Source organism: Megalops cyprinoides, chromosome 24 (assembly GCF_013368585.1).
Source record: "Megalops cyprinoides isolate fMegCyp1 chromosome 24, fMegCyp1.pri, whole genome shotgun sequence".
Taxonomy (NCBI): Eukaryota; Metazoa; Chordata; class Actinopteri; order Elopiformes; family Megalopidae; genus Megalops; species Megalops cyprinoides.
In genome coordinates this window covers 6,939,987-7,066,648 of record NC_050606.1, presented here as the reverse complement: position 1 = coordinate 7,066,648, position 126,662 = coordinate 6,939,987, and the positions used below count along the sequence as shown (strand labels likewise).

Sequence of the window (126,662 nt, the reverse complement as noted above, 5' to 3'; positions counted from 1 at the left end):
GGAGGGGGGTTCAATTCAGCAGGAACTGGTTTTCCTGTGTAAAGGAAGCATTTTATCCATAGAGGGAAACAGAGATAATCTGAGATAATAAATGAGTGTTGAAATTCCACCCAAATGTTGGTGTTTTGTGGTCATTTCTAATAGAAGGTAAAATATAAATTGTAGTCACCACTGCTAACCAACATTTGTGTGTGTGTATGAGAGGGAGAGGAAGAGAGGGCGAGAGAGAGAGGGAGAGGGAGAGAGGGAGGAAGAGGGAGGGAGAGAGGGAGGGAGAGAGGGAGGAAGAGAGAGGGAGAGAGGGAGGAAGAGAGAGGGAGGGAGAGGGAGGGAGAGGGAGGGAGGGAAAGAGGGAGAGGGAGGGAGGGAAAGAGGGAGAGAGAGAAAGAGGGAGAGAGAGCAAGAGGGAGAGAGGGGGAGAGAGGGGGGGGAGGGGGAGAGGGGGGGAGAGAGAGAAAGAGAGAGAGAGGGAGAGAGAGAGAGAGAGAAAGAGGGAGAGAGGGGGGGGAGAGAGAGGGGGGAGAGAAAGAGGGAGAGAGAGGGGAGAGAGAGAGAGAGAGGGGGGAGAGAAAGAGGGAGGGAGAGAGAGAGGGGAGAGAGGGAGAGAGGGGAAGGGGGAGAGAGGGAGAGAGGGGAAGGGAGAGAGAGAGAGAGAGGGGAAGGGAGAGAGAGAGAGGGGAAGGGAGAGAGAGAGAGAGGAGAAGGGAGAGAGAGAGAGGGGAGAGAGAGAGAGGGGAGAGGGGAGAGAGAGAGAGAGGAGAAGGGAGAGAGAGAGAGGGGAGAGAGAGAGAGGGGGGGAGGGGAGAGAGAGAGAGGGGAGAGGGGAGAGAGAGAGAGGGGGGAGGAAGGGAGAGGGGAGGAAGGGAGAGGGGGGGGAAGGGAGAGAGAGAGGGGGGAAGGGAGAGAGAGAGAGGGGGGAAGGGAGAGAGAGAGAGGGGAGGAAGGGAGAGAGAGAGAGAGAGAGGGGGGAAGTGAGAGAGAGACAGAGGGGAAGGGAGAGTGAGAGTGGTGAGGAAGGGAGAGAGAGAGAGAGAGAGGGGGGAAGGGAGAGAGAGTGGGGGGGGGGAGGGAGAGAGGGGGGGAGAGGGGAGGAAGGGAGAGGGGAGGAAGGGAGAGAGGGGGGGAGAGAGAGAGAGAGAGAGAGGGGGGAAGGGAGAGAGAGAGAGGGGGGAAGGGAGAGAGAGAGAGAGAGGGGGGAAGGGAGAGAGAGAGAGAGGGGAAGGGAGAGAGAGAGAGGGGAAGGGAGAGAGAGAGAGAGGGGAAGGGAGAGAGAGAGAGGGGAGAGAGAGAGAGGGGAGAGGGGAGAGAGAGAGAGGGGGGAGGAAGGGAGAGGGGGGGGAAGGGAGAGAGAGAGGGGGGAAGGGAGAGAGAGAGAGGGGGGAAGGGAGAGAGAGAGAGGGGAGGAAGGGAGAGAGAGAGAGAGAGAGGGGGGAAGGGAGAGAGAGAGAGGGGGGAAGGGAGAGAGAGGGGAGAGAGAGAGAGAGAGAGAGAGAGGGGGGGGGGGGAAGGGAGAGAGGGGGGGAGAGGGGAGGAAGGGAGAGGGGAGGAAGGGGGGGGGGAGGAAGGGAGAGAGGGGGGGGGAGAGAGAGAGAGAGAGAGAGAGAGGGGGGAAGGGAGAGAGAGAGAGAGGGGGGAAGGGAGAGAGAGAGAGGGGGGAAGGGAGAGAGAGAGAGAGAGAGGGGGGAAGGGAGAGAGAGAGAGGGGGGGGAAGGGAGAGGGGGGGGGAAGGGAGAGAGAGAGGGGGGACGGGCGAGAGAGAGAGGGGGAAAGGGAGAGAGAGGGGGGAGGAAGGGGGAGAGGGGGGGGAGGAAGGGGGAGAGCGAGGGGGGAGGAGGGGGGCGAGGGGGGGGAGGAAGGGGGAGAGGGGTGGGAGGAAGGGGGAGAGAGGGGGGAGGAAGGGGGAGAGGGGGAGAGGGGGAGGGAGGGGGGAGAGGGGGAGAGGGAGAGAGAGGGAGAGGGAGAGAGGGGATTAGGGAGGGGGAGAGAGAGGGAGAGAGAGAGTGAGAGACAGAGAATATATGAAAGGAAGTTGTAAAACACTGCTTGTAACCATGATCTTGCAGATTTCAAAGACATCAGGTAAGCAGATACATTCATTTGCCATTTTCATTTCTGGGAAAAAAAGACAAAAAAGAAGAGCAAACAGGGAAAACCTGAAATAAAAACAGCGAGAAATGCTCTCCAATACAGTGTTAAGCTTTTATTCAGCAGCAATAGAAATTCTCTATTTAGGCAATTAATATACACAGGTCAAGACTGGGTAAAACCGTGCATTTCTAGATCACACTAGTCCATCTACCTCCGTACAGTACATTTGAAACAGTCTACATAAGTTACTGTGCCTATACACAACAGAGTTAGGGGAATGTTTACAGAACATGGTTGTAACAGTCCAGACATGGTCGTAATTTGTGTTCACACCGCCGTTGCTTGCATAGTTGAAGTGATGCATGCGCAAGTTTCGCTGTGAAGAAGGGACTGTCGGTGTTAGTGTCTGTGCTGTCAGTTTCCTGCACGGTGGCTTTTTCCAACGGCTGCGTACTAGCGATAGGTAAACGGGATGCACTGAACACGACTGACCGTAGCGAATCACGTTATGGCATGCAGATCCGAACCAGCAGGAGTGCTGGGCTGTGGAAACCAAACTGATTGGTTCACAGGTTTGCTGGATTATCAGTCAAGGGAGCAATCTGATAAAATGGCTGCACTTCGGGTATGTCTGACGGCTAGATGTTGAGCAGCGTTTTGCAGCGGTGAGGAATCCGCAGTTCATGGTGGCGGAACTCTTTTACGTTTGAGTCTGGACTATATTTCCCATCAGCACCTTTGTGAACCAGAGCGCAACGCGTATGGCCTACTGAACGAACCCTGAGCTTTGTGTTTTGTGAAGCCCCGCTTGCCCGTCGCTAGTGAATACTCCCTCAAGTAGACTGCCACTTCACTGAAGCCATTTGCCCCTTTGCAGAGGACAGACCCCCCCCCCCCCCAAAACCACCATGCTCCGCCTAGCATTTTTACGACGATCCTCGTCTTTGGTGTGCAACGTTTTCTGAAGTGCCTGACCCTGGTATTACATATTCACTGCACTGTTACAACGGACAAGCTCTGTTTAAGCGTGTGATAGTTTAGAACAGCTACGGACGTAGAAGCTATGATCGGCAAAGGTTCCCCTGCAGCCGGCCAGCAGCACGGGCCTCGCGCCGCGCTAAGCATGACTCTAAGGCATGGATAACAGTCAGAGTGTGCAGGCTCACCACTCACTGATGGTCTCTACAGCGGTGCGTCTGCTATACGTCCACCCGGTGTGCAACATGAGCTCCCTTGTCGTAATGCAGCCGTTGAGATCCATAAGTAGAGGCAGCTTTCTGATCTGGAGAGATTCTGCACGAGAGGGAAGAGCTTAAAACAGCTTTTTTTATGGAATGAGAGAGGTATCGAGTCGTTTCCTAAACTGCAACAGGCTGCATTATGACAGGGAGCACTTTATTAAAGACTGAGTTGGTACTACTTCCTAACTACTGACAAACCTAATGTGGTCTATTCACAAAATAGCTATACAATTTCTTAAATAGTCTGTCAGACATCGTATAAGTGGCTTCTTTAGAGGGAGAAACACGATAAGAGATATCACATTCAACTCAAAACACTGCATCTTAAAAATAGAAGGGACCAAATCCTAGCCTTCCATGAACCAGACAGAAAATTTTCAACTGGTCAACAATGATAGTAGTAAAGAATCACATTTGTCTAATTCCTAAAGTACTTATTGAACAATGTGCAATGAGGTGACCTCACACATGGTGTAGTCTTCTGCATGGTTATTTTAGTACCTGTCCATTCATGGGCTTTATCACAAATGTTGAAACTGAATTTAAACTGAGGTTGCAAGGCTGCAAGTTCAAGTCCAAACATATAATAGCTATGCTATTTGTCCTGGAAATAGGTGCCTGCTAACTAAAAATAAATATTGATAAATGTCCTGTAACATAATACCGAAGGGAACCATGTCTGCCCTGTTCTTTGTTTTCACAATCAGTCCTCAAAAAACTGAAATATCCTGCAGAACAGAGCTACACCATGGTTTAAACAGGAGAGCTTAAATGGGGGCTCAGGTGGACACACATGGAAATGTGTGGGTGAATTGCATTAATAGATGTCAGGCAGGTTGGTGTAGTTCCTGTCCCAGTACCCTCCAGAGTATAGCCAGTCCTGGCCACCGTTGTGAGGGTTAGGTCCCTGGTGAAACCACCTACGAGACAAGACGGAAGGGAGCTGTTAATTCAAGTTTAATTCCTGCTACACACACACACACTCACACACTCACACACTCACACAGACACACACACACTCTCACACACACTCACACTCTCTCACACACACACACACACTCACTCTCACACACACAGACACACACTCACTCACTCACACACAGGAGATGGCATTAAAGAACTGATTTTATCAGTATTTTGCTTCCCATCTAGATGGCTTGAATTAGTACCCTATTTATTCACTCACAAAGTCACACATTCACACACTTAGAATAAACACACTGTAACAGTCCAATGAATGACAACCACCACCATCACATAGTATGCAAAAATATACAAGGACTGGGTAAACCACTTATATTGCGTGGTGTTATATCCTATACTTAGGCTTGGCAGGTGTAAGGGCCACATACTCCGAAGTGTGAACAAAAAAAGAAGCTTGGGATCTTTTGAACGAGACTTTGAAGAATTCATGTCTCAGCTCCCTCCTCACTGAGAATTTTCACATTTTCAGTTTAAAACTGCTACTGCAGGGAGGTATTGATTTGATTTGATTTTAAATTTCAGCATTTATCAATGGATGCTTTTTTTTTCTTTTTAATCAGGCCAGTTGGATGGAAGGATGTTTACCGATATTCACTGATGTAAATGGAACCCTGCCAAGCCTACCTACACTTAAACCACTTGACTAGTTGAAAAGTTGCGATGCAAGTGTAGACATAAAGTGTAAGACAAGGAATACATTGTGTTTTTAGAATGATCAGCTCAATGTCTTTCTTAAAAGGAAAGCTTTTCTGAAACGTCATCCACTTTTTACAGTCCAATTCATAAAGTCTCTAAACTAGTGCAGACAATTTATTTTTCTGATTCTGGCTGCAGCGGAGAGCATTTCTCAAGTGGCAAAGCATCAGCTGCAGTGCTGTAGTGTTCCTGCAGGTGGAGCAACAGCACAGTGCTCTGACATGAAAATCACACAAAACCACACCAGGGGGCGCCAAACTCAAACCTGGGGCCGAGAGCAGGGGTTCTTCTCACGAGAACAAAATGAAACAAGGATAAAAATAGGGAACTAGAGTTAGTAACAAAAAAACACAGCACGGGGTGTTGCTGAAGTAAAAATAACTGACAGTAAAATGAAGTTTCTTATCCGGTAAAATTGTGGCACAGCGTTCATGAAAGTCAGCAACTGCTGAACTGAAAATGTGAACAGAACGTGCTTGTCGATTGAGTGCTTTGCTAGCTCACCTTGTCTTCCATTCTTCGTCTGACTTGGAGCGGGTTTTCCGTGCTGCCCTCTGCTTCTCCTCCACTCTCTTTTTCTCCTCACTCGCCAAATCTGTGAAACCAAGGTCACATTTGACACTTGCTTTGATGGGCCTGTTATTACAGGACAGGTATACTCTGTGTTACAGGTTCATATACACTACATAACATTACATTTTTGTCATTTAGTAGATGCTCTTATCCAGAGTTTCCATTTATACAGCTGGATGATAACTGAGGCAACTGACAGCAGTGCTCTAGTGGGGAATCAAAACAGTAACCTTTCGGTCATGAGCCCTGCACCTTTTCACTGCTGCCCCATACATCAGATTCAAAGCTGAGAAAATCTTTATAGTTGGACTTATGCTGACATGCACATTTTTTTTACATTACTGATGTAAACTTTATTTTTTGTCCTGTGTTCTGAAAAAGCTAAAAAAAAATATGAGGCTCTCAAATGTATGTCAGTTCACAGTACCTATATCGCCGTTCTCCAATGCACGAATATCTGGCCTTAGCCGGGAGTCTGTTTTGGGTATGACGCCCTCCATGTCCTTCTCCAGCTCATTCAGTTGCATGGCAAAGGTGGAGAAGGCATACATCTGTGAATGAATGAAAGAATGAATGAAAGAATGAATGGTGGAGAAGGCGCAAACAGCTGCAGAACACTTATCTGGTGTTTATCCGTTGTTTGCATGACTGTTTTGATGGTCGCATCTCTCGGACTGACCTCGGCGGAGTTTTCCGGACGGGGCGCTATCCTCCACAGCAGCTCGCTGCCGGGGATCACCTGCACCGTCTCCGCCTCTGGAGGGGGCATCTCCTCGGCCTCCTCATCGGGGGCAGCCTGGAGCGGACAGAGGGATCCGTGGTGAACCCCGCAAGGGGCGGTGGAATCAACAGCACAGGCCACAACGCACACAAGCCAAGACTGTGGAGTTCACGAAGATCAGACTACAGGAAAAGGGCAAAGGCTAAAGTGATACACAACAGTACACAGTGCACTGTAGCCTGAGTATGGCAATGTGTTGTGATAATGGTCCCCATTAGGTTCTTGTTATGTTGATGCCATTATATGATTACCTTATTTCTCAGTGCCCATAGCTTGCCTGGCTCTCATATTGTGCATATATGCACTCGATGGGTTCAGTATCACACTCAACAGAGGTGCCCAATGCAGGATTTGAAACTGCAACATCCTAGTTGCTGGTCAAACTGATTTAAGACTTTAAGTGCTTATTTCCCAACTCATCTGCATGTCACAAGTGAAAGGTACAATGATGAGGACATGTTTTATGAATGTTAGCTGGGCTCAGAGCGAGCTTTGGGTTCAGCAGGGTGTATAGATGTGACCACATACTGGTTTGCTACTCTTCTTCTCCTCAGGGTTCTTCTTGTCCGTCTTCTTTTGGGCATCGTAGGTGGCTGGGTCCACCGTGTACAGACACTCTGTCCACTTCCCATAAATGGCTAACAGCTTCTTTTTACTGCATGGAAACGAGAGGGTTAAATAGTGCTGTGAGCTGTCTGGGCCTCAACTGTTTCTCAACCTGGTCTCAACCTGGTCTAGCTGGGTCTCAACCTGGTCTCAGCTGGGTCTCAACCTGGTCTCAGCTGGGTCTCAGCTGTTTTCGGTGGAACCCTCATTGCAAAAGTGAAACATTCTAAAAGCAAAATCACCACGGCATGGAAAAAAAAAATGGGAGGTTTATACTGGGCTACTCTCTGTGCAACAGAAGCAGTTTATCATTTACCACACACCTCAGCCTGGAGCTGGAAATTCAGCACCGGGGGAAGAAGTTATTTACAAAGTACTAAAAAAGGAACCATGGGGAAGGTGTTTGGATAGATGTACAAAACAGTTATAGATCAGCCTTGTAAGGTCTAATATGTGTCATGTCAGCCATGATGGCCCTCTGACCTCATTACCTTTTATCCAGTATGTAGCCTTCCACTTTGTGCAGCTCTTTGCCAAAAAGGCCACAGGGTTTGAAGGTAATGCTACATCTCTCTCCTGTTCTGTTGAAAGATGAAATACCTCTTCAGCGATTTCCTCTTTTCTACAGTGATTCATCATTTTAAGGGTGAGGACAGATTCGTCATTCTCCTGTTACCTTCGACTAAATGTCTTGTTTCATCAACAATTCAGTTGTTAGGCATGCATAAATGCTGGATGATCACAGGTTTCCAATACTTTTTTTTATAATGACTTGTGACAACTATACATATACTATATACTATACTATATATATATATATATATATATATATATATATATATATATATATATATATATACACACACACACACACTATACTATATATACTATATATATATATATACACACTATACTATATATATATATATATATACATATATATATATATATATATATATATATATATATATATATATATATATATATATATATACTATACTATATACTATATACTATACTATCCATTGATCTATCACTTTGTCTTCGAACAAGTGAACTTCTGCAGACAGACACTAGGTGGTGGTCTTACTTGTGGTTGATCACCTCTACATTCCCATACTGCTCGATCCACAGCTGGCCCACTATGATGTTGTGAACGCAGCAGGTGGGATTTGTCCAGGTGTAAGCTTCATTGTACCTGCACATACAGAACATTGACAATTGACCACTGACATCCATACATTTCTGTAGATCTCTGCTAAATGAGTGCAATGTAATGTAATGCCTCAGGCTACTGAAAGCACATCACATCTCTACTCATTTTGGCAGACTCTCTTATCCAGAGCGACTTCTGGCACAAAGGAACAGAAGTGTATCCAATTCAAGCTGGACTCACTTTGGCAGCTCCAGGGTGATGATCCCTCTAGGCTCCGCCTCCACGCTCTTCCCCCAGAACTTGAGCTTGGGGTAGATGGACCCGTGGAACACGAAGTCGTTGTTCATACCCTCCACGTGGAACGCGCTGACCGGCGGGTGGTGGCTGACCTGCTCCGACATCAGCCTGAAGCCCAGGTCCTCCCTGCGAGGGGACAGCCAAGGCGTCACCGTAGAAACCATGAGCAAAGCACCTTCTGGAAGGCCAAACCCTCCTGTGGTATAACGCATTATGCCTAGTCATCATGACCAGACTGGTAAAACTGCATCGACAGAAGGGTGTGGATGTGTTGCCATTTTGGATCGCTTATTAGGCCTGTTCTCTGGCCCATCCAGTGCTAATCAGCTGATCCTACAGCCCGGCTTTGCTGTCCACCATGAAGCCATTACACATGACGGAGCGACCACGCCTAACTGAATCACACATCCGTGCCTGTCCAGTTTGTATGTCTGTCTCTGACCAGCTCATACATTCCCTACTTGACCAGCTTTCATTTCATACCATTTCATACTTGACCAACTCGTACATTCACACCTGATCAGCTTACACAATCATACTCGACAAGTTTGTGTGTTCATACCTGATGGGCTCATACATTTTATCTGATCAATTCATATGTTCATACAGACCAGCTTATACATTCATATCTGACGAAATCATACATTGGTACCTGACCAGCTCATTCGGTCACATTTGACCAGTTTGCATGTTCGTACCTGACTAGCTCGTACGTCTCTCCCAGCAGCGGGTTGAAAGGCTTCCCGGTCCTCTCCCACTGCGAGGCCACGGCAGAGACGGCGAAGGCCGCGACACACTGCAAACGAGACACAGCCCATTAGCGGAGCGGCTCAGCCTGTCCGCAGAAGCGCGGTGTGGCAGGAATAGCAACGACCCGCTGCGGTCGCCGAGGGAGGTGCCGGTACCTTCATCCTCTCCATGGAGTCCGGCGTGCTGTTAGCCTGGTGGATGAGGTACGTGTGCTCCATGTACTCCGTTAGGCGCTGAAGGAAGCTAAGGGGCTCGTTAAAGGCGACCGGCATGGCGATCTTAGAGAGCTCCTGTGGGAGAAAGAGGGACAGTGTGAGAGAGAGAGAGAGACAAAGACAGAGGGAGAAGGAGACCTCACTACATTTTACAGAGAGGTAGATCAATAGATAGATCCATACACACAAAGCATATCTCATTGTGTATTAATGGAATAATATATATATATATATATATATATATATATATATATATATATATATACACACACAGTACCCATCTATCTATCTGTATCTATCTAAAGAAAGAGAGATATATATAGATATATAGGTACACACAAACATAAATACAAAGCGTATCTCATTGTGTCTACCACTTGTGTTTCAGTCAGGGTGATCTGGTGTGGTGATCCTTTAATGGGCCTGTCCTTTTTTTCCCCTCCCTTTCCACGCTATATCTGCTGCTAATCCATGATAATACTGTACCCTAGCTAAGGGCTTCCAGTTAAGTGAAATTTCATTAATTTGGGCGGCTGATAAGGTGTGTAAATCGTGACATCTTGACAGTAATCACCTAATCATGTCAGGCCACAGACGAAATATGCGTCTGCCGTTCCCCGCGCCCTGTCCACACGCACCTCAGGTAGGTGATAACTGCGTGACAGGCAATCGCTCTGCAAAGAGACAGCCTGCAGAAGGCTGCGGAAGAGACTGATCCATTTGTTCAAAGTCGCCAGACATCTGGCCAGTTTACTTAATGAGGCTGTCCCTGGCTGTCAGTTCCTTTATAAATCCGGGTTTAAGTGCGCTGATTAAACAGCTCATATACAGCTATATATAGACAGGGATTTAGCAAGCAGCCCGTGTTGGAATCACAGCGCACAAGGCCTTCTGCTTAGAAAGATCCCCTCATAAAAGAATAAGTTGCTTATGATGACACAAACCAACAGGCACAACCCAGTACAAAGGCATATGTCAAAATTCTTGCTGAACGAATTCTTACTGGGGTGCTCTGCATGACAGACAGTAATCAGTGGTAGAGCAGTGTCAACTGCAGGTTTTTTAATGACTTTTCTCCCCGGTTTGCATCCCCCTATTTGGAAACGCCTATTGCATATTATGCATGAGTCACCACAATCTCTACTTGCAGAGCCAAAGCCAGATTGTTCTATCACTCTTGGCTCCCAGTTAGCGTTGGCTGATGACATGGCTGGGCTTGAACCCCGGCCACTTCACTGGAGCTTTTTAATGTCTTAATTTTAGCCCTTTGTTCTGTAGCTATTTCTATTGTTACTAAATAACATGGTACTCAATTTGTCACACTTGTTTTAGATAAGATAAATGCTTGTAAGAACAAACATTTGCACTTTACCTTACCAACAAGATTTATCTTAAGACAATATGCCATATCAGTATTTTCTCTAGAGCTCTTCAGGAATGGAGGACCCCCGTGGCAGAAACAGCTTGTGTTAGGCCTACAGAGGTGAGTGAATTCGCGAGGGAAGCAGTGGCCGTGTCCTATTTAAAGATGCGTGTGCTGTTTTTTTTTTTTTTGCGGTTGACGCAGACTCAGGCCCCAATGGAAGCGGGTGAGGCGGCATCTCACCATTCCAATGCATTTCTTCAGGATGCTCCAGATGCTGATGTCATTTCTGGAGAACATGGGGGCCGGCAAGGCCATTCTGACGGGCAGAAAGAAATGCATAAAGGAATCAGGTTAACCACCGAGCCTCTGTTAAATTCAACCTCAGCGAGCACAGGAACTACGCAGGTTTGAAAAAGGTCTAAAATTGTCCGTGGTTGTCCTATGGAGTGAGATGTCTTGTTCCTCATGCCGCTGACGCCACCCCGTGAAAGCAGGCCCTGGCTGTGGGAGAGTTCCATCCCTTCGTAATCCCCCCTCTGAATTCAGTGCGCTCACTGGCCGTGCCGCTATTCAGCCGATTATTCAATCACTATGGATGACAGCGGATGTACACGGCAGGTAAGGACATCCACATCTCTGGATGCCTTTATGGTTGATGTACCTAGTCTTGGCACAGAGAAACACCACACTAGAAACATCACATCAAATTATGCATCCTACCAGGGCAATTCAATTTGGACTTACAGAAATATATTTATGATGCATGGACATTACTTAATAAAAATATGCACACACATGCATTCAAAACAATGCAAACCAATGCATTTACCACACATAACGGGTGTAGCTGTGTTTTTGTGTGGGAGGGTGTGATTGGTACCATGAGAGCTCAGGAGCTAAATGTTTAATGACAAATCCTATCGTGATCCTATCCCTTTTACTGGAGTAAAAGAGAATTCATTTTGTTTGTACACCTCAGACGATAAGAAAGGCTTTCACAGAGTTGCCTGCAATCTCTGAGTGAAGGGTACTGTCTGAATAACTGAATAATCCTTTCCCTGGCTGAATATGCATTCCTTACTTCTTCTTGTTCATATAAAGTTGCCTGACCCATTTTTAGTTCCCTTACCATCTTAGAACTAATGTGGACTCTCTTAAGATGTTTTTTTGTTTTTGATCTCAGAGCATGGTATCACCAGATAAATGGACAGGATAGAATGCTGTAAGCTAATGTTTTGTAAAGTATTGTTAAAATGTTCCCATCCACTCCAAATGAGCATCGTTTCCACAGGCAATACAGACACTGCCGACCTGTCATCCTGAGATATTAGATTTATTTATAATGGTACCCTGCTAATTACAGCCGGTAACAGTTCTACCCTCTTCACCGTGTGGAGTGCTCATCTTCAGCTTTATGACTCTGAGTCAATTATGATCATTTTTTACATTTTACAAATTCATCTTACATGAAATCTTACAAATTCATTCTTCCCGACTTTATTTTGAATTGGGTACGGTACAGGTACCTAGTGAGTTTCAGGAAAAAAGGTGTCGAAATATATCACTCCACTGATCAGTGGAGAATTTTACGGTGCTTTTTCTCCTCTACAGAAGTGCATACCTTTCAAAGGGACTGGATTGAACTACACGTCTTCTTAACACAGTACAGACTGCATGTACTTCCTGCTGATGAGACACACACACACACACACACCTGACACCTGGCATCATGTGAGGCTTACAGCATTGCCCCGCCCCCTCGCATCAGCCATGAATGAGAAGGACAGAGCTGATCTGGCTGGCCCCGCCCAGTCTAAATGTGTCCACGAATCAGAGCAAACAGTGCGCATTGCCGGCTCCATCTGTGACCATCGCTACTGCAGTCACTGCAGAGCTAACAAAGACTGGCAGGAGAACAGCCCGGGCCCAGATCTGTCTCATCCAGGGACCTGCAAACATCTGCGCCGAAGGTCACCAGCCCCACTACAGACCGCAACTTTTCTTCATCTTCATCAGAAGTGAAGAGCTATCCAAGTATAGAGCTCTTCCACTTTTTAAATGTAAACGGGGGTTGTCAAAACTATACATGCCGGTGGCAGCATATGGGCGGCAGTGTAACATAGTGGTAAGGAGCAGGAGTCGTAACCAAAAGGTTGCTGGTTCAATTCCCCACTGGGGCACTGCTGTTGTACCCTTGGGCAAGATACTTCATCCACAACTGCCTCAGTAAATATCCAGCTGTATAAATCCATAACATGTAAAACCAACGTGTCTGCTAAAGACTGATGCTAAGAGTGTCTGCTAAATGACAATGATGTAATGTAATGTCATTTTGGACATTCCTGGGCATGAAGGTTGGGACCGGGGGAACCTGCCTGGGGTGATAAAGCACACCATCTAACACTCAGAGCCTGCCCTCACATACCAGACAAGACCAGATGATTCCTGGCCACTGTGTTAGACCATACACTCAAAATCGGCATCAGTGTGGTGCAGGTAGGTGTAGAAATTACAGCTATAATGCTGTACTTTTGTAGTAGTTACATCAGTGCTATTATACAATTACTGTTGTTATAGTATTGTTGTGGTACCCTTGTGTGAGTTACGACAGTGCTGATTGTAGCCTTGAAGTATGTTTCAGCACTGCTGTTGTATCCTTGAGAAAGGTAAGACTGGAATGCTTTAGTAAACGCCCAGCTCTATAAATGACATCCAGCATAAAAGAGCCTTCTCAGCAAAGAATACAATAATGAAGAAAAAAATCATTAAGACCGACCAGTAAACATCCATTCCTTACAAGTAAGCATTACTTACAAGAGGGCAAAAATTGCATAAGAACAAAATCCTGAAGAACTAATGCACTTCCATTTAAAAAAGTGCACTCTACACCAAATTGACCGGTATCTAAGCGCTGTTTTCTGAGACAGCCAACACACACACACAAAAAAATCAAACTCCTACTCACCAATGAATTTCTCATTATCCTCTGTAACTCTAATGTTAAAGTTGGTCTAACTCCAAACTGCTTCTGTCTGTACATTAACAAGGGATGCTGTAAGTAAATAAATATTCCCTGTGGTCCCTGGAGTATCGTTAAGCTTTAAACACTGGTAACCAATGCCTTGCAAAACAGAGTAATGGTTCACTGGGTTCAGTGTGGTTTGCGTTGGGAAAACACAGGCAGGGGGCAGGTTCTGCCAGCCTGCTGGAGAGCTGTGGGACTGAGGTTTGGGGATAAGCACTAGCATCTCAAAACCCACATCCGACTTGGGCACAAGCATCAACTCGATCCTACTAGCTACGTCACTCACTGCAGTGTCTCAGACTTTTCAAACACAAGCCTAAATGCACTTATGGCTTGCACTTGTGGTGTATATGCTACCATGGCTGTCATGAATGTTGCTCAAAAAATGTCCTCAAAATAAACAAATACAAAGACATAATGTCCGTGATCTTTAAGACAAAAACGTCTCAATTATATGCCGTCTCAAAACACCCACATCCACTTTTTTTCTCTTAAGAAATTTTAGCAAGAATACATCTTCATACAACACAGACTAAAAACGACCAATCAGCTCCTTGTATTTCCACCGCTGCCATTGGTTGTTGCAGACAGTTGTCAAGTTGACGTGCGGTGGAATGTGATTCTTCTGACTCAGTACACAGGCTTAACATCCATCAGCACAGGATCCTGGACTCGAGGCCGACAGGTAAGCCTGCATTACACTGTACCCTCATCAATCTTTCACGCAACCTAGACGGCCCTGCTTCTATTTGCGATCCTCTCTCGTCCCAGCCCGGTCCTATTAATTATTCACCGACAACCTGTTAGCTAAAAAACACACTATCCTCCGAAATAAACCAAAACGATTTCCCCAACTCTCTGGAGGGGGCCGTAAACAAAGACCCGTATAAATACAGAGGGACTTGGGGACATTGGGGACATGACATCCAATACACTGAACCACAGCTTCACTGATAGAATACTGCTCCCCTGCATCCGAGCAAGCAACAGCCGAATTCATACTTGTACCCAGTGTTACAGTTTAGAAAGGTGAAACTTCAGTTTGCAGCTCTGTGTCGGCAGGGTTTATTTGACAGATCGTATTTGCATCTTGGTTATCTCGCCAGCTTTCGGCATGCTCCCGCTCCCCTCGCAAAAGAGAAAACATCCAGCTGGTGGGACGGCGGCTCACCTGTGCTTTTTCGTCCCGTTGCACTGGGGCTTCTCGTTGCCGTGGTTACCCTCCTGGGACATGGCGGCGGGTCCGCTGGGGCTGCTGCCACTGGACCGAACAGACTCTTCCTCCCAGGAGTGGCCGGCCACCGACAGGAATCCGCTTAACGAGTGCTCCGAGTCTGTACACAGGTCGGAGGAACCAGAGGAGAGCCAGCTTCCAGCGCAATGAGACAGCAACTGACACCCCCACCCCCAACTCCGCCCCACCCCTCCCTCCCCTGCACAGAAACCCCATCTGGGGATATTGTTCTGTTCGCGGGCTGCAGCGCTGGCTGACTTCCTCCGACAAAGCTCGCCCTGGCCTCCCTGCTGTCTATGGAATTTCCTCTCCAGCCAGGACATTCAGTATTCATCACCTGTACGGTGATAGTGATCAGCTGGACTTAGCCTTCTCATGATGAAAAGTGTGAGTGCAATGCTAAGGGCATGCTAAATGTTAGCACTCTGCCTGCCAGTGAAGAATGGATTATAGAGTATTGCACTCTTTCCAAAGTCTTTCCATACAAACAGCAGGCGAGGAATGAAATTAGATGGGCAAACAAGATGGCTAGTAGAGTGGAGATGGTAAAGTAGAGTTAGGTGGTGGTGGTACCTAAGACTCAGAGTATCAGAGCAGATTATGTCCCCTACAATTCTGGAGAGGTTTTGCTGAGGCGGTATCAGATGGCACTGTTCACAGTGTTCAGAGGGGTGCTGGAAGGAGGCATTGTGTTCATGTCACGTCTGAAGGAGTCTTTAGTCCATCGCCTGGCTTACTATGTGTTTGAACAGGACGTACTCTTGGAAAGCAGGGCAGGCTTAAGTCACCTCTACAGACCCAGACGACAATATTTACAATTCTAACAGCAGAGAAACACCAGCTACAGTTTGTGCGTAGTTATGAAATGTACACACTTGACAATCTCTGTCATTATTAATAACAAATATGCACGTTTCAGTACACATGGGCAATGTTACGCAGTGCATCACCTGATATTATTGCCATTTAGTTACCAAACATCAACGTCGCAACACTCTCGTATGAAACGTCCATTACTGTGAACTGTGCCACCCACACGTCCACACAGTTGTATTACCACGTCGATAACTACACTCTTTATCAAGGCCAATAGCATGTCTATTAAACTACTGTTCCAGGTCTAATGAAGGGCAGATCATTTAAGGCCTGTGCTGAACACAATGTCTGAGTGAGAGGGGAGGCTTATTCTCTGAACAAACGTGATTCTGCAAAGAGTAACGGCAAACCGAACGTGTCGATGTATGCAGACGGTGTCAGGGGTGGCATAACTGTTATTCCTCCATTGCTGTTTCATAGCAGATTAAACAGGGTGATATCAAAAGCCTACTTCACAATATCGGTGGATCAGTTCCCTAATGAGTAATGACAGCTTTTATGGGCAAACAGATTATTCTCAAACATCACTGCAATTGTGATCGAGGGTTGTGTTACAGCCCAGCTGAAAAACCAGGAGGTGTAATCTTTCAATGCATTTCATTTAAATAATGGGAAAAAAAATCTGCTCTGGTTCTGGTTCTGCTTTGATCATCTGTTGTGCCGTATCTGTACTCTAAATGCATGAATAACATCCTCTCATTTGTCAGCAGTCATCATGACAAAAACTTTAGATGTTGATAAGAACCTCAATTTATTTAACAGCCACCTGAAATGACCATTAATATTTAATAAATATTATGAAATGTTGTCAATGTTGTGGTACTAGTCAGAGAAATAATGGTGACATTTGGCAATGCTTACATGCTGATGTGTGTAATGATTATACATGGTGCTGTACAACAAATCACAAGGAAGGAACGTTTCCCAAAATGTAGCAGTTTATAATGCAGAGTAATACCTGTGAGAACACTGTGCCTAATATTAGCACATCAGACACCGCGAGTGTGGGTGTCAAACTCAACACACAGCGGGATCCGTGAAGTAGGCATCATCACCACAGACAAGTGACAGATCCGTGGCAGCGGCGGCGGCGGCGACGACAGCACTCACCAGAGACAGCGTCGAAGAACTCATCCTCAGGGAGCGTGCTCCGTGGAGGGGTCCGCTTTTGGGCAAGGGTCTGCTCGAGGAGGCTGTGCTCGTGGGAGAGAGTCTGCAGGGCGTCCGACAGGATCCGGTTCTTCTCGACTTCCTGTTCCAATTTCAGCCTCCACACCTGCGAGGCGCACAGGCGGGGAAAAAAGCACATTGGCCCGTGATTAAAGCCTTTTTCAATGCCAACACAAGGTCAAATCGATGTAGAATTAATGACCAATGAAAGGACTGCTGTACTGTGCCACAGAGTTCTCTGTACATTTGCATTAAAGCTGTGGTTCTGCCTTTTATAATACTATTATTTCAAACATTACAAAACACAAGCTGGGTTGACTATAAATAACTTTGCAGGATCACACACTGTTCGTCATTTACCTACAGCGGTGCCAAGATCTGTTTTCTTGTCTCTTAAGGATTTAGGGGGGATAAAATATTTTGGCACAACTTTGGTAAAAACTACAAAAGGTGCAAAGGAGAACATTTGCTCAATCAATCTGCTAATGGCAACTGAACGTGCGTGTACACTTTCTTTAAAGCGATGCACAGCGTGACAGGCCACACTTACTGACCATGCAGCTTTGGCTATCTGTGTAAGCCTCTTAAAATTGATCCATTTTAATTGTACATGGTGCACTAACTTCTGTCGAGTAATAAGCCAAAAACAGCTCTGCGGGCCTATATGACTAATTCATGATCTGCCAAGGCAATGACAAACCTCAAGCTCCAGCCCCACAATGCTCTCATTATAAATTTAAACAAAATCAAGACAATGAGAGCCCTTTCATGCACAGCACAGCAACTGATTCTTCTGAGGACAGCAATTCATGCCCGCTGGTCCGAGATTCCCAGTTATTCCCAGAACACTCAGCAACACAAAAAAAAAAAAAATAGAAAAAAGCACAGGCTGGTAGCACAACGAATGTTTCCCAAGGAAAAATCCGATTAGCTGCCAGCTTCTCTCTCTCTCTCTCAAATGTGTCCTGGTCAAATCTTTACTGTACTGGAGCCTTACAACATTTCACAATATACAAGCTTTGTGCACACCTTTATGTAAGATTTTAGGACTTAGAGGGGATTTTACATAATTACCAACAGATACACAACCGCTGGAGGCAATGTGGGGAAAAAATGCCTTCTTTGTGCATACAACAGCAGTACTACAAATTTCAACCTACTGTTCATGTGCCCAGACCTAATCATAGTGCTGGTCACTAACCACTCTCATGGCCAGGTGCTCCCTCCCACCTGTATCCCATTCGCTGAGAGGGTCCTGGCTAGCAGCGGCTAGTTGCTGGTCGCTGTGGCGATTAGGGCCGTAGCTGCAACACCCTACGGCTCCGGTTTCCTCCGCTGGCAACGTGATACGCGGTCCTGTATCAGGTGACCTCGAGGAGCGACTGTGTGGACGTGGGACGGATCTCTTTTTCCAAGAAAAGTTCCGCTACCCCCCCCCGGGCCACACTTCCACACCCCACGGGTAAAACACATAGAGATACAGCTAAAGCCTGCACCATGGGGCTGGGAAAGAGCACGTGGTCGCCCCGGTAGGCAGGTTACCCTCACAGCCACCGACCTGACAGGGAGTCGAACTCTGAGAGCGTCCAAATGCTACCCTTTGATTGTGGCTTTTGCTCATGTGTACAGTGGCTGCTCATAAGCCACGAGTAGAGCAACACAATAAGGTGACACGTGAGGAAAGACAAAGAGAGGAAAGAAAGGCCGGTGGTTGTACACAGGAGAAAAGGAAGAGTCACCTTGAAACAGCGCTGTGGGCGATCCAAACACAGAAGGCTGCAAATCTGTAAAATTTAATTGGATCTTAATCTTTAAAGGATCCAGCCTCTGCTGTAAAAGGATGAGCACTAATTGTTGCTGCCTGAAGCCATCGCTCTGAGCAGAGGGTAATTACAGCCCGCTGCGGCCGCGCACCCTCCTCCGCGGGCCCCGCTGTGGCTCTGTAGCAATGGCAGGGAATACAGCGGAACGCGGAGGAAGCAGCGCCGCGCCGTGATTGGCCGAGCCGCCCGGGGATGCGCCGTCCCCCGGGGCCGAGGGGGGGCAGGCCTCCCTCAGCGGGTCGCAGTCTACAACACCTCCCCCACCCCCCATCCTCCCCTTCCCCTAGGTGCACGGTGAAAACAAGCCAAAAACACCTGACCCTATCCTGCAGGGGCTATGTCCCAGGCTGGCAGGCATCCTCGCGATGCCCAGGGACATTCTTCAACAGGGCTTGCAAAACGTGCCAAAATATTGACTACTGACTGACTAACCTATCACTCTCCCCTTGAAGATACTGCTCACTACCTTGCCTTAAATGAAAATGGAATTTAAATCTTTGCATGCTAATTAAAATAGTGTTTCTTTCAACATGTAGTATGTTATGAGCTTCATTATTTTATTAATCATCTAATTTACTGCACTGTACACGTGTTTACGCACTGTACTTTGCCATTGATAAGGGCATTTCTGAAATAATAACAGAAACCATAATAATAACAGTAACATCAACATCAATAAATGTTAAGTATTACAATTATATTATGGAGTATTAGCATCAAAAATCAAAATGCAACTGACTTTTGGGGCTGAACTAGATTCCAGTATGGAATTACTCGCAGTCCACTGACAAAACCAACAGGCTAATGTATAACACTAAAAATAATAGCACCATTAATTCACATTCACAGCTAGTACTAGGTTCTCTCGACACTTGAATAAAATCTATTATTTTATGATTGAGGACCCTGACTGTAGCTATTCGCTGCTTTAATGAGCACAATTGTAAGGTCACCAAGGTGAACACAAGCCAGAAGAACTCATTTGCCAGCATCAAAAACCGATACAATTTCTGCTGAAGCCATTTAAAATAACTTGGATCAATACAATATCAGGTTTGGAGGTAGCAATATGAAAGACAAAACTCCATAGGGGTGGGGGTGGGGGGTTGGGGGGGTGAAGGGAGCCTTTATTCCACTTGCCGAAAAAGAAAATTATCAAGCTCCTTCTCTTAAAAGCAAAGCACCATCACTAATGTAGTAATACAAACTAACACATGTTGAAAATGGTCAATTACTATATTGAACACATAGAGAAGACCTATCCAACAACAAGTACAACAATGACAATAATAATTATATAACTATATTAATTATAGTAAAATTTTAATAATTTAATTCATACTATGCATTTCCATCATATTCCGAAAGAACCTGAATGGAAAGGCTGCTAGTGTGCAATCCAAGACAACTTGCTAATGTTTTTTTTGCCCATTTTTAAATAGTTTACATATGACATCTGTTCTCCCACACATGAGTAAGCGTTTTTTTTTCTCCGGATAGCAGTGACAGCGTCTGAAAGCGAGCCGCGACAGCTCCTGTCAGGACCATTCACGTCCGCTGAGCTCACCCGCCCTGACGGAGCTTCACAGCGACTGCTCCATCCTATCACAGGTCCTCTCGTCCTGCTAAAACATCTCCCCGGCACTTCAGCTCGGAAGAGAGCTGAACCGGCTAGGGTCTGATGCTGGTGAGAGAAAGAGCCGTCTCCTCTGAGGACCAGATGATGTTTTGTTTTCTTAATAAACGTTTTAGATTTGGGCTTAAAACCATGGTTCTGGTTACACCAGCATCCTCCGGATCTGTCACTCTGAAGCCTGGCCCAGCTCATTTGCCACACAGAGTATGAGAAAGAGATTTTTAATTAATAAAAGATTACGTATTCAGCCTCGGTGGATAATAGTGCTAATAAGGAACATGAAAATGAGTAGCATGGAAAGGTGCACCCTGGAAACCAATTATCACAGTTCTCACACGGCATGGGTTTGCCTTTAGTTAAGTGCTACTTAAATCAGTTTGGTGATCAAACATGCTCTGTGACATGGTAGCCTACTGCATCACAATATCCAAACAGAGCTAAAAGCGATACTTCAGCCCCAATGTACGAAAGGACAAACGAGTACAAAGCAGGCAAACAACCCAATGCAGTCACACCCAAGTGCAGCTCTCACTTACTGTCTGGGACCTGATCTGTACGCCTGCTCTGCTGGTGACAGCCCCCGTCTGGTTTAGCTGCTCTGTCAGACGAGGGTCTCCAAAACTCACAACACTGCAGTCGCTGTGCAACTGTTTCCCTCTGTCACGCACACACGCACACACGCGCGCACACACAGACACACACAGACAAACACAAAGCCTACTGACAAGCTACCGAGCTGCTTACTCTGAGACACTGTCACAAAGGGATGTCTCATGAGGCACCATTATAAGGGGAGGAAAGAGAGAGAGATAGGGATAGAGGGAGGGAGGGGGAGAGAGAGAGAGAGAGAGAGAGAGAGAGAGAGAGAGAGAGAGAGAGAGAGAGAGAGAGAGAGAGAGAGAGAGAGAGAAAGCTCAGTTCTAATATCACTTTCCAAGGTTTGCATTGGTTGTAAGTACTTATGGAAAAAAAGAGCCCAAGAGAGTTAGCAGCCAACCAGCTTATGGTTCTTTTCTGTGCTCCTGTAGGGTTGTACCGCCAATCAGAGGCCAAGATCAGGCAACACGGCAACAAACAGGTCACACTAATCAAGAAAGGTGTTTCACAGATACCCTATGGAGAGAATCTTTCACCCAAAGAAGGAAGCCTGATCCTGGGGACAAATCTGTGCTACTAAATTACACTGAAGTGAGGGAAGCAACAGTGAGTGAAAAGGTGTCCACTGAAATGAGTCTCCTCTTTCCTGCAGAGACTGCCCTGCTTCCTCTCCTTATCATCACCCTCCTGAAGCTCTCCTCCTGCTAACACCAGCAGACACAAATGAAGGGACTGTATGCATCACCAAGCATTGTGGGAAAAGCCGGCTGCCTGCTTTTGGACGAGGCTTCAATTTTCCCGTAGTCAGTGAACAGGCCCGCTACATTCACAATGCAACCTAAGCATTTCTCCCAGGCTCCCTGTGCAATTAGATGCTTCACAAATAATCTGATCCAGGCGATCACCGGCATCACATAAAACAGATCATGCAGTAGGATGTTGGTCCAGTCCATGGAACGGCTAGCAATAGCTTACACCAGACATTTACCTGAATGCCTTAAATCAGTTGTGGAAGAACCTAAATGAAATGGATCTTTTAATGGGCATGTCTGTTGTGGATGTGTAACAAGGTAACATCACCACTACACTGGACCACATCACTTATACATACATATTCTCATACCAAACATCGCATGGAGTGTGGTCTCTTTCTTGATTTGACTTTGTTAAAGTCTTATAAGCAGTGTCAAATTCCTTTGAAGTAGTTTGTGCCAATACTTTTCATCAGCATGATCAGCATTTATTAGCGCAGGAATTTATATGAGCAGTAATTTTACCCAAGAAACGAGTTCTAATGATCCGATCATCTTACCTGCTCATCTTTAATCTTACAATCTCTATTTTTTTCCAGGAAAGAGGGCCCCGAATCCTTCTGGCTCTGACTGCTCCCACTGTGTGATGCAATACCTTGGATACGAGCGAACTCGTTTCACTCTCGAACGCCCATGCGGGTGCCCTTGGTTGTGTAACGCACTGAGGCTGTTTGTGAATCCCAGCATCGCCATGCATCAGTGCACTCTGGCGCTATTTTAAGACACAGGGTCCTCTACACTCTAAAAGCCCTGCTGGCTGCCACTAAACTTTGTGTGTGTGGTGTGGGGAATAGAGAGACTCCTTCAGAAGAGACGGGTCCCATTTAAGGACTCAATGAAATCACTCGTCATGTTTTCTGAGCACGCACGCGGCATTCACGTTTCTGCTTCGTCAGCACTGACACACGGAGTAAGGACAACCTGACCATGAATGTCCCTCCTCGTTGCCAATATTCTGCGGCAAAGTCATAAATCTGCTGAGGGAAAAACATAAATACACAGCCTTCTCTTGGGGGAACTGTCAGTGCTTAAGGTAGTTTTATGGTTATGATCTTATAACTGCAAAGGAAAAATGGAGAGTGCATGCTTCTTGCCCGTGGCAACTGAACCAGGATGAGAATCTAAAATTTACTCTAAATTACTGGATTAAGGAACGGGGCCGGGCAAGCTGATCCTACACCTGTTTTAAAGGGAAGGAAGAGACTGCAGCAAAACAGCGAGGCTGTATCAGGAATGATGCGAGCTGGAGAAAGACAACATGTGGCCTCTCAGGGGAAACAGGTGACCCGTTTCCAGCTCAAATCCCTGACTCATTAGCCACTGCACAAAGCAATCTGTGTGCGAGGCAGGTGTGTCCACTCTTGGTCCTGGAGATCCACAAGCCTGCTTTTTAAAGATCTGTTTCCACCAGCAATGTGCGGCACCTGGCACACCAGGAGAATCAATTTCCTATCCAATCACCGTCTCTGACTGCATCATCGACTGAGATCGCAACCAGGGACTCGGGTCAAGTGTAGCCCACACTGACCAATATTTCTAGAATTGCAAAATCTTAAATATGAAAAGCTCTTAAAAATAGGATTCTTCTTCTCGTGGAAAAACACTTCGCTTCTGATGCTCACACTAAGTCAGCCTTCACTGTCCCTGGAGGAATTATGTCTCTCTGTACTGTAGATCCTGTTCAGCTAACTGCCAATGTTTACTGCATCTGGGAATTTCGTACACAAACTGAGGATGAATTTAAAGCTACAGGAGAACTACTTAGAGCTGTCAAATGGGCTGCACTTTATCTTTCAGCTCACATTAAAGGAGTATTAATATGGGGGGAAAAAATGTTTTAAATTGCAGTAACCCGAGTTGCCCCCCAGGGTACATGGCTCATTACCCAGAAGCAAAGAGCAAAGTTACATTTAGACTGGAATGAAGTGGAAGCAGAGTGATCCATTCAAAGACGAACCCCTGCGCTCAAGAAATGGTGATGGAACGACACTAATACTAAAATGAAATGCCATGCTTGTCCTTGGACTACGTGTGGTACATCAGCTCAAACTTATCAAAAGCTGAATTCTTATTTCCTTATCAAAATTTTCTGCATGATGAATGGTTACAAGTTTGATATGCTTAGACATAGAGAGGCACTCGGAACCTGTCTGTATCACATTACATTACATCACATTATCGGCATTTAGCAAAGGCTCTTATCCAGAGCAACTTACATCAATTGCAGGTTGCTCTTTGAGGTCTTTAATTGCATATTCACCTCAAAGTTACTGCCACAGCTCCACTATGCAAAAGCTACAAATTTTGAAATTTCTGAGGGGAAAAAAAAAAAAAAGATATTTCAAATCCCTCCTACTGGCTTTTTAATTGGCCGTAGGAGTCACCCACCTTTAATGAACCGCTTCATGCCTAATTATCAGGTCTGGGCAACCGCCGACCTTGATCGAGGCCAAACACAAAGATATGAATCACAACGTTAACCATGAATCAGTCGTCGGGGCAATGTGCCGGCCGAGACGGAGGGGCCACGTCCGGTGCTGGGTTATGTAACGGGGGAGGGAGGAAAACGGCTCCTCAGACACTCAGCCACAGAGACCCCCGCACGGACGTATTAGCATAACTCCATCAGTCATACATAGCGCGTACGTGGCTAGCCGCTCCGCCTCATGCAGTCCGGCGGAGCCGATTATTCGGGGCAGACCGGTCTCGCCAGTGCGTCATCGGCACTTCGCTCATTTCCTTCTTATCACAGGTCCCAGCGCCACCCACACCCCCACGTTACTGCATTTTTACACCGCTCAGACACCCGCACACAAGTGACCCGAGTATAATTAGTGTCTGCTGGCTATCAGACAGACAATTAACTCATGTATGCTCAGCAGGATTCTTGTTAGGGACAGACGCAGTTGCAGGAGATGTTTTCTGTGCACTGGTGTATGCTTAATTGAAGCCGGTGTACACTTCCTGATAAACCGTTGGGGGTTGTAATCTCATTATGCTCTGCCCACAGTCAGGGTTTTACTGGACTGTAATCTCCCTAACCTCTTTCATTGGACTCAGACGTACAATGAGACTGAAGCCTTCAGGAAGCTATGCTACCAATTAAGAATATCCTAAGTGTGAAAATGTGAATAAACCCAACATTTAGATGAGGAATATAGAAAAATTACAGCGAAAACAGATGCGATTAATGGCCAAGAAATTTAAAAAATGCAGGGTATAAAAACACAATCAACTGCCCAATGGGCCAAACGGCTAAGCAGCTGAGAGGGATGATGAGCGCCCTGCGAAACACAATTTTTCCATTTGCTGACAGGCAGTTTCTGCAAATTTGCTTTCAGGAGACTGCCACTGTGGCGCTAGCGGCATCACATACACACACACACTTACACACTGCACAGACGGGCTGGGGAACTGACATGCCGAACAGAGCACCGATCTGCACTCACACACAGCTCTAGAACATGCTTTGCAGCTTAACCCCTGTGACGGCCTCCGGACGTTGCTGAAGGACAATTCGAGATATCTGTAGGTGACACCAGTTTCTATCATTTGCTCCACATGTCTTTTTTTTTTTTTATCAATGAACTGTTCTGGAGCAGAAAGCGGTCACATCCTTACCAATAGCAGAAAGACCTGCTCCTTCAGTGTTAATGGTACACCTGCCCCTGTAATTACTAAGCACACCGGTGTCTGGATTTTGAGCAAATAAGGGCATGCACTTCCACATGCTCAGGAAGGCAGCAGCGCACCCATGCCTGTAAAAAAAACACCCTCCATTTTTTTCCTGTTGAAATAATCCCTCAGAAACCTCCCCCCAAAACCCTTACACCATTATCAGAGACCATGAACTGAGCAAACTCAGGTATAATATGCAAATTGCCAGAAAAAGTTGAAAATGACTCATCTCTCAGCACTGCCCTGTCAGCTATGCAAAACACTGTTCATACACTTTCCTGTTTCTTTCACTCCCTTTCAGTGCTACTATTTTAACAGAAGACAAAGTACAGAATTACATTAAGAATTATATGAAAATAACATTAATAAAACATGCACCAGGTAACACTGTACTAAGCAAATGCTGCAGAAGTGATTAAGCTGATCTAGACAAGCTCAAACTAAACAAGCCAACACAGAAACAGAATGATAATACGTAAAATGGCAGTCATGAGTTCAGCAGGAAGAATTAAGCAAAAATGTTTTGCGATCCGCTCCCAGCCCATGTAAGCCAAACAGGAGCGCAACTCATTTCTCAGTGGAGTCAGCATAAAAAGGCATGATATGCATCGGCCAGTACCTTCTTGGCTGCACCGATCCCAGTCAGTCCCTTGCTTTGCCTCTGCTTGGTCGGTGTGAGGTGTGTGTGTGTGTGCGTGCGTGTGCTTGTGCGTGTGCGCGTTCACGCGTGCTACCGTATTCGCCGTGCGCAGAGCATCCCCTGGGTGAGTGCAGGCGAGCGCGCGTGTGTGTGTGCGTGTGTGTGTGTGAGAGAGAGAGAGAGATCTCCAGGCTGATTGCACACCTCAGCATAAAACCAGATTCTCGCAGCGCCTTCCGCTGCCACGCCAGTGATTACCGCTCTCTCTCTCTCTCTCTCTCCTGCTTGCTCGCTCTCTCTCCCTCCCTCTCTCTCTCCCAAGGGCACGGGACACAGTGTAGGACAGGTGTATGTGCAGGGGACATGCAGTTTCTACACTGACAGAAGCCAGAACTGCAGGACTTACAGGTCTCTTTTAACTTTTCCTTTTTACCAACATCAGGCATATAATACAAATTATAATATGTACATTAGTAAATTATTTAATACAAATACACACTGATATTACACAAATAGCTCTACGATAACATGTATCTGAATACCAGAATTACAAAAACACCTCTGATAATACATGCCTTTGAGTATGACTATTACTCAAACACCTCTATAATAACATGTATCTGAATACTAGACGAGCAGCTCTATGACAGCACAGATCTAAAGAGCAGCATTACCCAAGCACCTCTGTTATAACATGCATCTGAATAACAGTATTACACAAGCACCTCTACAACAGAATGCACCTGAACTCCAGCATTACACAACCATCCCTATGACATGCATTGGATTACCCACCTTACAGAAGCACCACCTTGCATAAGGGGGATGCATGGAAATACTGCCTGAAGCTTTTAAAAGCGAATATGCTGACATTCACCTGCTTGAGTGACCAGTTTTCTTACCTGGCAGATGCTTTTCATCATGGTCTGATGACTGTGCTGAGACCCAAACAGTAGCCGAAACATAAATGTGATCAAAACTAAAATTTATAAGTCTGGTCAGCTTCACTTCATAGCACACACATAAGCACAAACATAAGTACACACATAAGTACACACCTCTCATCACAACCTGGCTTAATAAAAACAAATTATCTATTAAATAAAAAATGCCCTACTCAGCAGAAAACAAAAGAAATCAATATCCAAAACTAAAACAGCTACTATAAAAATCAATATTCACACGAAAACACAATGAACCGTATTTTTCTTTTTCTATGAACGTTCACCCAGGGTAACCAGCACAGCTTCTTTTTTTTATGTTTCCCTCAGGGGCTCGAACCTGCACAGCTGCAGATGCAGTCCACTTCCTTATCAGTCAGTCAGAATGAAGGTGTTACACTGCGCTTTTAAAGTGAGCGGCCACAAAGCACTGGACAGGGAGTGTTCTCCTAAAGATATCGAAAAATCTGAACGGCAGGACAACTACAGAAAAAAAAAAAAAAAAAAAAAAAACTGGAAAACGACTTCCTGGCCGCAGCACAAGGCAGCTGAGAAACTATGATGGAAAAGACGACAAACAGTGGAACAGAGTTATCACAGCTATGAGGGCTAGTAAAAGGAAAAATACACCAGTTCACTAAGGGAGAATTAAGTGGCTGGAGGGATGGCTGCTGTGGGCTGAGGGCGAGGGCCTCCCGTGCAACAACGGAATGTCACTAAGACATCCCCATCACTGCAACACGGACAGCGATAAAGGAAAGGGACTGACTCACCTCCTCCTGTCTGCAGAGGAGTCTCAGGCAGGTGCGGAGGGAGGCACAGGTGTCGCTGGAAAGGTCCTTCACCTCCCTCACTTTCAGGAGAATGGCGGCAGGCAGGCCTGTAGACAGAGTGGATGTCAGCTCTCTCGCCCCCCCCCCAGTCAAACTAGCAATCACGCATCCTGTAGGCCTTTGCAAGGAAAAATGGCCGTCAACCACCTTATTGTACAGCTGTATTAGCAACTGAGAACCCAAATGCATTGAAAATGAATTTTCAGTATCAGCCTAGGGCAGACGGTACCCGGAACTTATTGAATGAATACACACACACACACACACACACACACACACACACACAAAGACACAGAAACAGACACAGACAATATTTCCTACATTCGCATCCCTTTTGGTAAGACACCCACACTGGTTTAAGACGTTATGGAACTCTATGAGGGAACTCTGAAAACGGAGAAACGTACATTCGGCCTCACTGTTCTTCACCATGGAGAAGAGGGTGGACACTTGCGTCTCCACTCTCTGCTGGTTGGCTTCAGCTATCTAACAGAAGGACAGACATGCAAACATCAGCACAGCTTTCAGTTCATAAACTATAAAGAATACATCACTAACCACTACCACTGGAAAAGCACCAGCAGTGTTCAACACCGTGGGTAGGACACTGCTATAAAGTAATTCACATCAATTTCTCACAAGATAAGTCACTTATCTAGATAAGATGTAACGACTGACGAATTTTAATGAAACAGTAAGAATGTAATTTATGATATTAATAATAACAACACCGATAACGATGCTGATGATAAGGGAGAAATAAATGACAGACAGCTTAGTTATACTGACGTTCCATTCTCTCCAGAGACACAGCATTGGTGACAGCTCTGGAAGAGCATGATTCATTGATTAGAGCAGGGCCCCATTCGTTAAATTGCTGACACCTCGGCATCATTTCACTGCGTGTGTCTGTTCTAGTCTGACATCTGAGAGATGGAGAGATGGAGAGATGGATACATGGATCCCCCCCCCCCACACCCCCAGCCAGTCACAGAGGGCAGGTGTCAAAAACAGAGGACTACAGGGCTATTCAATCAGTCCCCCCCCCCCCCCCCCCGTGCACAGCCATCAGTCAATCTGATACACCCAGACTTTTAATATGGACAAGCCAACAGCAGACATACGGGGTGTGTGTGTGTGTGTGTGTGTGTGTGTGTGTGTGCGTGCATGCTGAGGGGCAGGTCTGAAGAATGCGGCTCACTTCCAGGGAGTCCGTCAGGTGACTCACTGACATCATGTCCTCCTCTTCCTCCTCCTCTTCCTCCTGATCTTCCTCGCTGTGTCGGTCCTGGGAGGAGCAGTGTGTACTGTAGGTGGAGTGCTCCTCCAGGGCAGCCAGCCATTTCTGTTAACACAGAGAGGTTCCCTCAGGCTCTACGATCACAGACACACACACACACACACACACACACACACACACACACACACACACACACACACAGGCCTACTCATTATCCCCCCCACACACACATGCGCGCGCGCGCACACGCGCACACACACACACACACACACACACACACACACACACACACACACACACACAGAAGCCTACTCATTATCCCCCCACACACACATACACACTAAAAGGTGTGCACTTTATAGTCATGTCCAGTGCTCAGTATCTGAAACTTACACAAGAAGATAACGCAAAGCTGTTAGTCAATGACAAAAAAAAAGTTGGAATGGAGTGTGTGTGTGTGTGTGTGTGTGTGTGTGTGTGTGTGTGTGTGTGTGTGTGTGCGTGCGTGCGCGTTTGGTCCAAAGTGCATAGACAAAGGTGCTACAACAATCAAACAGACACCACCTCACTTTTCTTGTTGCTTCTGGGTCGGTTTTTGGGCACACTTTAAAATGATGGACACTCCCATCAAAGCACTTGAGAGTAAAATGGCAGTTGTCCCAGGCTTTGATCTTCAAAGATAAAAAAAAAAAAAAAACATTTAAAACAAGACATAGGCTACTTGAAGAAAATAACAAGTTGCATCCATTGACTACCCTATTATACTATCTAAAATTGCAGATAGGAAAGGTAGGCCATACAAATACAGTCAATCATTCTGTAAATGCATAAATATGATATAGTATGGGTGATCCACTGCAAATCTGTAAAAACTCGACACAACAGGAAATCCTCTGTAAATATGCACTACTGTATAGGTAATCCACTGTGAATCTATAAATAAACTACAGTACAGTTAATCTACTGTACATCTGTAAAAACACAACCAAACAGGCAGCCCTCTGTAAATGCATTACAGAAGCAGTAATTCTCACACACCACAGTACAAGTGGCCTTCTGTATATTTGTGCACACACAACATGTCAGTCATCCCTGTAAATCAGTGAATGGGTGACTGTAAGCCTACCACGCAGTGAGCCTGAGCAAGACTCTTGCAGCCTTGTCTGCGGATGTTAGCGTCCGCATCTGACCTGAGAAAGGAGAGAGAGAGAGACAGAGAGAGAGGCAGAGCGACAGAGTGACAGAGAGATAAGGACAGAGGAGGATGCATATCTGAGGACTTCTTGAGGACTCAATATGCAATGCTACTGCATAAATTGTGGGAAACCGAGACTGACAGGGCCTACCTTTTGGGATACCAGGACAGAGTCCCCTCCCGCAAGATCACCCAATGGGAACGCCAGCCCACAAATCGTGAACTCTGATTGGATGAGGACAAGAGGGGTGATGGTGAGGTGGATGCTTACAAAGCATCCTCATGCAAGTGAGGTGAATGAGACACCAACAAACTAGGACGACATATTGCAGAGAGAAAATTATTTATATAAATAAGACAATTAAATCTACTATTAATCCGACCGAAGCCCTACGCAAGGCATCCCACTTAGCTCACTCTTTACAGTATCATCCTTCTTTTTTTGCTGTTGGATCGACACCTTCCTCAGGTGGCCTGCAACATTCTGCCCAACGCCTTGAGCACTGTGTTGCTGTGCCATGCAATTGACTCGCTAAAAACAAATCAGCACCACTACAAAAACAGAGGCTAATGTGTGAGTGCAGTGCACATTTATTTCCCTTTACAGCTAAGAAAACAGCAGCTGCCACACACACTCACTGTACACATCCTGAGTTTTTTTTTTTTTTTTTTTTTTAACCAGGATGTGTCCCTACGGCATACAATGGATCAACACCCTTCTGATATAACACTACCTTCCAGAGAGGTCCTTCAAACATCTGGACATTCTGAGCCATGTGCTTTGAGAGAGAGAGAGAGAGAGAGAGAGAGAGAGAGAGAGAGAGGGAAAAAAAAAAAAAAAACTATCAAACCAACTTTGTAAAATGCATTTTAAAATATGTAAGACCTATGTGTGTATTACAAGACACACCGAACACTAAACCAATTTAGCATTTAAATCTAACAGCTAAGAGGGTTTTTTAGTCGTTTCTGAATTTTAATTAGTTAAATAATCTATGACCACACTGTACAAATGCACAGAGTTCAGCAAGGACGACTAACATTGCTTTGCAGGTGCTGACTGAACTTTGGAAAGTGCTGAGTGTACATTACAAGACCATTTTCGATGGTTCACTCATAACACTAAATCAGAAAGTGATTTTCCACTATGCGGCAGTGTACATAGTGGTACAACAGCAGGGCTCATAACCAAAAGGATGTCGTTGTGACTCTCTGCTGGGGCACTGCCACTGTACTCATGGGCAAGGTACTTAGCCCAGAATTGCTCCAGTAAATATCCAGCTGTACAAATGAATGACATGTAAAAATTGTAACCTATGTGAGTCTCTCTGGATAAAAGCATCTGTTAAATGCCAATAATGTAATGTAACAGTGAGGACTGTGTGCTTATGTATGGAAATATTATGCTCCTGTCATCTGTTTGTGTGTGTGCAAGAAACTGTCTCATTGTGTTGATTCCATGACATGGCAAACAGATGTGAATGGGCATTAATGGGCTCCATTTTCAGTCCATTAGATTTCATAGATCTGCTACTGCTATTCCTTTGATTGGACAGATTCTTAGGGATGCCAAAAACGCCAGACAGGTACCTGCAGTGTAGCATAGTGATATGGAAAGGTTGTCAGTTCAATTCCCTGTTGGGACACTGTTAATGTACCCTTGGGCAAATGAATAAAACTGTAATCTATGTAAGTTGCTCTCGATAAGAGCATCTGCTAAAGGACAATAATGTAACGTAACATATGAGAGCAGGGTCCCCGGAACTGATGAAAATGGACCGAATCCAGAAGGACAGTTTTAACACCCCCTACCCCACCTTCTCTGCATTGTCTTCCAATATTGTCTTCATCTCAGCGCTGTTGGCAAGGTCAAATGCAGACTGACCTGAAAAAAAGCAATTCAGACTGAAATCATAATCAGTCCAACCCACGCTGCTGCTTATCTACAGCACAGCTGTAATTGGGAAACAGTATTACTGTTATCGGTATCAGTCACTGTATCACTCTTATCCAAGGCGCCTCAGAATGCCAGAGAGATAATCACCAACAGTAAAAGAGGATTATTACATAAATCTAGAATGGAAATAAAATAAATTTAGAACATACTGAACATGAATAAATAAATAAAAGTTGAAAAAGTTGGCTGAAGAAGTCACTTTTTGTGGTAGAGAGCCCTTGTCCTGTTTTTTTTACCATTGCGGTTCCTAATGCTGGGAGAAGCTCCACTCCTGAGCAAGCGAAGAGCACAGTGTTTCTGGTCTCTGTAGACCGCACAGTGTAGGGGAGTGTTTCCCAGAATGTCTTTACAGTGGATATCTGGAGGTGGCTTTCTGTTGAGCTAAAGCAAGAAAAAAGCAGGCACTATTCAGCAGTTGTCAGTGCTTGTGAGAATACCCTTACTGGTGCCTTTTCACCACCTAGTGGTAAAATTGAGGTACTGCAGTTACTACTGGGGAGCTTCGAAGTCAGTCATTAAGTGAAGTTCACAGCTGTTTCTACTGCTTATAATATACATACAGTTTCCTAAATGAGAAGAGCTGTGGACCATACCGAGCAGACTACAGCTCTGAGCCAATGTGAGCCAACCACACAGGATACAGAATGGGCACCATACAGAACAGAAGTACCTGTCAGGGGACTTCATTTAGCACAAACCCTGAGGTTAATTTAGCGGTGCTCACCAGCTGGGCCAGTGTGATGACATCGCCGTCTCTCGCAGCACCCAGGAGCTGCTCCTCCAGTCTCCGCTGTTCTCTCCTCTCCGCCGCTGCGGACACCAGAGCCAACACATTAGGGGAAACTCTACAAAGCCCCCCGCAATAGATATGCACCAAACACGTATCAATCTGCCTTCTAAATCCATTTGCATGGAATCCTTTCAGTACTGTAAATCCAGCTAAACACTTCCTCTTAGGGATTGAAATATAGATATATAATATATGAAATAATGATTTTCAAAAAAAAAAATTAGATGACTACTCATTATTTCAGAGACTGTGGAATTTGGCCACTCCTACTGCAATAAAAATAACACCTAAAAAGCATACATGCACGCAACATTATTACAACATTACATGCCATTCTGGATCTGGAACATTCTATTTAAGGATCGCTGCTGTATTGAAAGACGAAGACCCCATCATCTAGAATATTCCACCACTGTGATACAGCGCATGTTATATGAATATGGAAGCACTCCAATTTGAGATAATCTTTCCGCATCCTCAACACAGCACTCACCATCTAACATGGTTATAATTTCATCATCTTGAGTGACATCTTTGGGAATTTGTCCTGTTCCGTTGATGACAGCGGCAGGGGCGTCATACCGTAGCAGCAGTAGGGTAACTTCCTTAGAGCAAAGTCATCAAATTAAACAACATTATCTCAAGGCATACAACACAGAGACGAGATAAGGTTACAATAAAATAAAAAGAGATGAGGGAAAAAAAATTCAAGGGTTGGTGATAACAAGCTCCAGTCAACAAAAGCCATGTCTGGTTCATGGTAATACATAGTTATAAATACACACCCAGTCAACGTCAGTGCTGGATTGGGTGGAAAGTGTAGCAATACATAAATGGGGATGTGTTTACAATATCATAAATAGTACCGAGCATGGTAAGTGAGAAACATATGTGCATTAGGCTGCAGTGAAAACAGCAAACTGATTCCTGTGAGAAAATCAAAAATAGCATGAACCAAATGAGCTGCTGATCCGTGTCCAGTGCGCAAAGAGATGAGACATTAAGCATTCCCGGGGTGCACTGCAAACTCTTTTTCAAAGTGATGGGCAAGCAAGCCATTACCCAATCAGTGACACATGCGCAACTTTGGCGCAAAAAATACAAAAAAAGAGGAAGAACGCTGTCGGTTTCAATTTGTGAACTTCGCCTGTCTCCAGTGTACAGATGCAGAGAGCACCACCAGCAACAACAGGACGGTTATGGCTCTCCCGGGGGAGAGCTGACCACCCTAATCCTCCGAGCACATCACGTCCTTGAGAAGGCAGAGTCGTGCAAAAAAAAACACATCTCATGAGAACCCGGCCGCCCTGCATGAGTACCAGGTGTGATGTGAATAATGCTGGCTTTTTTTATGATTGACGTCACCTACCTTCCTCCCCGTGAGGGCGGCCATGTGGAGAGCGGTGTCCCCCGTGTCATTGGTCGAATTCACGCTGGCGCCTGCCTGCAACGCACACATTAGTGTCAGTGAGTCCACGTGCAGTCCAAGCGCATGCAGGCCCATTCGTTCTGGCCATGATGAGAGTTCAGGACAGACTCTGTACCTTGAGCAGTTCCTCCACCACCTCTCTGTGTCCAAAGTAACAGGCCAGGTGTAGCGCTGTCCACCCCGAGTTGGCTTTGCTCTTACCTGGGGCAGACAGAGATGATTCTCATCTTATATTTCTTACACTGGAAAGGAAAGTGGCTGCCATGTTTACATTACATTACTGTCATTTAGTGGACATGCTTATCAAGGGTGACATAAATAGATAACATTTCATATATATAAAATTGTATACATATAATTATACATACGTCATTATTTATATAATTTTTATATATTATATTTATATAATTCCCACAGTATCTTGCCCAGTTGTGCCCAAAAAGGGTGTAAGGGTGTGTGTGTGTGTGTGTCTGGGAGAGAGACATATGTGTGGACATTTCAATTTTTAAACTGTTGAATAAATCAACCAAACAATTGATTGGTTTGATGCAGAAAGCTTACTGTTCCATTCTACTACTGCATAGTACTATTGAAAATTGCAACTGACTGGTTGGAACAGGTCGGAACTGGTTGCAATTTACTTGCTAAGTAGACATGCTGGATGTAAGGATTGCAAACCCTTCACATATACTTTTCCCAAACAATTCAGGGGTGCACAACCTGAGCCCCGCCTGCGATGTCGTGGTTGCAGACGCAGTCCCCAAACTGCTGCTCCACTTGGGATGTGGGGCAGTGATGATTTATGATACTGGTGTGGTGTAACAGCTGTAGCCTCATCGGCAGTCAAACCTGCAACCTTCACGACCGCACTTGACCAGCAAAAGAAGTAATTAGCTCACAGGGCAAAAGAGCCAACCCTCTTCCACGGGGGGCTAATCTAAGTCGCTGTTCATCTCATTGTGGTGATGTCAATGTCCATACCAAGACTCACACACACCCTGAGTTCTGCACCTTAATCAGGCAATATCACTGTACTGTCTGCTTCTTCTTGATACTCACACAAATGCTGTTCTACTCAGCTCAGTTCATGGAGGACTTTGTGTGTGTGTGTGTGTGTGTGTGTGTGTATGGTGGATTTTGATCTATTCTGAATTTGCTCTACCGTTTCATCAATTGGGCTTATTGGAATAAAATTATAAATGAATTATATGGAATAAATGATATAATATAATATTATAATTATAAATTATACACAGCAGCTGAAGGAAGCACATGTGTCCTACCCTTAAACATTGAAACTGAAGTTGTGCCAAAGGGGCGCAGTAACCCCGTTGTACCACTAGAGGTCTGACTGCGCTCTTTAAGCAACTATACTAGACATACTAAGCCAGGGTACTGGACTGAAGCAATACCCCAGCCGAGGAAGAGCTGCTACGGGAATGAATCCGACACGCTCTCTGCGCGGTGCGGTTACCTCTGCAGTTGATGTTGATGCGGATTTCTTCCTTTATCATGGCCCGCAGGAGCCTCTGAATCCCTGGAACGTTTCCATTTCTCGCGCACTGAAGGAACTGCTCCTCTGGGTCAAACAGATCCATCACGCTCTACTGCGCAAACAGTACAGAGGGCTCTCTGTGCAGAGGTACAGACACCAGCGTTCACACAGATGAAACGGCCAAATTCTTAAATGCAGACAGGTATCAGGAGCCTATAGGCTCTTACTACATTTAGGAATTTCACTATTACAGCAAATGCTTTAATTCATCAAGGAACTGGTTAGAACATAAGGCAGCGTACATGGGAGGGACTCTGACTTTTATAATCCCCGATTTAAATGAAGCGATGGACATCAAATAGAATTTGCATTACTTATAAAAATGCAGCTTTTGTCACAGAGCAAAAAGAGAGATAGATCAGAATACAGGCCTAGATAAGAGTGACCTTAAAGAACTGACAATATGCCACCATCGGTGAACGGTGTAAAGCTTGAATAGCAAAAGCACATAACATCCAGGACATCAGCGTTTATCCAGACGTGAGCTCTCAGTCCTGTGTGAGGCACCACTCTGTACTAAGAAAAGAGCAGCGGTGAACACTCATAGGTTAGCTAAATTAAGAGGTGCCTGGCAGAAAGACACTGAAGGGCAGCACTTCTGTGAATTGCAGACCTCAAACGTGCAATACAACACAATTACTCAACTATTAGCTATATTAAATGTATGTTTTCACAGGGAATATTTTATCACACAGCCCACCTGATGCCTTGTAATTCATTCTAACCTGTGCTAATCAGTAAATGATGTATAGATACTCCACGTACAAAGTGCTTCCCTGTTTTGACTGTCTGTCAAACCATTAAGCTACCAGGGGAAAAAAAACAAAGCATTTTGTTGGAGCCGCTGTTATTTATTCGGGTGGTCTGCTCCCAAACAGAAAGAGGCTTTTCCCAGCTCAACATGTGCTAACGCTAATCAATGGTGTTTGACTTGATTATCCCTGATCTGCGACATGTACATTCATCCAGAGGGTGTCTGAAATCTCATTTTTGGAAAGGGGTTTATAATAGGATATGGAATTACCCAAATATATAATTTACATATACCCAAACCACTCAAATACGAAACCCATCTACCTTTTAACCTAAATCAAAATAACTAAAAAGTTTCATGTTCAACATCTAAGAGGTGTCTGCAAGAAATAAAAATATATGTCAAATGATGACAGAAGAATATTCATTTGGCAGGCAAGGTGAAGGTAGCCACAAGATGATGTCCTTTTCAATAAGCAAGCCTTGCCTGTGGCTGTGTATTTACTAAAACTCATCTGGCTGACAAGGCAATACACACGACAGTGAGGCTGCAAATGCATGAGCCTCAAGTCCAGTGTGAAACTTAATCAGTGAGACAGTTGGTCTTGGTTCACACTGTAATTTCTTAATTCATTAAACACTTGAGGAAGCACTGACAGCAAGGTTAACCTTTGCAGATAAAGAAACAAGCCATATACAAGAACAGAGCATCTCATCCTTTAAACCTCACCCTTTAGATACAAGCTGTTCTCTTTCTCTTCTCTGATCCTTACATGCTAACGCACTGTTCCAAATGAGAATGGAGATTGTACCATTCTGTCCACACTGAAGTTAGGGCACGCATCTATCCAGATGGTTTCAGTAATGAACCATTTGCATATCACTTTCAATCACAGAAACTGAAAAGACACAAATGTTTTGACACATTGAAGGAACAAGGTAACAAATGCCTTCTAAAAGTACAAAAAAATAAATTAATTAATTAAACAAAAGTTACTGAGCACATGACAGAATTGCCATGACGTGACATTAAGAAGGAATTCTATGAACAGAGTAACATATTAGTGTCACAATTACAAAAGAACCATTATGACAACCCGTGTTGTAAATCTATCCCCGCTAGTGGTAAATGTATCATGACATAAACTGATACCAGTGTAAACTCTGGATGCCTGTTACCTTATGAAAATACAAAATATTCGCACAACTACAAACTACGTTAACGCGGACGACTACTTCCAGACCGTGACCTCGCATGTCGGCACGTAGGGAAACAGTCCACTTAACCAAACGCAGTGTAATTAAACATATCTGTGCAATATGATTTTGGCAAATTATTTTGTTTGGTTCTTCTCGTAACTCGACCACATGAAGAAACTACCTACTCTTTTAAAATAATAAGCTTAAAATGGTCATGCGAAGCTGAGTTAGGCCTACTCGTGGGAGCACTGGTTGTTGAAAAAAACATGACTTCCTGTTTACCTGCTTGGCCTAAAATATAAAACGTTTTGCCGTTTCATTAATGATAGTACCGTTTTTATTGGCATTTAGATTCCAAACCGTAAACTTACGCGAGTTCTCTCGAAGAAAACCGTTGCCATTCCCTGAAATAAAACAAACCTGGCCCTGAAAAGCAACAAACCAGCTGACGTTGTGCACAATAGATGCAGATGCGGCCTACTCTACCTGCCTTGAAGGTTTGAACAAAATCCAGTCATGATTTCAGCGCTGCCAACCAGGGCCATATCCACAGGAAAACGCTGCCCTCTGGAACATTTTCTACACTAAATCGATTTAGATCGTTATTAAACACCAAACGCTTCCTTTACATTTAACATGTGCGGTTAATCAGTATTTCATAGATGGGCGTTTTCAGGTACTGCCCAGGTAGACCTGTTTTAATTCGCATAGACACAATCTTTTACGGAACAAACTTTGCCGCATGTAATACCCGTATTTAACACTAGGTGGTAGTATTTATTAACATTGAAGATAAGACATTGTTCATCCAATATAATTACACATAATTAGGGTCACAGATATACAGCGGCCCCGAAGGGCAAAGTGGGAACATTAAAAAAGAGGTGTGCATCAGTGACGTGCCGCTTTTAAGAAGACAAAGCGCAATAATAACAAAACGAATGGCAAATTTTAAAAATGCGAATAAAGTCGATCAGGGTCAGCAACCGGAGAAAATACAGAGGGGTGCACTTGCAATCCACAGGGAGGCACAAAATGTCATATCTAAAAAAACGTAATAAAAATATGTGTCAGATGGTGACAGAAAAATATGTCTTTTATTTATTTATTTATTTATTTTTTCAAGCTTTGTAATGATTAAAAGTAAACCTGGCCTGTGGCCATGATACTCAGCTGATGGACAATACACATGTGAGCAAGAGACTGCAAGTGGATGAGCCTCAAGTTATTTGCAGACAAATTAAAAAAATATATATAGCAATATAGAGCAGAAAACGTCACCCTTTAGACATAGGCTTTTGTTTTTCTTTTCTCTCTCTCAATCTCAAGACACATTGTGTGAAAGGAGAATGAGGATTGTGGGTCTCATTCTGTCCACATTCAGGTGAGTGTACCTCCATAAAAAAAAGTCAAAGAAATACCTTAAAAAGTTCAAACACAAACCCCAAGGCTAGGCTCTGCTGGAATGAATGGCCATGATGTCTGACGAGGTGCCCAGCGGTGGACATTTCTCACAGTACACTACTCTAATGTTCCTTGTGCCTACAGTGTGTATCTTGGAGGTTCCTCTCTGAACTTAATCAGTCCTCTTGTCAGGTTAATGGAATAACCGAATCAAGAGTACCTACCTATGTGTTTTGCGGTAAAGAGTGTGGTGGGAAACTGTTGGTGGTGATTAGGGGTTTGGCACGCTGCCATTATATATGTGCTAGTGAAAGTAAAAGGGCTGTAATCACAGGTTGATTATGGTATAATAAAAACTGTATATATGGTTCCTGGATGTGAGGCAATTTCTCTCTGCACTCTGCCACTGATCAACAACATTGCCTGCTAAAGCACGTGCACAGATGATCACTCAGTGAGGAATCTAACCAGCCCCCTCCAGGCCACAGCTAATGAGGGCAATTTCACTGCTACGCAGCTGTGTTTCAGCTTTGAAGGTGCATTTCTGCGCAAGAACATAAGTCCTGGGGTTGAAGTTGAAGCCTGTAGGTGCCAGAAAATAGAGGGCGAAGAGAGAGAGAGAGAGAGAAAGAGGGGGAGATTTGCAAATGCCAAAGGACTGTTACCTGGTAAGGTAAGGTAGAGGGACAGGTGATTACCAGCAGGAACAGCACTGTGCACATTTGTAGTAATGGTGGCAAGGTCTTGTTATTTTACAATGCAGACATTGACTGCTTTGTCGCTAGCAATTCTGAATGTGTGCCTGTGTTTTTACAGGGATAAATGTCATTAGCATTTATAAATAGAATTGTAATAGAATGCAAACATGACTTTTCCGCATGGATAATACAATGCTTTCAAATACATATTTCTAATTTGGAAAGTACTTATTGAATTAGGGAGGTAATATATTTTCCTCATAATCATAATGATCTTCGACCCTGGGCTACACTATGCACACACATCAGGCTGGATGCAATTGGCATGTCATTATAATTCTCAGTATCCAATGTACTAATGCATTTGGGGGTTGTGCCTGTTCATCAAAACAAGATTCCCTTCTCTTCTTTAGGCAAAAATAATGCACTTTAAATTGCATCGACATATACATAGCACATATCCTGTGCAAAGTATAACAAATTATCTGGTGGTGAAGTGAGGCATTTTTTGTACATTTCATTTTTTCATTTACATTTTTGCTTTTCAAGCATTTAAATCATTTAACAGAAATAGCTGCTTTTATTTCTGCTGCTGCCGAACTTGCTTCACATGACAGAGAGATGCTTATCCTCTCCTGTGATTATTCATAAAACATGGTTTGATGTTTTTGACATTAGACCCCAGGTGCCATATTTGATCCGTGGGAGACAGGCAATGTGATTTTTCTCTGTGGGGACTTTCATTCCAATAACGTAATTGAACTCATAAAAGTACAAAGAGTAAAGAAATTGCGCACAGTAAAAAAAAAAGGACAAAACAAATGCACTGACAGCACTTACTTTGAAAGAAATCTGTACAACAAAAACAGGTTACCGACTACGAGGTTAAAGCCAAGGCTAAAGTTGCGATTTCGTGGGTGCCTATGCTACTTAACACAAGGCACGGTCACAACATTGCAGAAATGTATGTTTGGATGTGCTGATATTACTTTGTGAAAAGGTCATGCCAGCATTTGGGATACAGGCCCCGACTTGCATGACGGCATGAAAGTAAGGTAGTGGTTCGAATGGGGCCAGTGTAATATTTTGACAGGTTTGTGATATTACTGAAATATGGCTGGAAATGCATTACGTTGTCCAAAACAATGAGAACATTCTGTATGATTTAACTGCACATTTCATGGTTGTGAAATTATGTTTTTAATTAATTAAAAAAATAGTATAGGATATATCATTTGTAATAATTTTATGTTTTGTAATCTTATGGATTTGCGGAGTTAGCTAGCGCTTAACCTTTCAGTACAGCCTGTTGTAGTCTGCAGTGCAGTGTGTCTCTCTTGTGGGGACTATGATGCCCAGATGCACCATTGGTAAGGAAATCCTTTAGGCAATTGATTGTGGTCTAATTGTTGCCAAGTATTGTCAAAAATAAATCCTGATTTTAAAAGATTCTACATGCATCCCTGTATGATCTGTACTTTAGAGTAGTAGCATGCAGTTCTTTCAAACACTGTGCATGTTTCAACATCTAAGTTATGCGCTCTCTTTCAACATGCAAAGCTCCTGTTTTGTCTGGCTTGCTTAGTGGATTCCAGCCCGACAGCATTGATCAGCTTGTCATCTGGGGATTGAACCCGGCACCAGTAGCTGGGTGGCCGGTCAAACCACAAGGTCTCTTTGCTAGTTTAGATTCAAGCTGTGCGCATCGCACACATGCACGCTCAACCCTTGCCATGTGCTGCCTGCAAGTGGATTTCTTGCCTGGAGTATCAGGAGAACGCTTCAAAAACACATCTGCATAAAGGGAAAGCTATGGATTCATTGGATAAGCACTATCCATCATTCAGACACTCCTTGCTATTAGTCCCCCAGGATCTCCCCACTGCGAATTAGGCTTGCAGCGATGATAAGCTGTCGCACTTCTTAAGGATGGAGTGGAGTGTGTGCCCTCTAATGTGTGATCCTCTGAAAATGTCATTGTGATGTTGTAAAAGGGAAGAGCAGTCAGAAGCCTGCAGAGTACCTACGGACTTTTTAGAGAGAGAGAGAGAGAGAGAGACAAAAGAGCAGAACAGAAATTATAAGGAAGGTACAACCCAAGCCTGTGGATGTTACCCAAATGCCACTCACTGTCAGGAGTGGTTACTACCCATTTTGCTGCTTTCAGAATTTGCTCTGAGCAGCTGGTCTTTTTCCTTTCCATCTCATATAAGTGATGCGCAGGTGAAGGCCATTTTTACCAGTCTGTGCGAAAGTCTAATAGCGACATACTAAAATGGTTTTGCGATGATCCTGGTCTGGCAACGGAGTACAGTGCAGCTTCAGATGGCGTTACTGAATTCATTGCATGAGTTCTGGACTTTTTTAGAGCCGTAGTAACAGCTGGGTAATTTAGCCATGTGGCCAAAATCCACTGGCATTGAGCCAGGGGCTTATTCTGTGATAAATACAAGTTTACAAAATGATGCACAAATGCTTTGTTTGGTCAGCACATGCTGTTTGTCTCTTGTCGAGGTAAGGAGGTGACAGACATGAAACTGCAGGGTTTTTTTTTCTTGTACGTGCATGTGATTTGAACATATCCCTCCAGATTCATCTGTGAGTCATACCTTAAACCCTCAGCCTCCTAATGGCCTAGCCACTGGCTGGACCCACTCCTGTGTCCTGTGGGATTTTAACATAACTGGTCTCACCGCACCAACTGGGGCTGTGTCCATGGCAACAGCGCCGGCATCACAGAAAAGGACCTGCTGTAAAAAAAATGACCGTTATTTCCCTCTTTGAGGCAAGGACCCTGTCTGTCTTTTCAAAGGGACCAGTTGGGAGCATAGCTCCAAGGTGAAAGAACCATGGAGCTCTTTCATGTGCCCAGAGCCAGCCTTCCCCAATACAGACAAGATCAGTAGAATTTTCTGTAGCAGGAATGCTGTTTTTTGAAGCCACCTTATGTGTTGGTATGCAGCCACATACACAAAAAATTACTTTGGAGGACTATCAGCTGAAAGATGTGAAAAATGTGAAATGGCAAACAAAGACTCTTTTGAATTCTAAAAAAAATCCTCACTCAAAAGCAATTCCATAAGCATATCCAGCAGCACATGATTTTAAGTGCCGTCTCATTCTGCTGCCTACAGGTAGCTTCAGCTCTGATTGGCTCAAAACACAGCCAATCGGGCTTTTAAGCACACCCTTCACTTTCACCTTATTCACCTCGCCTTTGGTGGGAGTGCGTGCTGGGATGAGAATGAGTTTGTGGAGGGACAGGAAGCTCTCCAACATGCTAGCCATTTGATGCTGTTGGTAGAATGCATTAGAATCAACTTTTAAACAGTAGGTGTGCTGGATTTTTTAAAAGACTTTGCAGTTTGTTTTTATTCAGCAGAAATGTTCCCATTTGTGAGTCGTCCATGTCAGTGAGTCTAAATCTCCCTGCAGTTTGTAAATGCATGCAGGGTGAATTCGATTGCATTGACTTTTAAAAAATGATTGCTTTTAGCAAATGCACTGTTGAACACTCATGCTGTCAATGGAAAGGACAACCAGAACATCCCAATGCTCTTTCTGACAGTGATTAAACATAAAAATGTCATGGGTGCCTCTGATTTGTCATCATTGTCTTCCATCTTCTGGGAAAATACCAAGTGAACTATTAGAACTCACATGCTCATTTGTGGGGTCAGCTCGGTATTTAAACCTCTCATGCGATGTAGGTTGCAATTTGGGAAACAAAGTTTGTTTGCCATATGGGTCATACACACCCAATAAATCCCTTTCACTCAGCTGCATTTTTGATTAGATATAACAGGTGAGGTGACTTTTTTTCTGATTGCTTTCAATGGGAGTGAATAGGTAATTAGTAAACATTTAAAACAATGTTTTTAGAAGAAGTTTCTAATTCACAGGTTGCATGTGATCATAAGCTATCCAAATGTGGGCTCCCTGAAGTCATTTATAGCTACAAAAATATCCAGACCACAGTACAGTACAAGTTGTCTCTCAGCAATGTTAGCCAGTATGCTGGCTCATTTAAATGCAGAAGAAGGTTGCTTACAACAGTGAGAAAACAATGCAGCTAGCACATCCAGCAATTTCTGACTGCTACAGGAAGCAATCAGAAAAACATCAGGTATAGTTTGTCAGTGTTCCTTCGAATCACAGGCAATGCTCCATACTCCAGCAGGAAGGCAAGGCAATCATATTCAATAAAATGATATTAAAGTTAATAGAAAAAGGAATACGCATTTATGTAAAACTAAAATCAAATCAAATCAAAAGGCTTACACACCACTCTCCCAACACAAGAAAATAAGAATCTACTTCAAGAATTACAAAATCAAGATAAAGTCACTGTCAACTGAGTGAAAATTCAGGACAAATATGCACCATCAGTTGATAATATTATTGAAAAAAAAAAATCAATACCACAGTGATTGACAATAAAGGTAAAAACAAAATATATTTGATTCTTGAATACCTTTAAGAAATGTTACCTATGCACAAAAAAACCTTGATCAACCAAATGATATTGAACATTTCTTAAACAGCATCAATGCCCCTACCTTCTCCAATTAGGACATCTCTTGATGTCAATCTTCATTTCTCCTGCAAAGAACTATATCAAGCGTTAACTGTAATGCTGAATAGTAGGTCCCTCAGTCTTTCCCACACAATTGTATAAAATGTCAAGGTCTCTCGTCCCCATTCTTCCTTATTGCCATTGAAATTGTTTCATCCCCTATGCTCCTGTATCGAAGGAACATTGCTCTGCTCACTCCATTATTGAAAAAGGACAAAGATAAAACACCATTCTACAGCTAATGGCCTCTACCCTTCTAAATTGTGACATAACCATAATCCATAAAACCCTTGCAGTAAGACCGAGAAGAGTTGTATCAAAGTCAATCTGTGAAGACTGTACTGGTTTTATCAAAGGGAGGCCCTCACAAAAATACCAGATTTCAATTCGTGAACCTCTCCAAAAACAATGAAATTCCGTGTATAGGTGTGTAGTGTTGGATGCACAGGAAGCTTTCAGCAAAGTCAGCTGGCCTGGTGCTGAAACATGGGTTGAGAAGTAATTAAACTGATCAAACCTCAAGCTAAATAACAGTCAGCTTCATTCCAGATCTACAATCAATCACCGGACTCACTACAGACCTGAACTGATGGAAAAACTCCGCTCTAATGAAAAAAAAACTTCACTTCTCAACTTCACTTCAGCTGTTAGAATGCCAGTCTTCCACAATCAACTGCCTATTGTTTGTAATCATTCCACTTCATAAATTCCATTGTTTAAAAGCTCTAGACAAAGCAATTAAGTTTCACCAAAAAAACACTGCACCAGGTATTCAACTGCAGAAAATTCAGGAACAAAGATCATGGTGTTTCCACCTCTCTGAATATCCTATTTTTATTCATTTGCTTTCAGCAACAATTTCCTATGGACACAGAGCAAACAATACTGGTTGAATATTTAGTTACAGATCAGTATGCTACCCACACTCTCTCTGTGGTTTATTTTTCATTGGTACTCGGGGTTAAACATTACCCTGCTTCAAAAACTTGGGAAAATAACTAATTTAAGAAATTGATTGACTTAGTCTAACTATGGAACCTGTACTTCATACAATAAGACTAATCAGCATATTCTCCTGTCATTACATTACATTACATGTATTTAGCAGACACTCTTATCCAGAGCAACTTCCAGCACAATAGAACATAAGTGTATCCATTCAAGTTAAATGAGCAACAGTGTCAGACCAGGTAAACAACACTCCCAGACCAGAGAGTGTGAGCATAACAACATTCAAGCCCTACCATAGCAACAGAAGCCAAGTACAGTATACAATCACAATTTAATACATAAAATAAGCATCATAATCCTAGAGTTAGCAAATGTTAGGGGGCGGGGATTGAGGTGGAACCAAGATGCTGTTTGGAGAGGTGGGTCTTCAGTCTGTGATGGAAGATGGTCAGTGATTCTGCTGTCCTAACCTCCATGGGGGGTTCATTTCACCACTGAGGGACCAGAGCAGACAGGGATTATGTCTGAGAGGAATGACTTGAAGGGGGTTTGGGTTTACAGATTGCACATGGATGCCATAGAAGGGGGTTATCATTAGGAAACCATAACCATAACAGCTTGGACAGAACTCAAGGTTGTACAATTTAGTTAAGATGTGTTATATACCTGTGCTACCTTTTCAGACTAAGTAATCCAGTACTCCCTGGGCACAAGGAGGTGAGTGCAGGAAAAAGAACTACTGATTGGTGTTGATTGAACAAAATACCAGGAATAAATTGGGCAGCTTATGAAGAATTCCAGGAACTCACTGTATGGCTTGTGAGGAGAAAGCATAACTGAAGAGCTTGCAGGTAGAACTGTCACGACTCAGGCAAGGACTCAGTTCCAGATCACGGGAGCTTCGGGTTCCAGACGGATTTATTGTAAACGCTAGACAAGATCAGTAACAGGCAGGGTTGAAACCAGAAAGGCAGTCCATGGGCAGATCCAGGATCAGGAAACAGGAACGGGCAGGGTCAAGCACCAGGCAGGCAGAATTTCAGGCGATCAGGGCAAAGCGGCAGGCAGGAATCAGGTCGATGAACAGGCGAGGTTGAAAAACAGGAAAACAAACAGGCAGGGACGACACAGGTAGGAACACAGGACAGGGACATGCAGGGAAGATATAGGGCAGGGCTGACGAGGGGTTGGGAAGCAGGTGTGCAGGCAATCAGGCGGGCGGAGACCGGGCGGGGAGCGGGGCAGGGCTAGAACACAAGGAAAACAAAAGCACATGGACATGGAAAAACGAAAACAGCCAAGCAGGCGGAGCACTGACAGGAACACACACCGGGGCTGTGTCGGGGTAGGCCTCTCTTGAAGGCATGACAGACTGTGTGTTCGTAGCAATTCTAAAGAAAGTAACAAGCAACACCTGGGCTGATTCGCACTCAGTATCAGCTGTGCAGGTGCCTCTCTATGCGTGTGGCCAAAAACCGTCTCAGGCTGTGGGAGACAACACACGTTGAAGATGTTCAGTTTCAATGGCGAAGCAGACTCACAAAATATAGAGGTTATAATGGATTTATTATCTCCTGTTATCTGTGAGAGATTTTATTATAGCTCTCCCATTCAGTGTAATCGTATGGTCACAAATTAAGGTATATTCATGCATGATGCTGGCTATTATAGTCCCTCACCAGTTTAATAGGCCGTAGCAGGTATTATGTGGTAATGTATTCATTGGTAGTGGTGCGCCACCTGCAAACAATATGATGAATAATCATGAAGCAAAATGATGATTTTTTTAGAATCTTTATAGGTGTCATATGGGCAATGGACATAACACACATGCTGATTTGTTTGGTTAATGATTAATACTCACTGAAACTTCAGTAAATGAGGCACCTCCCTTGAGATTTTATAAAAAATAACTCCAGGTTTGGAGAAAATCAGAGGAACAGGCTGTGACGTCCTTGTGTGGATATGACATGTGTTTCATACCACCAGGGACTGTTGCTGTGCTTCCCTGTGGTTAGGTTACTTGGAGACTGGCTGCTCTCATTATGGGCGCAGGCATGGAGTGAACAGAGTCGCGCTGTTTCGGGGGCCTAGGGAATAATGAGAGGCACTGAGTGGGGTGCATCACTGCCGCTGTGTCCCTGCTCCTGGACCCCATGCTGGGAGGGGGGGTGGTCTCAGCAGCTCTGACCTTACCACCATCTCCCGAGGGACAAATCACCAGCGTGTTTCAGCGTTTTCAGCGACACATGTCCTAACTGCTGACTGACATTCCCCTCATCAAAATGTGTCCACGGGTTGGATCCTGCAAGAGAATGACTTCTCTCAAAGCCCCTCGGCCCAGCTCTGTGCCTGTGGTATTAGCATTGGAATTAATTGAAATAATGTGGCCACACAGCCCTGAAAAGCATGTCCCTGAAAAGCAACAGGCTCGAAGATTACCTTTTAGGCAGCAACTGGTCAATAGGACTAACAGCTTACCATGGAAGTTATCCAGTCAGTGACACTTATCAAAGAAGAATAAAAGAATTCTGTGCAAATGTCATGAAAGCAAGAATAACATTGAAAATGTTCCTGATAAGATTTTTTTTCTGTAACAACATACAGGCTTGATTTGTTACAAAAAATATCATTATTTCAAAATCCGAGAAGCCCTGCTGTTTTATAGTTGAGCAGAGTACTTAACCTGCTTCAGTAAATATGCACCTATACAAGCAAAAAAGGGTATAATCAGTGAATAGATAACACATAGCCAGTATCTCTTAAGTGGGCAAACAGACCACACATACAGTACATTCATTACATTCATCAACTCAGGGATACACTGAAGGCAGTCAACTGCTGCATGATTTATTTCACATGCATGTATAGGTTCACGTGCACCATGTTTGCAATTTTGTGCAGCAGCCTGGCTAACAGGGTGACTGAAAGCATTTGCGCAGCACGCTGCCATTAAAAGCATTCAGAGGGAGGCTGTGATAGCATTCATCAGGTTTAACCAATCACAGCCCAATCAGAGGCCCACTCCAACAGGGACCCTGAGTAAGATTACATGGCTTTATGGACATTGTTGCCATGGGAAGAGACTGTACAAAGGCTTGGCCATATGAAATTGTACGCCAACAGCAGCAGGATAATTTGCTTCAGGTTTAAATAGCCACCTCTTGCCCTTGCAACAGAGAAGCAGTTTGCTTCTACATTGAGTTTGCCCAGTTTGATGTTGTTGTAATATTAGGCCATTAGTGGATACAATTACACAACAACAATAAGAAAGCCATGTTTAAAAGGATGAGTTTGAAGTCTAACCTGATAAGTTGTTTCCTGAGGGCTGTTAAAAAAAAAGTCTGTCAGTCTGTCTGTCAATAATGGTCACTATGACAACAGCGTGCTGCAATGAATGCTGTCAGCTATGGTCGCCCATATACAAGGTTATCAGCTCATGAATCACACGATTTCAACAAAAAAGCTTTCCAATTCATACTTTTGTAATGCTCAAAACTTGAAGTATATAGTATAGTAGTATATTCTATAGGTTCTTATTTAAATGACAGACAGACACTTACACCAAAATACACACTCACAAATGAAACAATTTTCAGTTGGTCACCAATGGTTCCCCAGAAGTATACATTCACAAATTATTGATCTCTTCACTTAATATCCTAAAAAATAGAATTAAAAGAAAAATCAGCCAGTTTGGTAGTTGTACCACCATATACAAGCAACTACTTTACAGATGGACTCATGTGGATGTGGTGATATTTGGAGTGATGCCATAGTTCTCTTCATCTCTGGTAATGTCTACAAAAAACCCAAGAACTAGAAAACTGGCACAATTACTGATTATACAATTACTGACTAATGAGTTTTAATAGCTACACTACAAGGAAAGTATGTGTGAGAGGTTCAGATGATGATGTTCACTCCGAGTGTACATTACATTACTGTCATTTGGCACAATGACTTACATCAGTTACAATTTTTACAAGTTATCCATTTACAGAGCTGCATATTTCCTGGGGCAATTATGGGTTAAGTACCTTTCCCAAGGGTACAATAGCGGTGCCCCAGCAAGGAATAGAACCAGCAACCTTTCAGTTACAAGTCCTACTCATTACTGCTATGCCACACTGCCACCCCTACGCCAGACTGCCACATCTAAACCCACACAACTAGTGTGTGAAAATGTTGAAGTTCAGACAACGGCATTAAGGACGAGTCCGTTCAGAGTGGCACATGAGGCGAGACCTATAGACCCAAAGGCTGAGGTACGGCGGGCATTAACGAGGGATGCTGGGAGCATTACGTCGGGCTGCAATGGAATGAAGCCAGACTGGATAACAGAACAAAGCCAGACTGGATGATTACTTGTGTGTGTGTTTATTTTTCACCCACTCTCAGACTCTTGCTCACAGACTCTTTCAAGTGCATCGTGCTAAGACACTTATCTGCATTTCTCGGTAGCCAGAACATTTACAGAGGGATGGGAAAAACGATGATCAAATTAGCCTCCTTCACTCAATGCTTGCCTAGCCAATTGAGCCACCTCAGTTAATATCCATCTTTTCAGTTCCCTGTAGGGGTAGCGTCATCATCTAAGTGTGACGATCTCTCACATCCTTGCGAGGGAACAGAGGATGGCATTAATTCCATTGAATTTTGCACATAAAAGCTAAGAGAACATCTTTTCATCGGTGGATGAAGGGCCTGATTAGCTTGTGTTTGTTCTGAGAGATGGCCCAGTTTCTTAGAAATGTTCCAGACAGCAGATCTATGTTTGTTTCATCTTGGGGCTCCTGGTTGCGCACAAGTACGCACCTATTAGGTGTCATTTTTCACACAGGGGCTTGACACGAGGAGGGATCACAGGTGTGTGAGTTTTCTTACCCTGTATATAGGCTCAAATGTACAGCACATAAAATGTGTAATGTTCCAGTACACTAGGTCACTACACCAGGTCATAGTTCTAACACCTGGGGCTCTGAATAATATGTATATAGATCATGTCATTTACATTGCATATTAAAAAAAATAGACAACCACTGTTAAAATGTTATTCAGATATTATTAGATATAGTTTTGTGTTAATATAGGTCATATTTTTATATTTTGTGTTATATTAAATATACAATCATATAACCACTACTACCACGACCACTACTATTACTACTACTACTACTACTACTACTACTACTAATAATAATAATAAAAATAGGGAGCTAAGTAACTTGATAGAGATTGTGGTTATGAAGTTTTCTGAGCATCTTCAGCACCTGCCATCAATGGGATTGCCTCTCACTCATATGCAGCGTATGCATTATGCATGAATGACCAGCTTCCATTCAAATTAAAAACAAGGTTTTATTTGAAGGGCCTATGTTTGCATTTTAATACCTAGAGTACATACCTCTTAATTATTCATTATATTTTAAAATAGTTAGGAAGCAGACAGTGAGCAGGTAGTAAATGGTTAATTAAGACCCAGTTTTATACTATTGGATTTTTCTGACATCACTGGAAAAAAATGTATCGCTCATATATTTGCTGGTTTGAATGAATATCAGTTTCTAACATTCAGATGTACAGTTAAATACAGCATGGCCACTGCCTAAATAAACATGCTAAACCAGCAATTGTGGAAATTGTCAGGCTTTCAGGCAGAAGGACCCAGGCGCAGACCGGGATGACAAACCAGGCGTTTACTGAAGGATATCCAAAATCGTAGTAACAGAACAGTCCGAGTCAAAACCAGAGAATCCACGAGCAGAAAATCCAAAACACAAGGCAAGGGACAATCCAACGAAACAGGCAGAGACTAAAAAAAAAAAAACCAGAGCAAGCAAACAACAAACAGGCGGGAATGAAACAGACAAACACTGTGACAAACTGGCAAAGAAACAGAGCAGATAGAGGGGTATAAATACACAGCCTGGCAGAGAAACAGAGCAGATAGAGGGGTATAAATACACAGCCTGGCAGAGAAACAGAGCAGATAGAGGGGTATAAATACACAGCCTGGCAGAGAAACAGAGCAGATAGAGGGGTATAAATACACAGACTGATGATGAGACAACAGGGACCAGGTGTGCAGGATGGGCTTCAGGTGGTGGGTGTGGCAGCAGGGCAGATAGGCGGGACAGGGGGTGGGGCGATGGGCTGAAAACAAAAACAAAAGCACACGCACGCAAGAAAAACAAAACAAATGACACACCCGCACGGACAGACCGGAAGACAAAAAATGACACAAGCAGGACATGACGTGGAAGGACTGACAGGAAATCTCAGTACCCACTTACTATCAAATTGGGAATGTTTGAGATATTTTTTGAGATATTTCTGAGATGTTTCAGTATTATATTAGGCCTTTAAAAAAAGCAGAACCTGACATCACTTTCACTAAGCTGCGGTTGACTGTTATTATCAGACTCAGGCACTGGAGACAGGTTCTGTCTCCAGAAAGAAGTGAGCTCCAGATCTGACTCTGTTCCATCTGACTTCCATTCCATCTGGCCTCTCAAATGTGTACGACGTGTACGAAGGGAAAGTTCACACCCCTGAGCTGTGACCCATCAATCAAATCTATTTTAAATTGTGTCCCAATAGATTTTTATTATGCTTTATTCACAAAACGGTGGAGAGTGATTACAGGAACCTAAACAAAATTTAAGTTTTTAGGTTGTGCCAACACCTACAATGATAGCTATGTGGATGTATCTGTTTCATGTGGTTTTGTACACAGAAGTCCCAGGCACGTGTGATGCCTATAAATAAAAGAACAAAAGAATAAGGAAAAAATAGATGTCTGTAATAAAGGCAAATAACAAATCTGAGGCAAAATTTCTATTGTTTGGGCAGCTATTCTTCTCTAAGCAGCATGCAAAAGAAATAAGTAAATGTAGGATTTGTTGTTTAATGCTGCAGGGTTTCTCCCTTAGCAGTCGGGAGGGTTGCATTGGGTGCTTTGTCAAAGGCAATTACCACCCAAACATCTGGGCCTTCTCGGCCAAGCGGAAAATGCTCTTTGAGTGGATTTGATCGTGGAATAGAGTTCCTTTGTTCAGAAAACAAAACCTACCTGTTGCTCGTGTCACATTGATTTCCATGGAGACGGAACAGTGAGTAAACGTGGTCTCCATCCCACCACCCCACCCCACCCCACCCCACCCCCAGTTTTGGGTAGCGAAACCAGATAAAATGGCTTTCAGACTTGGCTTAAGAGAACATCCGCTAATGACAAGAATTAACGAGAATTGTCATTGACGGATCCCACTGTCACAAAGGAAATTATGCGGCTATTATGATGGAAATCTCCCAGGTGGCTGCAGTCCTCAGCAGGCTCTAAGCTGAATCTCAACTAATACAAAGCGGAGAGCATTGCTGTCTGTCGCCCCAGAGCTCGATGATGCTAGACTTTTTTTTTTCCTTGTCCCTTGCTCGAAAACGGCCAAATGGGGGTGGTTCTTCCATATCTCCTCTGTATTAATCAGCCAATTGGGTGCAGTCCTTCCATATCTCCTCTGTGTTATTTGGCCAGTTGGGCGCGGTTCTTCCATATCTCCTCTGGAATAACCTAATAATACTACATTATTTATTTGTTTAGCAGATGGCCACATCCTGGGTAACTTGTACTACATTCCTGACATTTTCCATATTATCCCCATTACATGTTTCCTGGAGTGCTTCATGTTAAGCCCCCCCAACCCCCCCAACCGGAAACTGAATCTGCCACTTTTAGATCATGAGACCTGTTCTCTACTGTTGCTTCAGCTGGCATGATTAAATACCTCAATGCATTCTGGGACTGATGACATCATCAGTCCCAGAAAAATCAAACTGTTCCATTGTCGTCTCCTTCAGACTTTTGTCTGAAGATTTGTCTGAAGTTGTCTAAACCCCTAAATCCCTAAAGTATCTAGCGACTAATTTAGCTCCTTTCAAATTAGTTCTTCAACTTTGCAAAATAAATTGATCGTTATTAGGCTATACATGTTTCCATAGGATGGTTGCACCCCTTTTTAAACTGAGAGACTCGTATGCTCCTGACAAGCTGCAGGGTGAGTAACTTCAGTGAAACCAGGGGACCCTCTCGACATACCTGGCAGTCTGTTCTGCCACTCTGGGCTCCCTGATGGCTCACAGCTGGGCTCGAACCGCACCTCGGTGTGTGAGAGGATGTCTTACAGACAGACTCAAAAAAATAACCCCATGCAATGGCCATGCTGCAGATGATCTGACACCATGTGGTGGCAAAATAAGACATATCAAACTCCCATATTCAGGAAAGGAAAGGGAACAAAAAATTTTAAAGCAAACCATTTAAGCTGCATTTAATCTCTTTTGAATTGAGAGCTTCAGTTATAGCTGAGTAGAAACCTGAACAAAAAGAACAGCTGATAGGGGAATAAAGAAGCCTTCTCTTTTGTGGTAAAAAAAAACCCTCAACCCATCAACCTTGGACTAGCAAGGACTTTACAGTACAAGAATACCCAGTGCATGGAAGATCCATGGCACGTTTGTGCATCTGCTAACAACCCATATAGAAGGAACAAAAGGAGCACTCAGGAGAACACAGTGAAGATGGTTTCACTTGCTCTCAACCCCAAAGCCCAGCAGAAATTACATTACATTCATTTAGCAGATGCTCTTATCCACAGTGAATTCCAACACAAAAGAACAGAAGCGTATCCATTCCGGCTGAATGAGCAACAGCGTCCACTGAAGGGGTTTTGGTCATATTCTGTCCAACCATTAACAATTAATAACCAGCTTAGGATGGGACCACAAATGTTAATTTATTATTATTATTATTTTTAAAATAACTACTTACGGAAGAAATAGTATTGTAATGCAGATGAAAAGAGAAAGTCAGAATCATATGTGGTGATATGCAATAAAAAATGAATTACTACAAAGGAACTACTAATTAATTATATCAGAAGATGGGTGATCTTAATGGTTACTAGCATAAAGACACAAATACACCTCTCTCTGTATAAGTCTTGCTGTATTGGCTTAAATGTGAGGCAGTCCTACATATACAGTGAGGCAAACCTCAATTTCAAAGACAAAAACTGCACACCATTACACATTAACTACACTGCAATTGATTTTTATAGGTATTAGCAAGTTTGCTTCATGCTTTAAATAATTATTGAACCAAACTATGTTATTACACAGTAACTACATTGTTAGTTACAGTGTAACTACACAGTTGTATGAATTGTCAATGTAAATTGCAACATATAAAACCATCAATGCCATGAAATGCAGCTACAATCTCTCAACAATAGTTAATTGCCATCTTGTTAGTCTGTAGATGTAGCAATCTGGGCTTTTGACAGAAGAATTTTTGTTAAAATCTCAAAAGGATTATTTTAACCATGAAGTGGCCCAGGGGAGAAATGTCATAGCGTTAGCATTACCATAATTTAATGAGATTTTAATATGGCGTGATGTGCCTTACCTGTATTGATGTTTTGTTGAATGATCAGTATGTCCTCTACTGGGACGTAAACTCCATTGTAGGCAGTGATGCATGGATTCATTATGAGACGTTTGTAAAGCATAGAGTGCAGCTACCCTCCAGGCCTGGAGAACGCATTGAGGAACGAACATGCACCCTAATGCCTGAGAATCTTATGTCAGTGCATGTATACAATGGAGAACTGCTTTCACATTTTGCACTAATAAAGTAGCTTTGTGCATACTAGGATTCTTTATGGTATCGCTGTGAATGCATTCATAACTCCTATAATGTGCTGCTTCCATATTCCTGGATTAATGTTGATGACTACACCCCTTATGATATGCACTGAATGCTCGCTAATTTGCAGGCGGCTCTGGATAAGAGCATCTGCTAAAATGCATGAATGTAGATGCAAAGACTGACTGTGAACATGGTGTTTTGATCATGAGTGGAAGCAGACGTGAGTCTATTTCCGTCCTTTCCACAAGCCTCTCCATTAGCCGTTATATTACCTACAGTACGGTGTGCCGAGCTTGCATGAATCTCATTATATTAAGGCCATGGCTACAGCTAATTACCTTGTTCATTATGTATGACTCAACCTCTTTGCAATTGGTCTGGTATGTCCCGATTTCATATTGTATTTAGAGCTGGACATGGAGAAGTAGACGATATTTTTAAGAAAATATCATGCACGCTCAAGAATGGAACAGGAAACAAGGTGCATTATTCTGCTTTGAAGCTTATTTCGTTGTTCTTTGTAGTCCTACTTAAAGAACATACGCTTGTGTATCATACGGACAAGGGTGTCCCGAGTAGCTCCATCAGTTAGCATGCTTATTCCAAGCACAGTCTGAGCCTGATGCCCTTGGATCAAGTTGAGCCATGCAATTGGCAGACAATGACATGGAGTCCAAAACAAACCGCCTGAGTTCTGCTGGGGCAGAGGTGGGTATATCAGCAAGGTGCCTTCATCTCGCTGCTCAGCTTTTTCAACACCCCTCTAAGACCTTACGGACATCGCTGAATCACACAGGCGATGTCAGGGAGATGCTCCTGCATGTCTGCTCTCCTGGTGCATTGTGGGACTTTGTGTCACAGGGTTGCTCTCATGTTTCAGTACTTCTGGGAGAGGGCAGTGGATGCTCTAGCATAGGTCACCCTGGTGTGCATGTATCTGTGGGAGTACAGATTCCAGTTAGGCATTCACTATTTCATGAATTCATGCACATAAAGGGGCATGAGGTAAAAAGTGTTACATTTTATCATATGATGAAATATTACATCCAAAAGGAGTCCAATATGACAAAATAAATAAAATAAATGTACATTGACACACATGCACTCACACACATACATATTAGGGCTGTCTGGACTGATCTTACCTGATTTTTTTTTCCCTTAGTTCATTAATTGTTAGATTAATCAGATGTTTTATTTTTTATTATTATTACTATTAATTTTTAAGAATAAGTATCATCATAAGGTGATGGGCAGCAGTGTAAATGCCACCACCTGACTTCTGAAGCCAGACACAATGAGTTCATAAAACAGTCCTTTCACACTCAGAGTGTGTGCCTCAGAATAACCCATGCACGTAAGTTTCTAGACCTCATGTCTCCCGTGTGATTGCAGAGCAGGATTATTTGCTTAAATCTACATACTGTTTAATTATGCACAATAAGAGCCAGTGCCAGAGAGAGTTATAAATGACATCACAGTTAGCAGTGATACATTTAAGCTGTCTTTGGGAGAATATAAATGTCAACACGATTAGAAAAATCAGTGACAGGGTTGACTGCTAATTAGTTAATGTATTCAATGTAAATGTGTTTTACCAGAGTTCTGTAGGTAAAAATCAGCCTTCAAACAGCCTTTTCTCCAGTTGTGTGAGGGTCGGATGTATGCTGCACAATGACATCACCAGAACGGTACACACATTTTAATTTAATCAGTTTTTCACAGTTTTTCAGCATACTCACCTGCCGAGAGTCAAAAGATCAATATTGTTGAGATAAAAAATAATCTTTGTTCATCAAGACCTCACTGAAAAATAACATGAAGGATGTGCTTTAATCAGTAATTTTGTTTTCATGAGGAGAAGCACAAAATGGTCTTCTACAGTGTGAGTTAAAAAGCCAGATTTGACACCTGTAACTGTTACCCAGTCCCCCTGCTAAGCTCAGCCATACTTCTTACTCCAGTGTTAATATCACAAGAAAGGCTTCACTAAAGTATGAACTCATCTTTTTGGGGGAATGAATTTACTTCTTGTTCTTGTTTTCTCTGCCCTAAGTAATCATTGTGAGGTATGACCTCAATTCTGTCCAATTAGCTTGAGAAGGGATCAAGCAGGAAGCAGGGGTTAACACTTTAATACTGTCCAAGGTTTCAGATCTCAAACACATCTCCATCAAAGAGCTCCTGGTTTCATAAGCTGCACTCACCACGAGAAGTTTAATGCAGCCTTTAAAAGTCTGTCCATAATTCATAACTTTTTTCTTTTTGCAGGCAGATGTGTATGTCCATTAGTCTATTTTATGCTTATATAATATGATGAAGTATATAGTATGATACAACTAATATAAAAAAAAATACAAAACACTGACTGTCACCACCCCCTTCCAAACACCCCCCATGGCTTTTCAAGGTGACTAGAGTGTTTTTGCTTGTTTCCAGACTTCTTCTAGCAGAGGCACCTGAAGATACTTATGGCTGAGCTAGGTGGGAGAATTCCTCTGGTACATCTGCCCAGACACTACAGTTCACACAGCGTATTGCTGGAGCCACTGCTCACTGGAGGAGCATTGCATCTCTCATTAGGCGGGTTTCCATTAACCTGCTTAATACGCAGAGTGAAATTGCGAACTAAAAAACCAGTAATGGTGAAAATGGTGAAATTTTGAAAAAACTCTCAAATATTGCAAAAGGGTTTATACGCTCGCATGAGGTGGTTTTTCAGATGATTCGACAAAGCAATATTTTGCAAAATTGAAATGGAAACACATTTTTTCCACATATAAGTCACAGCTACTACCCTGTACTCTGCACAGGTAGCCAGTTTATAAAGAGCGATGGCTATGTGTTTCTCGGTTGGAACTGGCTCCCTCGGGCATGATACGGCAGGCGCCGCGAGGCGTCCTATTGCGACCTCTGTAAAATCATTGCGGACAATGACCTCCCAGAAAGCCCTGATACGTGGCCGCTGCCAGGTATAAGGGGTTTACCATTCCATCCTGTAGGTGTCTAGCAAGCCACTGGGAGGTGCTGTTGCAGCAGGACTATGGGGCATAGCATTAAGTACCTGTAAGGACCTAATACCTAGTAAGGAGCCCCACCACTGTGAAACTTGAATGTGACTGTAAGGTGAGGGATATGCTGGTAATGCTAGACAAACAGAATAAGACAATGGAGTATCTAGACTTGATCTGATGAACAGGTGAGTGTACTGGTGTATCTTATACTCTAAAGTAATTCTGTGCACATTGTTAGATATTATGACCACTATACTTTTAATGTTACAATGGAATTTTAATGCTCAGAAAAGCCATATGCAGACAGTTTTTTGACAAACATTAACATTCTGCTTGCATTAACCATACCACCCATCACATACATTGGGCAAATCACTTCTTCACCACTCTTTATTTTGCATATATATCTTATTTGAAAATAGATTTTTATACTCTCTACATTGCTAATCGAGGAAGGCTCGAGGAAGTCCTGCAAAAATGAATAGCTGCAATTCCCAATGTATCGCCATAGAAACCGGAGGTCTTCACGGCTTACATGGGTTGATTTGACACACCATTGACTGGAAAATAACTGCACCTATTGTCAATGCACTTGCAGTGTCACCATCCGCCTGGTTTCAAGATAGCAGAACTTCAAAGGTTTATCCCTGCAGAAAGAAAACCTGACATGATGAAATTGCATTACATCAAGTCCTCTTTGAATGAAACTATGGTTTAAATATCATATTGAATAATTTGTACTTATTGTTCATTTTAGTTGATGTTATATGTGGGTTTATTTTCTAGAATTACATTGATGCTGATCACATGTAGGTCTTGGTCTTGACTTTCAGACAGCAGTATGAAAGCTGTGTCCTAGAAATGTACATCGAGACAAAGGAAAATAACCCATGAGGCCGGATTTTTATGTTGATGCTGAATTTCCTTACACAAAGGGTAATCCAAGTCCATCACTCTGAAAAGCAAATAAGTTCTTTCATCTCTGAACTCTTACATCAAAGCACTGAATATAAAGATGCAAACCAATAAAATATCATTGAGCGTTTGAAATTTTATCTGAAAACAAAGTAGTCAGATCTAAGGCCTAGGCAGCCGAATAAAACATGCAGCACAACTCTTAGAAGTGGATGGATTCTGTGTTTTTAGTTCAGCTGTGGGAGCTGGAACATGGCATCGTGAGAACCTTTGAGGGGCTGATAATACATAGGCATATTGATGGGTGTGTCAGGGGGACTGGAGGTGAAAGTGTTAAAAATAATGGAGACAGAGACTCACTCAGGGCACACACAGTCCTTATTGCTTCTAAACCCTTAAATGCCTGCTGCTTTGTTTGCCAGCTTTCATATGGTACTTGAAAAATGACAGTTGCACTTGACGCATAATGAAACGTCATTAATTTGCTTTTATATATACAGCCAATAACTGTTGTTTCTCTTACAGTGAATGTTCAAAGCACGTCTTCAACCTTAAAAAAATATGCTATTTAAATATAAATGGATGGCAGATAGTAACATGCTAACAATAAACATTTAGAGCGTTTTAAAGAGATGCAGATATAGAAAAATATGTATATATTCCAACAAAAATAATGAAGTCATTTGTGTGATTTACAGACGCAATGTCAAATTATCAATTAATTGCACACAGGAATGCAGTTAATGAATTTTTCATGTATGTACCTGTCTTTTTGTCCTATAGGCTGATATTAACGTTCTATTAAAATGCGTATTGGATTGGATTGCTGCACAATTTAGGAGCATTAATAGCTACACTTAATATAGAAGCGCTGATTGACATTTCCTCTTTAATTGACTATAAATGACAGTGGGAAGGATAATAAACCATCAGTCACCTACAGTTCTGTGATGACAATTTTAGGGTGAGGTTTAAAAAAACCTGCCATCAGTGTAACCTGCTTGAGGTATGCCAAAACAATGGAATCTTCTAACCTCAGCTTTATTCAAAAATGTTAAGCGAGGACCTTTTATTAATGCAGCTATGGAAATTTTTTTGATCGACATACCTGTTTAACATATAGGCTGAAATAAGATTGCAATCATTTTTTAGCAATGTTTTATTCATATCATCCTGATCAGCATTCAGAGATGGTTCATTGCTAACAGACACTGTATTCACTAGGCTACAGCCTCTGGACTGTGCTCACAATTTCCAATGCAGTGAAGCAGTAGCAAGCAAGGTAACTCACTGGCAAAGTCCCTCATTTGCAGCTAAAATGTACTTTCACAAATCTGGTGCACATTAAAATGAAGACAGGTAAGGGGTATGACTTTCTAGATGGAGCATGGACTCAAACTCATGGGATCATGGGGGCAGTCTATGTACAATCAAACAGTGGCTGAACATGATATGATCCAAAGACCTGAAAGTGCTCTTTGCCTCACATACTTGGGTCAGACATGCCCTTTGAACAAGGTGGGTGGGTCTGGACACCGCGCCATTCCTTGAGCACCTCCTCTTTTTGCAATGTTCATATGGAATGGAAATAAAGCTTGTCCAATACCTCAATCAAAGATCCATAGGTGTAAAACAGGAGGCCCTCCATAGTGAGGATGTAAACACCCTCATCCTTGTGGTCAGACCCCAAGACTAAACTGATTTTAGCCATGCTCAGAAAAATTACCTTGAAATGGAAGGTTATTTAGAGAACGCCAGCTTGTAGAGAAACTATTCTATTAAGGATAAGACAGTTGGGTATTCTGTTCATCTGATTAGCGATGAATGGTATGGTGATTACTTGCATATGTCAAACCTAATGCATAATTCACAGTTTTATAAAGGAGTGAAATATAAATGGGGACATACATTTAAAAAAAAATGTACATTACGTTATGTTCATTCATTTCAAATGAATGTAATGTCATGTCATGAAATTAATGTAAAATACCAAACAAGGTTGGTCACATACATTTATTTATTTACCCAGTACTCTTCTTCAGAGAGGCTCATAATGCTGTCATGGTTGAACACATTAGATTGGTGTCACAGAACTACAAAGGACTACAACTACAAGATGCAACTATAATGCGGGTCACATGTTACAAGACATAAAAATGAAGACAATAGTTTGTGGGGGTTAGAGGATGACTTCTTTTCTTTTTTTTTGGTAATAAGGTACCTTTGCAGAAGAAAAGGCAAAGAAAAAAGTCTGGCAGTAGATAAATTTCTTCCACTTCCTTTACGCTGCAGATAGTTACAAATCACAAAGGCAGTGTCAGACAGCTACGGACAGAGGGAAATGGTCATGCTGGTCTAGGGTTGACAGAGAGAATAGCAAGCATCAGAGGAAGCATCAGAGGAAGGGAAGTAGTAAATACACTCTACAGTCAGCAGTCACAGATTGAGGACAACTGGACTGACGGAAGGGAAGAAACATCCATAGAATTTAAGGAGGGGGGTAAATGACAGTAATGTTAGCAGGCAACTGAGGGGGTGTGGGGGAGGGGGTGGACAGGGTTCAAAGGGTTTAGCAGAGATGGAAGGAGCAAAGGAATTGAAATAGGGGTCGCATGGATTGAGGATAGTAACCTATAGACTGGAGAGGGTGCATTTCCTGAGAAATATAAGCTGCAGCTGGTTGTCTGCTTTGTGTGGAGGATGGCTGCTGAAGGCTCAGGTCGAAGCAGTGGGAGTCCTTAATCTGTATGTTGAAGTTTTCCAGAGGAATCAGCAGGGCTCCCTCCTTTGGGTGGAGGCTGAGATGGACATTCAATTCATCCAGAGAGGTGGTTATCTTATGAATTATGGTGCTTGCACTCAAAGCTTTCTGAAAAAAAGCAAGTCTCATCTAGGTCATTATATGTAGAAAAATGAAGGCATGGTATGGCAAGAACTATGTTTTAATACCATTACCACTAAATTTTCAGGGTTCTGAACATTGGCATCATAGCTATGCATGTGATCACCCCAGATATGTTGAGTTATGTCTGTGGTGATCCATGTCTCAGTGAAAGTTAGACATGCAGGAAGAGAAGGGAGGCACAGAAATGTTGTCATTCTATCAAATGCAAAATTTGCATTATAACCACTTTGCTGGATGGGCTTGAAGCTAGGCAAGAGTAATTTTACACAATAAGGTAGATTGTGTCTTATTTCAGCTATACTGCCACGTACAAGAGTGATTTAAGATACTTATCTGTTTGGAAGAAATAGACAAACATGGACATTAATCTGGTGTGGGAAACAACAAAGAATATGACTATAACACAACAAGGTTCTGTATCATTCGTGAAGCTCCTAGCACTGTGGAAATTTAGCAGAGATATGGAAGAAATAGACCAATATGGACAAACTCACCTCACTACATATAGGAGGCAAGAGAGGATTCTGTTGGTATATACAGGGTTCTAGATCAGTGGTGGGCAAGTTGAGTTCTCTGTATACTGCCTGATGAAAAAAGGGCTTTTTTGCCTTGGTGCAACACAGCTTCTTCTTTCCAACACTATGCAAGCACCACATGTGGCGCCCAGGATACAGGTTGCCCACTGATGTTCAATACTATTGCTAATGCCATACTAGAAACCTAGGGGTGATTAATATAACATATTATCCAAGGTAATCAGCCTGAGATATGAAGATGGTTTTACTGATGAGGCATGTTGACTAAACATAAATACAGCATATGTTTTTTTTTTTTTTTTTTTACTCTTTTATTCTTCTGAACCTTCTGAATATGTAAGGCAGTTTTGTATGAGTGGTAAGACACTTGAGACTGTGAATACTGGCAGGGCTAGGGGGGTTGCAGGTGTTCAGCTTCTCCTTGAACCTGAGAACAGCCACTAGGATGTGCTAAAATTATACACTGTGCCACAGCCTCAAGTACCTTATCACTTTCAGATTCGAATGACCCTCAGGAGCTACATATGAGGCATCTTGTGAACACATTCACCGTCAGCTTGCCAGCCCCTGGTTGCTTTGCTGCAACCATGACACGTCAATTCCTCTGAAAAATCTTATGTATACATGTGTAAAATATATTTAAAAAAAAAAAAAAGATATTTCTTGAACACATGTATGAGTACTGTGCTCGACCTGCTTAAAATCGTGTTGTGGTTTTAATATTCAGTTAGTAAAACCACTTCGCTACACAGCAAGAACGAACAAACAATGGAAGTCATTTAAAACAAAAATCACAAGCAGAACAATCAGAATGTTTAGATAAACTTCAAATAATTTTATTTTTATTAGCTATTATATTTTATTTTATCACCAATATGTAAGCGGGAGTTAAAACACTGAAATCTAAACATGCTTAAATATATAATATAATAATGGGAGAACAGACATTCATTACACTCCCGACCTGTTGAGCAAGACGCTGTGGCCAATGAGAACGCGCTGGCGGCGGAAGGGTACCACGTAGTTCATCAGTTGGACTAGATACGGATGCCAGATGTTGACGAACAACTGGAAGGTTCCAAGGTTCGTTACACCCATAGCTACAACAGCAAGCATATTTTGTAAAGAAAAGATACGTTTACTAACGTTTTAAGCAAAACTTGAAACCTTTATATTTTACTCCGAGGACGTCATCAGCTGTTTTGTCCACAGTCGAGACTTTATTCACAATTGACGCAAGCACGCTGACAGTTTATAAGTATGAAACAGACTCATCCAGCTTCAGGAGTTGTATATTTGTAAGGCTGCACGTAGATGAAAAAACTTACGACTTTTCTTTTTCAGTACGGACTTCTCCCTGTCTTTTGATTTTTCTTCAACGTTTTCTGAAGTGAACACATTACTGCATGCACGTCAAATGCGCATAACTTGAATCTTATTACTTATTCTTTTTATCTTTCACGTAGCCACGAGTGGATTAATACATTGACAACCAAAAAAAAAAAAAAAACACACAGCTCTATTATTACATTTAAGTTGGAATTTCCCTGGGCGGACTTGTGTGTTTTTGGAGACAATGGGAGCTGATAGTAGTGGAATTAACGCTAGTATGGATTACACTACGGACGGATCCGCGAGTGTCAGTACTCCTGTTGCTTTTTCAAGCTATACGATGGTGATACTTGCAGTGCTAATGGTAACTTTAGTCGTTGTAACGGTGATTGGAAATGCACTGGTCATATTTGCCTTTAAGGTGGATAGGAGCCTTCGAAGGCAAAGCAACTACTTTTTCTTAAACCTGGCGATATCTGATTTTCTTGTTGGTGAGTACTCTTCTTCTTTTTATTAATATTATTTAGCATCGATAACATTAAGGTTTTCGCTTTTAAAATATATAACCGTGCAGTCCCATTCAAATCGAGTAACAATCTTTCATGAGACGGTCTGTTTCAAAACAGGCATAAAAACATGTAGCCTACAGCAATCCATTAATATAACAGAAAAGACAACAGCAAGAATACAAAGAATGCAAAATAATATAGTAATTAAGTTCAAAGTACCGGATTTGTATTTAAAAATACTAATATTATGTGCTGCTTTACTTCGGACTCTACTGAAGCGTCTACAACGTCCGTTAAAAAATCTTTTCTATGAGATTTATTTAATCCAGAACGTTTCTCACGGAATGGAGTTGGTTTTTGGAAAGTCTGAGGCATAAATCTAAGTCTGAGGTATTCATCCATTCATACACGAATACAGATGAAAATCCAATGCCAATTGCATATATATTTATACTACCACAGCACACAGAAAAATATGCATTTCTGCTGTTTTAACTGTCCATGGTGCTAACTTTTTACGGCATTTTGGCTTTGGGTTTGTGGTGGTTATAATATCAGGCACCGTATTTGACTACTCAATCTTTCACCTGGTTTGGGGGGGCAACTGTAATTACAATTCTTTATTACAAGCACTGGTACAGCTTAAATAATGCACAACAACCTCCCACATACCTTGTAAAGTACAGACTGGTTACTCCCCCGTAACTCTCTCCAATATGTGAATGGATGGACACAAGGAACGCAACGTTCATAGACTACACTGAATCCTAGTTCGTCGTCGTAGAATACCTGCGTAGTATTAATGCAATGCAGTTTTTCCAGCAACAGAATGTACACTCAGTAGCCTGTAATACAGTTCACAGTAATAGAATGTGTCCCTGATATCACTGCAACCCATTTTACAGTAATAGAATACACACTCAATATTACTGCAATCCAGTTGGGCAGCAATAGGGTACACACTTAATATTACTACAAGGCAGTTTCACAACAATAGAAAGTACACTCGGTGTGACTGCTATACATTTCAAAGCAAAAGAAAACACTCATTATCACTGCAGTAAAATTCACAGCAAGAGAATACATTCTTAATATCACTGCGATAGATGCTAACACACATTAATGAGATTACATATCACAAGGGTGGAGTAGCACAGCTAGCACAAAGGGTAGTTACACCATCCTGATATGGGAGGCACCAAATGGCAAAAAAGTCCTACTTGCTTATAACATCCTTAACCTTTGTCAGTCAGAGAGACCACAATATAAACACCACAATATAAACACAAACGAGTCTGTAGACCATGGTAGGATTAAAACAGATAAGGCAACATAAGAACTTATCTGGGGCAGGTGAGATGCACAAAACAAAAAAAAAGACAAAGATACAACCCCCCCCCCCCCGGGCCAGAAGTGACAGTCCCCCTCAAAACCTGTGTTAAACATAGGTGCCAAGAGGAAGGCCTTTGTATTTAACACAATAAAATGAGAAACACAAAATTGTCAGAGATACAGCTGCTGCTTCCTGGGATGACCACCAGATGGCCTCATAACTTCCTGTGTTCAATGTCTCATTTAGGTAATGCCTTCCATCTATGTTAATTAGTTATTGGTTTCACCTGTGTTTTCTGTTATTTAAGCCCTTGCCCAATTTGCTCAAGCTTGAGTTGCCATGCGTATTGTGAACTTTTGTACCAAACATGTTTTGTTCTCTCTCAAGTCTTCAGTAAAGGAAACTTTATTTTCCTGAACCAAGCCTTTTGTGTCCTGAGTCATCCCTGTGCATGGATTCACCTCACTCCTAGTTACACAACATGACTTAATACAGTACCCCAAAAAGAATCACAAAGTAGCTCCCACTACACTCCCTCTGTTACAGTCAGAACTTTCAAGGTTTTTCTGCCTAGAGAGAATTTTGTGCTTGGCTTACTGTCTTTAGCAGTATATGACTTCAGGGAGAGGTCAAAATCCACTGGCTTGTCAGATAAGGTATACTTTTCAGATATAATAATGTAGATATGATCCTATAGATCCCCTTAAAAAGTGTATCTCTTTTTAAAAGGTGTGTGTCTAGAGCAGTTTCTCTCGTATTTGTACTGTCACGTAAATGTGTGGACATAACGTGTCCGATCATGTATTTTTTTTTTTTTTATCTGTCAAGCTAGCTGTGAAGTCTTGGTGTGAAGTCATGGTCTATAAGTCATGTTCTTATAGAAATGTGTGGTGTTATCCTGTTTCATACAATTCTTACAACTCTGTGGTAGGTCACCAAGATCCTTGACAATGTCTTTTTTGTTCTTTTCCCCTTATTGTTAGATATCGGTGTGTTACATATGAGTTGTTTGGGGGGTATCAACCAACCTGGTCTCATGGGCCCATGAGACCAGGTTGGTATCAACAGCAGACCAGTTTCTAAATATGAAATGAATTATACCTCCCCTTGGAATCTTCCCCTTGGAATGCCTTGTCTTGGCATGCCTACGATCGAGCATGCTTCTTGAGGATTGCAACAGTCAATGTAGAAATCAAGGTATTCAACACAGCTCCTCACAGACCTACTGCAGCATCTATAGCAAGGAACCAGCAAAAGGTGCTGGGCTCTTCATAGTGATAGAGGCAATACTGGCTAAGCACAGCTACTGCTCTGGGTCTCAATCAGTCTAAAAGACCCAAGAGTGCTCAAAATGAGAAAGATACTGAACTCATCTGAAAAAGAGATAGCTGAAAGCAGTAATCATTGGGGGTCAAGCAATATGGCACCAACCTGGCTGTTACATGCCGTTCTGACACAGAAGCTGTTATAGTGGTACATTGCAGTGTCCCTGAGAGCCCCACACAGTTTCATTGAATTTGAAGGAAACTTGTACAAAGTTGTTACAAACAAAATGTATAAAGTGCACTGTAAAGATGATTCAGACACTGAATTTGTGGAATTCTGCCCTGTGGTTCACGAGATGATTTATGAAGTTCTTAAGTCTAAAAATGTGCAAAAAGTATTCCAAAAATGTGCCTCATATACAGACATAGATCACACATTGGTACCAAAAACTTTTCAACTTTTCCAACAACAATTTTCATGCATGTTGATATTGAACTCCTTGTTGTGTAATATTATTACAAATAAGGCACTGTCCTGTCGCCAGCATTTCTATTACAGAGATGTGATTCAATGATATGACGAGCCATGGTTCCTTGGATGGCCTAATATGCATGTTCCTTTCAGGTGCATTTTGCATCCCAGTCTACATCCCGTACATTCTCACAGGCAGATGGATGCTTGGGAGGGCTCTTTGCAAACTGTGGCTGGTCATGGACTACCTGCTGTGTACGGCTTCCGTCTTCAACATCGTCCTCATAAGCTATGACCGCTTCCTGTCTGTCACCAGAGCTGTGAGTGAGATACCCTTCATTCTTTCTCAGGTTTTGAAACAAGCATATGCATTTACAGTTATTCATTTGGCAGATGCTTTTAGCCAAAGCAATTAAATATTTAGCAATGACTTTTTTAATTAACAAATTTACATGATGGCACGTTGTATCCTGTTACGTACCATTCAGCTTTTGTGAAAAACTTTTTGCACAGAAACAAGCACATGAGTGTGACAGAATGGGGTGGAACTCTCATCCAACATCAATTGTCCTTTATGGTTTCCTGTCAGGATTAGCTATTGTCCTGACCCTTTTGGTTAACCATCCAATTCTAGACATAGCACTTTTCAAAATGAGTACAATTGTTAGGGGCACTGGTGGGCTGACTTCTCATTTTAAAGTGCTATCACACTTATTTCCTTGCCCTACATTTTGTGCGGACCTTCCCCAAAATCTAGGGCCACACAGAGTTATTGCAATAAATGCATCATTTACTTGTCTGACACAACCTACTCACACAGAGGAATCATACCATCTAGAGAGTGAGGAGACATCTTTATCCAGAGAGAGTTATACTGTATATCTTCCATGTGTATACTGTTAACAGGTTAAGCGTGCCAAGCGTCCTAACAAATAAAACAGCAATGTCCCATCTTTGAGATTTGAACATGCAACCTCTAGGTTGTAAATCTATCCAATGGTTCACACCATCACCTTGTGAACTCCTCTGCGGCTTGACCATTTCAGATTAAGTGTATCAAATGGCGTATGGATGGTAACATCTGAAAATGTAACATCTTGAGGTGCATGAAGGGTGTTTTTAGCAGCAAGAATCACAATGTTGGGAACATTTTGGGAAGAAAATTCTCTCTCTCTCTCTCTCTCTCACACACACACACACACACACACAAACAGACACTAACCCATCCTTCTTCTACAAAGGAAACGTGCTTGCTGTTGTGTAACAGTCAGGACTTATTCTACAACAAGAAAGCCATGTCCAGGCCTGGGTGGCTCATTGTGATGGATCCAGGATTGACCCTCCCATCCATCTCTTTGAATGCAGAAAGGCAATGAGCGCCTGGACCATTTTTAATGTTTCACAAATGTGCGCAAGAATGCTTAGATGGAAGAGGCAGTGATTTATTTGCTTTGTAATATATGCAGTCTGTGTTGATACATGTGTTTTTACAAAAGGAACTTTCTGCAAAAGTGCCTCAGATGCAGTTTCTGTTCAGTGCTTCCCATCCCCGATTAACACAAACTGTCCTAGTGAGGAAGCATAGAGTGACAACAAATGCAATTACAAACAGACCATTAGGCAATTAAGACACACATAACTGAATATGTATAATTATAAAATTGCCCCTATAAAAATGATAAACCAAGGATGAAAAACATAAGGCGCTGAAAGAGTAGCCCTATTGTGCAATAGAGAGGTTTCAACAGGTTTTTCTGGCATGTGGGCTACGTCTGTCTGTAAGGCGCACCACGTAGAATAGCTGCAGTACATTTGTGCGTTTTCCCTGTTTCATCCCATCAAGATTTGTTTATTTATAATATAGAGATGGTCATGTCTTTCAGCCTAATGTAATAGTGGTTTGATCATATTACAGTATGAGGGCATTTACTAATGTTCAAAGTAGTCCTTTGAATATTCTGAGACTCCAGGCAGTCAGGGTACTGTAGGTGGTATTGATTTTTGCAGATGATACATGTACAAGGCAGGTGCAATGTTTTTTTTCTTGTTCTTACTATGTCCGTTGATGTTACTGTGGTTCATTTTGTCTGAGTGAATTTTATATATTGTACATGCATGTGCTGCTGTTGCTGACCTTGAAAACTAATAAAGTGTCTGACTGTCTGCCTGTTTGCCTCTGTGTGTGTGTGTGTGTGTGTGTGTGTATGTGTGTGTCTTTAGTGATGGACTGTAACAAGTGGGTTCAACTATTAAAAACATTATTTCAGATGTGTAGTCTAGCAGGCGGGCACTCAATGCAGTCTGCCAAGCCATGTTCTATTTTTTTTTGTCACTACAACAAACCGCAGCTCACGAGCGAGTACAGATAACATCCAAGCAAGCCTTCCCGTTTTTTTTTTTAATACGAAAGGGGTCACCTTTGATCTTACAAGCCCATCTGTCAGGGCTTCCTGCTGCGATACAAATCGTTCAATCAAGGGGACTTTGCGGGGAGAGGCACAGCATTTGGAAAACAGTACGCTCCTGAAAGCCACGCTCCAACCCGCGGGCCTGAGCAGCCGCAGATGTCATTGTTAACGGAGTGAGTTAAGTTTTCTCTTCTTTGAGGATAAGAATGTCTTTCTTGGAGGCTGTAATGAATGGAAGACCACAGAACATGTGCAGAGGTGAAAGATCTCTCTGTTTGAGTGGGACTCTGAGGGACTGCATTTGTGCAGGCACTCCATTAGAGGTGCAGCTAGCTTCAGGGTCCCCACGCGAGCACTTACACGCAGTGGCTTTTGCGTTGATGGAGGCTTGCTGCTTCTGAGAGCAATCTCCATTACTGCCCCCCCCCCCCCCCCCAACAAAAAGGGGGGATACGGCTCAACGTGTTGTGAGAACAACGAAATACGTATGCAGGGGTTTGAACGCAGCGGTGAGGCCTTGAGAGGTTGCACTGCAGAGTGGAAATGGAGAGGCAGAGGGCAGGAAAAGGAAAGTAATTAGAATGGAGGATGCTGGATGATAATGCTGGTGATGATGACAACATTAATGATGATTATGATAATATCATCAATTATCATCAATTATGATTAATATCAACAATCATCAATTATGATGGATGACACCAATGGTAATTATGGAAATTACTGTGAGGATGATGATAAAATCCAAAAAGACAGGAAATTCAAATGAGCAGCTTGGCCTACATATTGATGCTCTCCAGCAGACCACACACTGATTTGATTCCTGCTGTGGACCAAGGATTCATATGTTTTCTTTGAGAAAACATATGCCTAGATCCAAGGTCCTTGTGCAAGCACTTATGTACAGTGGCCTTTGTGCTGATGGAGACTTGCTGGAAAAGAACCTAATTTTGATGTAGATTTTTTCATCTTCATCAAGTTGTAAGATAACTAGCTAGCTAAATAAACCCACTGTAAATTCTCCTCTTGGCTCCAGTTTTGTAACTGTTAATTGCTCGTAAGAGCACAGCCATGTTACCATCCCGATCAGCTAATTTCTCTGGTAAGTAAGCGACTGCTCTAGGGTACTGTGGAGCAGTCAGTCCACAATAATTGTGCTGGCTATATCAATAGATAACATTATCAGTAACTGACACCTTGCTTGCTGGCTATCTGGTTCATCTGAGCCGAGGCAGCTATATATCTATCCTAGCTAGCTAAGATACTCGCTTGTACCTGCTTGACAAATACAGTTCTTTCGAGCTAAACTTTTAGTGATATGTATGTAGTCAACTAAAATGAGATGCATACAGCCCTCACCCTTCTAACTAGTAGTCCAGCTAGGTAAAAGTAGTGTGTCTTTTGTGTCTTTTGTGGACAAGCATGGGGAGAGCAATTTATATTTCATGTTTTGTATTAGCTAGCTCCATGTAGAGCAGCAAAGCATGTTAATGAAGCCTCATTTACTTCATTATCAACATCACTGCCAAAGCATCAATTAAGTAATTGAAAATCACTGCCTCAGAATATACTGTATGTAGACATTTGTGAGATTATATTATATCTTGCTGTCAGTGCATTGTGAATTATGATTAATTTTCAATGCTTCCAAATGCACTCTGACTTCTTTCATTTAGTTTTTTTCTTACTTGATTCACTATGTCACTTAAGGTAACGTACAGGGCCCAGCAAGGCCTGACCAATCGACCCCTGGTGAAGATGATCGCGGTGTGGGTGCTGGCGTTCCTCCTCTATGGCCCAGCCATCATCTTCTGGGAGGCTGCAGTCGGGAAGAGCAACGTACCCTATGACGAGTGCTTCGCCGAGTTCTACTACACGTGGTACTTCCTGCTCTGCGCTTCCACCTTGGAGTTCTTCTCCCCCTTTGTCTCCGTGGCGTTCTTCAACCTGAGCATCTACCTGAACATTCGGAGGAGGAACAAGAGGCGGGCCAGCCAGGAGAGGGAGCAGAACGGCAAGCTGTCCCCACGATGCAGCGGGGGGAAGCTCCCGGCCATGCTGTGCAGGAACTCCTTCCAGTTAAAGCAGAGGACGGTGTCCGTGGAGATCCGGCACGCCTCGCTGCCCGTCAGCCAGGTGGACAGCGCCTCCACCAGGTGTGCGCAGCACTCGCGCCTGTCCCGGGACAAGAAGATCGCCAAGTCGCTGGCCATCATCGTGTGCGTTTTCGGGATCTGCTGGGCGCCGTACACCCTCCTGATGATCATCAGGGCAGCCTGCAGGGGGCGCTGTGTGGAGCATCTCTGGTACGAGATCACGTTCTGGCTCCTGTGGCTAAACTCGGCCATCAACCCGTTCCTCTACCCTCTCTGTCACCAGAGTTTCAGGAGAGCTTTTGCCAAGATATTGTGTCCAAAACGACAGTGCATGCAGCCTCAAATCGAACCTCAGTCTGGTTAGTGACACAAATCCTCATTGGTTATGTGTGGGATTAGCCTGTTAAATGGGAGATCTTTACAAGAATGAAAAAATGCTGTGCGTTTTAAGGTGTGTGGCGTATAGCACATTATCAGTCTGATTCTCAATAGCATTTTTAAGTACCAAGCAGTTACAAATACTCACATGTTAGCATAACTGTAAACAACAACACTACCGAGTCTGTTTGCAAAGTGGCTGAAGAACCAATGGAAAACTCCTCATACTCCTCCAGGTTGCAGTTCTGCACTTGAGTATATATGATGATAATTATATCTTATTATATATAATTATATGTCATGTGTACAACTGATGCTAGCACTATGGGGATATGTGGGAGGATAACAAGCCACTTAAGGAACTTGGGGCAAGGCCATTGAGTGTTTTGAAAGTCAGTTAAGTGCAGCTTATGTAACATATACAGGACTTTACAAGGAGCCAATTCAGCGTGGGCAAGGGTAGGGTTATCCTCTGCTGTACTATGCGTCAGTGTCCTGTCAGCTGAATTCTGAATTCTGAATTCTGAATTCTGAAGCCTGCCCAGGGCTCCAAGCTGGGACATTGCTGAGAGGAGTGTTGAGGTAGCCTCAGCAAGAAGAAGCAAAGGTACAGTTTGTGTAAGTCTTAGCATCCTTGAAGGAGAGTGACTGTCTTGGATGCAAAATGTTTCCAAGCTGTAAGAATGACACTTCTGGAATTTTACTCACAAAGACATCAAAAGAGAATGTGAGGTCAGAAAAGAGGGCCAGGTGTTTTTTTTTTTTTTTTTTTTTTTTTACCATGAATCCAGGAGTGTTGATATGTCAGTAGTCACAAAGGTGAGTGATTGTATATAGATGTTTTTGGGAACTCTGTATGACTTCAGTTTTGACATTTGAAAGTTGCTTCAGTAAAACGTGTTCATTCAATGCATAATATCATGATGTCAAGAATCTTCAAGAGAGGGTGGAAGCAGGAAGGAAGAATATTTTGTGTTACCATAAATCTCAAATAACAAATAATGTCCTCAAGAAGCATCGTGGATGGGCCCAAGCACAGAGCTCTGGAAGACACCTTGTGTGATGAGCAAAATTGGATCTATGGGCAATATTGGATCTAATTAAGGTATACACAGACAAAAGAAAATCTTCTTGTTCTTGTATAAACATATTGCATACTGCAAAAGCTCAGAACCAAACGAGGAATCTAGGTTAAAGATGTCAGTCTTTCCGTTTTCTACTCTTTCACAAGACATAAATACACATAACTGAGTTGCAAATGACAACGACATGACAAGTAAATGAGTGAATATATACATCTGCATATCTGTGAAGTTTTCCATAATATGCTGACACATCTGTTTTTATGTAAGATACAAACTGAACCAAAAAAGAACTGTAGTAGTTATGCCAATAGTCAAGTCCAGAAAGCCAAAGAGGATTTTATGACTAACAGTATCAACTGGAAATGGTGGTTTAGCTTACTGTGATTAAGCAGTCAGTCTAGGGAGGCAGACAGAAATTGTTCAGCATCACTGGGTCGTTCTGTTGGTACTTTTATTTATTTGTTGGTACTGTTGGTAATTTATTTTATTCACTATTTATTCACTACTTTTAGAGCAGTGAACATTGTAACCTGCCTGGGTGCTTACAAGTGGTACAGGCACTTTTTGGAGAAAGAAAATAAGCGTTCACTTCTTCATGAAGCACAATGTCACAATGTCCCAGTGTACTCTTATTGGACTGGCACACTGGAGCAAACTTATACCTCTTTTCCACGGACATGCCAGGGTGCACCCAGGCCATTCCAAAGCAAACAGCAGCCAGGAAAAGCCTCCCCCCCGTAGTACTCTATGTTGCTCCACCATAGAACCAAGAACCAATGACCCGTGGAGCTGCTATTTACAGAGAACACAGCACAGACACGTTTGTCTGCCATGCATCACCAGGGAACCAGTGGCGTACTGTAGAGAAGGATGTAAACCCAGAGGACGAGGGAGCGTTTTCCTTGCTTTCACACGTTTGCAGAAACGCAGAGACATTGCTGCCTCTGTGCGTCGACATTTCGAGCCGAAATATCACATTGCCTCTGTCAAAGCGAACTGCACTGACACCTCCGGTGCCTGCACTAAGGTGCAGGCGCACGGCATCGGCATGCCGACGTACTGCCGCGTAGCCCTGGAGTACTGTGCCATCCTGAGTCCCGGTACTGGGCTGTGATGTGTCTCAGCTCTGTGCTGTCATGTGTGGTAACGTATAATTTCGAGTTACGACCCCTTCTGCTTTTAATGGTCCCTGGTCACTTTAGTGTTCCCGCCCCTGTTCTAGTGTGTGTACCTGCGGTTTTATTCAGATTTTTTTTTTTTACCCCCACTGTGCACATTGTTGTAGTTTCTTACAAATGAGGGAAATACTAACCTTAATATGTAGCTGTGTTTGACTTGTGTCAAGTCTCAACCTCCTGTGTCAACTTGATTTTATAACATTTGTATTTCAATGTGTTAAAATAAATGTTTTTACAAAATTTTGCCTCTTGTCTCCCACACCACCCTCCCCTCATGTGCTACATTGTCTGTGTGAAGATGGAAACAAAGAAATGTCAAGACAAACAGCTGGTTGCTAAGGCTACATGTGATGTTGATGAGCGCATTGACATATTTTGTCTGTGTGAAGAGGCTGGCTAACACTTCTCCAAGCAGAACAGAAGGAACAAACAAAATAAGTAAATAAATAGCATTTCAAAATGCAAAGCAAAGAAACCCAGCCTTGGATATAAGCACCACAAGCTGGTCTCCTAGCAACCCCCACACACCTGTATTTAATGTGCCTCTGAGTAGGCAGGTGTGGTCAATTAATCAATGGCTGGCTGCACATGCACACAGATAATTACAATGACAAACAGTTATACAATTAACAGTTAACAGATTTGGATGCATTTGATGAAATGTAATTTGCTCTTGGTAGGTTTAAATTGGATTGAAGACAATGGGCCCCTCAGATTACATTTTTTTAACTGTCAGACATCAGGTTATGTGAAAGGTTACCATTACAAGATGATTAACTGTTGATTTGAGCATTAAAATTATACTGTGATCACAGATATCAACATTGGGGAAAATATCAATTTCTATATCATTTGAATTTTGAAAATTATATTGTGGGGGTTTTCAAGATTTTCAAGATTCTTTAAAAGCCCTCTCCAGGTTTAAACTGTAAATTCCAGTATTATATGGCTGATTGATTGATTGATTGATTGATTGATTGATATACAAACTCCTACAGTACCTACAATAATATTCCTCTCAGCTCACTCAGTACTTTTGCCTTTCTACTGAGAAACACAGAAAATGGATTGGTCAGTACATTTGTATTGATTCTATGTGCACGATAAAAATCAATAACAAGTAGCTGGTTCATTTACCTTTTCCTTAGTTTCAAGCGCTTATGTTTTTTTCAAGTGAAAATATATGGAGAATAGGCGCCACCTGCTGTCACAATAAAGATACTGCGTTTCCCGTCGAACACCTTGTTTGCTTGATTGTATAGGGAGGTATTCCCTATACAAACAGGTGGATGACAGAACATGCCAGCTGATATACATTTACCTCACACATACATACATTAAAAATGATTCCTCTGAGACATGGCGAAGCATTAACGTATGTCTTGGCAAGCAGTTGAAAGATAATTGGTGTATATGTACATACTGTACCTTTACACTAAAGTCATATGAAACACAAATATGTTAAAGGCTTAACATTATTTTTTGAAACTGTTTATTGTATTGTATCAAAGAACTAAATAACACCCATAAAAATAATGTATGTTTTGGAGTTCATACCCATTTTACAAAACAAGTCAGTGCTTTGTCAAACTGCAACATTTTCTGTTCACATGTCAAGTTGCCACTAGATGTCACTATGGATCCTCCAAAGACATAATTGGTCTTGAAGAGTCGCAGTGAATTCTTCAAATTACAGTATCTAATACAATGCTCCAAGCTATCCGTTTTTTCATTGTAGCCACATTTGGACTCTGCTGGAAAATTATGTAGTGAAATTAGACCTATTTTGATATCCGTGTGCCTTCATATATACAGTTGCCATGACAAATGGAGAAAAAAATATGCCTTAAATACCACACTTTGAAAAATAATCATTTCAATAAAAACAATCAAATATCATATGATTCTCTTTTTAAATTACTGAATACAAATTGTAATATCTGTATATTACCAGATGTATTAAAAGTTATTCCTCAAAGAAATGTAATCCAATAAATTGAGCTATTGAGACTCTGACAGCAAACGGTAGTCGCACCGGCACTGAGCGAACGCTCACGTCTTAATTTGATTTGCAATCAAATCTTTATTTTGCTCGGCGCTTTAAGCGAGCCCAGGAGGCTGTCAGTAAAGCAGGGCGTGTCTGCTCGCCTCCCGCAGGTGTCGCCGGATGAACCGGCGCGGGCACACATGGCTAACCCTCTCGAGTGGCACCGCGCTCCCCCGAGGGGGCAGCGCAGGTGGGGGAAATATAAATGAACTCAACCGCGAGTTCATTTTTCAAAGAGGTAATGACCTAAAGCAGACTTTCAACAGAGCGGGAGAGGCCGTCTACCTGTTAGGGCCTCTGAGAACAGTTAAACATTTCCACAACGATGATTTATGACGAGGGGAGCCGCGTCAACGACGAGGCTGTATTATTAACGCCTCGGTCACAATAACCACTGCTCACTAGCAGCACAACAATAATAGATAGGATGTCTCTGAAAGTAGTGGCGGGTGTGTTATGTTTCCATCTGTCATGCGTTCCCCTGATAAAATGAAGCCGCTGCAGTTCTTTCACTTCCAGGCCATGCAACATCAGCACTTACATTACATATATGACCAATGCCCTCCCGTACTGTAGCTTTTGTTGTGTGCACAGGTTTATCCCTTTATGCAGACAGATATTAACTGAAACAATATGGCTTAAGTACCTAGCCTCAAGGGTACCACAAAATTGTCCCATCCAGGATTTGAACACGCAGTCATCTGGATTCACCCCAGTTCCTAAGCACTATGTCGCCCCATCACACAGAATGGTTCAAAGTAACTGGTGTTATCAATGCTGCCATCCCCATTAGCTACTTCCAACAAGAAGTCTAGCTGTCTTATTGTTACGAGTGAGTCACTTTCTCCCACCAAGAGAGAAGATCGCCAGCAGCTATTAGGTGACATTACTTTATAAATATGCTAAGTGACCCAGCCCAGCGTGATATGCAGACCTAGCAGTATTCTCACAATCCTTTTCCAAAGCTAAGGGTTTACTGGAGCAACGCAGGTTGAGCATCGGATTCAAGGTCTAACAGCCATGAATTCTGGCTGCCATCTCCAACATCCTGGTCATTTTATGAGTTTCTTGACCACTCCCCCTCACGGTTGATTTATGATATCACTGGGTGTAGCGAAGGGCGAGCGAAGGGCGAGAGCAGTCACTCCACCCGGCCTCAACTCGGGTCTACAGGGTGCCAAACCTGCAGCTTGACTGCAACACCAAAGAGCCAGGCTCGCTGGTATTGCAGTCAGAGCGCATACTCAACCATAGTGACAGCACTCTATCACACTGGGTCGTAAAAGTATGACTGGACTGAAGACCACAGACAGGTGCGTTGAAGATACCTGTTAGCTGCTACATTTATTGTTTCCAGTGTTAAGGTCTTCCAAGACAGCTGTTGGCTTCCCTCTTTTCTGTGGTTACAGTTTTATACTGCTGGTCCATGTGCTCTGGGGCTTTCTGTCCTGAAAAAACTGATTGAGGATCAGTACATTTGTAGTTAATCCTAACGCCAAACCTTGTGTATGAAAGATGGCTACTGACACAGGATTAGTTGAGGGTACAATTTATCTACATTGACTCACACAGTCTTCTCAGGCTTGAATGGCATTTGGGCCTATCTCAGATGCTTCATGAAGATTTCTTTACTTTTTAATCTTTACTAAATACAAATCTTGACCCCCCCCCCCCATTATTTAAGTGACAAAATGGTACAACCGATCCAAAGACTGTGAAGAGGGCTACAATCTATACTTCTCACCATTGGGATGATCAATCTTACCAAATACGCCCACGTTTCTGACTATAGCACAACCCAGTTTTCCAAACAACAAACCAGAAGATTTGGGAACTTTTGTAACTAGACTGGAGTGTTGCATGATGGACATATAATACATCTATTAAGCATCAGGATGCATGCATTGGTACCTTTGCTGAGAGTTTATGTGGCTTTAGATTTTGGTTTTCAAATCTGGTAGCCAGCCACCTGATGCAATGGTAGCAGGTTACTTCTGAGAGAGTGTTTTCATGAACTGAGTAATGGATTGGGGTACAATATCACATGCTGCCAATCACCTGCTGGTATGAACCAGAGAAGAATTTACTACGGATGTTTTAAATCTGCGACTCTATGTTAACACATGACGGCTCTTTCCCATTTCGGGATTCATGAAGCCTCACTTACTCCCCAGTATTAGACATGGGTCAGATTAGTCCCACCTGTAACCCATTTGAGACACCGTCTGTCTCGGAGCGCTGCGTTTGAAGTGTCGCCTGATAATTGCACCCACCTGCGAATCGCTGAATTTATGGGCGGTATTAGCGGAGCGGGACAGCGGGAAAGCAGAGAATGGGGCTCTCATCTCTCGTAACCCCTCCGGAGGGATTACACAGCTAATGCAGTTCCTTCAGACGCTTTTGAGGTCTGCGGATCTTCTTACTACTGACCTGCGGACTGTCTGTGGGATCCACAGAGTTTGGACTGTCTGTAGAACAGCGGTTCTGACTGGTTCTTCCGTTTTGCATTTCATTGTGAGGTCAAAATATCACTTTTCCATTCCAAAAAAAGCCCACATCAGCTGTGATGACCATACAGGAGGGAGCCACAGCGTTTGACCGATGGTGCTTTTGAGAAATAGTCTCAGTGACTCCTGCTAGCACTGGGCCTGTTTTCTTCTGTATGTGTTCTCTCATTAATAGACATGACTTGAATGGGCAGAGAGTGTTTCCAATGCGAGTGAATGACTTCCTGTGAGCAGCTTCATTGCTAAACCCCACATCCTGCTAATTCGCTCCTGGCCATTTGCACAAATCAACATTCCATCTTTACTGGACAGAGGTTCGAAAAGTAGAACTAAACCTATACTTTTATTCCTGCAAAAAAGAAAGAAAAGAGGGAACTGTTTTATAAAGTTAGTCCTCCTTCCTTGTCATTTCTTTTCTGTACATTTCCATGATTTTTTTTTAGTTGGTGTGTTTCTGAGAGTTTAAATAATTTTCTTACAATCCTCCCCGGGTGTGTTCCCGGCGCTCGACAATTAAATTTAATCAGCGAGGGCAACTCAACGAGTCACCCTCATTTTAGACATTGATTAAAAGCAATTCATCAGTGGTTTATGGGCAAGTTTGGAAACCTTGGCTTCTTAAACTTTACTAGATGCAAAGGGTCAGGTGGAACACCTGCACAGCCTGATTAATAATATATGTGCTATGTGCGTGTGTGCATGCATGTGTGTGTGTGTGTCTGTGTGTGTGTGTGTGTGTGTGTGTGTGTGTGTGTGTGTGTGTGTGTGTGTGTGTGAGCGATTCAAGATACTTCATTAAATTGAGATGTCTATGCTGAATAATTGTAATTACATTTACATTACATCAAAAAAGTTGAAATGAATAACTGAGGGAAATTTCATGTTAAACATGAAGGCCATCCTTAGTATAGGGGCCAATAACTAATTTGTCTCTCCAGCTGCAGAGAACACGTATTTATATAGACCAAGGATCTATCTACAAAAGGCCTCATAATAATTTTCACATTACTGTAGTTCCAGCAGAAAACCTGTAATGGAAACTGAGCCTCTTTATGATCCCTTTTTTGTAATTACACGTTTAAATTTATCAGATGTATATGTAAACATACATCACGCTCATGTATAAATTCATTCAGACCATAGGTTGATAAAAATTATTTAATTTGACAAAATATTAAATGCGGGTTAGGTTTTCTGTAAGTTTATAATTTGAACAAAATCAACAGATAGGGCTCTTTCCCTTTAAATAATTTTATTCAAATCTTTACTTTGTTGGGAAATTAATTTGATTCCATGTGAGGCAGTAAGATAATTGTCTTTTTTGCTGACATTTTTTTTTTCTCAGTAGTTCATGGATTCTGTGGGTCTCTGGGGCGATCACGCAAACATGATAATTACATGAAATACACACAGACATTTAAAGCGGGTTTACATAACTGTATCCATAAATATCAGATGGAGCAGACATTGTTCTCCAGCTCTTTTGAAGCCTCTCTCAGGGGGACGTCATTTTAATGACATGATGGTTTAAGAGATGTTGCTTCGTCTTGTTCCATATTTAATTAAATTTCTATCTTTTTTTAGCGATAAAAAATGTGATGGTGGGAGACAATAACAAATAGCTGGGAACAGAGAATGGGGAGCGTTGAAACATAAGCGAGACCTTGTCATGCTTTGTGAGTCATTTACAATAACAGATATGCAAAGGAGGAGAGGCAGATGGGGACCCGTGCGGTCTCCAGAGACCCCATCATGAGGCATTTCCTACAGTGGTTCACCAATAAGCATGCGAAATTACAAACTCACATTAGGAGAGAGTGTGATTACAGAGACACCCCGACTCAATGGAGGAGAGCAAATTAAAACAACAACAAAAAAGAAACAAGCAATTTCAGCTCCTTTTCCGCCTGAGACTAGTCACAGCTTGTTATGCAAGACAAACAATTGCACGGGCGCCCAACAGCCAGTCAGCCCATGTTTTCACACACAGGTGCCCTTCCACCCCTCTCCAGTAGGGGTCAGCGTAATGGACAAAACTTGCAGGGAGGCATACTCAGGGGAAAAATTCATATGTGGAGATTGCACTTATTTATAATGCAGCAGAATCAGAATCCACCCAACCCACAGACTTAGTTTGTCAGCTGAATGCCTCTTCTTGAGAATCAAATTATTAGCTTTTGTGGTTTGATGAAACCAGGGTTAACATGATGGTTAAGCTGATGTTAAATGGTTATTGGTGTCAATATGACAATTGACTTAAAAACTCCCTATACCATTAAGTGCCATGTGATCCCTCCCATTCACAGTCCTGTCCAATCACAAACTGAGCTGCAAGGTGCAAATAAACAAGATCCATTAGTTTCGGCTTTTCACAGAGACAAACCTTGGGGGTAAAGTTTAAATTATTCTGAATGATTATTTCTCCATGGGTTTTCTCAGTTAAAATGATTCATTTTTAATTTGCAAATAAATCACATCAAAATTTTTTTTAACATGATAATAAGATTCATAATGGGTGCCTGATAAAAATGGAAATGTTACCTGTTTGGCAGGGAGAATATTATTGGATGATGTATCCATCCATCCATCACCAGTAACCACATTATCCTGTAGAGGGCAGCAGCGAATCAGTGCCATTGCCAACAGGCAAAGGGCACAAGGAGGGTCCAGAACCTGGACGCCATTCTATCGTAAGGCACACACGCACGCACGCACGCACGCACGCACGCAGGCACGCACGCACGCACGCACGCACGCACACACACGCACTTGTTTAGCTAATTTAACCTAGACTGGATTTAAGGCACTGTATAACCTTCAGATTTTTATTTTAAAGTTGAAGGTTTATTGTTTGGTGGGTTACCTTTTCAATTTGGACCAACCTATTGTGGAAAAATTTAAAAGGAGTTTATTCCCCCCAAAAAAGGTGATTATTTGTTGTTGTTGGCATACGGCATGTGTATAAACAAATGCACTGTAATATGCTAACACATAATTCCTGTATTATTTAATGACCTGCTGAACCATAAACAGTCACTACCTGCAAGTTACCACAGCTATAGAAAATGGTGATGCATATTTTACAGGAACTATCTTGTGCCACCTGTTTCATCCTGGGGCTTATGAATCAGTCAGTGCTGCCTGGTCCAAAAAGACTCGTTCCCAAATCACGTTACCTTGTCACAACTCATGCTGGCGCGATTCCTTCTGTTCCCCATTAATGTCGCACAGAAATCCCACAGTAGAAAGTACCTCACTAATTGATTTGGGGCCTCAGCATGTAGCCTTGAAGGGATTGTTATCTGTTCTTTTCCTCTGTTTTCCTGTAAAGGTTATTATGAGCTCTGGTGATAGCTGTATCTCTCAATTCCAAGCCTTTCTCAGATGACTGCATTAACCTGGACTCTTGAAGCACAATAACGGTTCTCAGGTGCATGATGTACACAAGAAAAAAAAAGTAATAAAATAATAATACTACTACTGCTACTACTATTGCTGCTGCTACTACTACTGCTACTACTACTACTACTACTACTACTAATAATAATAATAATAATAATAATAATAATAATAACAACAGCATTATGTAATACTTGCCCATACTCCTTAATCTACCCAATTTAAGCATTACGTATCATAGTGGTTAGCCTGAAAAAATGAAGCAAGATAGAGTTTACTGATTGGACCTTAATGGGCATCTCGACATCCTAGTAATCTATGTTTAAAGGGCAGACTGGGAGGCCCGCCCTCACAAGGCAGTGGTCCCAGAGGTGATGGAGATATTTTACACAACAACATTGTTTATGATTTCTGTGAAACTATTCCCCACTGATACTGTAATGAATTCATTCTCTCCAACAGCACTGATCCCTGCTAATCTGGCACTGAAAGATGTTGAACACCAGCAGGGCAATTAATCCTGTTAGTAAATGCACATTGTTGTGTACTGAGCAGTGCATAGGCGTATACAAAGACTTGGGAGGGGTGGGATTTGACAGCCACTTTAGGAGGTGTGAGGAGAGGTCCAATGCTCTATATTTCAAGAGTTAAAGGGGTGCAACATCCAGAAGATTATTGATTCTTGCCTAACCTACACCCTTAGCTAAGGTTTTTTTTTTCTTCTGAGTCACACTCCAGGTTTTACACACTATGCATTCCATTTAACATGTATCTTTACAGACACAGCTAAAGTGCTTCTCTTACTGTTACTAAAGCTGTGCCCCTACCGTCCACAGGTCCAGAGTCTACTACTAACCACAGCACCAAACATTTGCAGGGTTCAGTCGGAACACCAGTGGTGATGGGAAAGTGAGGACAAATATGAATTAAATAATGTGTTAACAACAACAACAATAACAATTCCATGTCAAGCCTGGATGAAATGAAACTATTTCTCTGTATCATTAAAAAATAAATAAAAATTGTCTGGTTTTAGCCATGTCTCTATGTTAGAAATAGGCCTGACAAAGTTTTGTAATGTGTCTCTGAAAGACCAAGTTGGTATCAAAAGCAACACCAAGATTCTGCTACCTTATTTTATCCTGGGAATCAGGGCACCCAGATTCAAATATAAACTAAAGGGTTGTAACTAAGATGGCCTCCATCGGCTTCTAATAAAGAAAAAAACATATTCCATGTACAACAAGGACAACATATGCTGTCAACCAATGATTTGTATAAAATCCAAAGACTTTATTCTCTGTAACAATGTGATTAGTAAAAATCAATGAGTCGCTGACAGCATGTGACGGTGCCACCCGTTCTGTCATGATGCCTTACTGTGCCGTCACTGGTGCTTTTGCGGGTTGTTTCTCTCAGAGTAGGGTGAGCAACGTACCCCTTAACCCAAAGCTACTGACCCCTGGTCAGCTGGATGCTACAGGGCTGAACCCTGTGGCAGGAGAATCAATAACTTCACTGAGATGTCCAAAAATGAAGTGGGATGGTAGGCAAAAAGCCAGATATACTCATTGGTTCAGAACAGGGACTCATCCATTCCCCTCGAACCTTGAGGTCAGACACTTGCAATGAGGACCTCAGTGCCAGCCTTAAACTTGAAATGGTAATATCAGTAAGACCCTGTTTCTTCGAGAAAAAAGATGGCCATAAGTGTATTGCAATTAATTGCACTTAGAGCACATTGCACTTAGAGCTCTCAAAGGATAAATACTGTGCCTCGGTGCCATTACCCTTTCAGAAAGTAAATAGAACAAGGCTCACGGAGGGTTCCTTAACTCATATGTGATTCTTTTCGGTAAAGACCAAGAGAAGAATGTTTAAAGATTTCACTGAATTATATCCTCCTGTAGCTTATACTCGATGTTTGTAGGGAACTGAGTTTCGTGCAGCCTTTAATGGGAGGTAATATTGCAGAGTTGTAAATGAAACAGGAAGCAGAGGTGGTCCAGAGAGCAACTGACCTTTAACATGCAAACCACCATGCAAATCAGGGAGGGAGAATACTGCCATCTGTTGGGAAGTACTATGAACACATAGTCTACTCTCCAGCAGTGTTCTAGGTCAGCGTTTCTCAAACCTCTCCTGGCGGCCCACTGTCCTGCATATCTTCTATCTATCCTTGCTGCTTGATTAAATCAGGTGTGCTCAGCTAATCAGAAGTGCCACTGATGAGTTCAGTCAGGTAGGTAGAGCAAGGATAGACAGAAGATATGCAGGACAGTGGGCCGCCAGGAGTAGGATTGAGAAATGCTGTTCTAGGTGGTTGAATTAAATCCTCACGGACGCGCTTTCCGTTTGGACTTTTTCCGGCCTGCAACCCACAGCTATAACAGCAAGCCTCACTGTTTGCATAATGTCTAAACGCAGAACACGGTCATTCTTTAGCCTGCCACTGTGAAGGTCCAATGCCAGTAGACAATTACAATAACTCTTAACTCGCTTTGCATATAGAGAGAGCTGGGAAATTAATGCACACTATAAAGGAGATTCAACCCACATTCAGAAATTCTGTACAAAACAAACCAATTTCTTTTTCTTTGCAAAAAAAAAAAAAAAAAAACCTTGAATGATAGAATGAATGAAAGAATGATATCTCATTGGTAATACATAGTTTGTATTACATATGTATTTCTTGTACATCAGTGTCCTGCACCATAAGGACATATGTCTGAATGCACTCACTGTACAAAGAGCTTTCATCATAGTTCTGAACTGATGGCATGTGTGCTGACGTTTGTTCTCCATTGTTGATGTGTGTTGTTGTTTGTTCTGTATAGCTGACGTCTATCGACTTGACATTGAAGAGTCAGAGAGACGAGAGAGAGGGAGAGAGTGAAAGCTGAACAATGTACTTATAGATATCTTTGTGTCAGATTGTACTCTCTGTAATACAGCTGTCAGGATTTTAAAGGTTTTTTTTTAAAATTCAGCTGTCAGAAATGCAAAAGGATGATTGCCAGAACTGCGTGAAAGCGTCACTGAGGGCGCCCTCTACAGACAGCGATGGGAAAGTCAGCCTAGCCCCACAGCACCGGCAGCTCCTTCCATAAAGTGAAAGTTTATTTCAAAACAATGACCTGTAATAACATTGGACACGAAACCAAAAAAAAAAAGAACAAATAACAAATTGCTACGGGACAGGAAATCCTCAAATGAAAATGGCCATGGCACATAGCTGCTATAAGACAAAATATTGCAACAAAGAAGATTAATGGCTCCGTTTTTACTGCTTCACTTTACCATAGGAAATTTCTCATTGTTCTTCGGTTCCAATGCCAAGCGCCAATCTCGGCCCTCCTTTTCAAAATAAAAGTGCCAATACCTCCCTCCAAGCTGCAGGGACCCCCTGTGTTGGCCTCTCCCGGGCCTCTCCCAGTCTGGATGAATCAGGCCAATAAGCACCTATTCACAGTCTGCGTTTTCATTGGTTGAAGCCAACTGTCACTGCGCTGTGCTGTGCACTCCGCGGGGTTTTGCAGATTGAAAGTTACCGTCGCATGCGGTGGAGTTTTTCTACCCGTACCTGTCATGGCAAAAAGACCGCAAAACTGGCAGAGCTCTGTTTCTGACAAGATGAAAGAAAAGGAAAAAAAAAAGGCAGCGGTCCTTGATCCAGATTCCTCAGACTGCGGAAGGTCAGCGTGTCCATTTTCGCTGGCACGGTTTTAAAAAAAAAAAATCCAGAGCGAGCCCGTGGCCCTCATACAAAAGATGGCCGTCTCCTAGGGAGCGCCAGTCTGAGAGATCGGGTTACTCCCACAGTCCCGCAGGACACGGGCTAAATGGAACGGCATCACACGCTCCAGTGCAGATATCGAATGCCACCGGAGGGATTCCTCCTCGCCGAAAGTAAGTAACATCAGGGACACGGTGGCATGAGGGAAAGCACATTCTAGAGACCGGCTAAAAGGAAATAATGTACGTTTGGGAAAAAAAAAAAGAACAACTGCTGAACGGAAGTACAGCACGGCCAAGCATTTACAAAAGGACCATTGCAATGGCGCTCAGTCAAAGGAAAGCGTAGATAGATTTCTGTAACAAAATGTCTAAAACACTGCGTTATTTTGAGACTGGAGTTGTGTATAATGTGGATAATAAATCAAACAACCACAGTGTTTCTAGAAGGATCCCTCGTAATGCGGTTGTTGCTGTGTAGACAAATGAACCTGGAGCCAAAATCTTACTGAAAGAGTGCCTTAAGGCCATACATTTCCTCCAATATACTTTGTGTTACTGGTGCTTTTTTCATGTTAGACAAGTTATGATACACCTGTGGTAAATAACTGAGTATACTTTTTTGTGGCGTTCTTTTTTTGTAGCTTAGCTTGTCTCATAATGAGCCAAGGATCAAAAAAGTTAGGGGATCATTCAGAGTAACCACTATGACACATTATGTTTTAGTAATCGTAATACTACTGCTACTACTACTACTACTACTACTACTAATAATAATAATAATAATAATAATAATAATAATTGTCATTATTATTTTTGTTGCTGTTATTATTATTATTCAATATCAGCCACTGGCTTTAGCAACCACCTTTATGCACCATCGTGTTTTAGATTGCTCCTCTCAGAATAGAGGAGGCTGTTCATCCCTTTGGAGGAATTTTGCCAGAGGTCTGTAGATGTAACTACATCACTGTTAGTCTCAGGGTCTCATGTTAGCCTTACCTGCCAACTGTTATATTTCTTTGTTTGAAAAATCCAACGCCACCATCCATTTCTAGTGTGATTAGTTTGTGCTGTCAGGACCACTATCTTTGGATTACTTCTCACAGCCAGATAAAAGACCAACCAAAGACACTGTCTGTGAGGCATATTGACTACACATACAAGATCAGTACTCTAACAAGGAACGTGACTTGGTGCATAAAAACATGAATGTGATCAGTCAGAGTGATTACGTACATACAAACAGAACTTACTTTTAATGTACAATTAAAGATGACAGGAAGGTAGCATATTCCCTATGGACCTACCATATGTGAGGTGTGTCACGTTAAGGAATACCATTTATTTAAAAGAAAATGAATATCTCACGCATTCCTTCTTCCAAAGAACCGCTTGAAAGAACAGGATAAAATCACACCCTAGATCTTGAGTACGTCTTCAAGAAGCATACCCAAAGACATTTTTACACAGTGTACAACAAAGTATACAACAAAGTAAACTGTGCACTTTACGTAAACCTAGCGCATATAGGGTGAGTTTTAAAATATGTCAGTAAATAAAGATATCCAGCAATAACATGATGCAATGCACTACGGCCATAAAATTAGCCAGTTTTCATTACATTCAAAGCCATATATGGACTCAGCAATATGACAAAGTATGATGATAGGTGAAGTTTTCGCTCAACAGGTACACAATCTATGGATGATTTATTAAAATAGTAGATGCATGAACAAGCACAAAAAAAATCAAGGACTGCTTAAGCGTCTGATTTGGGGTCAGTGTCGAGCAGTTAAATTGGAACCTGATTGATGTTACATTACAGGGTTGCGGGCATACATTTTGAGACCATGTCAATGGAGCAGGTGCTCGAACATCCCACAGACACACCCGCATAACGATGCGCCTGGATGTTCAAAGCCGCATGCTACTTCCAAGGTCAATGCGGAGTGCCAAACCTCGAGCAGATAGCCACACAGCGCGGACCTTTCCTCACACGGAATGGAGGAACAACCGGTAATTTATTTCCTATGTGCTTGCAGCAGCGCGCCGGGTTACAACGCCGTTGAGATTCAGCGCGGTGAAGACATCTTTGCGCAGCCCCTGAAGTCTGATGGAGCCGTCAGAGATGGCCGGAGTGTGTTTGTGTGAGTAATCATAATGGTTTAAACACACCCCTGAGAGCCCCTCTGCCAAGTTCTAACAAATTCCTTTCTTGGGCAGGCTACATACTGTTTTATATTCAGTGGTACTCTGCCCACAGAGCTGGCTACAGCCACTATGAGACTGATATGTGTTCCAAGTGAATTTGATTAAATCACTAACATGAGCAGCAGTTACCAGACTATTTAAAGTAATGGATGGGGTGGACCAGTCCAACTCTAACATCGCTAACTTTGTGCTGATTTAAATGCCCTTGAAGCTTGTTAAAAGCGACGAACTGACAGAAGTGGCCGTTTGGTGTTTTGGCACCGCAATGCTTGTGTTCAGTTTGACAGCGTAGGGGACCATTTTGGGACTTACACAGATATGAGCCCTCATCCCCTCAGAGCCTGAAGCAGTTTCACCAGCAAGTACAAAGTCTTAGCAGTCCTAGTGCATTTTTGTGGGCAATTGAAAAAATGCTGTGGTGCGTTTCCTCACTAGTACCTAATCGTTTGACCCAATAACACTGATACCTTTTGATTAAAATTTTGTTCTCGACAAAAGGTGTTTGAAGACTTGTTAGTTTCCCTCAATGCCATACCTAACCCACAAGACATCTAACTTCACACGCCATATAACATGCATCCTTTTTTTTTCTTCTTTTTCAGAGCGCTTATCCTTTAACATTCTTGAAAATGCACAACAGCACATGCAGTCAGACCTAAGTCTTGCAAATCAAAGGCTGTCTTAACACGTACAGTTTGCAAGACAGGAAAACGCAGCGCCCCCGCTGGGTTGGTTAAACAAGATGGATTGAGAGGCTCTAATGCAATCAGACATCTGTCTGAGCGCAACGGCCCTGGTATTGTAATGAAGCAGCGTGGGGAGGGACAGGCAGAAGGTAGCGCTCATTACAAACTCTGTGTTGGGATCACCTGCAATTAAGACCCGCCTCTCATGCAAATGCTGTTTCAGGTGCCTTTTTTGGTTAGCGTGTCCGCTAGCCAAAACTCCTGCCTATTGCCTTTCAGCAACGTGCGGAAGTAGAGGAGGCTGATAGAGTGTATTAGCCCTGTGACACACTGTACCAGTTTGTAGGATAAGGATAAGGTCTGATCCTGTGAGCCACCAAGGCCCAGATATGGTTCTGTGAGGGCAAACATGCTCTGTAACTCAATATAAACATGGTTATTCGACAAAAATAATAAAATTCCTCGTTTTGATCAAGGAATGTACAGTGTACATTCATCCTAACCTGGAACATTTTACAATTCAGGCAGAACTTGTCATAAAATAACATTTGAGATATATATTTTTCCAATTATAAACAAAAACAATCACAAAAAAAAAACCCAAGAGCTGAACACATTACAAGCCAAATACTTACTCCATTCACCCCTAATCCTCAAGAGTACTATTCATAGAGAAGAACATTAAAAAACAGAATTAAAAGTGTCAACAAAATTGCTTTAGATAGTGATCAGGGTTATGAAAGAAACACGGCTAGGCGCAGTTTCAGATTAAAAAGGCAGCTCTGATCTAATGACGATGGATCATTTGCAAAGACAGATGTTGTTGCGTGGGACTGGGGGACTGGCCTAGGAGACCGCAGCTTCCTGCCGTTAACCCCCCTCGAGTGACGGCGGCTCTATAATGGGCCTGGTGTGAGAGCATATACAAGAGACCACACGGGGTGATGGGTAATGGAGTCATTAATCAAAGAGGCCTCCCTCAAGATGTTCAGATGTTCCCCCAATTAGAGCCGACGGGGGCGGGGCCACATCCAAAACGCAGTGCGTCGCCAAGTTAGTCAAGAGTAACGCACCGGCGCTGCTACGCGCTCGGCACCTCCACTGTGTAGGCTTGCAGCTGAGCGTATGATGCTTGAGTGTTTGAGGCGCGCTGAAACACATCTCAAATGAATCATTGTTTATGGGGTGGGGGAGCACATTTGCAGTGATGGTGGAGTACAGCATTGTGAATCTCACAGAGTGGAATTACAATGTGCTGTCAATCACAGACTTTTATGATCCAATCAAAACACTTTCCTCTCCATAACGGAACACTGTGATTGGTCACAGTGAACCATTTGATGATGCATGAGAGCTCTTCCCACTCTGGAGCTGATGAAGACTCTTCCATTACCACTGATCATTGTCAAGGGCAGTGGTCTGTACTGCATGAGGGTACAATAAACAGGATCCAGCCCAGGTGCTGCATTCTCTAACCTAGGTGCACTGCTGCCCCCACCTGGAGGATTTGGTTAAAACAGTCTTCCAGGTTCTGCTGATCTTCTCATCTAGAATTCAGGAGGTATAGATTTTAATACAGTAAGGGGCATTGCTGATGAGGGTATGGGGTGCAGTTCTTTGGTTTGGAGTCCGAGGAAGGGGTCACACTTTGCCGTGGGCTGAGGCTGCTGACCCTCCCCTCTGGACATCATACATGGGAATACATATGAGGAGATGGGGTGGAGGAGGGATACTGTGAACAACTGACATGGGAAGAAAATAGTGAGTAGTTTTTTTTTTTTATACTTGAGGATGGAACTGCTTGGTTGATTACCTAGGGACTGTCTAACAAATTCTCCTCCCGAATCTTAGTTTGGAGCTTTAATAAATGATTCCCTCCCATCCTTTTTCAGCATAATTTGCTGTGCTGCCCTGACATATTTCTGACTGTAGAATACCTTGTTTGTATGGTTTTTATCCTTCATCAAGATACGTAATGGCTAAACTCAACACATCTGATCAATGCAGGACTAATGGTGTCCTTTGCACCTGAAAATTATTTGGACACATTAAAAAAGAAATCGCTAATTGCTGCATGACTACAGTATAATGTAATTGTAAAATGATGAGTGCCTACACATTGCTTGATGCTCCTAAAAGTGTTTAATGAACAAAAAACAATTCATTTGCTTTATCATAGCATGGACAACTTTCACCCACACTAATAAACACCCACCTTCTGCTTAAATTTCACTCGGAAATGATCATTTTTAAAGGCAGTCCTGTGTAGTTTTTTGAGTAAAGGAACAGTAGACAATATAAGGTGCGGGGAGTGGCACCAGAAAACCAGGACTTTTGATCTAATGTCTGTAGACAAACAATCATGATAAAGACATACACATTACCACAGATGACAAATTATGTACAGACAATATGGATTTTCTCAGAGATTTCCACCAGGAGCAAACACAGAAAGAAGACTTCAAAAAAGTTATTTTCTCATACAGATTTAATATGCCTCACATGTGCAACACAAAAATGAGTCCTTTCAAATTCAGAACTCGGTCCATATTTGTACATAACATATACAATAGCATTAAATTCAGAAGTAATGCGTTACTCTTGATATTCCAAAGTTCTGCCAGAGAGGATATTTCCAGTTTATCTGAGTATGAACATATTTCAAAATGTCAAACATTTGTTTTTTTTTTTCCCCATACAAAAGTGTGTCTCGAGTTGAAATAATACTAAAATCTTAAATAATGGAATAGAATATCCCCAAAAACAGCAACCAGCTTAAACAGAACAATGAAGTGCCACAAAAGCCACCTAGGAGGACTTTAACAAAATCAAAGAATGCCAGAACAGACAAACGCTTTCTAAGTACATCATCAAAATTAGAGGAAAGAGAAAGAGAGAAAGAAAGAAGGAAAGAAAAACACACTCCAGTATCTGAAGTTAAATTGGATTTATTTCCCATTGCAAGAAAAAAACACGAAAAAAAACAATTCCAGTAATGTCCTGTTCTGTCCAGAGAGTAAACATTAATAATGGTAACGTACAGGTTGGTTTCATCGACTGGAAATTTTCCCTGCGCCGAAAAAAAAAACTACCAGAGCCGTATTGCTCGATGCTCGTTTCCACAAGACGGCCTTCCTCGCTGGCGTCACCACAAATTGCATATACGGTATCGAGAGCGCTTTTTGCTTGAATTCCGTTTAGGGGACAGACCAGATTAAACGATGCGCGAATCCAACCCGGCCTCCCCTTCGCCGTTTTGTTTTTCAGATATACGTGGGAGGTCAAGGACTGTCTGAGGAAATCTGAAAGTGCGCCTCTGAGCTGATTCATTGATGCACCGTTTGGAAACAAGCGCGGATCGGAACAAATCAATCCGCTGATGAATAGGGTCCTGATTGCCTTCCCGTCCCTCGGGAGCCAAACTCCTTTTTCCCTCATCCTTCCGGAACGCGTTGCCCTCGCTCTGTTTGATTGACGCGGCTGTTCTTTGGAGAAGAATCTGAACAAACTCGGAATATTGCGAGGCTTTGATAGCTGGACAGCTTGAAGTTTAACGACATGTGAAGTGTTTTTTTTTTTTTTTTTTATTTACATTTATGTCAGCCTGATGTGTAAAATTCAAATACACAATGTCCACAGGCTTTGTTTTGTTTTCTTTTCTTGTGTCCTTTGATTTGAAAAATAATACAGGGCATTTTTTTGTTACCATACATCATTTCTGTTATCGCGTACAACTGCAATGAAAGTTCCGTGCAAAGAATACGTAGGAGGACAAACCACATTTTTGTCATTTTTTGACTGGACATTTTTTTTTTCCCCTTGTGAGATTCTTCCCTTCTGGTGTGATGTCTTCTGCCACGTTAGCTGTTATGCTGGCTCAATGTGTGGTTCTGTAAGGACACAAGAAGACCAACAAGAACAGCAATGTTAATTTCAAGTATCTGTTTGGATTAGGCACCCCTGCTAGAGTAAATTGTAATCTTGGTTACTCAGAGGATTTAAGAAGTTTTTAACCAAACAAATGACCATTTCAGTACATGTTATGGAGTTTGTTTGAACCACATGCAGTACATAAGGACCCAATGGATTGAGGTTTTGTAACAAAATGTTAGTGTAATTTCCACAATAATTCCTGCGCTTGTATATAATGAATTCAGCATTTTAAGAAATGAGTGAAAACTGCATTAAGATCAATATGTCCCTGCTGTTTTAGGGATTAGCTTCCCATCAGTCAATGTGCAGACACAGATACACAGCTATGCACACTGCAAATTCCCACATTTGAATCCACCAAGGAATTAATGTCTGTGGCACTGACAACCATCGATCCGTCATACATGAATAATATGAAAAAAAATAAAATCGTAGGCTTTTCCTCTCCTCCTGGTAAACATCCCAAAATATTATTATTCATTCCCAATATAATCCACAGAGCCAGCTTAGTAAGGAGTAGGCTCAGGAAGTCCCACTGCTAATGACACACTGTAATGCCCGCAGTGTAGGCAAGTGATATGCTCACTGTCAAACTCACAGTCTCAAACTCAACACACACCAGTACATGTGCACGCGCCCACACACTCACTCACTCACACACACACACACACACACACACACACACACACACACACACACACACACACAAGCAAGTGCAAACGCGCAAGTACACATGCACCCATACACAGAGATACAGTTGCTCAAGTATGCCCACACAAAAGCACACATGTGCACACACGAGCACACATTATCTCAAACACACACACAAATGCACACACACAGACACACAAGCATGCATGCTCACTGGTGCACATGTGCACATGCACGCACTCACATACACCCACACACATATGCATGCACACACACACACACGTGCATACACAGACACACACGTGCATGCTCACGCGCGCGCACACGCACACACACACACACACACACTCACTTATGTGCATTTGCACATGCACACGCGCACACACACATGCATGCACACGCACACACACACACACGTGCACGCACACACACACACACACACACACACACACACACACACACACACACACGTGCACACACACACACACACACACACACACACGTGCACACACACACACACGTGCACACACACACACACACACACACACACACACACACACACACACACACACACACACACTCACTTATGTGCATTTGCACATGCACATGCGCACACACACACACACATGTGCACATGTGCGCACACACACACACACACACACACATGCATGCATGCACACGCACACACACACACACACACACGTGCACACACACACACACACACACACACACACACGTGCACACACACACACACACACACACACACACATGTGCACATGCGCGCACACACACACACACACACACACACACACACACACACACACACACACACACGTGCACACACACACACACACACACACACACACACACACACACGCGCGCGCGCGCGCCCCGATGAAAGCACCCATGCAGAGGGAGCCAGACTGACACCCTGTGACGGAGGTGTGTGCCCGGTGGAGTGAGGCGGGTGTCCCTGGTGGGCAGAATCCAGGTCATCTTTTGAAGTGGCTGCTAATCCCTTTAATGCAAACTACATGGCCCACTTGCCGCACTCAGCCTTGGAGTTTGCGAACGGCGCAGGCTCCAAGAACCTGTCATGAGCTCTTCCCCCTCCCCAGCCCCCCTACCATGATCGCAACTCTGGGCGCGCTCTGCAGAGCCAAGCAAAACACCACCCCACTCCACCCAGCCCCGCTCCCCTTCCACCCCCACCCTCCCTGCTTCGCCAGACCAGCATCCAAACCGTCAGGCCTCCTTCAATGCTACCACACAGCGCTTCGTCCTTAATGTGGGGGCAATAAATTTTAACAAGTGATTCCTGTTTTTTTTGGTTCCAACAAAACATCAGTTCTAAGGATTCTGAAGAAAAAAAAAGTTCTGAATGAAAAAAGGTTTTGAGCACTTAAATTTGTAACTTGCTGTTCAAAGTTAAAGACGAAGCACGCTGTGGTTTGATTGTATGACCCACGTTCAGCCGTTTTCACCGGGCTTTTGAGCGCTCAATGTGAGGGTCAGGGCAGTCACCTTCTGTCCCGTCACCGTGCAAACACCACGGCTTAAAAAACACACAGCGCTGGCAGGGCCCTACACGTTCTGGCATTCAAACACCTCGACAGGTTTCCCTTAAGCCGGGGCAATAGGTTTCTGACAGACGGGATAATGAGTCTTTTGACGGGGGCGGAACTCCGACCCCGCTAAGGTTATCTGGACGCGTTGGGCGGACCGCCTACGTCCAGACGTGCCTGCAACTTCTCCGTCTCCTCTCTCCTCTCCTCTCCTGCCTGCTTGAAAATAAAGCTTCTTTAAGTGTGTCTGAGCATTGGGGGGGCGATTGGGGGAGGGGGGGGAGATGGGTCGCAGTCCCCCAAGAGCGCCCCAGGCGTCCCTGTTTCAGGCGTCAGGGACTGAAGCTGCAGCCTTATTAATGAATGCAGGCCATTACCAGTCTGCCTGACTACTGAGCCGGTCCCAGAAGCACGCGCGGAACGCGACTTCAAATGGCGGAATATTGACACGCGGCGCGCGGGGGCCGCCCCAGAGGAGAGCGGCTCCTTGGATATAATGTGGGCTCGTAACAGCTATTAGAGCAGAAAATACAACCCGCCGGGAGCCTGGCTGACACATATTGCAGTCTACCTTCTCCCTAAACATTAGAGGAGTTACTCACTGAAGGCACTTTTCAAGGACAGTATCCAAAGTCTTTTGTGGCAGGCCCCGCGCGGGCTGGAAAATAACTCTTGCTCCCGGGATCCGGCGAGAGGCACCGGGTACGTGCGCGGCGCTCCGTCTCACTCCGACCGATCGAACGGAGAGACCGCCTCCTTCCTCTCCCTCCCCCACAATCTCATTACCCGAGCCATCCAGCCAGTATAGATATTAAGACCTAACACATACCTTAAATACACTAACATATGCCTCAGATGCGCTGTTACACCCTTTGCAGATATAGGATTTAAAAAAATAAGAATCTGATGAGAAAAGTTCAGTTTTATGTAATGGTTTATCTCCTGCTCTGTTCTTATTGCCGCACCTGCTTGTAGTTTTATTGTTGTTATTAATCAACATCATTAGCAGTGACCTCTCAAATAGCTTCAGTGGTTACTAAGGCCATTAAGGAAACTGTCTCTAAGAAAAAAACCATAAACCCTAAAATGAACGGTAATGATAAAGACAGAAATTGAAAGAAAGCCTGTAGGCTGGGTGGCACAGGGGGCCGGAGCGGGTCGGGGTGGTTTTGGGCCCCAGCTGGGACAGAGGATGAGCCCCGTAGGTCGCCCCCCCCCCTCTCTCCCAGTTTTTGTCCGCGGTTGGGCCCGGGGCGTTCCCTGCACTCTGCCTGTCTCCAGGCTGCTCACCCCTGCCAAGGAGAGGCTTTTAACATCTCCCGAAACGCTCCCGGGAATCCAGACTGACCTGGATTCAGTGCTCAGAGAGGTCCCTGGACAGCCCGGTCCATCTTAGCTCTTGTACTGTCACTCCACCCCTCCTGCACTGGGAACAGCTGGCGCTCAGCCAGCACGAACGAGCCCTTCAACAGCAAGCAGGGGACCGTTTACTGCCCATCTTTTGTTCCATCTTCCAGTCATTTATCTGTTTTTTTGGCTTCCTCTTTAATGAAGCTCCAAAAAAACCCCAGCTACTAATATTAATAAAGTTTTATGAACCACAGCCCGTCCTGGGAATACTTAATATCGATTCCCACCATTTTCAGGCTGTTAGCCCTGCCTTACCAACCCTACTTTCACACGCCACAGATAACAGCAGAATTCATGCAAACCATTTTTTGATCAAAATCACTTCTCTCTCAGGTATTTGCCAGCTGGTACAAATACTCTGAATGTGTCACTAATCCATTAAAGTTGAACACTAAATTCTCAGTGACAAATCAAACACAAAAAACCGACCTATGGCATTGAGATTCGACAGTCTCCACCCATGACATTCTTTCCTCCTCTTCCACCCAATTACATCACCCTGCAGCGTGACCATGGAAACCGTGCAGCAGCCACGCAGGTGGATGCAGGTACCAGGAAGAGGAGGCCAGAGGGGCAAGAGAGCTCAATTGTTAATTGATCTTTTCTTCAACTTCGACATTCGGTTGTAAAGAAATCATCTCTCATGCTCAGTGTTATGGCGAGGTCACACTGGGGTCACTGCAGATGTCTTGTTTTGTAGTCTTAATGTGCCATCTGAGGCTTCTCACCCCTACAAATGAAGGCATGGGTGATTAAGATAAAGAGGGGCTGTGCTGGGCTGTGCTTACGTAGTATAGTGAAAACTGAAGGCCTGGCATATTGGAAAACGAACAGTAATAAAGCTGTAATCCAATCAAACTTGCAGCAGATCCTCCTGTGAGAGGAATCTTTAGAAAGTGCAAAGCCTGGAGTATACGCAAGCATATGCACACCTCGAACAGAGCTGTCTGCCTTATCGCCAATCTACAACAGACATAGACCAAAGGCACAGAGTAACAACTGAACGGAAAAAAAATACATGTTTCAAGCAGACATCGGAGTCCATTTCCCAACTGCGTTTGCGTATATGTATTTTTAATGGATATCAACAGGTTTAAACACTATTTCCTACAACTTCACTTCTAACAAAACGAAAAGACACACCAAGGATTTATAAATCTTTGGTGGGTGCTTCGAGAAGTAAAAATCCTTCAGGGGATGTATTTACGGGGAAATGAAAGATTCCAGAATGACTTGGTTCGGCTTTGCCTCGCTCCTTTTGAAAGTTCAGCTCTCGCACACGGCACTGGGACTGGAAGCTCTTATCTTGCAGAAAGGTCACCCTGCAGCCGGTTTCCTGTCTCTCACCGATGACATCACGGCCTTGGAACCTCACCACAGGAAATTCCGGATGTCAGTCTCCTTCCTTCGGCACCCACAGCCTTGCCGCCCTGAGGCTCTCTGGGAGCTCTTCTCCGCACGCCCTGGCCTGGCACCCAAAGTCTTGACATATTCGTAACCCCAGAACATCTCAGGCTCACAAAGCAGCTGGGCTGACATCCAGCATTAGGTTTTTACACACAAGCAGCTGGAGCCGCAAGTAAAAAAACCGTCCTCTCAGTTCTTAATTTTGAGCACCTGAGCTCTTAAACTTAGCCCCTCTTCAGCTAACGCACTGAAGATCCCGCCCTAGACCGACCGTGAACCCATGGGTGCTCCAGCACAGAGTTCCCACCCCTCCCCACTCCTGTTGTGTATTTCCCTCATGTACTCAGACTCCAAGGCAGGGCATCTCCCATCGGATCCAGCAGGGCTTCCGCATTGGTCCCAACATTCTTCCCACATCCTTCCCATCCTGTTTTCAAGGCTGAGCCTCGACCCGAGCAGCCAACCTCCCAGGCCTCAGCGACCATCCACGCCTTGCCGCTTCACCTCCAACACACCCCGTCCCATCCTCACTTGTTCCTCATTCAGTGAGCTCATTTACATTCCAGGGCTCCATGCTGAATAACGTTTGACTGCAAACATCTGCCTGAAGAGAATTTACAGCTTCGCGCGCATGAGTCAGGTTTTAAAATATGACCGCCACCCTCAATGGGTTAATAGACGCATAACAAAGGCTTATGGTCTTACATTATGGTTTGTTACAATTGTAAAATTCGTTAAGTACTTACGATCAATAGACAGGCTGGAAAAGCCATGCTAGTGCATGGCAGCCATGATGGAAGAGTGAAGTGTCATTGACCTCACAGAGGGGTGGGCCACCAATCAAAAGACTTTGCTTGTCATAATAAAATGTTTCGATTGGCTCAAATCAGAGACCCACTGAAGGCACATGATGCTCCACCCATTTTGGAGATCATGAAGATCATCATTTTCTCCTCATGAGCTTTGAGCTGAAGGTAGAAAATAAATTGATGATTACAGGAAATGTGAGGAAGTGAAAATGAAATGACTTCTGTCAAAAATCTGGGTCTAGGCAAATTTAACCAACTAAATAAATAAACACATGAAGTACAGAGACACAATTTTGAGTGCTTTATCAACTGTCTAAAATTCAGTACAATGACCTTCAATGGGAAGTTCAACTGGAAGGCCTACGGGAACCTTCTCAAATGAGGTGCAAACAGACATCACCTGGCAGTGTGCCATTTTAGTACACAATACTTTACGTACATAACGTTTCCTTAAAGAGGAAAAAAAGTTTTCTATACAGGATACCATGCTGTTCTGTCCGAGGCACCTTTGATCCTGATATCTAACGCATTTCAGAACATACAGTATGAAAAATTACAGTAATGAAATGCACAAAAGGCTGATGAAATAAGTAAAAATAACTAGGATTGGTGACGCCATTATTGAATTTAAATGCTTAACACTCAAGCAGCTGTAACCTACCTATGCTCCAGCTTTAACTTGAGCAGTCATTTCATTTACTTTCATATACTTAATTTTAAAGACAAAAAAAGAAACTGGAACTGATGCATGTGTTAAATAACAGTGGGATGAACCAGTGATGATTATCAGAGACTTTTTCTGTGAGGTCGGCGCAGGCAGACACGGGTTGAGCCAATCACAGATAGCACCCCTGGACAGACAGACATTACACAGCGCGCTTGTCTGTCTGCCGATTTTGCCCCGCATCCATCCGCTAAGCCCACTGATCTGGTCCCTCTCTCCCGAAGGGGTCGAAAACCGCTCGTTATGATCAGATTGGGGGGGGGGGGCTACTTTGCATTCCGTGCACGATGACGGCCAGACCGCCGAGACCGCCGAGCCCCCGGATTTATTCAGAGTCATCAGTCAAGATTTTAATTAAGGCGTACGCGGCGCGAGGCGCGCGAGAAGTGCGATGGCTGTTTGATTACAAATAAAGCGTGAGCGCTTTATCCCGCTCTTGAACCGTTTAATTATAGCGGTGGAGTGTCTGTCGACAGTACAAAGCGATAGGAAGGTCAAGATCGCCTTTGATCCCGATTACTCTCCCCTTTCCTCTGTTTGCTCGGGTGATCTCGGCGCTGTTGGTGATCGGATTCACTCCATTTTTTTTTATTCACCTGCCTTTTTAGGGACACCTTGAGTGGTTATGTGAAATAAATTTTCAGCAGTTTAACTCACGAACTACTGTAAGCACTGAGCAAGCACATGTACGTCTAACAGATGCCTGAAATTAACTCGACATTTTCTGGAAAAGCGGATTTATTGTGTACATGCCTGGGATGGCCGCCCCATCTCTTTCCAGAGGTTGTATTTTTCTCACAGAACTCGAAGTTTCCTTTAATGGGATTTTTCCCCTGTGAAAATTGAGTGGTTTATCCCTTTCATCTTTGCTGTGGTAGGTACCATAAGAGCTGGTATATATGCACATTATCTGGGCATCCTCAGAGGCATGGAAAAAAGATCTCAAAATTCAGCATATACGGAATATTACTACTGCATTCCAAAAAAACGAATATGTTGAAGCTGTGTGCTTATACTGATACCTTGTGCATAATAATGTGTGTATATATTTTTCCAGCTCATTTCATTAGTACGAGTATTATGTTACAGGCATGGCAAAGTCTCTGCTGAACACTCGGGTGGGCTGATGAATCAGTGCCATCTACCATCCTGTTTCAGCCAGTTCCCTGCCTAAACGATCACACCGGAGCCTGAAGGAAGGAGCCGGGTGCGAGGTCTGCCCCTCCAGCCCGAATTCTCCCCGTGAAGTTATGAAAGCACGCAGTCAGACCTTCAAGAGTCCAGAGGAAGGGGAAAAAAAAGAGGGCTGCTTTTGGGTTGGGGAGGTTATGGGGTTTGAAGCCACGCCAATATTGACTCAGCCCAAAGTCATTTTTTAAATGAGCACTTCGGGAGAGGTCCAGACTGCTGGCGGGTCCGTCGGGGGTGTAATTCCTTCCTGATTTGGACGGGGGCCAGGGGGACTGCTGTCCACGTTGGCTCATGGAAGAGAAGCAGCTGGCATTCCATGCTGTCCACATTCGCTCGGCTGCTGGTATGCTCTGACCCGTCCTGTGGGCTGCTGCAGCTGGCTCGGTCTCCTTGGAAACTGACCATCTCGTTTGAATTGGCCCCCCCCCCCCCCCCCCCCTTGGGAGCCGTGGACGCCGTGTGCTGGGGGTTGGGGGGCGGGGTGGGGGAAGGACGGGCGGGGTGGGGTAGGGGGATATTTCCCTACAGGCTTCCTGGAGCTGGCAAATCCAGGAACGCAGGGGGGAAAAATTACAAAAAAAAAAAGACAAGCAATGTCCGGGACTGAAGTGACGGAATTTGTCGACACCATTCATTCGTTCTTTCCCTTTGTTTCTCTCTCGCTCTCTCTCCATCCCCCCAGAGAAAAGCCTGAAATCTAAAACAGTTCTCACTCCGCTAAGAACCATGGCGCTCCCAAACTTACTGAGGATATGACTGAGAAAACACAGGCAGAAAGCATGCTCAGGGTACATTTAGATGTGATATCAGAGTTCAGTAGGCCACATTTTCTCTATTTATCCATTCACAATGCCAGGGTTGTGTGTGTATTGCAGTGCTATGGTCTATTACTCCAGACAAATGAGTCCTTCCTTTGTTTTGTCCTTTGTATGCGGTAACTATCTTAGACTCAGTCAATCCCAGCAAAAGGATTTCACATGTTTACAAATGGCAGATAAATGGTTTTCCTCTGTCGGCGTACGGCTGCCACAATGGCTTCTGTGCCGTGAAAGCTGTTGCTAAGCGATGAGCCCCGATGACATTCCTGCAAAGTGGTTTCCACCAGACACGCTTTTGTATCCTTCAGTGAAAGCACTTGACACCAAAGCCTGCTCGTAGTTAGTAAAGTCAGATGTCCTTCAGCGCAGCAACTCGGGGACAACCGAGTTACTTGCTTCCATATTAACTCCTGTCACTCATGTCCTCAAAACCCTTTCTTTCTCCTCTCTATCCCTCTCTCTTTTCCCCCCTTTCCCTCTGTTTCTCCCTCTCTCTGTCTCTCACACACATGCCTCTCTTTTAAGTGCAAACACTTTCATGTTTCGTCAGAAATCTGCTGTAGAGAAAACACTAGATGGATCGTGACATATTTAATAAGGATACCAATTCCCTCATGCCAGAACACAATATGATATACGGAGGAAAAAAAAAAAACTCTGGAAAAAAAAAAACAGGAGAAGCATGATGGTTTGGTTAACAATGCAGTGGGAAGCTTGACCTTAGGCCATACAATCAGCGTGAACACTGCAACTGAAGAAAAGTTTTTGGTAGATTTCCTTACAATTAACCAAAAAAAAGTATGCTGCTTTCTTTTCTAAAAGGGACCACATAAACAATGCAGGGAAAAATAATGAGGATCTAAATGGTGAGTCGGTTCTCTGCCCACACACTGACAGATGTCACAGCTTTCTGATCAAACAGGTTCCAGTCAAAGAACATTTCCCTTCTGTTTCCAATGGAGACGTTGTTTTTGAGAAGAAAAAAAAAAGGAAAAAAGAAAACCTGCAGTCGCTTCCAACCGTGCCTCAGACATATAAAGTTTTTACACTCCTACCCTGCCATAGGCCTTTCTTCAGACGCAGTGGGAGAGAGAGATACCTGCTGGGAGAGAGGAGGCTGGAGCAGCCCCACGCTCACCCGCCGACCCTGCCTGTGTAGGCCTGGCCTGGAGCACAGGCCTCCACAGCCGAGCCCTCTCCTGCTCCAAGCCATGGAGGCTGCCATGTTCTTTCTGACTGTGCATGTTGCTGTGCGCTTTAATGGTCTTGGTTTCACGTTAGGGCAAGGAAACTTCACCGATGTTACAAAAGAAAAAAAATCATGGTGTTAAATTATTCTTGCGTTGGGCAGTGTAAAGAAGTAGCCAAGCACTGGGAGTTACTAACTGCTTCTGAACGTCTTTTGAGGCAAGTGACACCATGACCAAGCATGACCTTTGCTCTGCAGCTCTCACAGTTCTGACATATGGACTCAGTCCTGCTTCTGCCAGGAGCAGTTTTTCCATATTGAAATTTCCTTTCAAGACATGCACTGTAATGTTACCCGCCAGACCAACATTTAAAAATAGCCTTACTACACCATTGTGCTGTAACAAGTGTCTTGAAAATGGTCATCTGCACAACAAGTGAACTGATCTCCCAGCATGTGCAAAGAATGAGAATGGTGAAATGAGCCAAGAAACCAGGCTTTGTCATTCACCAAATCCCTCATACACTCAACACATTCACTCATTCCATCCTTTTTCCCCATACTCATTCACTCCAGCACTGAGTCACACACTCCCACACAGACTCACTCCCTCCCTCCTCCCTCCCACATTCATTCAACCCCACACTGACTCACTCCCCCCCTCCTCTCTCCCACCCTTACTCAATTGCACTGACTCAATCACTCACCCTCTAGCTCCGTAACTGGCTCCAATTCAAACCTGAATGCACAACGTTTCATTAACTAAATTGTTTAACACTGCGATAAATTGATTAACAATCAACAATGGTTTAATACATTATTTTTAATGCTTGATAAAAAAAAAAAAAAATGGAGATGGAATTTTGGGGATTGCCACTTAGTCGCATTAACACACAAACATCATTCAAGATAAAGTATGATTAATAAAATCCCTTCCTTTCACAGGCATTATTTTTTTGTGACTGCAAATGAGAGCCATTACCCTGTCTCAGCAGACGAGTGGGTCCTGCCTGAAACGCATAACGCAGCGATCCCACTGCTCGGCGGAGGCAAATCAACTTCGGCAGAGTTATTAAAGGCCTCATTAGGGCCGAGAGCGACGGGGCAGGAAACAGCCAAATTAGCAACCCCCCCCACCCCCCCCCCCCCCCCCCCCCCCCCAAGAAAAAACCACCTGCTCAATTAGGAGGTGACGTGAAACACGGACGCTACCCGGCAGCAAATGGGGCCTGTGATTAAACGCCGCCATCGATCCTTTTCTCAGGGGGGGCCTTTCACCCCCGCACGGGGGCGGGGTCTGGCTGCGAAACGAGCCGCCAGCTCCGGCGCCCGAGCAGGCGGGGGGGGGAGTCTCTTCCGCGGCGACGGCCCGTGGGGAACCTCGCCTCAAAAAATCACCACCGTCACAATTAGGCGCCCGCATGAGCCAATCTAAACAGCCTGCTGTACGATTAAACTGACCACCTCACGTGTGGAAACACTGACTGCCTCTTTCCTCATGATTCTGATGCTGCAGCCCTGCAAAGATCATTAATGTCCTGGGATTACACCCTCACAGGGCCAGTATCATAACCAAATTAATGGGTATATGGTGTTCCCTTCACTGATTTAAATGAAGTCATAATTTCATGCATTGGTGCACACATATAAAAAACACACACACACACACACACACACACACACACACACACACATACACAAACAAGGGACTGATTTGGGTTTGTTTCTACAAATATTCTTTAAAATTATATTTGTAAATGAATGCCATTTTTTATTCCCATATAGTTGCATGAAATGGCTTTCAAATACTGTACTGAAAACACAGATTATATGAGATGTACAGTAGATGTTCCGGTTAGTCATCTACCTGTGCTACAGTAGATGTTTCCATTTCTGTCACCCAGTGCTACAAATGACACACTTTACACCCGGTCTGGCCAGGACTGACATTTCACCTCAGAGAAGAACGTGACCTTAACAAAAACCACAGTGAGGGAAAGCCCGCTCACATTATAAAATAATAACATCCAGAAACTCCTCTTGAATTAAGAATGGATTCCTTGTGATTAACTCATGCTTGTGTAAAGTGTTCAGCATGTGAATTTGCGCTAAAGTTCATTCAGAATTCTAGCACTGTTGAAATCCATTCTCACAAGTTCAAATTAATGTCCTTGAAACACTCGGTGCTGTCCGCATGAATTAAGTATGAATTCATACATGAATTCATATTTCCCAAAACTACAAAGAAAAAAAAAAAAAGAAACATATCTGACTTTATTGGGTACAACAAGATCTTTTCGTATTCATGTGGAAGTCATACCTCATGATGACAGAATGAATTGGTGAGTCGTGTAAAAATGAAGTATTACTCACTACAAATGCCTTACCGGCCAGTTCTGCTTGCGGACATAGCATGTGACGTGCAACGTATTTCACTCCCAATGATAGCAGCCTGCTTTATCGTAGTAATAGCTTGAGTAAAAACCTGAGAGAAAATATACCCCTCCCCCTCAAAAATAAATAAATAAATAAATAAAACAGCACACATATGCCATAAAACACCTCCTACATGTAAGACGCACGTTCTGCTATTGTCTGGCTTTACTTTACAAACAGTGAACAAACTTAGACCTACGTTTGACAAAATAACCCACATTCCACATCTCCCAATAAAAGAGGCAACGAAAGCACTGAGCTCTCAAAGGCTTCTGGGAGTATTTGTCTCATCTGTCTCCAGATAACGTGTTTGCATACACAAATCAGACCCTGGGAGAGAGAAAGGTGCAGATGAACACGCATGCCCATACACACACACACACACACACACAGACACACACATGCTCGCACGCACGCAGAAATACACATGTGCACATGCACGCACACAGGCACAGAAGTGTGAACGCACGCATACACACACTCGCACACACAATCCTCTCGGGATCTTCTGGCTGACATGTTGTCTGACTGGAATCTACCTGCAGAGCATAGCACTGATCACACTTGCATCTCTTTCATGTTGTTTACCTTCCTGTAAGGAGTGCAGAAGAAATGTTTACAGTGGATGTTTTTGCAGCTTATTATAAATAATTTTTACTATTTGCATTAGTGTTCCCTTGGTAGTGTTTTTTTTTTTTTTACTTTTTAAACTTTATTTTTTTCTGTTGTATACCTGGGGTAAAGACGCGGGAGAGACAGAGGAGTGTGCATTTGTACCATTTCAAAGACTCACATCCAGGCATTCACAGCACAAGGGAATCAAAGTGACTACTGATTTAGCGGCAAAGATGCTCCTGCCTGTCGAATTAGGTGGTTGATTGGGACATCTGAAGGATACCATTTTGGGAGGAGGCCTCCCACGACTACATCAGTGAGAATAAGATGTCTATTTTCAATCCTTCTCTCTTTGAATGTCTCATGAATCGGAGCATCACTTAAAAAAAAGATCACTTTTATTTCTTAATAATTGTGGTCCATCTCTTCTCATCTGGCATGCGTGTTTTGATAGTTTTTATTTCAAACAGTTCGATGGAATTGAACGAGAGATGCTTTTTTATGGGGCTTTTAATAATCTCATAAGCAAATTTGTCTCACGGTGCACAGCCGCATGTGATATTGCCACCAGAGAATACTATTCATTAAACACCAAATCAATCACAGCTAGGCAGTTATGATTATCACACAAAAGAAAATAATGACAGGCGTGACGGAATAAAACAAGATATTAATGAATTATTACGTCCCTTTGGTCATTAAGGTGTCTTTAAAAGGGATCCTTTCCTTAACGTAAAGTTATCGGTAGTTACCCCTCACTGACCATCTTTGTCTTATTTCCTCTCGATTAAGACATTCCTTACCTTTTCCTGACCCAACCTGTCTAAAAGAAAATAAATAAATAAGTGAATATGAAAAAATACAACGCTGCAGAAATTTTTATCCCACCTTGAAGCAGGAAGGAACCTGGTGGTTAATTTAATGTTGTTTTGTCCAGGGCTCTGCTGAGAGTTCAACCGGCTTACATGTGGGGGAAACCGCTTTGAATACCAATGACGTGGCCTAAAGTAACAACGCGCTAGGGGAAAAAAGGGGGAAAAAAAATGAATATATGGATTGGCGCTACGCTCCACGGCCGCCTGACCCAGAACAAGAAATTCCACGGACGGTTGCTCTCGCGCCGCCTGTCAGACGCGAGCGTGTGCCAATTCGGTCCTTTTACCAGGCTGTGCAGCCTACCGAGCGCCGTGCGCGCGAGAGAGAGAACCAGGCTGGGAAAATGAAGACTTTCGCACCTCACTGCTTCCGCTCAAACCGTGAGGGTGCCTCCTGTCTTCAGGAACACGGGGTCACTGTGGACCTGGCGGATTGGCCTTTCCGAACAGGTGGACAGTTGCGATTTTGATTGATAAATGGATCAGGCTGTTCTTCGACAAGCAGCTATAACTGCGGTCTTTTTTTTTTTCATTTTCTTCAAACAGAAATATATTCCACTCTCAAAGATCAGACTGTGACATGGGGTAAATTTTGGCTGTGCAGGGGCCTATGTCCAATAAACCTGAACTGAACATCGACACAATCATCGCAGTTCTAACTACAGAAACCGTTTAATGCCAAACAAATGGAAGCCCCGTGCGTTTAGTCTCCGGTCTCAAAAACATACTAACTTTTGCCACTGACTCTCAATACTTTATCAGACTGGTATCAGAGTACTCAAATGTTCCATCCCTCTGCTTGTACCTCCAATCCCCTTATCAGAGATACGCTGATGCACTCACACATACACACACACACACACACACACACGCGCACGCACACACACACACACACACACACACACACACACACACACACACACGCACGCACGCACACACATATACACACACTCACAAAAATACACACACACACACACACACACACACACGCACACGCACACGCACACACGCACACACACACACACACACATATACACACACTCACAAAAATACACATACACACACACACACACCCACGCACACATGCACACACACTCACAAAAATACACATACACACACACATACACACTATGTGAATTACTCAAGTGCAACTTGGCATTATATTGCATTAACAGATTGATCAGCTAAGGGCCAGAACCCCCCCACCCCCCCCCCCCAAAAAAATCAAAATTTACAGCCTGTTGCTATAAATATTTAAGCAGTGATGTTTCTGATTTGTCTGTGCCAAACCAAGACAGCCGACAAGTAAAAAAAAAGTTGGAAAAGGTAGAGGGAAGTCAATAATGTTTGGGATTAGAAGAAAGGCTATTTCACTCTTCCTCCAGCTTGGAGAGGTCAAAGCAAGAACGAGACAACCTGGAGACAGGTTAGGATAGATTCAGCCCCAGTTGCTGAAACATTTACTGCACTCTTCTGACAGCTTCTAATAAAATATCATGCACTCCATCCATCTCTCAGAACAGCGGGTTCCTCAGGAGAGATGGCGAGGAGTGTGAGAGAATGCTCTACACTGAACCCACGCTGACTGACACCTGGGGAGGGTGGGGGTCCAGGAGTCATTCAATCAGGCGGGGAGGGGGGACAGAGAGGTGTGGGGGGGGGGCAGACAGGGGCAGAGGAGGGATGGGGAGGATGGTCCCTGGGGGGCTGATTAGGTGGAAGACCTCCTGGTGTCTGTTTCACCCAAGCTGGCTGGCTTTGCGGGCACCTCGCTGGGCAGAGTTCAGAAGGAGAGAGTGTAGTTGCCACAGGCTCTGTCTGCTTCTCCAAATTCAGAATCTCAGCGGAAAAATCAATAAAATATCACCCCTCCTATCCCCTCACCTGGCCGCCTGACACTGATCTCCCACCTCCCAGACGAAAGAATAAAATCAAAAACAAAATAATAACAAAGACAAGGAGACTGCAGAACCGGGCACAGTGTGTCCAACTCCAAGGATTCCTCTTCTAGGAGAGGACTGGACTCTCTTCCTAAAGGAGACAGCTGTGTTTCACATATCCTCAGCCCCTGCTAATTGAGTAATGTCCTGACATACTGTATCTGGCCTCACATGTTTGTTTGTTTGTTTCTTTATAAAATATGACACTCTACCATGAATTATGGAGTAAGTAGGAAATTAACATGGAAACTCAAAGTGGCATAGCATCTTTGGGATCCATCATTGCTAAAACCATACCCCAGATAACCGCTAACCACCTCTGCAAGCCGCATGCCTCTATTAGGAAAAAAATAATAAATATCTGGCTTTATTGGGAATGCCTCATTATTGTATCTTGGGTGGGATTACCGATAGGGTGCCAGCACTGCAAACAAGGGTAGAAATCAAACCCTGCAGGTGATGCAGCAGCTTAGGTGTGTGTGTATATGTGAATGTGTGTGTGTGTGTGTGTGTGTGTGTGTGTGTGTGTGTGTGCCCACGCAAGACAGGCTGGAAACAATACACAGGTTGAATATAATGATTATTTTCCCTCCAGCACAAGCCTGCCCTTCTTCCAGTACCGCCTGTTGAGAAAAAGGTCATTGATCTTTCATGCTTTCTCCTGTCTCGGCCTCTTCAAAAAACTGTAAAATAAATATAGGCATGGATAAAACAGGACCTAAGGGACGTGGAGATCATCTCTGGCAAGAAAAAGTCCATCTTACAAAAAAAAAAAAATGAAGTATAGAAACAACCTCAGGATGTTTTTAAAGATTACTGGATACTGGTATTAGCAACAGCACTGAGACTTAAAACACACCAATAACTACACCGTTACAATTTGGTGTTTCAGGATGAAATGGAACAAAAAATAACATAATGAAACAATCACATGGATATGCAAAGATGTGGTAATTCAGCAGAGAATTAGGCTTTTAAGTCCACACACACGACTACAGTAAAGCAGAAAAGCAGACTATTAACCATATGTACAATGACTCTGCATTGCTATTGTACATACGGTACCAGTCACAAGCTTGGACACACATTTCTTTTTTTATTTTCACTGTTTTCCACATATTACAATAATAGTAAAGACATCAAAACTATGAAATTACACATGGATTTGACAAAAAGTCATGACAAAAAAACATTTTAAACAATTCAAAACTTATCTTATATTTTAGATTTTTCAAAGTAGCCAAAAATATATTTTTTTAAATCAAATTTTTTGGACAGTAGTTTATACACAGGTATCAAGTTTACAATTTATATTTCTCTAAGAAACAAATTTCAAACATTTAAGCGTAAGTCTTTTGATTAAAATGTCTTTGAATGCATGTTTCCCATTACCTTAATCAGGTGTATCCAAACTTTTGACTGGTACTGTATGGCTATATGTATAATATAGCCATATATACAACACCTGTCCTCTCACTCCTGGCTGTTGACTAACAAACAGTCCTGTTGATATAGGTAGCGTTAACCTTGCTTCTGGCGCCCGATATTTCAATGTCACTGGTCTGAATTGTGATTTGAAATTCACATAATTAGAGAAGGCTGCTGCTTTCTACTGTCTCGCTGGATGCAAATGATTAATGCTGTTAATCTGGGGGTGCCGTTGAGGTTCTCGGGCGGCGAAATGCAAGATGGCCCTTCACCGGTATCTCATTTTGCTGTCTGGACTTATGAATAATTTGAAGGAGGCGGTGTCCCCCTGAGAAGCCTGTTTGACGGTATTTTCAGACTAGTATCACACGGTTGGTGCCAAGTTTTCGACACAGAGAAGCATGAAGAACGGGGGGGGGGGGGATGGGGGGGGGCGCTGAGTGAGTCAAAGGGTCGTAGGTCATGTTGCAGTGGAACGGCATTGCGTTCAGAACCGTATCGCACATTCGGCAAGATGCAAACTTTCTGCCATCATTTCAAGCACGGAATCTGTCATCATCGTGCACAGCTCACTTGTTGTTGGGTACAGTACGTGTAATCTCACAGAGGAGCGTTAGCATTTGAATGAGCTGTACCCCATTGTTTCCAATGCCAAGCTGCTACCAAAAAATCACAAAGGATGCCCCTGGAACTGGACCAAAGAGCGGGCGCCTTTCACAAGTACTGCGCCTCTGATACCATGGCCATTGTTCTGTTGCTTACACGTGATTACATCAGACCTTACTTCCTCATTCAGAGGAACTCTGCACGACTTCCTTTATAGAGCAGGAAGTATTCCCATACAATACTGTCACTGTCATCTTCAGTGCAGACAAAGGCAGGCTGTGCTAAATTAGCATGTGCAAGTGAGCTACAACTGAAGACCACTGGTGAACTTGCATTAATTACCTTTTGGCTTTATTTGAGGCACCTGTGTTGCGTTCTGCGCACATATACTGCATTCCATGTTATTTCCCTAACAAAGAAATGGCAAAATATTTGTCCAAATAAATGCAGAAATAAAAAAAAATAAATGTCAAAAATGTGCACTTTTAATAGGGGGCAACCTCCATGGCTTATGACGCATATGTGGCATTTATCGGCATGCGGCCACTAATTGTTTTACAACACGAAATTCTGATTTGCAAGAAAATATATCTGGGGAGATACAACGACAGAGAGGGTGAAAAGCAGTGAAAGCCGCAAAGTAACAGAAATGTCTGAAATGTCTACACAGATTTTCCCCTCCCTAACATTTTTTCCCCCATTGGAGGCCTTTGTTTTGGTTTGTTGTGTTGTCTGTCTTGTTTTGGTTTGTTGTTTTCACTCAATGAACCCATGAGGCGGAGCTGAAGATGTATTTTATCCTTTCAGCGTGAGCACTGTTTCTCTCTTTAAATAAACACGTGCTCGAACGGCTACGATTCGGACCTGTGTCTTGGCTGTTCTCCATGACACATAGGGAGTCACAATGCCCCTTATTTAAACCGTATTTTAAACCGTATAACTACACTTACATACTCAAAAATACATTCATCATATCTTATGAATCTCTGAATTAATAATGTTTACCTAGCCTTCTTTATGAAAAATACTCTATTTAGGAACAGAACTACATAACATTGCTTGTGCTGGAAACAGCACTGAATGCACAATTAAGCTTATGTGGTTTTCATACATTGTATCTATTATCTATTATATATTATCTAGTGACATTTAGTAAACACATTTCTCATATTTTGTACACACTGTTACTATCACATGTTGACATTGTTGACGACTGCCACGCCTGCGCTCTCGCCTGGTTACGCACCTGTAGCTCGGTCTGGAAGAAGAACTTCTGCGGACACTGGGTGCAGTCGTAGATCTTGTCCTCCTGGCCGTGGGCGGAGAAGATGTGCTGCTGGAGCTTGCTGGCCTGAACAAAAACTGGAGCAGAAGAGAGAGCGAGGAAGACCGAGGTTTATTTCAGAGACTCATACGGGAGAGATAACACGCTGCATTTTCCCGCTGCGGCCGAACAATTCCATTTCTGGTGTGATAATAACACAGATTTAAAAAGAAAACAAACCACACTATGCTTCTCATTTCCTCCTCACGTTCATTCAGAATTGCGCATCACCATCAGTGCCAACACACAGCAGCCACATGATAGCTGTTTTGTGCTATGCAATACAGGCAGAGCTTGTTTTAACATGCGCTTATATGCCATCGTTAGCAACCTGACCATCACTGAGAAGGGTGGACATAGGTGATATAGGAATCCTGAAATCTGTCAGAGAACACAGGCCAAAAGAGCAGAACAGTATCCACCATGTGGTAAAGCAAACCTTACTTTTCAATGTTGGATGAGTCTGACGCAAACAAAAATGAAAAATATATGGATGTATGGACTGACTTCAAACTGAATCCAGGGCAGAGAGAACAGGATGTCTACACACATGCCTGCGTGTGTGTGTGTGTGTGTGTGTGTGTGTGTGTGTGTGTGTGCACGTGTGTGTGTGTGCGTGTGCATTTGTGTGTGTGAGTGCGTAAATGTAAGTGTATGTGTATGTACAAGTGTATTTGAGGCTGTCAGAAATGCCAATGCACTCTGTGTATTGAAACATTAATGCTCACACATGTACTCATGTATATACAAGCACATACACATGCAAGCATGAACACAGACATGTAACAAATAATTTCTCAAAGTTAAATATAAACTAATCTAAAGCGAATTATTTAGTTGATATATGAGATTCTTATAACTTTAAAGGATGCATATCCCGTGCACCCATCAAAATTATGAACAGCTGTAGGTTTACATGCATGGGCACCAATGGCCATTCATGATCAGGGTAAACATTTATAACATTTCAGACAGGTACAAATGTTTTATCAAATACAGACCATTCAATACCATTCCTAGAGTAGAGTTAATGGGGATATGTTTGTATTACTGATGTGAAAAAGCTCTATTTATACCATTTTTACTTTGTACAGAGAGAGATTATGAGATAAAAATGAACAAATTGTAGGCTGATTTAAAAAAACATAAAACTCAATGCTACAGCGTTAACACCGCTGCCCCAATGTTATTAGGAAATGACAGAAATCAACGGAATCAACCATCACACATATCACGTATAAATCACCCTGCCACCATCTGTCTGCATCGCAAATATTTACAGTATAAATATCAATACTGACATGTCATTTAATTACACAAGCCCAGAGCACAGTGCCTGTGAAGCAGATACTTTAACCGCCAGCAAATACATATCTATCCGCTTTAATTAAGCAAAAGTCCACGCTGGTAAACTGAGAAAATGCGTGCATGCTCTCCAAGGAGCATTTCAGACATGCTGTTTGTTATCCTACACCACATAAGCCCATATGCTGTAAGAACCACTGTCTGAAGCAGCCAGTCTCCCAGCAGCACTGCTAGTCTGGTAAAGTTAGTATTTACGGCCTCATTTGAATTTCTTATTACTCAAAAAACTTCGCGCCCCCCTCCCCAGCTTGCAGTGGGGCTGTGCTATATTGGATAAAAGGCACCAGAAGTAGGCTCTCTTTGGGTGCCTCCAGGTCAAAGGGTTTTACTCAGCCCCTATGCGAGAGGCTCCAATAATGTAAACATGTTCCAATTTTAATGAATACAAAACAAGGGCCTCAGACCGTGAGGCTTTACCTGGGAGACATGTTATGAATAATTAAAGCGTATGTGCCAGAGGCAGAGTTAGGGCTGGCAGGAAAAGACTTCAGATGGACGCCCCATCCGCTGTGACCGGCGAAAGAAAATGGCTCCGTGTCTGCAGTATTAATCTACGTGACACATGGAGACAGATCGTGCTCTGGTGGAGTACGGCTCGGACACCTACGCCGCTACTGATGAGGCGGACAGTGTGCCGTGCGGAAAACGAACAGAGAAATGAACAAACGCACAACTATCCTGTAGATAAAAAGCGGTGGCAAGCTCATTTCTCCTTATAATCGCAGTCTCCTTACACTCGCTTACAGTCGCAGAAGACATAGAGGGGGAACCATGCCTGGTACATAAATAAACTGATACAATATTATATACACACACACACACACACACACACATATACATATATTATATATATATATATATATATATAAATATATATATATATATATATATATATATATATATATATACACATATCTTTTATTATTATTTATACACACAGGAAAAGAAAAAAAAAAAGATAGGATCTTTAATAACAGATGTGAGAATTCACTCTAAGGATGAAGCAAAACCATGAACGCAATTAAGCAGATCCACAACGTAACAACTACAGCACTATCTTTGACGATCCCCTCCCCCGACCCCATCCTCTGGATGGACTCCAAATCCGGCGACGTTCTGGCGGTGCCGAGAGAGGCGCGGGAGGGGAGAGCCCGCTCCCGCCGCTGCGGGGAGAGGCGGAGAGGTCACGCTACCCGCGCCAGCCCTGCACCCTTCAGCTGGAGCTAAGGTCAAGCAAGGACCGCTCCAACAAACAGGCTGTGTCCGTGGCAGCGAGACACCCGCACGCCGAACGCCAGCCTGACAACGATCCACGTCCTAGTAACCTTACCAGCTGCTGTAATAACTGTGTGGGTGAGGCTCACTTTCCAAATATGCTGTTGCTACCAGCCACCAGATGCCGGCCACCGCACCAAAGAGAAGAGATAGCAGTCAAGCAATTGAACTACACTGTGTTAGTCCATTACTGTCATCATTGATGAGAGTCATACACCTGGATGCAGGAAGATGCACACCAGAAACCAAAAAACCAATAGCTACTTCTACTATCAACCACATAGCAATAGCACAATTAACCCTTCCCGTTTAATTAGCCGACTCCTATGATATACATTTAAAGTTAAATGGCAATTTTCTGGAGAAGATGGGGGTTTATCATTTGGGATATAGGCTGAGTGGTATGGTGTTATGCTAAATTGTCTCTGTCAGAATATTGCAGGTTTTGACAGTCATGTGGGACAACAGTGTTATAATGGGTTAATGGCTTAGATGAAGATATCTGCTAAATACTGTAATAGACACCACTATTATGCACAATTCAAAACAAAATCCTCAGCTTCTTTCAATGAAACACAGTAAATAGATTAAAATAAACCTCTAAGAATGGTTTTGTTAACCAGTGGTCACTACTTCATTGTTGAGCTCTCATCTATTGCCATTATCAGAGGAAGTGCAAGAAATGTCTAAGCTGTCTAATGTCTAAACTATTTTAACAGAAATATTGATGACTTTAATATACTGGCCTAGCACCCTACATAGTTAAGACAATTCACAGAACACTCTGGAAATACCTAGAAAATATGTTTTGTTTTGCAAATGAAATGTCCTAAACAGTATGTTCTCAAAAAAATTAAAAAACACAATAAGGGATTAAACTACTGAAAAAAAAAATCAATTGTCAAAACCAATGTGTTTACTTGAGACAGTTGTTGAGTGTGGCTGAACTCTACAATCAATGAGTAATAGTCCACTAATCTTCGCCCATTTCCCTAAATCATTTTCTTAAGCCTGCCGGATTAAAACGCAGTTATTGTTCAGCATCTGCATTAATATCTGAGCTTCTAACCAGTTTGATTGAGCTAAATGAATGATGAATGTTGAATGTTGGGGGGGGGGCCCACTCAAAAGGTCACGTAGAGGCGCGATAACAGATCAACGGGTTTCTCTTTTGTAACCTTCCGAGCGGCCATTTTGAAGGGGGCCATCGGCACCCCCCTCAGTTCGGGGGGGACGGAGGGAGAGGAGAGAAAGGAGAGCGGAGGCACGGCAAGGCGCTGGCCCCTGAAGAAAAGTTCACGTTGAGAGAGACAACACAACTTTCCGCGGCGCTCTGCATGACGGTGGAGAGAGGAGGGGGGGTTGGGGGGGGGGTGGTCAAAGGGCCAGAGCCGGCGCGCTGTGGGAGGACGGCGCTTGGATTAAGCCTCTGATTAGATCTCAGGGGCCACCAATCACAAGCCCTCTCTCCAGGCCACAGCTTTTTTTAAAAAAAAAAAAATTATTTATTTATTTATTTATTTTATTATTTTTTTTCCTGTCGCGGCGGTTCGTCTTCTGGAAGAAACAGAAGTGATATTACGCTGTTTGCAAAGAAAAAAAAAAAAACAAAAAAAGTTTAGCTTTATTACTTTACAGTTCATGTTTCCCTCCAGTTTCACTGGGGGAAAAAAAAAAACACAGGCTGCCACAGAATGCTACCTGCCAAATTATACACTGAACAAGCTGCATTCACACGGCGCCAGCATCAGTAAATACGGTGTCAGATGAATCATGCGTTTCCTTACAATAACGGCAACCCATTTCGACTTCGTTTTAAGGTCACGGCTGTTTAATGCTGTTTGTTCTGGCTTCTTATGGACAGGCGGGTGAAACGGCTGGAGTGAAACGGGGACACAGCCTTGGTTTAAACGGTATGAACCTGACATGTGGATTTTTTTTAGGGGGGGAGGGGGTGGGGGTTCAGGCCGAACGCTGTGAAGAGGAGTGGCGTGACAGCTCTGTGGCATAATGTTTCTATTCAGTGTCACAGCTAAAAAACCCACGCGGCTTTCATCTCGGGCTCACACCTTTCCCGTTTGTTTGCCCCCGCCATCGTATTCCCAATCACAACTTTCCGCAGCTCCAGCTAGGGGGTGTGGAGGGGTATGTAGGGGGGGGGGGGGGGTGGGACTGTTCTAGCTGCAGGCTCCCCCACTTCTGACACCTGGCAAGTCCTCCCTGAGGGAGGCGCTGTCTCTGTCATCTTCCAGGGGCTTCCAAGCTTCTGGGCTTCTCCTCTCTCCCCTGATCCCTCTCCTCCTCTCCACTCTCTCCAGACACCCACTCCTTCCCCCCCACTTCCCAACACTGAAAAATTCTTATTTACAAACATTACTTACCTGCTTAGATCATACATTATCCAGGGTGACTAATACAGCTGTCGCATTAAACCATTTTTGCATTAGGATATTTTAAATGCAGAAATTTATGTTGCGCACCATGCTTGAAGAGCATAACAGCAGTCTCCCAAATGGAATCCGAACCAACAACCTTCTGTCACAATCCCACCTCACTTATCACTACTCCACACTGCCACCACAAGCCCTACTCTTCTCCTCCACGAGTCAATGGGCTCTCATGTCAGTGGCTAATGGAAAACAATCATAGATGACGACACACAGTCTTGGGATCACTTGAATAAAGTGTTGCATGTTTGGTCTGAGAACCTCAGCCACCACAGGTTTATGAAAAACCTTGTACACCTTATTCTTTTTCAAGAATACTTCCTACTTCTTCATACTGTCAGCCATCTTCCATAATTGCCACAATATGATGCAACAGGAACAGACACCAAGAATCCTGTATTATATCAATCAGTTCAAATATTTATAGGTTATTTAATCGGTTTTGATATTTATATATGATATTATACTAAATGTAATCTTTTATAAGATAAATGTGGTGCACAAACATCCAACATGTACCTATAGAGCCATAGAGAGAACCTACAACTTTCAGCTGGAAAGTAACTTGTCAGCTCCTGTTAGAAAACTTTGCTGGTTTTTTAATCAGGCAGGCAGCAGCCCTCAGACCTGGTCCCGCAGTGGGGGGGGGGAGGGTCAGGTGAGGACAACTGGGTCACACTGCCCCTCCTGCTCAGAAGCACAGGACAGCACGGTGCTCCCGGGGCCAGATAAGCAATCATCCTCGCCCCGGAGGACCCCCCCCTCCCCACCATGCCTTTCATTTCCGCCCCGCCCCTCCTCGGCACCCGCACCGCCGCTGCTATCCTGCGGGGGGCGCCCTCGCTCACCACTGAGAGGTGGAGACCTGGCCGTCAAATCATCCTCCACAAAAAAAAAAAAAAAAAAAACAACCTCAAAATGGCAAAAACACAGCACATTTTCCTCTGGAGTAAGTACTGATGACCTTCTGAATGCAGCGTGCTCTCCTCTGTAGTAAGCAATGATGAACCTCTGAACGGGAGCTCCTGTTTAGCAGGAGAGAGGGAGAGGCAGTGAGTGAGAGAGAGAGAACATGATTGTAAGAGAAAATGTGTGTGTGTGGTGGAGCTATAAACGCAAGATCAACAGTATGTGAGAGTGTGTATGTGTAAGAAAGCAATACTCTGAACTGCAGCAATATTGACTTTTGTAATGTATACTTGCATGATATAAGAAATTCATTCATAGTTTACTGTTCCGTGTAATATGTGAATTATTGTTTCTTATTTATCAATTGAACTTGTATATTTATATGTTTTCTTTGACTTTGTATAGCGGCACTGGCGTAAATATCGACGGTGCAACCGGTGCAGTGCACTGGGGCCCAGAAGCTGTCAGGGGCCCATGTAGGAAGGCGATTTTTGCTGCTTTACTATTGTAGGTGGGCCCTGTCACGCATTGACCATTTCATGCAGTCTTCAAAGTAACCATTCAACGATATCACTACAATTACTTGTAATTGTGATAGCTATATATACCACCTTCCCACCTTGTGTATAACACTTACGGTTTTGAGTCATAGCCTATTTTTATGTATTATTTGTGTGTCCGTGCGTGTGTGTACACAAGCCTGCGCTTGTGTTTGGGGCGAGGGGGGGCCCCAAGAAAAAATATTTGCACCGGGGCCAATCACAATTATGTTAAGCTACAGTATAGTGGTATTGTTTACTTAATGGTACACATTATTGCTTTGGCAACACAGCATTTGTTTGTCCTGCCAATAGAGCACCATTCAACTGAAATGAATCCAGTAAGAGAGGACGAGAGAGAGAGAGAGAGAGAGAGAGAGAGAGAGAGAGAGAGAGAGAGAGAGAGAGAGAGAAAGAGAGAGAGAGAGAGAGAGAGAGCGTGATGAAGTTTGGATTTATGGTTTATGGTACGCAATGGTGCACTTGTCCGACGACCCCAGAAAAAATAAAGCCAGAAATGTGAAGTCACTGAGGACAGGAAGTCTGCAGGTCTCTGATACTCCTCCTGACTTCAGAGTCAGAGCACGCTGCAACAGCCGGGAAAGACACGCGGTGCACAGGTATGGGAGTCTGACACGACCGGCGCAGTGAATTTACTGCATGCTTCTTTATAACAGGAGGTCTCATCCAAGGTAACTTGAATCTCCCACACTCTCTAAGACATTAATGAGGCTAGATTTTACTTTGGAGCTTGGGATGATGTGCAACATCAGGCTTCGGATTTGGTTAAAACATGCATGGATGCCTGGGTACATGGCATAGGCCATAACCACTACACCACCACGACCGCACCACAAACCCGTAGTGACAATTTTCAGTTGCAATAGTGAAATTCAGGCACATATATTAAACTCTCAGTGTAGAGTGGCTAAAGAGATACTGACTTTCCCTAAGTCTGATGTGAATTTAATGGCTCATTTATTCTCTGGGAATAAAATAGTCATTGTTCCATAGCTGTCCCTTATGATCCCTGGCTTCTTCCAGCAGGTGGGACCATGTCTCTGCCACCAGAAGGACCTCACCTCTGCCGTTTGGGGACGCCTCCTTTTCCTGCCTCATTATTACGGGCTGTACCGTCCTTTGTCACTCGTCCTGTCATGGTGGTGCCCTGGACGGCTTTCTGAATGGGTGGCTCTGTTCGCCGGCTCCGTGGGGAAGAGGGACCTCAATCACGTGGTTCATTGTCCTTTCTGTTCGTCCCTCTCCCCCCCTCCTCAGGGATTCTAACCCAGCCCCCCTCCCCCCAAACGTCTGAACCCTGGAGCCCCCCTCTGGGGATGCCTGTCCAGACTGCATCCCTCGGACTCTTTTGTGTGCCCGTCTAAGGTAACCGGCCGGAGGTAATGGAATCGGAGCACCCGGATCCCTCAATGTCGCAGCTACTCCTATTATTGGGGAGGAATGCTATTCTAGCAAACAGCAATAAAGATTTGTCTCAAACTAATTAGGGATGCATGTCAAATCGGTTCACATTCAAATAGCCTACTGTACGGATGAGTATATCTGAATAACTGAATCCCTGCCTTTTTTTCCCCCCCCAGCATGGGATTGTGGCTGTTTAACCTTTGTGTGTAAATAATGGCTCACTACAGAGATCTGCATCCGCTCACACTCTGAGGCAGAGGAATAAATCACATTGACGAATCATGTGTTCAGTTGTGCAGTGTTTGCAGGATCTCCTTTATGGGTATTGATTAGACAGAGAGCAAAAAAAAGGAAACTCTGGATGGTTCCGTGAACGGACGAGCATCTGAATGCTGATCCGAGCAAACATTTTACAATTTCACGCTTGAATATTCAAATGATGAAACTCATCAACTACTCATTGGGCATTCCCTGTGCTTTTATTTCCCATTGGCCAACAGTTATGTATCTTGGACACACCCTGGGTACACTTCATTTGGACTTGAACCCGCAACCCTAAAAAAAATCACGCCTTGCACAGTCTTGAGTCATCGTCTGCTCATGGGCTCCTGATTTAGACCCTTTTGAGTCCGACTCTATGGATTCCATTACACAGGTAATTAGCCCCACTGCCCCGGGAAGAAGAGACCCACCCTCGCGGGACCACTCCCTCCCTCCACCCCCGAACCATCCATCGTGGTGAGCAGTGGGCAAAGGCATTACCTGAACTGACTTCGACAATTAGCACGTCTTCGCTGCTGATTACATTCATTTGTTTCTGATTCGGAGGCAATTTAAAAATCCCCCACGCAGCAGAAAGCTCTTGCTCCAAGTTGACCACAGAGCCTGATCCCTTCCCATCCAGCGTGAAAATCATTTACCACTTCAGACAGCACATTTTACCTGATTCATCTGCTTAGCAGAGGGCCTTATCAAGGATGAATGGCAAAACTTACAAACTTACATATTCTATCAGACATTCTATTATGCCATGAATATTTTAGGATTTAACTGTCTGAGGCAAAGTACCTTCCTAAACTGTAAAATGTTAGCATCTTTTCTAATATTCAGACCCAGGATGCTCAGGTGGTAACTTCCATGTTCTAATCTTGAAGTTCAGAAGAACCTAGTTTGCAGCAGAGCTCATTATATTACATTACATTAAGCAGATACTCTTATCCAGAGCAACTTACACAGGTTAATTTTTTTTTTACATCTTTCCCCAAGGGTACAACAGCAGTTCCCAGCGGGGAATCGAACCAGCAACCATTCGGTTAAGAATCCTGCTTCTTACCACTATGCTACAGTGCCGCCCCAACTCAAATCTGAAAACTTTCTCTGACAAACACATAATCACATGTCTACCATAGACAGCTTCCCTGCTTTTACTTAGGTGCACCCTTTACAAAATCCCTTTCTAATACCAGTGAACTGAGACATCTGGCTTAGAATGGAATCCCTAATATGTTTTAATTACAACTCAAACAATGGCCTGGATTAAAACCTATTACACAGGGGATTGCTCTTAACATTGAATAACACATTTAGGCAATTTCTGTTTTTTTTTTTTAATCAACGCTTAGTGGACTGAGCTTAGTAATGCTTGAAATTACGTAAAAATTTGTGCATGCTATGACACAAGTGACACTCCTTTAAATTTATCGTTTAAAGGGAAGAACGAAGTGCATTGTTGTAGAACCGAATTCAGGCCAGTCTTGAAAATTTAAGGTGGATTGAAGCTCTTGAAGAGATTCCCTTTCTGCCTCTCTTGTCTGTTTTTACATACATAAACCACATCACCAGCTTCTGAACACTTCCAACACCACTATTCAATGTCATTATCTCCACTTCTCTTTCCACATGTGGACCGGAACAAGAACATTGTGTTATGCAAAGACCTCTGTTCATGGAAAAAGAAAAAAAAGCAGCAGTCACCTCAATCTACTGGCAAAGAGAGAGGTCCATAGTCAGTCTATCTGTAATATGCCTGCTGACAATAAATAAGGATGCTATGTGTGTGTTTTTTGTAGTAATACTGATTTTTTTTTAATGACCTGCTTAAATCTGTCACTCGACAGAAGGAACAATGTCCACAGCAGTGAGAGGGAATCTAGGCCACACACAGCTGCCACATGGCCACTCGGTCACACTCACCTGTGAAGCACACAGGGCACTTGAAGGTGCCACCCATGCCCTCGAAGCTGTGCTCGATCAGGTGACACTGAAGTTTGGCCGGGGAGTCGAAGGTCTGGCTGCAGAGCTTGCACTCGTGATTGAGTCCTTCCTCTGTCAAAACACACAAAACACAAACACACACAGATGTTATTCAGAAGTGCAACTGAAATTTAACATCTATGACTGACGTTCGACATTTACACATATACATGACATCTAAATGGTGCTTGAAATCGAGTTGAACATTTCTGTGACAATCATTAAGTATTTGAACCTGAAACTCAGGGAGAGTGTTAAGCTGGATGAACCAAGCCCACACCAATCAGTGGCCCTACCAAGGCCAAATTAAACTCAGAAAGCCAAACCACACACATTCCTCTGGGCTATATTTCATCACAGAACCAGCCTACATGTTTTTTTTAAAACATTTTGTTTTGAATGCAGATGAAGAAAATGAAAAAGGAATAATATGTAAATCATAAAATACTACTATGGCGCTCCATCTTGAATAGCATGTAATGACTCCTACTATCGGATTGTAACGCTTGAGATTCCTCTCTGTTCTCAAAAGCGCACACTAGAATGTTAGGGTAAGTTGCTCTGGTTAAGAGCGACAGCTAAAATGACTAAGTGTTAAAATGTAATAAAGGAATAATAAAGTACGGTAAAGCACAAAACTTTCCACTTTGGGAGCCAACTCCACCCATTGGCTTCTTATTTGAGCAGGCAGGGACGAGTGATTTGTTTTGCGCTGTGCTTATCAGCAACAAGCAGAGGAACATACTGGAATCCTAATGCTCGGGCAAAGACTGCAGTCAGCGCGAGATGCTTGCCATTTCCCTCTCCACAACACTGTTTGATGTTGGCAGGTGGCACTTTAATTGATGGGGCTAGGCTGGTACTCACCCAGCTATTGTACAATGTCAACACTGTGGTCAAACACAGGCGCCTCACCACCGAGAGAAAGTCACCCAGGTGCTCACAGGCACCCACTGGCTGCACTCAGAGATCACCAGGGCTTCTACCTCACAACTACCATTAAACGGCATATCCAATCAGAGGTGACATAAAACTTAGGTTTTCTGGGAAACAGACTAAGAATTTGAAAATGAACCCCGTAGAAAGCACTTAGTTGGCCGTACTGAGCACGTACCAAGTAAACTGCCCTCGTGAGGCTGACATAGAAATGTCTGATACTCCAACCCAAATTTTCCCTGGAATTAATTATCTCATACAACAAGCATAGGAGCTTTTATAGCACGGAAAACAGTTGTATAACTCTTTATAGTGCCCTGCTAAAGATATGGAATATCTGTGGTTAAAGTGCAATGACGCAAGTCTCAAAAGTTTCTTTTCCAGAAACATTAAAACACGAGGAATATGTTTGGGTGTCCGACTAAATACTTTCTCTGGGGTGAAATCTTTAAAACTTAAATTGCTTCAGCGCACTTAGAAAATAAGTTTGGCCTCTAGGGGCACGCAGTACAGACATTAAATTAGAATAGAAAGGCACACTACAGAGAAACGCCCTGGGTGCACTTTGATGTCATGTGACACTTGGTCTGCTACTATAGAGCCTCGCTGCAAAGAGCACTCTGGTGGGGATATGTGGCGTAAGCTTTGGTTGGCTCTCTTTCCCACCGGCAAATCACCAGCAATAATAAGACCACGCAGGAAATGAAATACTCAGTTTGGGATTTGTGTCCTTTAAAAATATGGAATTAGCATCAGGGTGTGAAAGAACTCCTATAGTCCTAGTTGAATCTATATGCCCCCTGCTAGGGCATACTCAGCTAGTGGAGACAGGACTATTGATTGCTATGTATATAGTAACATTTTCACTCTCTGTGGCCATCAGTGCCGCAATGCCAGAGGCATTCTGCATATTGCTTCTGTGTTTCTACACTGGATAAACAAAGATAACCAAATCACAGGGATATATTGAAAACATGGCGCTGTTTTAAATTTAGGTAGGTGCGTTGACAGTTCAAATTACCTTCAAAAGCCAGTGGATTAGCAAAAACACACCTCGACACACATTTCAATGCTTTTCATGATCTACAGCAGAATGAAATAACCCTACCGTCACTGTGTGTTGTGCAAGCAGACAGAGGAATTGTCATATACCAGTTCAACGCAGGGAATTAAGTAACAATTCAAGTAACAGGGAATTTTCAGTCTTCACTCTATGCTCCAAAGAAAATCACACGCACACATAAAAACAATGTTTTCATTTCAGGCAAAGCACCGCAAAGTTGGCCATATGCGAATATTCAGCGTCGTCATGTGTGAATTATTATGCAGTTCAAATTGCCCCCCGTCTCCTCTTTCTGTCAGCCCTACCCTGGTTTCCCACCCCGCTGCGCTGCCCTCCCACTACGCCCCCACTGGCGTTCGTACACACGATCCTTAATTCATCAGGCTTGGCAGTTGGCGGCCATGGGGTGACGCTCCGGGCTGGTCGGCCTCGGTTGTGAGCAGCATCCCCCCAGCATAAGCGATCCCTTCAAACCCACGAAAACAGAATCGCCAGGGCCCCCGGCTCGCCCGCGGTTCCTGGCAAAAGGCTGAGACGCGAAGAAACGGGAAAAACAACAAAAAAAAAATGGCGATTTTGGAACATCGCGGTTTGTTTTTTGATCCACCGCTGATGGCGAAACCGACTTTGGACATGGCGTTCTCGCTCTCAAAGACCCCCCGTGGCGGCTGTCCGGCTACGCGCTTGGTGAGGCCGGAGTGAGAGGGCCTGCTGGCCACAGAGGCCACAAAAGTGGCGTACATTGGCGGTAAATCACTTAATGAAGGGAACAGAGGTGCTTTCCCTCTGACTGAAACCGCCATCTTCATCTGAGTGCTGATGTGTTTGTGAGGCTCCAGTATTGGACAGAAAAAAGTGGCTTTTGGCGTTGTTGAAATTTTAACTCCTGCACTTCGTAAAAGAATATCTGGTGTGAAAAGAAAAGAAACGAAAAAACAGTTTTCACATTTGTGCTGCAAAATGTACTGAAAGTAAATAGAGACACAGAAAAGAGGACTATTGACTCAAAATCATTCGCCATAGTCAGCTAGAAAAATCTATTTTTTACTCCTGGGGTCTTCCGTGAGAAGCACAAGCGCACCTGTCTGAAATCTGTCAAGCAGTAGACAAACTGCTGTTAACGCCTCCGTGACAGTACAGCGCAGACTGTGTATTACAAACTTGACAAGAAAGGAAGAAAAAAAAGAGGAGGAAAAGCAACAACAAATACGCTGGAAGGAGCCAGGTGGCCTCGCCCTTTGCCTTTCTATCCCTCTCGTTTTTTTTTTAATGAGGCACAGCCAAGAGCACACAGCATACTAACGTCTCTGTGCCTGGAAAACTGGTCCTCCTATCTTGCGACTCAGCTAACTAGTGTCAAGGGCTCCTGCTGTGTGATTGGCTACAGTCAGGCATGAATAGGACAGCCGATTGGCTGGCAAGGGGACCCGATGACCTAGAAGCTGTCCTGAGGTTTAGGAAAATTCCAAAGGTCTTCAATGGAAAACAATGCTACCTTTTATGCGGACAGCTTGAGCACTCTTTGCGAAATACAGTTCGATCTCATGCCATTTTACATATTACACCTATAGATCGAGGAAAACTACAGCAAACACGTAGGTGATTTTTTTTCTATGGGAACAAGCTACTCCTCAGACATCCCTCCTTCAAAAACACCCCGTCTTCTCTCCCACCACATCAAAATTTCTCTCCAACTGAACTCTTCCCCTTACTCCCTCCTGAGGGGGTTACTGTTCAGTCTCTCCAGGAAAGGGAGAACAAAACACCCCTTCAGTTCACAAAGACAGGAGAGAAATTCTCTCCAACGCGACTCGTCCCTTCCAATCCAGGCCTCGAAACCGGAGGGGCCTGCCCCGCCCGCAACGGCGCACTCGAAAAACACCGCAGCACGGTCTCTGTTCACTGGACCTGCAAGCGTATTAATTCCACTCTAAGGGGCGATGACAGAATATTGCTGTTTGAAAGTACACCTGCTCAAATGTTTTGATATCGGAACGGGCCGCAGAAAGCAGGTTTCCTTGACACTCGGCTGATAAAATAATG

The 126,662-nt window shown here is 43.4% G+C and overlaps 2 protein-coding genes and 1 long non-coding RNA gene across 3 annotated transcripts; 1 reads left to right on the top strand and 2 right to left on the bottom strand.

The window, feature by feature from the left end:
• Window positions 1-2,233: 2,233 nt before the first annotated feature.
• Window positions 2,234-36,227, bottom strand: LOC118771138 (oxysterol-binding protein-related protein 1-like). Its single transcript, XM_036519027.1, has 28 exons — window positions 36,104-36,227; window positions 34,745-34,830; window positions 34,570-34,644; window positions 33,694-33,805; window positions 33,135-33,220; window positions 32,647-32,791; window positions 32,271-32,338; window positions 31,188-31,232; window positions 30,605-30,678; window positions 30,385-30,448; window positions 29,828-29,929; window positions 29,220-29,363; window positions 28,426-28,504; window positions 27,959-28,065; window positions 16,999-17,164; window positions 16,212-16,217; window positions 14,950-15,112; window positions 10,994-11,069; window positions 9,328-9,462; window positions 9,121-9,218; window positions 8,366-8,548; window positions 8,060-8,167; window positions 7,461-7,550; window positions 6,892-7,018; window positions 6,262-6,378; window positions 6,010-6,133; window positions 5,514-5,604; window positions 2,234-4,249 (listed from the first exon to the last, which is right to left on the bottom strand). Exons 1-28 carry the CDS (start codon window positions 36,225-36,227, stop codon window positions 4,147-4,149), a joined length of 2,898 nt encoding a protein of 965 aa, XP_036374920.1. The 3' UTR covers window positions 2,234-4,146.
• A 28,224-nt stretch (window positions 36,228-64,451) lies between these two features.
• On the top strand, window positions 64,452-72,621 carry LOC118771532 (histamine H3 receptor-like). Its single transcript, XM_036519539.1, has 3 exons — window positions 64,452-64,665; window positions 67,907-68,073; window positions 71,872-72,621. Exons 1-3 carry the CDS (start codon window positions 64,452-64,454, stop codon window positions 72,619-72,621), a joined length of 1,131 nt encoding a protein of 376 aa, XP_036375432.1.
• Window positions 72,622-92,489: 19,868 nt separating this feature from the next.
• Window positions 92,490-122,687, bottom strand: LOC118771008. Its single transcript, XR_005004592.1, has 3 exons — window positions 122,561-122,687; window positions 112,330-112,445; window positions 92,490-93,376 (listed from the first exon to the last, which is right to left on the bottom strand). It is a non-coding gene; the product is annotated as an uncharacterized LOC118771008 (long non-coding RNA).
• Between the last annotated feature and the right edge of the window lie 3,975 nt (window positions 122,688-126,662).

What these genes read in the sequence shown, in the direction of transcription:
- LOC118771138 (XM_036519027.1), bottom strand. Translation starts at nt 36,227, where the DNA reads ATGGATCTGTTTGACCCAGAGGAGCAGTTCCTTCAGTGCGCGAGAAAT. An exon ending in CTGTCCTGGTATCCCAAAAG is followed by an intron (nt 30,449 to 30,604) that starts GTAGGCCCTGTC and finishes CTCCTTTCTCAG; the next exon opens with GTCAGATGCGGACGCTAACA. An exon ending in ATTGGAGAACGGCGATATAG is followed by an intron (nt 5,605 to 6,009) that starts GTACTGTGAACT and finishes TTGGTTTCACAG; the next exon opens with ATTTGGCGAGTGAGGAGAAA.
- LOC118771532 (XM_036519539.1), top strand. Translation starts at nt 64,452, where the DNA reads ATGGATTACACTACGGACGGATCCGCGAGTGTCAGTACTCCTGTTGCT. An exon ending in GATATCTGATTTTCTTGTTG is followed by an intron (nt 64,666 to 67,906) that starts GTGAGTACTCTT and finishes TGTTCCTTTCAG; the next exon opens with GTGCATTTTGCATCCCAGTC. An exon ending in TCCTGTCTGTCACCAGAGCT is followed by an intron (nt 68,074 to 71,871) that starts GTGAGTGAGATA and finishes ATGTCACTTAAG; the next exon opens with GTAACGTACAGGGCCCAGCA.